The 109,952-nt window shown below is 41.9% G+C and overlaps 1 long non-coding RNA gene and 1 pseudogene across 2 annotated transcripts; both read right to left on the reverse strand.

Annotated features, from left to right (window-relative positions):
* Window positions 1–35,961: 35,961 nt before the first annotated feature.
* On the reverse strand, window positions 35,962–92,992 carry LOC144220670 (uncharacterized). Of its 2 annotated transcripts, none has more exons than XR_013331817.1 (4): window positions 92,811–92,992; window positions 89,040–89,144; window positions 36,254–36,337; window positions 35,962–36,029 (listed from the first exon to the last, which is right to left on the reverse strand). It is a non-coding gene; the product is annotated as an uncharacterized LOC144220670 (long non-coding RNA). The 2 variants fall into 2 exon arrangements; XR_013331816.1 differs by lacking the exon at window positions 92,811–92,992 and adding an exon at window positions 92,076–92,127.
* On the reverse strand, window positions 43,951–45,883 carry LOC144220681 (ubiquitin-conjugating enzyme E2 variant 2 pseudogene; annotated as a pseudogene).
* Window positions 92,993–109,952: the final 16,960 nt, after the last annotated feature.

Here is a 109,952-nt window from a genome sequence, read left to right on the forward strand (position 1 = left end):
GGTGGGGGGGGGGTTGGGGGGGGCAGGAAGTGCTTTCTCTGCAAGAGGGAATGCAAACTGGTGCAACCACTGTGGAAAAAGTATGGAGGTTCCTCAAAAAGTCAAAAATGAAATTACGCTAGGATCCAGCAATCACACTACTAGATATTTACCCAAAGAATACAAAAGACTAATTCAAAGGGATACATGCAACCCTATGTGTATAGCAGCATTATCTACAATAGCCAAATTATGGAAACAGTTCAAATGTCCATCAACTGATGGATGAATGGATAAAGATGTGGTTTATATATACAATGGAATATTACTCAGCCATAAAAGGAATGAAATTTTGCCATTTACAGCAACATTAATGGAGCTAGAGAGTATTAAGCTAAGTGAAATAAGTAGGAGAAAGACAAATGCCACATGATTTCACTTATATGTGAAATTTAAGACACAAAACAAATGAGGGGCACTTGGGTGGCTCAGTCAGTTAAGCATCTGACTCTTGATTAGATTCAGGTCATGATCTCACAGTTCATGAGATCAAGCCCTGTGTTGGGCTCCATGCTGACAGTTCAGAGCCTGCTTGGGATTCTCTTTCTCTCTCTGCCCCTCTCCTGCTCTCTCTCTGTCAAAATAAATAAACTTAAAAGAAAAAAAGAAACCCCAATATTCATAGCAGCACTCTCAACAATAGCCAAAACATGGAAAGAGCCTAAGTGTCCATCAACGGACGAATGGATCAAGAAGATGTGATTTATCTATACCATGGAATACTACATGGAATGAGAAAGAATGAAATCTGGCCATGTGTAGCAACATGGATGGAACTTGAGGGTGTTATGCTGAGCAAAATAAGTGAGGCAGAGAAGGACAGATACCGTATGTTTGCATATATAGGAGGATTAGGAGGAACTTAATGGAGGACCGTGGGGGAGAAGAAGAGGGAAAATACGGAGGGAGAGGGAGGGAGGCAAACCATGAGAGACTCTTGAATGTTGAGAACAAACTGAGGACTGATGATTATGGGGGAGAGGGGAAGGAGGGTGATGGGCGTGGAGGAGGGCACTTGTGGGGATGAGCACTGGGTGTTATATGGAAACCAACTTGACAATAAACTATTAAAAAAACAAATAAAAAAAGAAACTAAACAAATGTGCAAATAAAAGAGACAGAGGCAAGCCAAGAAACAGACTCTTAACTATAAAGAACAAGCTTATGGTTACCAGAAGGGTGGATGGGGGGTTAAATAGGTGATGGGGATTAAAGAGTGCATTTGTTGTGATAAGCACCAGGTACTGTATGGAACTGTTGAATTACTATATTGTACACCTAAAACTAATATTACACTATATGAAAACTAGAGTTTAAACAAAAATTTGAAAAATAAAAAAATACAAGGGCATACATTTCCCTTTTCTTCTTTTTACTTATGTTCCTTTATACAGAGAAACTAGGAATACCTGCTTCTACCTACTGCAAAGATTCATATGAAAGACCAGGAATATGCCAGATATTTGCACCTTTTTCTGAATAGATGCAGTGTGTTCAAAGCAAGGTGATTGCTATAAGAAGTCTCAGGCTCCTTCTTACTCCTCTAAAGGGACTACTTTGTGAGATCAGAGACCTGGGTAATCAAGCCTCATTAAGTCTATGAGAATTGACTGGGTGAGGGGAGAAAGGATTATCAGAGAGGAAATACATCAGAAAAACAGTCCCTGACTTATCAAGAGAATCAAGGGACAGCATCAAAAGTTTCAGAAACTGGAAATGGAGCTCAAATCAATAACCAAGGTCTTTTAATTTATTAAAATGTGCCCACTCTTAATTATGCAATGTGCTGGGCACATACCAAAATTCATCAGCTTCTGCCATTCTTTGACTTGTCTCATTTGGCAAAGAATCAGCTGCATCTAGAGTTGAGACATTCTTTTTTTTTTTTTTTTTTTTTTTTTTTTTNGAACCCATGAACCGCGAGATCATGACCTAAGCAAAAGTCGGACGCTTAACCGACTAAGCCACCCAGGCGCCCCGTAGAGTTGAGACATTCTTAAGCATCCTGCAATCCAAAAGGCTCAATGGCCACAGCGTATTTTTTTTTCTTAAAATAATGACAGCAATAACAATCCCATACATTAAAGCACAACATATCTTAACCAAAAAGCAAGAGCTTGGGTCAGGTGTATCTAAGGATTTACTAAGAGCATCTTCAATGGGAGGCAACACCAAAGCAAGAGACATCACAAGAACTCAACTAAATGACAAGAGTGAATGAGATTAGAAGCTCACCAATGGCTTCCTCCCCAGCCTTGCTGTTTCTCCTCCCAAATTTTATGCTTCCATTACCTTGTCCTAAGAAATTATAGGTAGTGCCTACTCACTCTCCCTACGTCTGGTATCCTTCCTTTCTGATCCATCCTGGACACAGCAGCAGATCCCTGTTCCTGAATCACCACTCTGATTTGTGATTTCATTCCTCGAGAGTTTTTCTTGGCACCCCATTAACTAATAAATAAAGTCCATATATACTCTGGATGTCATGCCCTTTAGGATTTGGCACCAACCAACCTTTTCAGCTTTGCCTCCAACATTCCTCATTATGAACCCTGACTTCAGCCCAGAGATTCCCCAATCCAGCTGTAGCAAGAGTCCCAAGAGCAGCCTTTTAAAGACATGGATACCATTTCCTCCCCAATGGAAGCTGGGTCTTCAAATCTGGTATAGGGTTTAGGAATCTCCCCTTTTAGAAGGACCCCACTGATACTGATGTACATTTAGTTTGGATGCTCCAGCCAAACTCAAACCTTTATTGTTCATTTGAAAAAAATCTTTCATGGATCCTTTGAGCTCACCTCCATCATGAATCTGCCTTTATCTGATTCCTCTTCCCCTTTATCCCACTATCCTTTCTTACCACCAACCACAAAGCTTCTCTCCTTCTTCTTCACTCTCAGTATGTTTCTATCTTCCATATGGTCCATCTCACTTTCTACCTTACATTTTAATTATTTTTACTTCCCTATTAGACTGGAAGCTTTTTGAAGACACATTCAGTGCCCAGAACCAATAAAATATCCTAACAAAAACTGACATACAGCAAGTATCTCTTGACTCAACAGGGGTTGCCAGTGATTTGGTAACCCTAAATCTCTTTGGAAGGAGAAAGGATGATAAAGATTTTTCATTACTATAAATATCAGAATCCTATTTTTACTCTAAGTGCAAGTGAAAAACAATATTTTTCCAAACGAAAAATGTCACGCCACAGGAGTGAGTCATGGAACTTCAGAATCTCTTTCACACCTTTTATAAGCTACACGAGCATGGCTTTGTCTTTCTGTTCTTCATTTGGAGAAAAGATATCTATTTTCCTTACAACAAAATTTTTGTTCTCATCAGATAAAAATAATTGGTATGATTTTGCAAGGTAGATTGCCATTCATCATGAGGACAGAGGGTAATAAATTAACAATCACACAGAATTAACATATTTAGGTAATCACTAAATCTTTGGGGGTTAATCTTCCATTTCTGAATTTCTAAGATTAACTGCTCCTTAGAGCGTAAGATCTATTTTAAGACAAAAACAGAGCTGACTGAAGAGAGACCTCTCAGAGAAAGAATCCTCAGATTTCTCGCACCTGTGGTTTTTCATTGCTCCTATGGAGAGCTTAGGTTGGTGGACACAGGGAGCTTGAAGTACTCCTTGGGGAGGTTTTGTTGGAACAGTAGAGTTATTAAATAGCTAAAATGTCATGGGCAATAGATCTAGGTTACAAAGACAATACAAAGAGAGGTTTCCAAAATAATGTCCCCACCTGTAACTGAATGCAGCAGTGATGAATATAATCCTAAACAGCAGGCAATATGAAAAAAAAGTTGCTGAGCTCTGGAATGTATTATAAGTAGTTTTTGAATTCATTCAGCCTTTTCAGAACTTTCTCTTCACTTATTCTGGTAATGAGTTGGTGTCTCATCCTCTACTTTGTTTTTTAATATTGAAGAAAAAAGAAAATTGTTTAAAATTCCAGAAAAGCTCTTAAGAGAATTTTGGATCACACAGAGTGCTGTACCTATTTACTGTCCATCATAATCTCATCTCTTTGCTCCTCATATACACACAAACACCATTCTTCTAAATTCCAAGATGGCAAATAGCTTCCCCTAAGGATCTTGAAATGTTTAAGGAATGAAATTTCCAAACAAATTATTGTAAGCTTAACTCTTTAAATATTTAATTAATGTGTATTCCAAAGTGTTGTGGTCTAAAACAACCATTCGTTATGTTCATGGATTCTGTGGGNATTCAGAACTTTCTCTTCATTTTATGAAATTCTGAAACTTATTCTGGTAATGAGTTGGTGTCTCATCCTCTACTTTGTTTTTTAATATTGAAGAAAAAAGAAAATTGTTTAAAATTCCAGAAAAGCTCTTAAGAGAATTTTGGATCACACAGAGTGCTGTACCTATTTACTGTCCATCATAATCTCATCTCTTTGCTCCTCATATACACACAAACACCATTCTTCTAAATTCCAAGATGGCAAATAGCTTCCCCTAAGGATCTTGAAATGTTTAAGGAATGAAATTTCCAAACAAATTATTGTAAGCTTAACTCTTTAAATATTTAATTAATGTGTATTCCAAAGTGTTGTGGTCTAAAACAACCATTCGTTATGTTCATGGATTCTGTGGGTCAGGAATTCGGACAAAGCAGAGCAAGGATGGTCTTTCTTCTTCACACTGTCAGAGACCTCAGGTAAGAGCTTCCAAGGATGGGGGCTGGAACCCATCACTCATGGGTCTTGTAGTTGAAACCAACTCTTGGCAGAGGGCTCAGTTCCTCTTCAGGGGGCCGCTCTGTGTGGGCTGGTTTGGGCTTTCTCATAGCTTGATGGCAAGGTTCTAAGGTCAAGAATCCGGAGAAACAAATGGTCAGGCATAAGCCTTTTCTGACCTCGCCTACAAAATCATGCAACACATTCCATTTATTGAGGTAGTCACAAAATCCCATCCAGTCTCAAGAGGAGGAGAAATACATACTGCCTCAATGGGGAGAAGCAAGGTGCTGGAACTGCACGCAGATGGGGAATCTTGTTGCATCCATTGTGAATGGGGTGTGTTGATGCTGAGCTCCCCTGCAGGGTGACCTGGTTGGCTGTTTGCAGAGAAGCCTTGGTTTTAGTCTTTCCTTTGGAGATAATAAGATTCCTTAATGTATATTCTTTGAATTTCCTACCTAGGGCATTTGTATCCTAGGAGACTTAACTGGGACTGGAGGGGAGAAGACTGGGGAACTCAGCATTTAGTATGTATAGAGCTTGGTTATCTCCTTGTTTTCAGCAGGATACTCCATCTTCAGTTACAACATCTATGCCAGCCAACCCCCAATTCAAAGTTCTTCTGTTTTACCCTATTCAGAGAATAAACATCTAGTCCTCTGTGAGTCTGGGGAGGCTCAGTTTGCCAATGGCACAGATTTTGGAAAAGCTAGAAATCTGACTGCTTTGTCAATGGTTTTTACCCAATTCTATTTTTGTTCCCACTACTGTGCCCTGTTACAAGGGTAACTGGAGCTGTCCATCCTGAGCATTCTGAGGAATCTGTGATAGGTAATCAATCACTCTGGGTTTGGATTCAGCTGTTTGCTAGCTCAGTTACTATTGTCTGTATGCTTTCCTGCTTCCAAATAGAATTGTTGTCTTCCCTCTTTATTTCCCAAGTCTTTGACTCTCCTCCCCACAGCTCTGGTGGGGCCTTGACAAGGAGGTGACTTTAGATATGCATATTTGAACTTCCATATTAGTCTAGGAGTCTCTTAAGCCTCTTTCAACCATTGTTCAGGTGATGATTAGCAAACACCTAAAGATCCTATTTGCTCTTCTTTCAACCTACTCCTCTTTTTTTTCAGCAACTGTCTTAAAGTGTATAATAGCACCACAAAAGGTGTGTTCTAACCAGTACAGATTATAATTGTTACCCCTTTTGTCGCAGACACTCAATTCTGCACTTTTCAAACTGTGTGAGAAAGTGCAGTAGTACCCCTCAAGTGATTAATAGATATGGTCAAAAAAAAGTTTGGAAAATACTATGTGCTCTCCTCTCAAACACTGGTAATACTATAAATTGAGAAAGAAATGTCCTTAATTTTTTGATATAGTGTTTCCAAAACATTCGACAGTGTATAATCCCTTTTATGGAGAATATCTTATCAAAGTGGGGTTCACTAATGTCCTGCATCAGGATCATTTGGGATTCTTTTATATACTTGGATGTAGATCTTGAATCAGGATCGGGCCTGTGTAATCTGTAATTTAAAACAAAGAGCCAATTCATACTCAACTTGACATTCCTGGAGACCCTATTCCCCACCATTTGAACTTCTGTATCAAGGAATTCTTCCCTTGGCCCCTTCCCCATGCCTTACTGCATCCTACTCTTTGGGAAGAAATGCCTTTTCTGAGTGGTGAACTTGGCTCATACCGTGTATGTCTCCCTTCTCTTTGGGATCTGCTTGCTGCTAGCAGTGTGTATTTCACTCCCTGGGGTGGGCTTTGCCCAGAGGGAGGAAACTTGTGATTATCCAACTGTTCCAGAGAGTTAAAAAGTGTATCTAATACAGGATTAAAACAAAAGAAAAGAATCTCCTCACTCAAAGTGTTCAAGGTGATACTTTATTCGAGGTTACATACATTCATCTCTCAGTTGGTTCTGAACTGAGGCATGTAATATATTGAAAGGAGTGTACTGAGATGCCTCAAATCCCAAATTTACATTTGAGGATAACTGACTTAGAGACATACTTCAAATAACTATGACTAATATAAGTTCATCATATAAGGCAGTAGAAAACAACATATGGCTATTTATCTTTTTTTTTTTTTTTTAATTTACAATCATGGGAAGAGCAGACAAGGTAAAGAGGCAGTAACTGAAATTCATTTATTTGGAAGTAATTCCTAAGGATTTGAAAATAGCCAGATCCATCCTTCATATTTCTTTTAAGATCCCTCTTAAGACAAGCAGAGAGATAGAAGATCAGCATGGGTAACATCTGGTTTCTTTAGGAATAGAAGGGATGTAGTAGAGGAGTTTTTGAAAGTATTCTTAAAAGATGTAGAAGGAGAACAGCTGGAAAAGCCCACTTTATTGAAGGAAGGCTGCAAGAACCCAGGCAGAGAAGGTCATGTCGAACAAATCGGGTGGAGTTTCCTTGAGATATCTCTGTCATGAAAGATGAAGGAGATTTAGTGGCTGTATAAAGAGTACTTTGATTTTAAATAAGATTTGACGAGATTCCACATCTGGGATTAATGGTCAAGGAGAAGAGTCACTGAAGGTGGGTAATGTAGGTTGCAAGATAAAAAAAAAAAATGGCTCAGGAAAGGGAGATGGATGAGGCAGGGAAGACCTTTGTGACTTGGAAAAGGATTACCTGCATGCAGGAGGGGACAGTAGTAACAGAAAATGGTCATCCAGGTTGGATTAGCTTTTATTTATAATATGCATTGAAAGGGAGCCAAACAATAGAATAAATGCACAAGGTCTTGAGATGATTCTGAAACTTGGACTCAGAAATCCTAGCAAATCATATTGAATAGGGGTAGAGGTCCTTGGCTATGACATGGTGCATTGGGCAGAGGGGAAGAAATCAGTGTTAAGATTAATAAGCCAAGGAAGGAACAGCTAGCCCAATGGTATTTCCTGAGGACTGAGCTATAGACGATTGTGAAGTTAGCCAACTTTGTCTTTGATGTTTCTAGCTTCTCTTTCTGAGTCATCTCCCTCAAATCCCCCATTCACCTGCACCAGAAACCACCCCCAATCTCAACCCCAACTTCCTGAGTTTCAGGCATTCCTGTGTTCTCACAGTCTCCTCTCTTCCTCCTATAAAAACCTAATGTCAGTAAAGTATCTAACTCCCCTCTAAGGGATAAATGCATAGAGAAAGTGTAAGGCATTACTCTTCCCCTGGGCATTTACATTTTAATGTGAGACAAAAACTCAAAGTCAAATATTATAGCTGTTGTGATAGAATTTCAGGGCAGGGCATGGGGAGGATGTGGCGTGGTTATGATGTATCCCTGAGGTCACTCATGGCTGTTGTCCCCTGCACCTGGTGGTAAAATCAATGTTGATCCTGCCAAACAGTATTCTGGTCTTCAGTGCTTCCGAAAATATAAAGTGAAAATAGAGCTTTAAAAAGTGCATGTGCAGAGGAAAAGCCAGTATTGGCAGCATCCCATGGTATAACATCATGGTTCAAGAATATGAGGGAGAAAAGAACAACAGAAAAGGGAGCTGAGTCGTGGAGACTTTCAGGCTCTAAGGGCTGCATGCCTTTTAACCTTCAACATCCTCTTCCTCATCCTGATGGAAATCCTGCCCTTTTCAACTGCCGCTTCTTTCATAAACAGGGGGACGGAAATGATTTTATTGTTCATCTTCTTGTTACCAACAGCACTAGAAGAAGCAGAAAGAAAAGATATTTTCTATAATGAATGTTCATATAAACTTAAGAAGAAGGAAGGAGGAGAACAAAGCGGACATTAAGCCCTGTGTTCACCCACCACACTCTTTCCTGCTTATTTGGAGTAACAGAAAGTTGCAGTTACTGTGACAACAGTTGTCCTTTAGGAACCTACTCGATTTCTCTCTATAGACACAAGAGTATGGGAGATATGACTGTAAAGGAAGGAGACTGTGCTCCTACAGCATCTTCGCTCTCACCCAGAAGTCAGACACTCAGCAGCCTTAACTAGCAAGGACACAGCTGACAAGTGACTATGAAAAAGGCACTAAGAGTTTGAGGGGCTCTCAGATACTCCATGCATTTTACCACGGAAGACTCTCTCACATTACCGTTGGGAGCTCAATTTGCTCTTCTGCCATAGGTTTTAGAAAGACTAATTACCTAGTTTCTCATTCCAAGATCAGAAGCAGGGCACTAAAAAAGACTGTGCATAAGCTAACACAACTTGATAGAAAAGGAAAGGAAAAAGAAAACTTTGTGAAGACGATACAGGAACATTAAAGCCTTCAGTCTGGGGCCACTGGGATCTGGGACGGAGTCCTGCTCCTCAGGGTGTCCTGGGGCCTCACGGTCTCAGAACAGATTTCCAACCTTGCTCTCCACTACTCTCCCTCCAGTTCATTCCACTCCAGCCACCCTGGCCTTGCTGTTCTGGGACCATACCAGTTCTCAGGTCAGAGCCTTGCATTGCTCTCGCCTCTGCCTGCATTGCTCCAAGACAGCTCATCACACGGCCAGCCCCTACTCTGTTCAAACCCCTTCACCATTCCTCGATTAGCCACCCTCAATCTGCAGCCCACTACCCTGTTTTATTTTCTTTATAAATGATAATTACCATTTGAGACTATATGATTTATATACTTTTCTACTTGTTTATTTTCCGTCTTCTCCCCTTTGAATGAAAGCTCCCTGTAAAAAAGAATCTTGCCTAGGCTGGTTACAGTCCAGTACTAGAAAGGCGGGGAGAAAGCACTCTATAAATACTTGTGAAGAACTAATAGACGGGTCCCCAGGGAAACCTCCTCTTCCCTAGGAGGTTATTACCGTCAGTTTCCCTGTGAAAGACAGAAGCATCTATGTACATATACCTTCCACCCACAAATGATTGTTTGTATTTGCTGGAAATTCTCAGTCATCTGGAAAAATCTGATATTGTGAAAGAGCCCTTCTGCAGTGAGAATACCAAGAAGACTATGAGGAGAGGTGGTTGCTTGTTTTCCCTCACGGGATGAAAGGAGTCCATGAGTCTTTGCAGTTCCACCCAAGAGCCAATAAAATAGAAACAAAACACACAATGTGCCAAGAGTTAAGGGACAAGGCGGAAGTGGCTTAGGTTTGTGGTCTGTTACCACATGACAACATTGAGTTGGAGCCAAGGTATTTTTTGTTCTCTCCAGTCTCTGGATGTTGGAAGGCTCTGCTTTGGAACAGAGGGGATCAGCATGTCAGAGAAGAGGAACTCGTGCCTGGCGCAGGGGTGTGAAAGCATCAGGGAAGATGTGTTTCAGCAAAGGGAAGAGTTAGGGAAGTTAAAGTTTCCCCTATGTAAGGGCAAGCAAATTATGGCCCAGGGCCAAATCCGGCCTGCCCTCTATTTTCTTCCTTTTTTTTTTTTTTTTTTTTTTTGGAAGGGATGGGGACATTGTTAGTTTATGTTTTCCCAAAGGGATTTTTTAATAAAAATTTAAAAAAACAACTTCTAGTATTTACTCAGAACCTTGCTAATTCCTAGGAAATAAAATTAGCATGGCATAGAGGAAAGGATAGGGAAGTCCTTTAGTCCTTAGTGTGGAAGTCAAGGGACCTGCATTACTTCCCTGACTCTTCCACTCACCAGTTATGTCTGCTGCCTGTTTTTGTGAATAAAGTTTTATTGGAACATAGCCACATTCATTTGATTACATATTATCTATGGATCTTTGCCTATTAAAATATCAGAGCTGAGTAGTTGTGAAGCAGACCACATAACCCACAGAACCTAAAACATTTAACCTATCTCAGCTTTTATAGAAAAAGTCTGCCAATCCTACCCCTATACCAGTAGTACGAAAAGAAATGTGTTGTTATTCCATATGATATTGCTGATATTTGACTGCTTTGATTTTTAAGACAGCCATTTCATGTAATTCAATTTAGTAGCTCATTCTTTAAAATCTGTTCTTTAATATCCCTCTCAAAACCATTTCATCCATGAAGGTTTCCCCAATTCTTCCAAACAGAAGAGAGCACTCTCTTCTCTCAATCTCCATAGAACTTTGTTCCTACATTTGGCTGATTTTGATTCTGTAATAATCATTCAGTATATAGTTTCTCATCTACCACTATAAAGTACTATTATAGGCTAAACTGTGTCCCCCCCAAAATTCAAGTTGAAGCCTAACCTCCAGTACCTCAAAGTGTAACTGTATTTAGAGATAGGGCCTTTAAAGAAGTAATTAAGTTAAAGTTTATAGGGTGGGCCCTAATCCAATATGACTGCTATCTTTATAAGAAAAGGAAGGGGGACACATAGAGAGACCCCAGAGATGGATGTGCACAGAGGAAAGATAATGTGAGGGCACAGTGAGAAGGTGGTGGTCTACAAGCCAAGGAGAGAGGGTTAGAAGAAACCAAATCTGCCAGCAGCTTTATCTTGGGTTTCTAGACTCCAGAACTGTGAGAAAATAAATTACTATTGTTTACTTATGTGGTATTTTATTTCTGGGTGTTTTGTTGTGGCAATCCTGGCAAACTAATACAAGTATTCAAGAGTAGACATTATTCCTTTTTTTCCTTTGCATTCCCAATAGCATCTGAGCCATATGTCTAGTATTTGCTGATTAAACCTCAGAGAATGGAGTGAAACAAGATGTATAACATGATGTGTCTGAGGTTTAGAATATTGATTTTCCAAAATTCCTAGGGTGTAAATAAGAATTTTCCACATGGAAATATTCTAGAAGCCTCTAGAATGGCTCATTCAACAAACATTTATGAAATGCTCAGCACAAACGTCAACTTACACAGCTCTGATGATTTACTGTTTTCAATGAAAACTGAAGAAGTGCACTATCCCTTTCTTGGTCTGCTCAGAAAGAGAGAAGAATAACCAGAATGCCGGAGAAGAACTCTGTCAATTAGAATAGCAGGCCCTTGGCAGCCAATTCTGAATAACAATCTTCAGGGGAGACCAATAATGAACATTAAACAGAAATGTTAAATGTGTAGTTCTAATTTACATTCCAGATGTCAGAATCTGCAAAAATGGGCAATGCAACAAAGATCAAACAATTTGAGGAGCCAAAGTCTTCCTGGTTTATCCACAATCTGTTGAGTAAGAAGGGAGAAGGGTGAGTGCTTCACATGGGACCAGAGCCAAACCCAACCTGAAAGAACTCGTTCTGCAAATATCTCCCAAATGCAGAAGCTTTCCTGGTTCGTTTCTAAATGAACAAATAAAAGGTTTCGGTATGAACAATGTCCAGATGCCCCAGAAGCCTGCTCTGTTTGCCAATTCCACTGACCAAACACACATTCTACTCTTTTTAGATTTCAGTGACAGCACATAATGAGAAGCATTGTTTTATCTGCTAAGGATTTTACCAACTTAAAGCCTGATGAGCAGATAGCCAAGGAGACACCACTGGGCACTCTGATGGATTGGGAAATCAGAAGTCATTGAGCATGGTCAGTTCTGATCTTTCCCAGACCCATACATTTCACTCAGGGAATTTCCATACAATTATGGGAAAACCTGAGCCACATTATCCCCAACCAAGTCCTAGTTTTTAGTGGCATAAGAAACCTTCTCCGTGAATATAGCGAAGGCTTATAAACACATGGCTGCTGTGGTCTAAATTCTCAATAGAAGGGTGATTAGCTTTTCAATGATAAGTTTCTTAAGTGTCTGTGGAAAATAATGCCTGGTCTCCAGTTTGCCCTTGGCCACTGGTTCAAGAAAAAGAAAAGTGTTCCCAAATTGATACCACAAGCCTTTTTACTTTGTGTGTGGTGGGATTTTTCCTAAGAAGCTGAAATTCGCATTGTTAGTCCCTGGTGTTCAATAGAAACATGACTTGGTAACTCCAAGTAAACAAATCATAAATCATTTCATTAAATCCACATATAAATGTCAAGAAGGTGGATGTACAGAGTTATATGTATCTGTATAAACTAGATGGGGCTAACAATAAGATGGTTTAATTAATTAAATAATCTGAACTTTAGGGATTTTTTTAATGCAGACTTATCACCATTATACAAATGAACAATTGTCCTGGTAATTTCCAATCTTTTTCACGGGATGTAGTAGATCTTTGGGAATGACAACACATGTGCAGTCCGGTGGCCTGACTCTTCAGTGCACTAGCAAATCTATATTTAAAAAATTTTTTTTAATGTTTTATTTATTTCTAGGTGAGAGAGAGAGACAGCGTGAGCAGGGAAGGGTCAGAGAGAGAGGGAGTCACAGACTGAAACAGGCTCCAGGACCTGAGCTGGCAGTCAGCACAGAGCCCGACGCGGGGCTCGAACCCACGAACCGCGAGATCATGACCTAAGCGAAAGTCGGACGCTTAACCGACTAAGCCTCCCAGGCGTCCCAAATCCATATTTTTAAAGACAACGTTCATCATATCACCCTTGTATCCCCAACACCCTACTGCCACCCCACCCAAAACTTTCCATGGTTCTTTATTCCCAGCCCCATTAAAACAAAACTTCTTCATCTTCCACATTGTTTCTTTAGTCAAATTCCCCAATCCTCTCTAAAATACATCTGCTGTTCACATCACGAAAGGCTCCTCCATGTCTCCAAAATAATCATGTTTACTCTTGAGTCTTTTCCTTTTGTTTCTTCCTACCTGTCATTTGGAGGACTTTTAAACTTCAAACTCCAGTTGAAAATGTAATTCCCAGAAGTCTGCCTTCTGTAAAAGATGCCTCACACTCATTCCTATAGCATTAATACTCTGTACCCCATGACTGAGCAATTAATTATATTTTGAAATACTCTTGTTTTATAAATTTTGGCCAAGTCTCACTAAAATGCAAATTTTGTTCACTGCTGTAATCTTAGCACCTAGCATAGTGCCTGGCACATGACAAGACTTGACAAACATTTGTTGAATGAATAAATGAGTAAACAATGTCTCCCTAGTAGAACCTGGAATCTGTCAAGGGCAAGGACTATATTATTACCCTTTTATTTTTACTCCCTATAATCCACTGTGGGGTACATCCTATTTACCAAGCGCTCATAATTTCTCTAATGCCCAGTAACTGAGAAGTCACCCAAAAGTCCAACCACAGACTGTAGTTCCATATGTCAGCTTTGAAGAAGAATACCATGAAATGACTATACTACAGTGAACACTGCCTAACTTCTTCCAGGGAAAAAAGAAAAGGAAGAAAACGAAAGAGAGAGAAAAAGGTCTATTAAGATCGGAAAGAAAATAACTATCCTTAAAACTAAAAATGAGATCACCCATCATTTATGGATCATGGTCTTCCTTAATCATCATGTTTCATGCAACTGTGGTTAGGTTGGTGAGGTCTAGCTACATCTGCTCTACACAGAACAAAGCTTATTAAAAATATCTCTTCAAGGGTACCTGGGTGGCTCAGTCGGTTAAACGTCCAACTTCAGCTCAAGTCATGATCTCATGGTTCATGAGTTCGAGCCCCATGTCGGGTTCTGTGCTGACAGCTCAGAGCCTGAAACCTGATTCAGATTCTGTGTCTCCCTCTCTCTCTGCCCCTCCCTCACTCGTGCTCTGTCTTTCTCTCTTTCCCTCAGAAATAAAGTAAACATTAAAAAAAATTAGTATCTCTTCAGATTCCTATGTGCACACATACCTCTGATGTAGATAAGGCAAGTATTATTATACCCATTTCATGGATGAGGAAAACAGTAAGTTTGTCCTGTTGATGTGATATGGATACTAAATGTTAGCTAGTTTGCTTCCATGTTTCTTCATGATGCTTTTTACAAAGATGCATAGTCATAAAGATAATTTCATTGTCTACTCACTTTCCATGTTTTGGAACCTTCTTATTTTTGCCTCTTTGGCACTCCCAGTGGTCTCTACCCTCCTTCCCCTAATTCTCATGAAAATCTTATCATTGCTAAAATGGGCAAAGCAAATTGTAGCAATTCTGAGTGTAGCAGGGTAACTCTGAAATAGCAATCGATGCATTATTGCAAACTTTGTTTCTTCATGGAATCATTACCTAAAAACCTAGATTTTTGTTTTTGAATTGACCTTGTTGCTTTAGGGAAGGACAAAACACAGAGAATAGAAGAACTGAGATTTGACTTTATAGTTCTAAAATATACTAAGGAAACACAGAGCATAACCTCGAGAGCCAAGGCTCTCCTTGTGAGAGCCAGGCTTTTATGTTAGAGAAAAGATTTTCTGAGTCTTCAACAACTTGGATGGAATCAGAATACAAATCTTATACTATAAATAGTAGTATAAGGAAGAAGGCATATTTCCTTCCAAAAATTATATAACTTTAATCTGCTGGAGGGACAAGAGAATTAAGACGGGAAAGAGGGCATGATTTAGTAGTTGTTGCACAGATCTCAAAGAAGGGATTTGTGCCTCTTTCTTCCCTTCATTAATGGCCAGGCCCAGCCCCAGAGGAAGATGAAAAACTGTAACTAGATATAAAATGTAACCAGAGAGGACTGGCATCTCACTCCCTGTCCAGCAGCTGGGTTGAGAGCCTCTCTAATATGACCTCTCCCATCTCAGTGTAATGAATTAAAAGAGAAAGTTGGGACCAGTCAGGAAAAAAGAGACTGAGACCGTCTTCTGAATGTCCACCAACCCTAGGGATGCAGGAGAGCATCCAAACATACCCTGTGTCATTGAGGGAGGATTTAGATTGGAAAAGGACTGACAAGGGGCGATCATCAGCAGTGACAGCATGGGTGGGACAAACCTGAGGCCATGGATAGACCCTGGACAGCAGTAGGAGAACACAGGTCAGTGTCATTGTGCATGAGGCAAATCTCATCAGGTGACCACAAAAGTCAAGGGCACTTATGCCAGCCCCCTGGCCTACTCAGCTCATGCCAAACCCTCCCAAAACATTTAGATGCCACTCTGGGCTGACAAAGGATGAAGGGGAGAACATTGAGTGACTAGGCTTCCATTTAAACCTGCCTAGAAGTGATGAAAGCCCCTGCTATCGGGCAGAAAGGGACTCAAGAGAGTAAGCGTTCAGTTCCAGAAACCGAGAAACGTCACAATTTGGCATACCTGCATTTCTAGCAGGGACACATGCAGAAGGTGATGGGCTGGGAAGCCTGCAGACTACTGTAGGACACGGAGCCAGCAAAGGAATGCCAGATCCATTTCAGAAGCTGGGTCTGTCTTCAAAGGGTTTTGACTTGCCGACCTCTGGCTGGCCTGCGCCTTCTCCTCAGACACACCAGACAGACGAGTAAACACAGATCACAAGTGGACCACATGTTCCTATTCTTCTTCCAAGTGTTCCATGCCTGTGGGCCTCCCCCACTCCAGACTTTTCATCTAGGTCCTCCTGACTGACGCTTGGGCCCCAGAGAAGCCCCCCTTCCCTTCCCTCAGCCAGACATTGGCTTAGAAGACAGTGATCCCACTTATGGGTCTTCTCTGTATTTGTGAAGGCCTTCACCTGCTGTTTCTCTTGCATTCATGGTCTACGGGGCCTGATACCCTGACTGTATTCATCGCTTTCAATAAATCATTTCCCTTGCTGGTTTATCCCTTTAAATGCTGATGCTCCCAGATGAAGGCCTTCACTATGAAGAGATTCTTACATTGCTTTCCCTCTATGACATGTGTGACCTTGAGAAGCAGAGAAAGAGTGAGGTAAGGAAGAAGGTGAGGACCCTTAAAACGGGGAAAGTGGGTCCAGAAGGGGGAGTTTGGAGGAGCCAGAGGGAACTTTGACCGTCATATTTCTTGAGGGTAAGCCCAAGTGTGCAGTGAGCTGCCTCTCTATGCAGCTAGAAGAAATGGAAGTCCATTTCAGAGACAGGGAGGGCTGACGTAAGATGGAGGAAAGGAATGTGGACACAAATGCTTTCTCATAGATTTCTATTCCATGGTTCCAAGTCAGCCAAACTGCTCAGCCACTGTTTTAGAATGATAGTGCTGAAATCTCCATCTTACGTTGATTTTCGGAGCATTCCACTCTTAGCTGAAGCTTAAACTCTTCTGCAAATAAGGACGTGACTCCTTACACCAGCATAGCACAGAAGCTCGTAGAGAACTTTTCTATCTTCTCTGGTCCCTTCTACGTCACAACACAATAAAGGTGGCAAGTGGCTCCAGTTTGGGCCTCCAGAAATTCACTTTTGATTTTTACTATGGTGGAGAAAGAGCAAGTGAGGAGAATGATGGGGATCTCTGAAAAGCCCCTAGGAGCAACAGCGGATGACTGGGGGAAGGGGCGGCCCGGGAGTAGCGGCTGGAGAGAGCCTAGCGGCCTTCAGGAGACCATCCTTGGAGACCATTTCAGTTCTCCTTTCACACCTGGCATGCATTTATATGGTACCAGAAAAGGGATTTTTGCTCTTAAATTATGCATGTGGATTTGCACCTTTATTCTATCAGAATCAAACTAAATGTTATTCCACAACACTCCATATAAACTTAATGATACAACGTGACTAGAGCTCTTTTCTGAAATATGACATTCTTCAGGGACCCTGAAAGTATTAAAGGGACTGGATGCCAGGGCCAAATCATACCCCTAGAGTCACATAGAAGTCCCACAAATACTTATATACCAGTGACATATGTATTCCTTGGTTTCTGTGAATTCGATCAGAAAGTTTATTTGCAAAACTCCTGAAAAACCAGAGGTATCATGGCCTGGGGTCTGGGAGCCACCCGGATCTGGGCAGAGCAGTCCAGAGCCACACTCAGCTACCTAGAATGGATGCTGGTCAAAGGGAGAGAAAACTTAAAAGATTTAAATTAAAAAGAAAGTTAAATTTCTACCACTGTGATTCCAAAATGTGGCAAAATTTATGAAATTAGAAAATCTATTTTGTATTGAAAGTGAATCTTAAAAAAATTTTTTTTAATGTTTATTTTTTGAGAGAGCATGAGCAAGGGAGGGGCAGAGAGAGGGAGACACAGAATATGAAGCAGGCTCCAGGCTCTGAGCTGTCAGCATGGAGCCCAACATGGGCTCAAACTCACAAACAGTGAGATCATGACCTGAGCCAAAGTCGGACACTCAACCGACTGAGCCACCCAGGCACCTTTCAATGAATCTTTTTAAATCACCACTGATCAATAATTATTTTTTAAAATAAATTCCATTTTGTTGACCCAGTATAAGAGATTTGGCAGAGTAACTTAATTCAGAATTTTTAAAATTATAAATATTTTCTCTTCATTTTCCAGATTTAATTTGTATTTGGTCTGCTCATGATCTGATTGAATTCATTTGAGGCATAATATTTTATATGAAAATATATACATTTATATTTATATATATAACATATATATGAAATATGTAAGTATATATATAAGGCAGGTATAATCTATAATACACTATATATATATATATGGTAAATACATGTATATGTGTGTGTATATATTTCCATATATGTATGTAGGATCTTCCGGAGGAGGCATTAAAATAGGATTCGTAAGGACTGACTGGCTCTATCACTTACTATGTCATGTTAGCTGCCACTGGTAGTCTGTGTGGACTTTGATAAATTATAACCTCTCTGGGCCTGTTTATTCACTTAGAAAATGGGTATTATCCATTCTCTCAGTGCTACTATGAGTAGTAAATGAGATAATAAATATGAGAGCGCTCACTCATTTTAAACACTCATTTATTTTATATATTGGTAACAAAGATATATATCCTGTTTGTCTTTTTTTTAAATCATTTTTTAAGAGTATGAACCCTACAGAGGTGGAATGGGTTATCTGTGACTCAGTTACTCAAATACTCAAAGCTTTCTGGGATTCTGATGGCAAATCAGCAATTAGCACCTAGCAGAGGTTCACCACACTCAATCCTTGCTTACTAAAAGTTTCTAATGGTCTATCAGTGCTCTCCATAGCACCTTCTGTGATGATGGAAATGTTTTATATTTTCACTGACCAAAACAGTAGTCAATAGATACAACTGGATACTAAGCTTTTAAGATGAGCGCAGGGGCACCTGGGTGGCTCAGTCGGTTAAGCATCCGGCTTCGGCTCAGGTCATGATCTCACAGTTCGTGGGTTGGAGCCCTGCACCGGGCTCTGTGCTGACAGCCAGCTCAGAGCCTAGAGCCTGATTCTGTATCTCCCTCTCTCTCTGACCCTCCCCTGCTCACGCTCTCTCTCTCTCTCTCTCTCTCTCTCTTTCAGAAATAAATAAAAAACATTTAAAAATTTTTTTTAAAAAAAGAAATGAGTGCAACTGTCAAAATCAACTTTTAGTTTTATTTAATTTTCATGAGTTTAACTACAAAGAGCCACATGTGGCTAGTAGCTACCACACTAGACAGTGTAGGCAGGCTAAAACCTTGAAATAGCTATATTTTAAGTACCAGTCCAGAGCCTATATTTCGTTAGTACCTTACACCACCAAGAACATGCAGTGTCTGTCTCCACAGTGCCTTGCAACCCTATAAAGTCAGGAAGCATGTCATGAATTAAAGCATACCAAGCATTATAAATACACAGTGCATACCCCTGCCCCATTCCCATGGCAGACGCTTGCTCCCAAAGTGGAGCCACCAGAAGGCAACACTTAATCAAAAGGAATGAAAGGCCAGTGGCAGGATTTCCAGACCCAAAGCAGGAACACGGTGTTAGGAAAAGAATCCTCCTCAAAGGATTTCCTATAGACCACCTCCCTCTCCACCTCCACCTATGGCTCTGTCACCTCTCCTGCCTTTTACCCTTCCCATTCACACTTACCTGATGACTCACCAACAGGGAAAAGGAGAGGCACCGTCATGGCTGAGATCAGGCCACTGTGAAGATGTGAACTTTTCTAAAGGAGCAGAGATTGCAGTAGCTGCAGAACATTCTGGATTGTGTGTTTCTGTGTGTGTGTGTGTGTGTGTGTGTATTTCTTCTGTGTGTGTGTGTGTGTGTGTGTGTGTGTGTGTGTATTTCTTCCCCCTTTACTTAACCAGCTTTAATTCCAGCATTGAACTTGAGACTGATCATTATTTCATCATCTCTCAATATATTCATACCAGCACAGACAAGACTCCCAGTGTCAACACTGTTTGCTTTCCTTTCAGAGCAAGACATATTCAGTCCTACACTATCACACATTTAGAGCAGATGTTCCTAAAAAGGATAAACCAGGTGCTTAACATATTTTATTCCAAGGGGTAATTTTAGAAATTATTGCAATCAATGACCTAATAATAACGGTGGTAATGATGAGGCCAAGTTATTATTACCTATTACCTTTAATCATCGACAGCAACTCAATTGGACGTAATTGGAGGCATCATCATAAATAACGTGGAGCAGATGGAAGATGCCGGGCTTTGCATTTCCAGGACTAAGTGGGAGGGTTAATGATGGAGCAATGGGCATAAAAAAATCGGGCCACTTATGTCCAAAATGCACCCTGCACTTAAATCTTTCCCGATACCCATAAAAACAGAGCTGAAACTGATAGAGATAGAAGCAGCCGGACCCATGCTAATTTCGGAACAGCCTTCTCCACATCACTCATTGCCACACCTCAGTTCTGCGCCTACTTCCATCCCTGTGGGGTAATGATGGCCTTGTTTGTTTGTTTGTTCCTTTCAACTTTATGGCACAAGAGAAATAGAATAATAGCCTGTCCTAACCTTTCCCTAACCTCCCTCACTCTAGAAAAGCATGCCTCTAGGGTGGTTTTACCTTTTGAAAACAGGCAAATGCTCTGGTGACTCGTTTAGCATTACTTTACTATTTGGCATGAAATAGAGTAAGAAACAACATCACGTCCTATTCAATGATTCCACAAAACAACCATTTCCTATGTACTCGTGACTGCTATATATGTGCAGAATGCACATGTTAAGACACCTTAACATGTCTTGTACAAAGGGGTAACTTGATACAGAGAGAAAAGCCTGGGGTCTGATGTTTTGCAATTGGGGTTCGATTCCTACAAGTGCAATTTACTAGGCCATTACACTGGACAAGTTACTTGCCCTCTGAGTCTCTGTTGCATCAACTGGAAATAGTTTGTGTGAGCAGGCTCCTATCTGAGAATCAATGACAACCCATGCTTTTCTCCATAAAAGCACTCTTACCTCCAGCTTACAGTTGTGAGTTTGCTTTTCCTGCCTACAGACTTTGAAAGGGAACTGTATTGGGTTATTCTATTCACTATTCCTGGTACCTGCCTCATGAACACTTCGTATATCTAAAGGAACTTGCAATCTAGGTGGGCAGACTAGACCAATGCCCATAAAACAGAAGAGAGACACAGAGCCAAAGATGCAATATAGAGTCAGGAGGATCACTGTGACTCAGAATGTCCAGGAAAACCAATTGGAAGTGGGATTGAATCACACTTTAAAGGCTATGCTAGAATCTTTACTGACAAAGATATTCCCCAAATTATCCTGCGTGCTCTCAAGCAATTAGTTTCACCTCTTCACCTTTTGGTTCCACATTAGTTAAATGGCAATAACACAGATCCTTAAAAACTATACAGAGATGAAATAAGTCTTTTCTATTTTTTAATAGATGTACTCATTAGAGCTCAAAGACAAATGCCATATAAATATCTATCATAATGGTAATCACATGAGGAACAGAATAGTAATAATGCAAACATTCATGTAATGTTTCATGTTTATGGTCTTTGAGGGAAGTTTTCATGCAAATATCTCTAGATGAATAAATACACATGGTCCATAAATATGTCCAAAAGCATGTTTCTCTGTTGGACCCACACATACTTCATCATAGAACTAAAAACAAACTCACTTAAAACTTTTATGGAGTTATAGTTTAAAAAAAAAGAAATCAGAATTCTCATTAAAACCAATAGGAATTTGGTATAAAAATTAATAGCAGGATACAAGCTTATAGAGACTTATCAATAATATCTTTACAATCCACTGGGCTCTTTGATATGTGCCAAACATAACCAAGATTTACTGATGGATATGATATTTGGGGGCATAAAACTTTATGTGTATTTTCCTTTGCTCAATTAGTAAATCTCCTCTAACTTAATGTTGTCATGATATTTTTCTTAGCAATGGCCAGATAGCACAGTCAAAGTAGATATTTTCATTTGGATGATCCACCAACATGCTCTAATTCTTTCCTTTATTTCATGTGATTAGGGAAATTCTGCTAAAGTAACAATCTCTAATTTGGAAAAAAAAAAAAACCCTCACTCTACAACTGTAATGTACAATGTACTGTGAGATGTATGAACAGGGATAAAAATATGAATAAGAGCATCTCGGTTCTCAATAAGATTACCTCTTAGTTGATAAAGGGACTGGAAGAGAGCAAAGACCAGCAAACAAATACAATATACCGTAGAAATAAGTGAAATGAGCGAAATAAACTCAGGGTCATATGAAATCTCGAAGAGCAAACAGAGTCTATTCAATTGGGGTGATGACCAAGGAGCATGGATTAGATTGGCCACAGGAGGCTGTGGACCAGAAGTATTAAGAGGCTTGTCAATGCAGAACAAAAGCTTGAGCAATGAGAGGGAATCAGGAAAAGGGAAAGCAATTCACATTTTTTGATGTGTTCTCCCAGCAAAGAAATGTTGGGAAATCAAGTCAGAAAAGCAGATTGGATCCAAATTCCTGAGGGTGCTGAATTATCAGGCTAAATACTTGCAATTTCATTTCATGTCATGAGAAACCACTGAAGGTTTTTTTTTTTTTTTAAATCAGGTAGTGGCCTACATTAATGCTTATCATTATTCAATCTCTCAGGTCTAATTGCTCCCCAAGCCGTACCAACACTACCTTGTGCTTTTTCTGTAGCACCTTCTTCCTAGTGACCCACGTAGTGCCTCCCCATTGCAGGGCGGCCCCCAGCAGGCTCCCCATCTCCTCCCCACCCATAAATCTTCAATCTTAAGTAGAAATATGATTACATCATCCCCCAGCTTAAAACCTATCAGTAGGCTTCTCTCTACTGTAGGATAATGTCTGAACCCTCAGCATGGTGTACAAAGCCCATCACTTTCTGAACTTTACTTGTAACCTCCTCACACACTTCCTCTGTGCCTCCTGCGCTTTGACCTGGAATTCATCACTGCTTCATTGAACATCATGGCTTCTCACATCTCCATGCCTCTGGGTGAGTAGCCCCCTTGTCTGGGAAATCACTACTGATTGTTGGAAATTCAGCTCAAGTCTCCTCCTCCATGAAGCCTTCCCTGATAAGCCCTAGGCTCACCCCTCCTACTGAATCATTACCTCGTCTGTTCTCCATGGTAGCATCACACAAGAGCTCTGTGACTACACCTCTCACATTTCTTGGTATTTGTTTGCATGACCGTTTTCCTGCTACACTGGGCACCACCATTTCTTACTGTTCTTTGATGTCCTAAAGCAGGCATTTGATACATAATGACTGGACAAACTAATTCATATATTTTTATCACACCAACTTCCTGAAAATATCCAAGGCAGTCAAGAGTAAAGAGCTTTAGAAAAATGAATATGACAGTGATATATTAGGTAAATTGGATGGGAGACTGCAGATTTGGAAGGAGGGGGTGAAATGATGGGTTCTGCTTTGAACATGGAAAATACACCTTTGGCGTCCGCTGCAATCAGGGCCTGCTTTCGAGGCTGTGAGTGGTTTGGATCAGACAGGAATGAAGAATTAACTCCCCCTTCTCACTTCCCAGCCCAACCTACCATCGCTTTTGATTACTTCCTCCAAGACGATTGGGAATTTCTTTAGTCCTGTCTCTCTTCTCCAAATATTTCCTTGAACAAGAAACGCACATGGGCGTGTTTTCAGATCCTGTGACTCTGAATGTGTGTGAGCTCAGGGAGAAGGAAACAGAAAGTGATTTGCAACCTGGTGCTGGAGGGAGAGCCACTGTCAAGGGGGCCGGGGATTGTTTTTGTTATTACTGCCTCGCTTTAAGCCCAGATCTGTTTATTGTTATTGTCTTGTCCATTCACTGATGCTCAGTTCATTTCCTCATCACAAGTGTGAAAGGAAATCTGGCAGAGTTACCAGAACGAGAGTTTCAAATCAGTAATGGATTCATCCTGAGATACAGCACAACATCTGTTAAATATTTGGAGATTCTGTCCATCCTGCCTTGAGGGGCACTTAGGCAGGCAGGCTCCTCTCTCCCTGGAAGGCTATAAAACACGGAGAGTTAAGAAGTGGCAGGAAAGTGCTAGTGATGCCTGCTAAAAAAGAGCAAGTGCTAGGACTTGTCGGTTGCATATGTTTGAAAAGGAAAGGCTGGCGTTTAAATTTAGCACGCGTCCTTGAACTCCTATGTACACAGAACTTGAATCAGGACAACAGAACCCATGCTCATCACATAAAGGGAAATGTGTATTTGCATAAGCAAGTTTTACATGCTTCTGTTATGAATTTCAGATTGTTCTCTTCTCTTGTAGAAGTTCTTCCTTCTCTTTCCTTCTTTTTTTTAAGTCACATTAAATGAATTTTCAAAGAACCTGCATGGAAACCCTTATAGCTTCTAGCCACAGCTGGTCTGGTAGGGGCTCCAATGAAATGTCAGAGCCTTTCTTCCTCCCATAGTATGAAAGCTTACCAATGAAAACATCAACACCAGAGAAAGAGGAGGTGAAGATGGAGAGAAACAGGAGAAAAGGGAGCAAGCAATAGGAGAGAAGCTTCAAGATAAATGGGAAAGGAAAAAAAAAGAAGTGGGGGAAAATGCTTAGGAGAGGAACAGAGGACAAAAAAGGAGTAAGCAATAAAAACTGAGCCTTAAAGAAAAACTTTACAGATTACAGAATCCCCTTTAATTTGTTGGTAAAAGAAATCCTGAAGTCAAGCCACAACAGTTGCAATAAAGACAGCTTCTTTAAAATCCCATTTGGAAATTCAAGAGGTCATCAAAGTCTCAATCAGCAAACTTATACTTTGAACATTTTAACAACCAAACTTATCACTATGAAGGGAGTCAGAAAAGATAGCTATACGAAGACGAGACCAGAAAAACTGGGAGATCAACAGAACAATAGAAGGGAAGAGAGCAAGAGAAAGCCAGGAACTAGACAAAAGTTGGAATATTTGTTTTATGAAGTATTAATAACTTGCGAAGGGCTATTTGTCATTGCCGAATTTAGAAATTTATTATCCTATATTAACCAGAGACCAAAATGTCTAGAGTCATTGCCTCAGAGTGTTTTTAAAATGCGCCTTCATCCAGAGGACAGTGACCCAAGTTAACAGGCAGCCTCACACTGCAAGGGGAGAGGAGAGGGCTCTAAATCTGCCAGTTCTTGTGCTCACTACCCTGAGAGTTCGTCTAGGGGCCCTGGGGAGGCTGTGAAGTTACAAAGACTTTGGGATGGGAAGGGAGTAGTGACTGTAGAAAGAGCATGAGAATTTATTACCAGTACCTTTGGGGGGTTTCATATAAAAGTCCCAAATTAATGTTTAATACTTGAAATTCTGTGCTGTCACCTGTGTTCTTAACTTGATCGCTTGGGTGTTTGCTGAGCCCTTTCCATATCATGAGGGACTAATCTATGATCTTTCAATTTCATTAACATAACAGTCAGAAAAAAACATGTGCTTTCAACTTCAGGATGAGTCCTAAGGAGGCAGGAAAGAGGGCACCATCACCCACTCTTAGACTCCATCTGTCCACGAGAATTAGACTATAGAAACATCTTGGAATTTTGTGAACCATCTGGAATGCCCTCCATTAAGGAGGCTTCCTGCCTCCAGATTTGCCCCCTTCCAAATGTCCCCTCCCTAGTCTTGGGACCATGGTGAGCTCCCTTGCCCTGCCCACTCTATGCCCCATCCTGCACCATCAGCCATGGCTCTGGATGCACCCAAGCCCCACTGAACTGCCCTTTAGATGACCTCCTCCACCAAGTGACCTCTTCCACCGGGTCTCAGTTCAGCCCTCACTTCCAGAGGAAGCCTTCCAGACCATCCAGATGATGCTATATATCCTTTTCCCATGGGTCCCCAGAGCACCCTTGCTAACTGCTTATAGCACCTGTCCAGTGCACCATACCTGTCACTTCCTCATCAGAACATGAAGCTCTTGAAGACAGGCACACATACTATTTGCTGCTGTCTCTTCACATCCAGTACCGGGTCCGGCACCCAAAATGCCTTTTGAATTAATGAGTAAATGGAATTTGAATTCAGGTCCTGACTCTAAAACGCTCATTCTTTCTATTTTATCATGGCGCTCAAGATAAGGGAGTACTGCGGAGAAGTTGCAAATTTCTACTCTGACATCCAGAGAGTGACTTTAATTCATGGCTCCACCACCTATGAGCTGCATGCCTGGGAGCAGCCTACAACAGAGATAAAAATATGACCTATCATGTACAGTTGTGAGGGTTGAACAATTCGATGCAGGTGAGTGTGTAGCACCTGCCTCGACGGTAAATGTCGGCCATTGCCCTTACCAAAGTGAGGAGAGAGCCAGTGTGCAGTCATAGCTTCCTATTTAATACTTCCTAGGTCCCCAACCCTGATCTCAGCACTTGGCCTGTGTCAACTTGTTTAACCTCACAACTCTATGAGGCAGGAATTATTACTGAATTTTTATAAAGAAAGAAACTGAGGCCAATGAGAGACTAAATCACTTGGAGCCCATATGTGGCAAAGCCAGAGCACGAACCCAGCAGTCTCCTCATGCCTGTGAGCCAGGAATATCCATGTGGCCAGAACCACAGAATGTTACAGCGGGGCAGGAATACAGAGATGGTCTGGTGAACTCCAATTTAGATGAGAATATTGAGGCCTGGAGAATTAAAACGTCTTGCCTCCAGATCACACATTTAATCTGAGAAAGTCCATGAGCATTAGGAATTTATACAGTGCTTGAACATTTTGGAGCTCTATCTTGCAAAGGAACTTTCCTTTGGAAGACCCAAGGCATGCTGGCTCTTGGGTATCAAGTAGCTCCTTTGCAATGCTGTTTTATGATTTAAATGTTGTTAATTCCAAAGCATATGGATTTGATTTTTCTTTAAATGTTCATAAGTTTAGAAATGAAGGGAAAAGAGAAGAGGCCTGCAGATGGAAGTTTGAGATTTTTGTTTTTCAAATTCAAGAGGATTTTTTTTTAAGTTTCAAATGCTAGGCAACAATTGGCAGGTTCTGCTCAGCTCTGCCCACCCACTCGGTTTGTGAATGCCACCGGGGACTGGACTCTTCTGCTTGGGACCCCACTGCATGCAGTGAATTCCTTTGTTTGTAAACACAGCACCAGCTATCAAATAAATTTCTCCACTCTAAACTCTGATAAACAGCTCCTGTTTCTGCTCAGTTTATAATGACTTCCGGAAATTCCTTCAGAAGCACCGTTAGATGCACTCAAAAAACAGCTTTGGATGCATAGGTGAAGCTTCTGCACTAGCACAGAAAGCTGTGCATTGGAGGGTGAACCACGAATAAATGAAAGTTTTAAAGAGTTCTAATTCTGGCTCTACCTCCAACCTGCTGTGTGACTTTAGTCAAGGCCTTAAATGCATCTGGGATTTGGTTTCCTGATCTATGAATGTGACCCTAAGGATGACCCCATTCACATCTTCATTTCTGTGAGAATTGAGACAATGGATGCGAAAGCTTCTTGAAATATTTAAACATCTCAGGCATGTAGCATTACACAACCTTCCAAACCATCACTCCTCTGCCCTTACCCTGATTTCAGCCTTCTTTTCATTCAAGATGCAATCTGAGCATTCAAGGAAGCCTTCTACAAAGCCTCTATCTTCACATGTAGCATATCACTCAGTAACTACCTGCTCCCACATCTGCCTCTCTGAGAGACCAGGAACCTACTCATAGCCTTTATTTTATACACTAAATAGTCACCAAAGGCTTTTTGAGCACATATCCAGTACTCATAGACGGCAAGAGCTAGAAATTAAAAGATGGCTAAAACTCACCCTCTGTCCCCAAGGAATTCACAGCCAACTGGAAGGAACATCACAACTAAGTATGGCAACTTCAGACCCATGCAGTGGCCCTTGAGAGTAGAAAGGACCTTTGCTACAGGCTGTGAGCCACTCTTTTCCCATGCCTGCTAAAGGTGTGTTTCTAAATTTCAGCAGGATCTCAGGCAGAAATCAGCATTAAACCTAGCTTCCCCATCCTTCAGAAGGAAGTTTACTATCACCACCCACCAAGCACTAGTGATGTGCTCCAGGCATTTCTCTCAAATTCCGGTGACCAAATAAGTTTGGCACCATTGACCACACACCCAGGTGGTACTACATATATAGTCCTCATAACAGCAACTAATGAATCATTCCCTGTGGCTACATAAAGAGCAAAGCCAAAGTTGCCTCTGGCACCCTCTGTGAGTTACAGGTCTGGCTCAGAGGAGCCACGCATTAAAGTCTTAGCTACTTCAGCCTATTTCTTTGCATAGTCACATCTAGAAATAAAAATCTCTTACACTCCCAGATACTTTACATTTTACAAAATACCTCCACACCCATCATCCTATTTGATCCTAACAATTACGTGCTGCAGTGAATAGGGAAGGGATTATTTCTCTTATTTTATAGATAAGAAACTGACACTGGGTGACTGAGAGTAAAACCCAAGTTCGTGGACTCATAATCCAGTGCTCTGGCAATTATAGCATACTGAAGGACGTTTGGATTTGCTTACATTGGGTTAACATGAAGGCACCGTGCTGGGTGCTGGAAGAGGGAAGAAGACCAAGACCACTCAATTTCTAGAAACACCTGTCTGGTAAGAGATGTGTATGACAGGCATACAATTAACTACATGGGCAAAATGAATCAGGTGCCAGAAAAATGCCTGAAGGTTTGTGTTTGTTTAAATGAAGCTGAGTATAAGCAAATGGACATAAGCCAAAGTACAAGTAGAAGTCAAGGACTTGGGGAGTCCAGAGCCATGGGAGACTTTGTCCCTCCAGCAGAGATGGAGAGGCTTTGGAAAGATAAGGACTCTAGAGCTGGCATGTTATTGCTGCCACTTGGTTTGCCTTCATGGCACCAGTCAAAGACTCAGTTCATGCACTCATGACACTCACGGGAAGCTGGGAGCAGTGATTACCAACACAAGACTCAAATTGCTGAGCCATCAGTGGAGGTCCTAGAAGTGTAGAGGAGTAGGAGCCTCATACTCTGGTTATCATTACAGATGATTTCAGCAAGGAGGAGGAATTACACAGGGCTTTAATGATGTGGCTGACTTCATTTGCCAAAGACGGTCAAGCTCAAGTTAAAGTGTGGTTATATAAGAATGTCTTAGTATCCATGAATTCTCTCTTATATCTATTTTATAGTCACTTATCCATTCACTCAGTTCACAAATATTTATTGATTACCCAGTGTATGTGGGTCATAGGGTTAAGTGCTGGGGGTCCAGTGATGAACAGAAAACGACAAGCTTAATGAAGTTTATAGTCAGGTGAAAGAGATCAGTGTGACCTAAATAACTTCTTCCAAATCAACATTAATCACAATTATAAAATCTATAAAGGAGGAATTATGATGCTAGAGTAAAGCAGCGGGTATTTGAACTAGTCATGAGTCCAGGAAGACATGAAGTTGTGATCTACATGCTGAGTTGGATTAAATTAAATTGAGATATGGGAGGGGAAGGATGTGGAAGACTTAGAGGTGGAGAACATAGCATGTGAAAAGGCCCTGTGGTCAACAAGGGTAGTAAGCATGGAAGGCGCTAAAAGGAAGACAAATGAGGGATCAGCAACAGCATGGTAGAGGAGGCTGCTGAACTCTGGGATGAGGTAGTCAGCATGAAGGGTTTCAAGAGGATGGACCGTGTGGTAACCTTAGACCTCATTTTGCCCCAAGATTAGACCCCACAGTGGTTAAAATCTCAAGAACAAATTAGAAAGAGGCAGGTATAGATGCAAGGAGTCCAGTTTGGGGCTTATTGCATAATCTGGTCAAGAGTTAATAGGACATCAGGGGTATCTGGGTGGCTCAGTCAGTTAAGTGTCTGACTCTTGGTTTCAGCTCAGGTCATAATCTCACGGTTTGTGAGTTCGAGCCCTGAGTTGAACTCTGTACTAGCAGCATGGGACCTGCTTTAGATTCTCTCTCTCTCTCTCTCTCTCTCTCTCTCTCTCTTTCTCTCCTTCTCTCTCTCTGTCTGTGCCTCCCTCCTTTCAAAACAAGTAAACATTAAAAGATTGCTATTAAAAACAGTTACTAGAACATTGGACTGGAGTGGTAGAGGGAAAGGAGAAAACAGGTGGATGAATTGGAGAGATCTTTAGGATGCACTGTGCCCACCAGAGCTTACTGGCACACTGTATCTGGGAGTGATGTGAGGGCGGCATCAGGATGATGTTTATTACACTCAATCATCCACTATACATACATACATAGTGAGCTTTGTCTTTGTTCCTACGTCTTTTCTCTGGTTCATTATAAGATTTTTCTCTTTATCATTGTTTTTGAAAATGCCATTACTATGTGCCTTACTGTAGTTTTCCTCATGTTTCTCATGCTTCAAGTTTATTCAATTTTACGTATGTCAAATTTCTGCTAAGTTCAGACACTTTATGAACTATTATGTCATTTTGATAAACGGACTACTTTATAATAATGTAACATCCCTTTGAAATCTCTTTTGTCTGATATTAATATAGCTACTCTAGCTTTCTTTTGGTTAGAGTTTGTGTGGTATATTATTTTCCATCTTTATACTCTTAGCTATGTCTCTATTTAAAGTGGCTTTCTTATAAAGAGTATATTGATTTATCTTGCCTTTTTTATCCAATCACTGGTAATCACTGCTTCACACCCCCTTCAGCTCTATTGAGACATAAAATGCATGTAACATTGTGTAAGTTTAAGGTATACAGTGAGGACTTGTTGTATGTATATACTGAATCACTGCTTTTCATCTGGAGTGTGTAGACCAGCTACATTTGATCTAATTATTGATGGTGGACAGAAATCATCTTGCTAGCTGTTTGCTAATTTGTCCCTTCTCTTCTTGATAGCCTTCTCCTCTCTTTTCATGCCATCTTTTTGATTATTTTTATGCTCATTTTATCTGTACTACTGACTCATTAGTTATACCTCTGCCTTAATGTTACTTTTTAGTGGTTGTTGTATGGTTTATGGTGTCTCTAGCTTGTAAATGTATGTTCTTTCTCTAATTGCCTTTGAAATATTGTCTTCGCCTTTGGGCTTCACGAATGTGAAGATGATGTGCCTAGGTGTACTGGCAAGGGTAATTAATCTGCTTAGGGATCTGCTGGGCTGTAGGGATCTTCAGTTTATTACAGTTCATTAATTTTGGAAAAGTCTTGGCCATGAAATTTTTGAATATTTCAACTGCTTTGTTCATTCCTTCTCCATCTGGGACTCCAACTTCACATCTGTCAGACTTCTGATGTTACCCCAAGACTCATGGCTGCTCTGTTCTCCTCCCTCGAGTGCCCCTATTCAGTTTTCCTCATTGTCTTTCAGTTTGGTTGATTTCTACCGTCTTAACTTTGAGTTCACTCATTTTTTTTTCTTCAGCTGTATCCAATCTGCTTATAAACTCTCGTTTTATATACAGTTCTCAGTACTTCACTCAAAGTCTCAATCTGCTTCCATGTTGTCTACATTCTCCAGTGGCTAATATAATTAATAAATATTAACCACAACTATTTCAAACTGCAAGTTTGATGGTTCCAACATCTGTATCATCTCTATTTTTTATCTCTTCATGGTGGTTTATTTCCCCTGATTTTTCATGTTTTCATAAGTTTTATTGTTTAGAAGAACAACATAGATGAAGTTCACAAGTCTATGCATGTGGGAATATGTATGCCTCTTCTGACAGGCCATTCGTGTGGGGAGTTGATTCAGTCAAATGGAGCTGGGTTTGGGTTTTTTAAGGCTATAGTTACCTTCAGGGCATCATGGATTCAAATCCATCCAGTAGTGGGCTGCTGCCACCTTGCCCTTTATGTGGGAATGGAGGGCTGAGCAGTTTTCCTCAGTGCCCTTGCTCTTGGCTTTCAACTGTCCCTGCAGCTCTGCATCACCAAGGCTCTGCCTCCACACTCCTGACCACCTCCAGCCAAAGACAGTGCATGCTACTTACGGTTGGATTCGTGGGGGGGGGGGGGTGGTTCTTGGTTCTCCTGACCCAGACTTAGTCTTAGGCAGGTCCAGTGCACCAGGGCCTTGGGGACTGAGCTTTATTTTTGGTGCTCCTGCCCTTTTCCCCCACCCCCATGCCATCCAGACTGCTTTGTGTCCCTGTGGTAGTGTGGAGAGGCAGGGTGTTGGTGGCAGAGAATTTCTCGTTGCCCTTCAGTGACAGAACACATCTGCTTTGTATCAGGGAAGAATCCTGGATCTGACTAGTTTTTAAGCCCTTTGCTCAGCATCCTAAGGCCTTTCCTTAGGTGTGAGGAAGTATCTCAGGAAGGTAGCAGTGCTTTATTCCGTGTACCAGCAGCAACTCATCACTACACATATGCATCATCCTCAGTCTCCTGCCCTGTCCCCAATTTTTCTTTTGAGGACTCACTGGAGACGAGCAGAAAAGAGCTTGTGACTGAGTGCACATTCTGTTGTGTCTGGGGTTCCCAGTTATTGTAAGCTGTCACATGCATCCACTCTCAGGCTGTAAGAACTCATTATAACACTGTCTTTCTCTTCTCCCCCTTTCACGGTCTCCTCTTCTTTATCTCACGTTCTGCCAAATGTGAAATTGTCATGTGTTTCATCTCTTCTTGGAGAAACCTGTCACTTCTGGAATTCAGCTTACCTGAATTGTTTTGTGACCTCAACTTTATTGTGAATTACGATAGTCTCTTTTCTCATTTATAGGGAAAGAGCAAAGTTATCTTGTGGTTTCCTGCATCCTAAGTAGACCCAAAATCCTACTCTATTCTATACTGTTTCATTCTCTTCTGTTTCAATGATGTTATAATTAGGCTGAAAAAAATATTACATCAAAAGTCTCTTCTACTTCAATCGTAGGTAGTGACCACCAAATTTAAAAATTTCACAACCCACAAATTAGTCCTGACCTGCTCATGGTCATAAAAAATGGATATAAAGGATTGTTAGAATCAAGAATTCAAAGTTTTCCTCAAGACCAAGGATTTATTTCAATAATGTTATCTGTGTATTATTCATCGCAATATAAGCAACTCTCCTGCAATTCTGAGAACAAAGGAGCCACTCAATTATACAAAGGAATAAAAATGCATAAGAAAATCAATTTTAGCTTTCTAGAAGTAAGAATTGTATAAGGGTTAGAGCTATCTACATTTTTAAGGCTCAATTTACCCCCAGATTTACTCGATCTAAACCAAATAACTTTAGCTCTTAAAAAAAATCATATTCCAATGTCAAAAGACAGATTTACCACCACTCATGGCTACACACACAAGTTCCAAATGTGTTTCATGAAATACATGCAATACATGAGTATTTCTCCAAAGTTTCTGTTTTGATTGGAATGACATTCAATGGATATTGTTTTATAAAACAACTGTCTCTGTATTTTGCAACCAAGTCTTACAACACAAGATTTTAAGCTAAAGACTAAACCTGTAAGGTAAGTATAACAATAAAGGAAAGCACCTGGACACAAGGCAACAAGGATAAGAGTTAGGGTAGGGCCTAGAGACCTAGAAATCACCTGAACACGTAGGTGGCTTGCACAGCCGAGCTCCCTTAGAAAATGGCTATGGAGATAGGCAAGCAGAGGATCCAGCGAAAACCTGAAGGGAAGTCCCACACTACTCTGTTTGGATACGGAATTAAAACCAACAAAGAAGCCAGAGGAAAATGGAAAGATAACAGAAAGACCAGAGAGACAAAGAGGAAAGGAAATACACGATATCTGAGGGAAAGGTCCAAATAAATGAGTGCAAGTTCTTGCAAAGTGCTCTGATAATTATATATTATCTGTGGCCTTATATTTTAAACATTTTCTGGCTCTACTAAAGTCACAGTCCACAGAGTAAGGCTGACAAATATACCAGGTATCAGGGGTTATGGAAACAATCTCTGGTGTGCTCTGTAGCCTAATTTACTGTCATAAACATTGTGGGAAGCAGAAATCTCTATGGCAGCTTGGTGTGGATATTCTCACTGTCAGCAGGGAAGATTCATTGCCTCCTCACAATACGGAGACCCTAACAGCATTTACCAAGACAGATGACTTGGTGACAGACACTTCAGGCTGAAAGTTAATAGTTAGCCCAGGAAGATGAAACATGAGAACATCAGAACTTTGCCCCTGGGCCAGCGCCTGGGTCCCTGCAGTCCAGGAGACTGTCTGAAATGAGGGCTCTGAGAGTGAGTGCTCCTGGGCAGGGATGTCACGCTGATACTGCCTCATAGGTCAGAGATGTACCCAATCACCCTGGCCACCCTGAAGAGTCTGTGCTATCCCTTCCATCCATGAATGAATTGAACCTCTGCAGTCCACTGATACTCTGGCCAGTACCATCTCTTCGGCTAATGGCTTCCAGAAGTTTATTTGCTTCCCTCTTTTGAAATTGTACCTCTCTTTTATTTATTCCAAGTTTACCGCTCTTAAACACCTAATATTTATGTTTGTTCAACAAGCCTCAGCTTATACTCTCCACCTCATCGTGATTTGATAAACTGATATTATCTGAATACAGCCTTATCTTTCCAATGAGACATCTTTTTGTCTGAGACTATATTCCTCCAGCTATCTCTTGTCCCACTACTTCCTCAATTTGGTAGGTTCTTGGTCCAGATTTAAAAACAAAAGGCAGACCTTAAAGATACAAACTAATATTCTCCTGTCAGCCACAGCTACCCTACCCTGCTGTATTTTTCTCCAAAGCTGAAGTTGCACAACATTTGAACAGAAGGTATCTGATAACAAGGATGATGTTTACTCCCCAAGAGGGAGTAAAACTGTTACTCCTTTGTCAAACTTCATTCTCCTTTAATCTTTAATAACATTTCAGATTAAACCAATGCCTTAGGTGTGACTTAGTGCTTTAAGAAGGTGGTACTACTTCAGGAAAATTAGGCAACAAAACCAGCAGAATAGTTCCTCTGAAGGAGGCTATATGAGAGGCCATGGACTTTGCCACAACACAGAACATGTCTGTACTCTGGAGATTTCTTTAGAACAATTGTATAAATTCAGCCAGCAAGAAATCTCATTGCTTTATCATCGTACTTCACTTCTGATCAAGACATAAAAAGCACTTAGATTTCAAAACTTACTTTTCAGGCTGATTTCAAAATGAATTGGCCATTAAAAAAAAAAACAAACCACTTTCCACATGGGTCACCATTAAGAACTAGTCCTTCTCAGCAATCTCACCACCATGTCTATCAGCGACCGCCCCTGAGTATCTTTAGTAAATAGACTCTGCTGCACGGGATGTAGTGACCCATAAGATATGGTCTCTTCCTTTAAAGAGCTTGTAGTCCAAGTGGAAGAAAATGCCAGTATAATATGAAAAGTGCTGGGTGAAGAATACAATATGTGAGAGTTGAGAAAAGTCTGGACTAAAGCAGTCTGAGAAGCCCCAAGAGGGGGTCAGGAACTTGTCCTCAGCCCACAGGGGCAGTTGAGCTAGAAGTGTGTACATTCACAGGCTGAGTGTTCACACCAACTGTAAAGACAAGTTTGGCTAAAAAAAAAAAAAGCAAAAAAAAAAGGAGTAGAACACAAGTTTCACTATGCCTTATGTTGCTTTCAAAAAGTCATTTATCCTCTTGAATTCTCCATTTTCTCATAGTATGCTCTGGTTCAGAACGGCAGCCTGAACACATGCAGGTACTTCCTTCTTCCCCCCAACTCACTGATATGTCATAAACTAGTGGCATACACTGTGCATTTGAAACCTGGGATGGACCAATTTTTAATACTGCCTTCTTCTTCAGGACAAAATTATGTTCAGTAGAAGTCATGATGTCCTTGGTTTGTTTCGTAATTACAATAAAAAATTAATTTATAAATAAGACATTTCCATGTAAAGATATTATTATGATTTAATATAAGATTTCATGCATGAGCTATAATTTATACTTACCATAAAAATATTACATCTCACACTTTGCCCTGTATATCTCGGTTTTAAATTTAAATACAAACAAAAACTCAGAATGATCACATATATAGAGATAGTTAAAGTAACTCAGGTCTGTTTATGTTTACAATACTGCACTGTCACTGCTTATTTCTTATCTACTGTTTAAATGCAGGAATATGTAGTACCACAGGGACTGGGAACAAAATGGCACCAAAAAGCAAGTCCAAATGATTCCAAAATTTTACAAACTTACTCTTGAAACACGCATGTATAGCCAAGTCCCTTTGTGTTGAGATCAGTGTATAAGTGGGAGGTTTCCAAATTAACTTCCCTGTAGAATCCAACATTTGTTAGAGAATAAGTAGTAAAAAAAATGTGCTTATTTGAAACATACATATACATTATTAAAATTCTACAGTAACCAAAGCATTGTTTAGAACTTCAATTTTTTTTTTTTTTGAAAATATACTTTTGGGGAGTAGGGAAAGCATTTTATCATTGACCTTGGTGATAATAAAAACCAGACTTCTTTCAGTTTGTTCTATTATTACTTACAAATTCCCTCCTGGAAATGGCCCTCCTGCTGCCTGTGTCCTGAACAGAGTTTCCGAAACTGCCCCATCTCTGGTATGCCACTGCCTTAAAATAAAAAAAGTTAAAAATTATAAAAAGCACTGAGAATGGGAGTATAGTCATTTAAACGAATCCCAGACAGTGGGCTCATCCGGCCCATGAAACCAGGCTGTAAGGGGCCACACCTCAGAGCATGTATGGGAGGTAGGCTGTCCCGGGAGGTATTAGAAGGAGCATGGATGGAGGGGATAGAAGGGGAAGCAGAAGTTGAGGTGCTGGATGAAGAGGTCCTTGCAGGATTCTGCTGGCTCAGCCTGATAGCACCTCCTCCCCAGTCACTCTGCCCCCTGAAGCAGCAATGCTAACCCCCATGAAGACCTGAGAAATACTCCTGAAGGCATTAAGTAGTCTGCTGGGAGGAGTCTGTCCCCCACCAGAGGAGTCAGCACCCCAAAGCTGACTCTCTTCCCTCAGGCCCGGCAGACGTGGATGCAGGAAGCCTGGCAGTCAACCCTCTGGGAATCTGAATCACCATCTCCTTTGGGAGGGGGGCCCTGAAGCAACAGAGGAAATTGCAGATCTGCTTTTATTAATCAGCCTAGCAATTTCTTCTTAAATACGAGTATCAGTCAAGGCTTCTGGGAAATGCACAGTGAACCAGCTGTTCAAAAGAAAGGACAGAATGGAAACAAAACCAGAAACAGAAGATAATCTAGAAGAGAGAAACAAACGTCAGAAGAATTCTAATTAATAGCCTCAGAGAGGTTTAACGGGAGTGGGCAGCCATAAAACGAGAACAGGTTACTATTTTAATGTAATCAAAGAACAAGAAAGAGCTCATGGAAATAGACATATTATTTAATCCAAGGGCTGAAAGAAGCAGCTCAGGAAAACTTTGAGAACATAAGTTTTAAATTTTATTTTAACATTTACTTTTGAGGGACAGTGAGACAGAGCAAGAGTGGGGGAGGGACAAAGAGAGATGGACACAGAATCCCATGCAGGCTCCAGGCTCCAAGCTGTCAGCACAAAGCCTGATGCTGGGCTCGCACCCATGGACCTTGAGATCATGACCTGAGCTGAAGTCAGATGCTTAACCACTGAGCCACCCAGGCTTCCCCAGAACCTAAGTTTTAAAAAAGACAAAGAAAAAAGTGAAATTGTACATTTAATGCACCAATGTTTCACTTTTCTCAAAATATCTGTTATTGAACCGGTTAATAATATTAATATTGATGAATAAATACATGAAAACTTAAGAAATAAAGCAGTACAATCTGATCCTCTAGATGTTTATACCTCATCACAGAGTCACAGAAGATTCATGCTAAAAAAAGAAAAAAAAGAAAGAAAGTAGAACTCATCTAGGTCAGTAGTTTTCAAACAGCATTCCATTGAGGACTAGGATTTGACAAAATTTTCTCAGTAGGTTTAAAGGGAAGTTAAGTGAACAAAGTCCCATGTTCTCACATCTAATTTAAACAGGGCTTTTTAAAAAATCTGATTTTTGCATGGGGGCTCTACATAAATTTCATTTGTAACTGAGTTATTTGCTATGGAACTAGGCAGAAGCATCCAGTGCTAATACTTATATGTCCTATTGAGACTATATTTTAAAAATATTTATTCATTTATGTAAAAATACTGAGCACTGCACGAAGGGGACAGAAAAACAGCACAGCTAGTGGTGAGGTTCAGCCTTTCTTGTTGGCCAAAGCATCTTGGAAGGGGCCCAAGCTTGCAGTTTAATGGAACAAAAGATCCATGGTAAACCAGATTTTCCTTCTTTAGAAGGGTTTATCCTCCATCTGTTGTTTCTTAAGCATGCTCCTTGGGAATCTCACCCAATATCCCAAATGGCTAACTCTAAGATCACATATGGTACTCTTCCCGAGAGGAGTTCTGATAAATTCAGTTTTCTCCATCTTACCCTATTTCCATGGCTGTTTTAGCACCTCGTATCAATGGATATATACTGGGCAGCCAATCAGCTGGCCAGACCCATTATCTGGCTTAGTGTTTTTCACATAAATGTTTGATAACCACAAACTGAAATCAAACCTCTCATTTGCAACTGAGGACATTGGGATCTAGAAGACAAAGTGACTTCACCATGGTCACACACTTCCCATTATGTTCGACAATGCTATCATGCTCTCCGATAGCTTCACTTGGGTATGTTTTTCTTCTCAAATGGGTGTCAGTGACCTTGGATAAGGATCATTGCTTAGATTCTTTTCCTGACTCCTTCGGCACAATGTTAAGATTAAAACAGGTGACCAATAAGTACCTGTTGGCCAATCTTTTTAAAATAGTTTTTAAGAAGAAAATCGACTTCCATTTTCAAGTTGTATGTAACAGGATTTAATAGGCCAACATTTCTGCTGCAACAATTAGGGGGGAAATAAGAAAATATTTTAAAATAATGGTTTTCTGAAGACATCAGATAGCTATAAAAGCAAAAATGGCTGAATCACCTAAATTTCTGGGGAAGAAAATGTTCTTTTTAGAGGTAGCTGACAAACCCTGGCTGCTTTCTGTGCTGGTGGCATTTGATAAATGTGGCTGCTGGATTGGGTAGAGGTAATTTATAAATGGGAAATACAAACCAGTAGTGTGATAGTCACACAGACTAAGCTGAAGGATTGAAATCTAGTCAAGCCCGAAATCTACCACGATTTTTTTCCAGTGGGGCATCTGATGGTCTGGGAAAGCACAGAAGGCTGGTAACAGAAATTAAAAAGCGTTGGCCTCTGCTGGCAGGTTGGGGACCTGTTGGGACCGGTTGGAAAGGGATACAAGGAACCTTTTCTTGAAGAAGAATATATTCTATAAGTTGTCTTGAGGAGTGTGTCTGGGTAGGTAAAACCTCCAATTCTCCCATACAGGGAAAAGCCCAGTTCTTTCCTCCTCCTGTGAGTCTTTGACCTCTGTGTCTCCTTCACTGCTCACATTGAACACTCTCACACAGACCACTTCACCTCTGACACTATAGAGCAACAGGGGACAGAGTGGCCAGGAGAGGTTACTCTGGGCACATGGTGTTTGAGTTGAGTTATGAAAGCTAAGAATGGACAATCACACTAACATTTGGTTGAAGAAAGGAGGAAGGAAAGAATTTGTTGAAGGATTTGTTGTTTCTTAGGAGCAAAACAGAAGCCACTGGAAGCCAAAGAAGGAAGTAGCATGAAGTGGTTTGGATACGGCAGCAGGTTTCTCTAGGCCATGATAAAGTGAGGATTTCTTTTCTATTTATAGGAGGAGGTGATGGAAAGTTCATAAGTAGAGAAGTGACATGAAATATATACATATTTTTTATTTTAGAGAGAAAAACAGCATGAGGTGGGAGAGAAGCAGGAGAGAGAGAGAGAGAGGGAGAGAGAGAATCTCAAGCAGGCTCCACACTCAGTGCAGAGCCCAACACAGGACTCAATCCCATGACCCTGGCATGGCGACCTGAGCCAAAATAAAGAGTTGGATGCTCAACCAGCTGAGCCAATGAGGCACCTTGAAATTAAATGTTTTAAATAAAGGACAATGGCTAAAATTTATGATTAGAATGGAGGGAAGAGAAGACTGAAGAGGCTATCACAGTAGAGCTGATGGCAGCGTGGGCCTGAGGGACAATGACAGCAGTGGAGAACAGTGGGGATCTGAACTCAGGGGTGTCATTAGCAGGGCTGGCTAATGGATACATGCACAGGATGGAAGGAAGCCCTTCATCCCCATTCATCAAGTGCTCAGGTCCTTAGGCTTCCAGTGCACCAGCTTCTCTTAGTTTCCTTCCATTTCTCAGATTTCTTTTTCTCTTGCTCTCATTCTTCTGTTATACCCTGAATACCTTCTTTTAGCCCTTCTTTCCTCTAGAATTCCTTTGTATTCTCCAGAGTGCTTGGTCCTTTTTTCTCTTTCTTATGCATATTCCCCCCAAGGACTTCTTCCTCTGCCACAATTCCCAGAGTTGTATTCCCAGCTCAGACCACTGTCCTGATAACAGATCTCACTACCTGTTAGAGATCACTGCTGGATTGGCTCCACAAAAGCTTCAAACTCAACATGTCTACTCCTCAACCTTCTCCTAAGTTTCCCTGATTGTTTAAAAACAAGACTTTTCACCCAATCATCCAAGCCAGAAGCCTGGGGTCCTAACTTCTTTTTTCTCCTCTCCTAATATCGAATCAGTCACAACATATTATCTATTTTATCCTCTAATACCTTCCAAATCGTTTCCAGCATCCATCCCCAGTGTTTCTTCCTTAATTCAGATGCTTGACTTCTCTTAAGTAGATTGTTTAAAATATCCCAAGATTTCCCTCTCTCAGTTCTCTTCAAATCCAGTCTATCCCCTGCCTGGGGAATAGTCCATATATTATACAATCCATTCTTGTGTTTCCTCTGCTTAAAAGTTCCATCAGCTCCATTGCCTCTGGGATAAAATACAAGTGACTTGCAAGGCATACTAGACCATCTGTACCCCACTTGTAGCACGCACCTCACCTCCTACTACTTCCCAATGCATGTTGTATGCTACAGTTATACTGAATTATTTACATTCTCCAAATTGTCCACATTGCTCTACACCTGAAGAGCAGGGATGAGTATTTCTTCATCTGGGAAGTCTTCTCCCATCCTCACAGATTCCATCAACTTCTTCCTCATTTCAAAATGTCTTTTGGACTTATCTCCTACATACCACTAGGTTTAGACTGTACAACCACAAATTGTTTGATTGTTGCCTTTATTCTCCTTTATTCCTCTTTATTCTTTTTATTTGTCTTTATACAGCTCCTTGGATTTCCCCCCATGGTCAACCAGGCAATAACTCCATGTCTTTACAATGCATCCATACTGCTATGTATAGCTAGTATGTTGCTTCTAACAGATTATTTATAATATTCCAAGGAGAACATACCCACTACGTTTTATCCATATATTCTACAACAAATGCATAATCAGAATGTTTTCAGCTTCTCACTACCATACTAAGGTGGCAATGAACTTATTCACTGACATTCTCTTTTTTGCAAGTTGACTGTTCTTTGGCTTTCTAAGAGTACATACACACTAGTAACTGGTCAAAAAATAAGTCTCATTTTTTCAAATCAGACATGCCAGTTTTCTCTTCATTCTCATTAGTAAATCATTAGTTGCTTGATACAGCTATCTTTTTTAGGTTAGATAGCTGGTTGAGTCTCCCAAACTGATTAATTGTCTAAACTCAGGTTTTTGCACCTGCAAAGCAATAATCCCTGCAAGATACCTGTTCTCTAACATCCCTTTAATTTTATTAGTGGCTCATGGACAAAATCACTTGACTGAAACTTTTTCAAGTTTTAGTTATTTGGATTCACAAGAGCATTTTTCTCCTGGTTGTAAATCAATGAACCCAGTCAAGATTAACTGCCTACACATGAGCTTCAAAAGATCCTCTATGGCCAGACAGAGTTGAAAGAAACACATAATTCCATAACACACTAAATACAAGCTGATCAAAGTTATTGGAGCCGGTTACCTAATACTGTACTTCCTCACTGTCATATAATCTGATTTCAAGTAGTTTGACTCCAAACACATACTGCCAGATCCAAAACCTCTTCCTTTGGAAACAAAATCATCATTTCTGTATCCTGACTGGTCAAAATGTGTATTTAGACAGGTCTAAACTAAACCCCAGGTTAAACATTTCTGAACTTAAATTTGTGAAATTCCATATGTTTTAGGAACTAAAGCAAAAAGAAAAGAAACATAGCTAATGAACCATTTCAAATAAGAACAGTTCCCATACAGAATCATCATGGAATCCTGGAAGCAAAAGGAATCGTAAATCCTTAGGTATTATGTAGCGAAGAGGGGGGTTGTTCGAGCCCTCAGAATTCTGAGGAGGTGCCAAGGGGCAGTCATATGAGAGTTGAGACCCACAGGGTGGGTCTCCCTAAAGCAGCCTTCTTTAATTTGTTATACATATTTTAAAATTTGGTGCTTTCATGTAAGAGATGAATTGGAAAAAAATTTCCATTCCTTAAAAATAAATTGAAAGTCACTGATCTAGCCCCATCTTTTACACAAATCAGTTCCTCCTATGACATCCCTGGTAGGCAGTAACCCAGTATCTTGTTTGAACACTGCTGTCATTGTGAGTTCATGATCTCGAAACAGCTCACTTCCATATTGGAAATCTGGAGTTCTCAGAAAGTTCCTCCCTTCTAGAGTGTCAAGTTTACCTTCCCATAAACTCTAAGCCCTCTATGTCCTCTGGAATAACACAGAATTTCTATCTGGGACCTTCCTCCTCCATGTCCCTTCAGAACTAGAAATATTCCACTTCTTTTCCACAAGACACATTTTATTCACGTTTAAGATTGACTTTAATCTCAAACTACGTATGCATGCATCTACATCCTTTTTGCTGATTTCACTTAAACTTGAGTGCCTGCTTTGTTAAATAAGACTGTAAACAAATATTTACATTTTTCTGCTACATGTAACACACAGGAACGACTTTTAACCAAATTCATCAATCCTTCCCCACCGGTGACATTTCTTTGTTATAAATGCAGGTATCAACCCTGAATATATTTTTGATACTATTAGTAGTCAGCATCCACACTGTTTCAATAATTAACACAATCTGTGACAACATAGATTGTACCTGCTACTTTGAACAATTTAAACTGTAGCTCTTCCACTAAACAAGATGGATAGGGCGTGTCATTTCTGCTTTTCCTTCTTGAGACTGTTACTTTTCAAAGACATGTGCCTCCACAGCTATCTATATTTCTTGCTGTGCTTTCATTATGTAAACCTGAATTCCATTTTAGGTACTCCAGGTATATGCTTAAATTACAGTACCTTAAGAAGAGGGAAAACATGGGGTGTCTGGGTGGCTTAGTCGGTTAAGTATCTGACTCTTGATTTCTGCTCAGATCATGATCTCATGGTCATGAGATCAAGCCCCACATGGGGCTGTGTGTTGGGTGTGGAGCTTGCTTAAGATTCTTTCCCTCTTGGGCACCAGGGTGGCTCAGCTGGTTAAACATCTGACATCAGCTCAAGTTACAATCTTGCAGTCTGTGAGTTCAAGCCCTGCATCGGGCTCTGTGCTGACAGCTCAGAGCCCGGAGCTTGCCTCTGATTCTGTGTCTCCCTTTCTCTATGCCCCTCCTCTGCGCATGCTCTGTCTCTCAAAAATAAATAAAAGTTAAAAAAAATTTAAAAGAAGAAGGAGGAAAAAGTTGCAGTGCATTTTCCTCCTGTTATGTGAAAACATAATGAGTGTGCATTATATATATATATATATATTCTTTTTTAAAGCTTATTTATTATTTAAGAGAGAGAGAGAGAGAGAGAGAGAGAGAGAGAGAGACCAAGCAGGGGAGAAGCAGAGACAAAAAGAGAGAGAGAATCCCAAGTAGGCTCTGCATTTCAGCACAGAGGCTGATGGAGGGCTCTAACTCATGAACTGTGAGATCATGACCTGAGCCGAAATCAAGAGTTGGGTGGTTGGTTAACCAACTGAGCCACCCAGGCACTTCTGAAACATATTCTTACATATATCCAGGTCATGTTCGGCAGCTAGAATTCTTTTACTTCATGCATGGGTATATTTCGTTGTGACATTTAAAAGACATTAACATCAATAGAAGGTTATTAATTTAAGACAAATTTGAGATCCACTAAAATTAACTGTTGTACATTTGTCCTTCTGGGGGCTATGGAGGCCTCATATTTTCTCTGGACATTGATCATTAGACATCTTAGCCCTTGAAATCTAATTTTAATGCTATACAAATGTTTCCATTTTGCTAACACTGTTATGTTCTGTGCATCTATTATTCCACTGGAATGACTTATCCCATTAATATTAATTTTTATTACAAATCTAACTAACAGGGGAGCCTCTGAGCATTTAGGTCCACATTCTACTTTCAGGCCCTATATTCTGTTTTCATAATTTGTCTGTGGAGACTTCCATCTTCTCCTGTGATGTGAAGTACTGATACATCTGTTTTGTGCAGGCTACTCAGGACTGGTTCCTTTAGACACATAGTTTTAAAAATCACCAGTGGAATATTCTCTTCATGTTAGCTGCTCCCTTACCCATGCCATCATGACAAATTAGAATTGATCATTCTCTCTCCATCTCCTCCAAATACACATCTCAAGAGCATGGATTGTCTTACTTATTTGGGTATGCCCAGAGCATGAGCCCAGCAAATTACAGTAGGTGCTCACCCTAGATTAGTTGGTAATTAAATTTGAAGTGAAATATATGTTTTTGTGCACTAAAATGAAAGAATTATAGGCAATAAAAATAGACCCTGAAGTCTTAGCCTTGGATAAGCCTATCAGCCACAAGCAGAAAACCTCACCTTTCCTAAACCCACATTCTGACCCCTTCAAAACTCTACCTTTTCCTTAAGAAAAGTCAGAAGAGCCACCTGAGGTTTTCAAGTGTGTTCCCCATCAATACAAACCAAACCAAGGAAGTAAAAGTCAATTAAGATCCAGCCATACAATTCCACTGGAAAGATCGAGGCTTCTGAGAGCACCCTCTCAAAGAAACAGAATGTTTGGGCACCTGTGGGGACACAGTGCCAGCACCACATAGTGCTGTAACCAGTAGACTCATTTTAGGAATCAGAATCATATGCCAAGGCAGGTGGGAAAATAAAGAGTAGGTGTTCGACTCCTAGTAAACCTTGCTGGAAGAAGAAAAAGTACAGCTATCCAGTTGACTGTGGGTGGTGAATTTATGAGAAAATTAGAAACAAAATCAGACTATTTAAAGTCTTAAGCAGTAGGGAACCTTGGAGAAAGAAGGTGTGAGGTTTGTAAAAAGCCAAGAGTAAAGGAAACAAGTTATGCCCCAGGAAAAATCACTCTATTCCCTCCATTTTGAAAACTTTGGCAGACTAGAACATTAGAAAATGAAATCCAAGGTCAGCCCATGGTAACTTTCCAACCCTGGATCTACAGAACAAACATATACACACCTACACCTACACACACACACACACACACGTGCATACACACATGCATGCACACACACAGACACACACACACACTCCTGTTTAATTAAAAAAGAAGGCTGCCAAGACTGAATGAAAAACATCCTCAATGGCCTGAGGAGGCAGCCCTCTATGTGACTAAGAACCGAGAGCTTGGTAGCAGAGGTCAAGCAAGACTATCAGCAGGAATATCTATCTCCCTTCACTCACTGAATTTCACTCATGTCCATGCCTTCAGTTACCACCTATGTGGTAGCAATGACTAGCAAGTTTTCGTGGTCAGCCATGAGCTTTAGTCTCGTGTACCCATATGCCTACTCCATGTCTACACAGAGATGGCACAAAGGCACCTCAATATCAACATGTGAAAAATCAGCCTGTGATCTTTCCTCATGCCTGGTGGAACCTCTTCCAGGGTTCCTTACGTCAGGAAATGGCACCCTCACCTATCCAGCTGTACCAGCCAAAATCCAGGAGTCACTGCTGTAGCCATCACATAGATGTCTAATCTAGTACCAAGTTGTGTCAGTCCTTACCAAGTTCTCCATTCTGCCCATTCATCTTTACTTTTTTCTATCACCACTAAGTTCTTCTTAGCTGCCATCTTGTTTCGTCTTGACTACTGTTCTAGCCTCTTAACAGATATCTGACATTCACTTACTTCTTCCGACTAGTCCTTACACCAAGCTTTTCTAATCCTTTCATGGTTTTCCATTTTTCTTAGGCTACAGATCAGATTCTTATCCTGGACACAAAGCCTCTAATGGCTGGTCTCTGCCTACCTTCCCAACATCAACATCAGCAGGTATCACTACTTCTTATTCTAACGTCACACCACACAACTTCTTTCAACTCTCCAGAATACCTTGCTTCCTCCTTTAACAGTCTTTGCTGGAGCATCTGTTTCTTCTTGGGTCTCTTCTGAGCTGATCCATCGTCATTCTTCTGATCTCACCTGAAATGTCATTTCCTTAGGGAAGATTTTCTGACACCCAGACTGGCACATTCTTATGCCATTATATCTCTTGTTACCTTTCCTTCCTAGCCCTTATCACAGTAGTGCTTTTATATTTGAATATGTGTCCTTTTGAGTCAAGTCTTTCTCCCCTTATAGACTATAAGTGCAGGAACCATGGCTGGTCTTGTCACCACTGTGTGCCCAAGACCCTGCCACTGTCTGAGCCACAGACATTCAACCAAAATTTTCTACTGTGTTAATGAATGAATGAGAACTGACACTCAAAGTCTCAGTGTAATAACCCACCTTTCTTCTTAAAAGTCCAGTTGAGTCCAATGTGGTAAAGCCCAGATTAAGAGCCCTAGCTGATGTGGCTGTTCATGCCTAAACTTGGGGAGAACTTGACCTGGAGGGAAAAAAGGGGAACCTGGGAACAGTTCCTCTTAGCTCCAGCTTCACACCTGCCTTGACAGCCAGAATGATCACACTTGGGTCTGGGAGTGTCCAAGCTTGCAAAAAAAAAAAAAAAGTGAGGTAGAGGTCTGGTCATGTGGTTCAGATATGAGCCATGAGAGGGCACAAGCTCTCTTTGCACTCACTGGGCAGCACACATGAGAAGCCATCCATCTCCTAAGTGGGCTCTCCCTGCTACACCATGATAGGAAATTACCTGAACAACTTTGGCCACCATTTTTCTACTATAAAGGAGCTTGGGCTGGTACAGTCTGAACAAATTTCTTCATTAAATGGAATATAAAATATTCACCTGATAACTACATCATCTTGTACATGAGGAATATTTAAAGACTCGAGCGCCTTGGCTGGGCTGAGATAAGAACCCATAAAATACATAAAAAGATCCAAATGACTAGTGTCTGCAAATATATCCCAAAAATATTTTTTACACTCTTTTGGTATGTCTAGTTCTGATCACATCAGGAAAACCAGATGTTAAGAGAAAGAAAGAACGAAAAAGAAAAAAAAAGAACACCACAAAACAATTTGCCTGACGATTTTACAAAAACAAAAATGAAATTAGATCATTCATTTCTCAAAATTCTGGAGTTCCAACTCTGATCTAAGTGGGTCTGCTTATCTGAAATTATACAATGATAATGGTTAATGCCAAATCCCTGTTCCACAGACGACATGGAGAGCTTTGCTCCATCTTTGTAATACTATTAGCTACAATGGGGAAGCACTTTAGAATTTATAAATCATGGTTATATGCATTGTATCACTGGAGTCTGTCAAAACCTTGGGAGGTTATGTGGGTAAATTTTATTACCATATTGATACTGTAATTGAGGAAACTGAGGCTCAGAGGCCATCACTGGGGATTGTGTATTATTTTCATATCTGAGACTTAAAAGCCAAAACCACACCACTGTTTTCTTTCCTCTTTTTTTCCCCATTGCACCATTTAAAAATAGCAATTTATTGAGATAGAAGATCTGTCACATAGGTACATTTGTGTTGGGAAGCTCAACAGAGGTTATCAGTTTTTGGCTTTTTTTTTTTTTTTTTTTACAGTTCTATAGTTTAGTGTTGATTTGGCCTATCCAGAGCTCATAGTAAAAATGATACTCCTGGTGTGCCTGGGTGGCTCAGTCGGTTGAGTGTCCGACTTTGGCTCAGGTCATGATCTCATGGTTCGTGGGTTCGAGACCCGCATCGGGCTCTGTACTAACAGCTAGCTCAGAGCCTGCAGCCTGTTTCAGATTCTATGTCTCCCTCTCTCTCTGACCCTCCCCTGCTCATGTTGTCTCTCTCTCTCCCAGAAATAAATAAAACATTAAAGAAATGACCATCCTGCCAGAGAAAGGTAAACTGTGACACCGAAACCTTGCTGTGTGTTTTACTTCTGTGTGTTTGGGAGACAGCTTAATAGTTCCTGGCCAGTAAGGTTCCATTTTGGTATACTCAAAATGGTTATGCTGTTTTCTTTTTGAGATGAATTTTCTAAACTTATTTTCATTTTCAAAAGTATTTTTACTTATCAAACAATTGATCAAAAAATATTTGCTCTTGGCCTTATGCCAGAAGCTGAGGCTAACCAGGGTGGATAAGATGCAGTACACTCACCAGATGTTGAGAATTGCTGGGGGAGGGGGAGGCTGGGTACACAAGAAGCCAGCAGCAGGCAGCAAGACCCAGGTGGCAACATTCAAGCATCAGTGCTGAGTGCAGGGAAGGGAGAGGCAGAAGGGACCCAGACAATCAGCAAGAGCTATGTAAGAGGAGAAGGTGAACCAACACTATTTGTGAAAGCTAGAATCTTAGCAACTTGCTGACAGACAGCAGAATTGCACAGAACAGCAGAGCATGAACTTGACATTGTGACTTGGGCCATTAGATCCGTTTTATTATTGTTACTGCTACTGCTCTTATTATCCTTTCCTGCCTGGAGGACAACTTAAGACCTACAGAAAATGCCCTTGGACATGATTCTCTTCACATGGCTGATTATCAAACATCTTATTTTACAACACCTCTATTTCCAAAAGAGATATCATTATTCTCATTCATTCTTCCCCTCATGCCTGAAAAGTGGGGGAAAGCAGGTCAGTGCTCCCTCTCTTCAGATGGGGAAGCTGACCCCCTGGGGATATGCACCGGCATGCTGCCCACTGAGGGAACATGCACGCTTCTTACTTGCTCTCTACTCTGGGCTTCTGCTTCACTGACCAGTGGGTTAGGTATGGGTATGAGTACGCACGTACACAAGCTTTGTTTTGGCTTATTTCACCGTAATAGTCTCACTCTTCTTATATGCACTTTTAAGTGGTGGAAATAAAAGACAGAGACTTGGACAAACCTCATAGAAAATTTACCTTAGAAACTTGAGATTCAGTACAAAAGTCTAGTAGTTTCTCCCAAGTTCACATGCAAAATTGACAATCTTTGTTCTCAGCCACATGACCACCTTATCAAGAATCTTAATTCCAGAGCAATTCCAACACAGCTGGGCTCTTTCAAGGCTGTAAGGAATTCCTAGTAGTGTCTGTCACTGCTGGATTTGAGTCATCTCTTTGGGGGAAGGTGAGTGCAAGCTGATATTCAAAGCAGAGAGCTTCCCTCAGGGTCACCCTGTTTCACAGGTGTTTAGATCCCAATTTAGCTCAAGCCTAAATCCCTGTGATATCTTTTGTTCTTTTCTCTAGCAAACACCTTCCTGGGTCCTGCCCTCAGGAAGAAAAGTGTGAACAGCATTTCCCACTTGGCTCTTTAGAGATTTCATCCCAAGAAAAAACCCCTGTGAATTCCTAAAGAACCCACAAAGTAGGGAGAGAAAGCCCTTCTATTAGAGCTAATAAACAAGTTTAGCAAAGTCAAAGAGTACAAGGTCAACATATAAATACCAGTTCTATTTCTATATACCAGCCACAAACAATCCAAAACAGAAATTTTAAATTTCCATTTATAATAGTATCCAAAAGAATAAAGTGCTTAAAAATAAATTTAACTGAAGAGGTGCAAGACATTTGCACTGAAAAGAAAAAACCAAACACTGTTGAAAGAAACTTTAATGGGCATGGAGGAGGACACTTGTGGGGATGAGCACTGAGTGTTATGTGGAAACTAATTTGACAATAAACTATTTGTAAAAAAAAAAAAAAAAGAAAGAAAGAAAGAAACTTTAAAATACCTAAATAAATGGAAAGACATCTTATGTTCGTGGATTAAAAGTTTTGATACTGTTCAGATGGCAATATTCCCCAAGCCTATCTGAAAATTCAATGCAATCTCCATCAAAATTCCAATGGCCTTGGGGCTCCTGGGTGGCTCAATCAGTTAAGCAACTGACTTCAGCTTAGGTCATGATCTGATGGCTTGTGGGTTCACAAGCTTGCACCGGGCTCTGTGCTGACAATTCAGAGCCCGGAGCCTGCTTTGGATTCTGTGTGTCCCTCTCTCTCTCTGCCCTTTATCTGCTCACGCTCTGTCTTTCTCTCTCCAAAATAAATAAACATTAAAACATTTAAAAAGAAATTCCAATGGCCTTTTATGAAGAAATGAACAAGCTGATCCCAAAATTCATCTGAAATTGCAAGAGGCCCTGATTAGCCAAAATGATCTAGAAAAAGAAGAACAAAATTGGAGGACTCATATTTTCTAATTTCAAAACTACTGTCAAGCTATAGTAATTAAATGATATGCTATCGGTATAAAGGTAGACACACAGATCAATAGAATAAAATTGAAAGTCTGGCACTAAACTCATACATGTATGGTTAACTGATTTTTGACAAGGGTAAAAAAAACATATAGTGGGGAAAGTGTAATCTTTTTAATGAATGCTGCTAGGACACTTGAATGTACACATGAAAAAGAATAAATTTGGACCACTATCCCGCACCATAGATAAAAATTTACTCAGAGTGGATGGAAGGCCTCAATGTAAGAGCTAAAGCTATTAACCCCTTAGAAGAAAATATAGGGATAAATCTTCATGACCTTGGATTACACTATAGTTTCTTAAATATGACATCAAAATCATAAGGAGCAGAAGAAAAAAATAAATTGAACATCAAAAATTCAAAAATTCAAGTTTTTCATACCAAAAACACCATCAGGAGAGTAAAAAGATATCCCACAGAACAGGAGAAAATATTTGCAAATCTTGTATCTCAATAGGGTCTAGTATCCAGAATACATAAAAATTCTTACAACTAAACAACAAAAAGACCAACAACCCAATTTAAAAATGGTCAAATGGTTTGGATAGACCTTTCTCTAAAGAAGAGATAAAAATGGCCAATGAGCACAGGGAAAGATGTTCAGTGTCATTAGTCAATAGGGAAATGTGAATCAAAGCCACAATGAGATACCACTTTATGCCCACTAAAGTGGCTCTAATAGGAAAAAAAAAAAAAGAAAAAAGCAAAAACCAGAAAGTAGCAACTGTTGGTGAGTAGGTAGAGAAATCGGAAAAATTGGAACCTTCATACATTGCTAGAGAGAATATAAAATGCTGCAGCCCTGTGGAAAACAGTTTGGTGGTCCCTTAAAAAGTTAAAAATAAAATTATCATATGACTTAGAAATTCTACTCCCAGATAAACCTAAGAGAATTGAAAACACAAATTCAAACCAAAACTTGCATATGAGTACTCACAGAAGTATCATTCATTAATGGCTGAAAATTGGAAACAACCCACATGTCTATCAACTGATGAATGGATACATACAATGTAGCATATCCATACAATGGGATACTATTTAGCCATAAAAACGACGTAATGTACATGCTACTACACGGATGACCCTTGAAAACATAATGCTAAGTGAAAGTAGCCAGTTACAAAAAAGACCACATAGCGTATGATTTGTTCATGTGAAATGTCTAGAACACCCAAGTCCATAGGGGGTCAAAGGCAGACCAGTGGTTGTCAGGGGCTCAGAGAAGAGGAGAATGAGGAGTGAGTGCTTCACAGGTACAAGGTTTCTTTTCAGGGCGACGCAAACAATAGGGAATTAGGGAGTGGTGATAGTTCCCAACATCATGAATGTACTAAAAGGCACTCACTTGTTAAACTAGCAAATTTTATCAAACCTAAGGATTTAAAGTACTTTTTGACTCATTTTCTCATTTGTTTTCATAGAAATCACCCATTGTAAGGAAAACAATGCTCTGATGGTATAGTCAGGCTATATGATGAACTGGCGGGGGGGAAAAAAAGTCCAGAGATTTCAGAGAGTTCAAAGATTGAAGTCCCTTCAATTCTCTGGGCTCCAGTTACCTCAGATGACATCCCTGTGTCCACCTGCCCGATGTACGGGCGAGGTCTGGTCTGGATCCAAAGACTACATAGAAAGGCCATGACTCAGTTCTGAGCCTGACTCATCGTGAGATGGGTTAATGGTAAAGTGGGAGGGGAGGGGAAACAATCCACAGTTTTTCCTAAGATTTCCTCTGAATTATCCTCATTTGTGGGCAAAATGCTCAAGAATGCTATTTTTAAGGAGTGACGATATTTGGGGAAAATGTCCTCGGAGGAAGGGGAGGTAAGGACTGGGAGAAGTTTGCCCAAACCACAGGGCCTCTGAGCTGCAGTCCACATCACCAGCAACAGCCCTAATGAGCTCTGTGTTGGACTCTCCAAATTGAATTACATAATACATTTCCGTTTCATTTCATGAATCACAAGTTGGGATACAATGTTCCTGGGTTGCAGTTGATATATTTCAGAGATTACCAAAGATTTCAAAAAGAAAAATCTATTTTATTAAATTCATATGTAAAATGTCTGCATGTCAGCCAACTTATTTATTTTCAAATTTGGGATTTTCTTAAATGCCCTAGTTAGAGCTCAGTGTCAGGAGAGTTCCCGATAAACCCATTAATGAATGGTAAGACTGCAGTTGCCCCTGGATTTTTCATTTCTTTTGACAGCTCAGTTCCTGGTTGATGATGGTGGGTTTTATTCCCGCTGCCCCTGTTAGAGTCCCTTTGCGCGTGAGAGTGAGAAAGAGCCGTAAAGCTCAGAACACGGCTGAGGGAAAGCCAAACTGGTATGCACAGAACTATGACTCTGAGCCCCGTATTCAAACAGTAACTCCTCTGTGGATGGCAGTGTCCTCGGCATCTGTCATTGCTCACCTCCCTTTGTTCAGTACAACTGAGCAGTTAGAGCATAGCTTCGAGAATCCAAAAGACACAAGTCCACATCCTAGCTCGGCCACTGTCAGCTATGTAGCCTCGGGAAAGTTATTTAATCTTTCTAAGGTTAGGGCGCTCAGCGGTAACGTGGGACTAATAATAGCACATATGTCACAGAGCTGTTCCAAGGACTAACAGCAGGGGGTATGCAGAGTGATTAGCGCAGTGCCTCGCACCTAGTAAGCAGTCAGTAAATATTAGCCATGTGTTATTGTGATTCCATTTCTGAAGCAGCAACTTGGAGTGGGAAATTCAGTGTGGGCCCTTCCAGCACCTCTGGAGTCATCGCTCATTTTCAACTTCTGATCAAGTTCAGTTTTGTGAAATAACATACTCCTTGCGATGTGACCTGGCTGTGCATCATTAATTCGTGTATTCATTCATACCTTCCGTGTCCCAGGCAGAGAGCTGAACACGGGGAACAAAGTTGAGAACAAAACACAGTGTCTTTCCTCCAGGTTCTGACTGGAGGGACAGGCAGGGATTGAGATGGGGACAAGCTGGTCCGGTGAGTGCCAATGTGATTTAGGTCCCCTGGGAGAGAACGGGGGCACGTGACCCAGAGCAGGGAGCTGAGAGAACAGTGCCCTCCCCGCCAGGCTGGGGTGAAACAGAGCTGAGGGAAATGGGAAAGGATAAAGTGTGGAAGATACAGTCCAGCTGGGGAGATACAGTCCAGGTGCAGAGAACAGTAGTTTCCAATGTCTGTAAGTCCAGGCACTTTACATCTGTCACTCCAGCAAATATAACCCCCCATTTTACAGATGAGGAAATGGAGGCCCAGAGAGATTTTACACCTGGCTCAAGATCCTACAGCCAGTAATTAATGGTAGAGGCAAGACTCAAGTCCAAAGCCGACTGACTCTTCCCATAGGACCATATCATCCCCCTTACTCTATCACAGATTCTATAATGAAGATGTAAGGGACTGGCATTGACTAGAAGTCCAAAGAGGCTTCTTCTCCTTCTAGACTAGCACATGTTTCATCTATTGGCATTAATAGCCTATGAACTGTCTGATCACCATTTCTTCCAGAGTAGTAATGAGCAGGTGATAGGTCACTTAAATAGTACCTGCAACTCCCTTTGGCCTGCATTCTCACAACCCCAACACAACACAGGTGTGCTGGGGTGTTTTCCACTCTTCCTAGGGAAAACAAAAATAATAATGCTCTTTTAGAATGATTGGATATCTCTCTTTTTTTAACCCCTAAAAACGTATCAATGGAGCAAGATCTCTTAGTTATCCAAACTCATTGTTATTAACAATCCTGATGATCCACTTGCTAAAGACAGCTCACAGTGCTAAGGGGCTGGCGTGTGTGCCTCACAGGCTCCGCCCCTCAGTATGACATCCCTCACCTTACCCTGCATTGCATTTGTAGTTTGTAATGCACTGTGCTTCCTCTTTCTTTTCTTTTTTTTTTTTAATGTTTTATTTATTTCTAGGAGAGAGAGAGAGAGAGACAGCGTGAGCAGGGGAGGGTCAGAGAGAGAGGGAGTCACAGACTCTGAAACAGGCTCCAGGCTCTGAGCTGGCAGTCAGCACAGAGCCCGACGCGGGGCTCGAACCCACGAACCGCGAGATCATGACCTAAGCGAAAGTCGGACGCTTAACCGACTAAGCCACCCAAGCGCCCCTTCCTCTTTCTTTTCTGATACCCATAGCAACTCTGGAAGGGAAGTAAGACAAGTACTTTCACCTCTGCTGTACAGTGTGCTTAGGGGACACTCGTAGTGTCGCAAGGGCCAGTGTTGGTCCCCATTGCTTGCATCCCAACCCAGTTCTGTTCCCTACACCATTCTCTCTCCTAATTGCTCTGTTCATTTTGTACCTGTGAGGGTTAACTGGGAACACAGGAGTTCTGTTAAATATCACAGTAGTTAGTACATTTTAATCCTGACCCCCTAGCCTACTGTAGCTGCTGTAAAATATATGGCAATAATTTCCTGAGGCACGGTAATGTATAAGGAATGTCAGGCCAGCCTCTGGGCATATTTGCCTTAGCTCAGTTTTATTAAAGTGAAACTTTTATTAAGGCATGTGGTGAATTGAGCAATCGGCATGATTCATGCTGTTATAAACCCATTGCTACACTCACAATAAATCAATGAGCCATTGTCGTACATTTGCTGTGGAGTTGGGAGAAACAAGGAAAAAATCAATATGGGGATATTATTCAGACCATATGAAAGTATTAAAGTGTATTCTGTGAGTATTAAACCTGGCCAAACTATATTTCATGTGCACTTTTTGTTTTCCTATAAAAATCTCCGCTAGTATCCTCTACCCTATATTATTTGCTAATCTATATCCTATTGTGAAATAATTATAGGAAATGTTTCAAATGCCACATAGGCCTTCATTATTTTAAAAATGCACTTCATAATGATAAATTTGCATAATAAAATTGTCCTGAGGTAAATGCACTGACAATATTAACAATGAACCTCTTCCTTTACAAACACACTATAGCTGTAACTCTCTATAATTAAAAAAAAAAATCAACCAACAGGAATAAGTGATTTGAGCCAGAGAAAGAGCACTTCCCATTATTCCTCACCTTGATGGGGACAATCATTGAGCCAATAGCAATCTCTACATAGCTCGAAATGATTACTGTATCTCTGTTTACCTGGAACCTCCCCAGAATGTCGAAATACGTATTGGTAAGACACATCTCCCTACAGCTACTGTACATGATCACCTGTGTTTCTGCATTAGGAAGCTTCAGGTTCCTCTGCAGACTGATGTGAGTTGGTCACACACAAAAAGCCACATCTGGCTTCAAAGTCAAGCTGCAGTACCTCTGAGATCATTCTCTGTTTTAGGAGGTAGGGAGCTGGGCCATTCATTGCCACCTTAATGAGGTAAAGGGGTTTCTGAGGGTCTCTAGTGCTCTCTGAAACAAAGGCTGCTGTTCACAAGACACCTATGTGATGCCCGTGGGGTCTGAGGCCCTCTTCGAGGCCCAAAGGCAAAGGCATCACGTTTAGTCTTTGACAAGTGCCCTAAGCAGAGAAGACTATGGTCAGTGAGGGGAGGCAGAGACAATCCCAACTGGAGATCCCAGATTTCTGGAGGAGGTTTTGAAGGATGACTTTAACTTCAGCAGCCTTAACACATGAACCAAAAATATTTTCCCTGTCCTGGATTCGTTGGCTGTCTGTAGCTTGTCACCCAAGGGCTATCAGCTGGAGAAGAGAATCCATAACTCCACATAGTTGGAAGTCAATTGGGAATCTCCTTATGTGACATAATTTTACATTTTCCAATAAAAAGAAGAGATCCAAAGGATGTTCCTGGCACCAGGAACCTCAAGGGGATATTGTGATGACTGCAGTAAGGTCTGAAGCTTGTTGTAATCAAACGGATTACCATCATCCCCACATGGAAACCTTTCTGTACCCCTTTGTTTTGTGTCTCTCACGTATGACAGGTTTAAAAATGCATATTCCTTGTTTAACTACTCACTCAAGCTGGTTAAGATTAAGAAATGTTATTTTGCTTGATTTCAAAAGAAATAGGAGGTGGAGAGCACAAAATGAGGGGAGATGCTGAATAAGAGAGCTGACCAGGCAAGAAGCGCAGGGTCAAGGAGGCGGAAAGTAGTATCCCCTTTGTCAGCTCACTCCCACCCCTGCCTGCTCCCAGGATACAGGACAGATGTCCTGGTTTTCTGCTGCCTCCCATGCTTGCATTTGGAGCCCAACTTACTGACGACAGGAGCTTTAGTGGAGAGACGAGAGTGCATGTGACATAATCTTTGGCTTTAGTGTGGTATGTGTGTCTTTCAGGGCATATGGTCCGAGATGATCCATCATGGCCTATGATGTCAGATTATCCACTGAGACTGAGGTCTCTCTGCAGAAATGCAATTATATTCAGATAATGGCATTTCCAGTTGTTTCGATAGACAAGACTGATGCTGGGAAGGAGTGACTGGTGGAATACTGAATGATATACGCACAGGGCAGGCGCAAGAATGAGGCATCGGGACCCGAGTGTCGGTGAGTTTAGCAGCTCTTTCCTTCCCTGAACATTTCTCAGCAGTCAGCACTGGTTGCCATCCAGAACCCCATGGTCAACCATTCCACAGGCTCAGGCCAACAGCCCAGTGAGTCCCAGGCCACGCAGTGGCTCCCAGAACTCCATTTGTCCCTCCAGCTTCACACTGCCTTGCTTCTTCATGAACCATGAGGACCACCTGGAGGGCTGGCTGCCATCAGTGCTTTCCTCTGCCTGTGTAATTACCCCAATCATTTCCCTCTTCCTCTCAATCTTTGCTTCACTTTTCTACCTTTCAGTCATTCTCTTTGTTTTTAAGGTTTGTTTGCTTGCTTGCTTGCTTGCTTGCTTGTTTTATAGACTTTCCCTCTAAATCTAGATCCTGCTGTAAGTCTTCTGGCCCCCAGCACAGGGTTGAGGACAAACAGGAATCAAACACAGGCTCATCTGCTCAGTCATATGCCCAGTATTGACTGAGAATCCACACATCCCTGGATCTGGGTACTGGTTGTCTACAGAAGTAGCATGGTGTGATAGGAAGGTGGCCTTTGAAACCAAACTGATTCAGATCCAAATAGCTGTTTTTCTACTTACTAAGCCATGTGGCCTTAGTTTCTCCCTCTTGGCATAGTGCCTGACACAGAGGAGCCCACTGCATGGGACCCATTATATCTATTATCATTTCTAAGCTGTAATCAGGACCCTTACAGAGTACATGTTTCTTAGACTCATCATCTTTTTGTGGATTCTTGTTCCAGATTGGTGAATTAGCTTGACATTTGTTTAAATAATTGAAAGGAGATTTCTGAAGGAATTTTCAAAGCCCAAAGGCATGGATACAACACATAGATTCAGTGTTGATTAAAAAAATCAGTGAAGTTTTCTTTTTTGCTCTTGGACCTTCTCCTTCAGAGACCACCCCACCTGGACCTTATTCCCGGCCCCACCCCATTCCTTCTCTCTGCCTTGGGCCAGCAATGATCAGCAAGTCTCTGTAAGTGTCTGAATTCACTTTCTCTTCCCAATCGCATGCATATTTTAATAGGGAGCATTATAAGATCGAACTGCCCTTCAGATACAAAGGAAGGTTTCTTGGCAGATCTAGGCTGTGTCCTGTCCTAAGCCAAGCCATTCAGAATCTCCAGGGAGAGGCACAGGGATCAAGCAATTTAGATAACCTGATCTATATCATTCACAAATCAAGGACTGGGCATCCCCATGTCTTGAAAAAGTGCAGTACGAAGCAAGAAAAATGTAAAACAGGATATCTGCCCTCAGGGAGTTCATACTTTACTTGGAGACTGTATACACGTGTATACATATGTATGTATATGTGTGTCTATAATGCACGTGAATGTGTACACACACATACACATATATAAAAAGACAAGTAATTATGCAAAGGTGTCATTACAAGTGAGGTCAGTGGGAATAAAATGCACAGGAACAGTACATCCAAGAACATGGTACTAATGAGGCATCTCCGATGACTTTTCTATAGGAATTTTCTTTTTTAAAAAATATTTTTATTTATTTTTGAGAGAGAGAAAGAGACAGCATGAGCAGGGGAAGGTCAGAAAGAGAGAGAGACACAGAATCCGAAGACAGGCTCCAGGCTCTGAGCTGTCAGCACAGAGCCCGACACAGGGCTTGAACCTATAAACCAAGAGATCATGACCTGAGCCGAACTCAGACGCTCAACTGACTGAGCCACCCAGGTGCTCCCTCTATAAGAATTTTCAACTCTTGTGGCACCTGGGTGGCTTAGTCGGTTAAGCGTCCAACTTTCGCTTAGGTCATGATCTCGCGGTTCGTGGGTTCGAGCCCCGCGTCGGGCTTTGTGCTGACTGCCAGCTCAGAGCTTGGAGCCTGATTCAGTCTGTGACAGTCTGTGACTCTCTCTGACCCTCCCCTGCTCACGTTGTCTCTCTCTCTCTCTCTCCTAGAAATAAATAAAACATTAAAAAAAAAAAAGAATTTTCAACTCTTGTTATTATGGAAGTATTCAAATATCCACACAAGCTAAATAAATAGTGCAGTGAACCCCCATGGACTTGTCACCGATTTTCAGTGACTTTGTCTAACTTTTCACCTGTCCTCCCCACATTTCTCCACACTCCCCATGTCCCCCTGCATTTTTAGGCAGACCACTCAAGCCCCATCCTGGGCCTGAACTGTTGGCTCCCCATCTGTGGCAAGACCACACTGATGTCCACTCTTCTTCCACACCCATCTTGTTGAGGACAGGTCTACAGACTACATTTGAGGAACACTGCTTAAAAGCACATGCCAGACATCCGGGTATCTGGGTGGCTCTGTCAGGTAAACATCTGACTCTTGATTTCTGCTCAGGTTGTGATTCAGGGTCGTGAGATCAAGTCCCGCATCAGGCTCTGAGCCGGGCATGAAGCCTGCTTAAGATTTTGTCACTCTTTCCCTCTACCCCGCCCCTCCCCTTCTCCCTCTCTCTCAAAAAACAAAACAAAACAAAAAATAAACACCCTTTATTAACTCATGCCAGACCTCAAGGCGTGAATTAACAAAGAGAAGAGTCAGAGGATCCCAGACAAGGGAAAAGTTGAAGATGGTATGAGCCATGGCAGGAAACAAATCTTATTAAAGGTACCCATACTGTGCCAGGGACTTGCATATGTGTCTCACTTAATCCCTGTGGCATCCCAAGAGATAAGTATTATCATTTCTGACTTTACAGATGAGGAAAAAGAGGTTTTAAGGGATCAGGTAGTGTGCCCAGTCACCCAGCAATAAATGGGCAAAGGTGGGTCCCTAAGTTCTGTCCACCTCCAAGGTCATCATTTTCTTCTCTGACCCCAAAGCCTCCTTCTCACCTAGGATACAGCCAAGGGCTGGCCTGATGAGAACACAGGAAGCACAAAAACCCAATGTTCTGGAAGACAGGGATGGAAAGCAAGAACCAGGCAGCATGGCGGGGACCCATAGGTGCTGAGAGCAGGTGTTTTCCTTTATACTACAGTGGGCAATGAGGAACCTTTAAAAGTTTTATAGTGACAGCATTTATCATGGTGAAAATTAAAAAATTTAGTATTATGAAAATAATGTAAGGCAGTTGCATACATTTTGGATAATAGGGAAAAACCCTGTACAACGGTTTAAACTTCTTTAGTGCCTTTTTCCCCTTACTTTTTTCACATCACGTAATCATATTCCGCATATATATATATGTATATATATATATATAGTTTTTTTGAGAGCATGCACCTGAGCAGGGGAAGGGCAGAGGGAGAGAGGGAGAGAATCTTAAGCAAGCTCCACACCCAGCACAGAGCCCCATGCATGGCTTGATCTCATGATCATGAGATTGTGACCTGAGTAGAAATCGAGTCAGATGATTAACCAAGTGAGCCGCCCAGGTGCCCCTCTGCATATATTTTATATATTGCTTTTTTATTTAACATTATATCTTAGCATGTTATTTAGCATGTTATTTCATCGTTGGTATCTCCATCATTTATCAGGATCTCACAAGTTCATCTAGCAAATATATCATAATTAATCAAAAATCTCTTCAATAGGAAATACTTGGTTCTCTAGAGTTTTGTGTTATATAAATAATGCTATGATGAACATCTTTATGCATACAGATTTTTCTGTACTGAGGAACATTTCTTTAGGAAGGGGTCAAGAAGTAGGATTACTGGGCTATATGAGCATGTTTTTCGTTCTTTTTTTTAATTTTATTTCTAGGATAGAGAGAGACAGCGTAAACAGGGGAGGGTCAGAGAGAGAGGGAGACACAGACTCTGAAACAGGCTCCAGGCTCTGAGCTGGCAGTCAGCACAGAGCCCGACGTGGGGCTCGAACCCACAAACCGCGAGATCATGACCTAAGCGAAAGTCGGACGCTTAACCGACTAAGCCACCCAGGCGCCCCTGTTTTTCGTTCTTGATGTGTGTTGCCAACTGCTTTCCAAAAGGATTATGCCAATTTATAGGATCACCAACAACATAGGAGAATGCCAGCCACTATTTGATTCTGAGTGGGAAGAGAAGATCAGACTGTGAATGATTTCAACACATAAGAGACTTAACGCTGAGAGGAGCCTGAGTGGCTCAGTTGGTTAAGTGTCTGACTCTTGATTTTGGCTCAGGTCGTAATCTCACTGGTTCGTCGGATTCAGCCCCATTTGGGACTCTATGCTGACAGTGTGGACCTGGTTTGGAATACTATCTCTCCCTCTTTCTCTGCTCTACCTTACTCACATGTGCACTCAGGTGCACTCTCTCTCTCTCAAAATAAATAAACATTTAAAAAAGGATTTAACCTTGATCTTTGATCACTGGGTTTCTGTATGTAAGTATTGAATCACTAAACTGTACACCTGAAACTAACACTACACTGTATGTTATCTAACTGGAATTTAAATGAAAACTTTTAAAAAATAAAATTAAAATATTAAAAACTTATTTTAAAGAGACTTAACCTTGATCTTTAAGGTAGTAGGAAGCTATTGAAGGTTCTTGGGTAGAAGAATGAGGTATGAAAAGCTTTGTAAGATTCACCTGAGATTAGCACTTATGAGACCCAAGGATACACAAGACTCATAGGTGCCTGGTTCTTGACTTTGTTCTGTTGAAACCAACTGTATCACCTTGGGTAAGTCACTTGTCTTGGCATTGGTTTTTTGATAAGTTAAATGAGAGTACGTAGGGGTGTCTGAGTGTCTCAGTCGGTTGAGCATCCAACTTCGGCTCAGGTCATGATCTCATGGTTCATGGGTTCGAGACCCATGTCGGACTCTGTGCTGACAGCCAGCTCAGAGCCTGGAGACTGTTTCAGATTCTGTGTCTCCTTCTCTCTCTGACCCTCCCCTTCTCTCTCTCTCTCTCTCTCTCAGGAATAAATTTTAAAAAATTTTAAAAAGAGTATGTAGTAAATGATTTTCTGTGGTTTTATAGCACTAAGATCTTATGAGTCATTTGAATTAATCTACATTAACTTATAGATAATTGAAATTCCACAATTAATTGTTCATTCCTCTAAGTTAACTTCTAGTAAAATCCCACTTCTTTGGGGTATGGATACTACCTGGCACATACGTCACTATTTCCTCTCCTGAATTAACGGCACATAGAGCCCATTGATCATAGATCTCTTTCTGGCTCAGAGTCACTGTCTGCAAAGCGTTTGGTCAGTCCCTTGCTAGCGACTGGTGGTAACACACAAGAGAAGCCCCATCAGCAATCCAGGGCCTGAACTAATGTCAGCCCTGACTCCACAGTGTCTAGAAAAGCAGGGCAACCGATGTAGGCAAAGAAAAATGAGAAGGCACGACGCACCATGAGATGTGAATCCTCAGGCTGCACTCACTATGGCCCGTTATGTTCTAAGAACTTTACAGAGACTACCTAGTCTCGTCAACTCTGATGAGTCTGATGAGTTATTATGAGCTATTTCACAATAAGGAAATTGAAGCATGGAGGCTATGGGGCATGCTCACAGTCAGGTGAGAAATGGCAAAGTCCAGGTTGTGACCTTGGCAGTCTGGCTTTGAAGACTATGGACTCTGTCCTCCACTGTGACATTCATGAAGGGAGGGAGGAGACTGTGGGGACAGCAGGCGAGGGTGGTATGGGAACAGAAAGGGGAGGCAGGGCACAGAAAGACAAACTGCTGATTCTGTCATTTCACCACAAGAGGGCCCTGCACTTACAATTCATTTATTCTCTCAATCATTAATTCCAGGTGACTTTAAACACAGGGAGTTGGGTGGAGGGGGGCACTCGGTGCTCTGCTATGGGGATAACAAGAGTAAATGAGCATGAGCTCCCCAACTTCCCAAGTATTTACAAGTAGGCAGGGAATTAAGATAAAACGCCAGCTGAACCACACAGTGGGATGAGAGGAGCAGATATGGCGATCTGAGGCCCAGCCGCAGTGGCTGAGGGAAGCTGAGTACAGCAGGGCCCTTTCCGTGCATCTTGAGTCATGGGCAGGATGTGGATTCATACAGGTAAGGATCAAGGCACAAAGCAGGGAAGGCAAGGTGTGCACAGGCAGGCAAGAAGTGTGTACAAGGAACAGAAGATTTGGCCTAAAGATGGGGGTATAAATGACAGTGATAGAAAATAAAGTTAAGGCAACATGAGGCAAAACCAAAATAAATCCCAAATTCCCAATGGCTGAAGACAATACACAGCTATCTCTATGTCACAAACCAGACCAACAAAGTTTCCCTTGTCAGCAAAATGCTTTACTCCAAGTGGTGTTTCTGAGACCCATGCTCCTCCCATCTTGTGGTTCCTTGGTTGCCACAGGTACAGAATCCTGTTTCCAGCTGACAGAACCAGAAAAAAAGGGGATAGGCAGGCTGCACCCTCTTCCTCACTACCTTAGCCCTGAAGTGACACATATCATTTTGCTTACATTTCATTTGCAAAATTAAATGGGTAGGAAATGTAGCCTGAGTCTGGGCAGCTGCTTCCAACAAACATCTGTACCTGTGGATGAGGAAGACTGGCTCAAACCACGGCACCTTGACCACAGAAGGTTTTAATGCCAGGCTAACAAGATAGGGCATCATGGCCCAAGCAAGCTGGCCTTGGAAGGGTTTTGAATCATGTCAGCAAAGGTTCACACTCTGAAAAGATGAATCTGGCAGAAGCATGTCTCCAAAGGATGGTAACAATGTAAGAAGGGAGAACGGTAGGTGAAGGAGTGAGGGGGCGGGGCACTCCTACCGCGAGGTTCCCATACAGGAAGCAGCAGAGATTATTCAGAGCTCCCACAAGGCCCAGTAGTGAGGAGGAGAGCCTCTTTCTTCCTGCACCATTACAGAGGTATGAGCCTGTGCCTGCACTAAAGGGACGGGCCACGGCGCAGATATTCAGCCCCATTAGGTTTGGATGGAGCCAAAAGAAAAACATCGAACCCACGAGTTCCTGGGCAGATCTTTCCTGGATTTGTCTCAAAGACAGTGTCCATCCAGGCTTCATCTGCATCTGGAGTGGAGAGCGTCTGGGACTCAGGAGCCTACTGGTGGACCATGGACATGGGCAGTTGCCAAATGTGGCCGAAGCTGCCACCAGAGATCTGTTTTCACAGGTTTTGTTTGGAAACTCAGTGTGGGGTTTGGGAGCAGCTGGGAGATTCTGAGTAATTGCATACCCTGGGGGTGGAGGGAGGCCAAGTACAACAGCCTTTCTCAGAGACCCAAGTGAGGGCAGGCAGGAAGTCAGGTGAGGCCACCAGAGGCCCAAGGCCAGAGGTCAGCTTCAGTGCCCTCAGGACGAAGCTCCACCCAGACACAGACACACACAGTAGTTCGATGCCCACATGCTGGGCACCCTAAGACCTGCTCTCAGACCCAGGAGTCACTTTCCATATCAGGGAATTTGGGGTGCTTTATGTTCTACAAGGGGCCCTCCTTAAAAGTATCAGAACTGGATACCCTGAAACTTAAATAGACCAGCAGATGATCTTTTGTTCTGCAATGTGTTTCCCTTTAGGCTCAGATCGAGCATCAGCTTTGAAGTTTTCCTTGACCTTGTTCTTTTCCACACCCCAGGAAGATTGATCATCCCCTCTTCACCACACTGGAGGCAGTTCTACCACCAACTTAACTTGTAACCATCCATATTCAATCACCAAATGTTGCTTAAATACTTGATGGGAGTTAAGGGCTGTGGATAGAAGGATGAAGAAGCTTCAGTCTCTGCTCTCCTCTTTGGACCCTGAGCTCCCTCTAGGCTGGGATGGGCTTCCTTACTTCTGAACATCCACCTGGCTCAAGAGTGCTTGTAAAGGTTGATGGAACTGAGCTGGAGTCACCAAAGTATTCTGCTCTCTCCTGTGGAAATCACCAAGAAATTCCTCAAACTGCAAGCTCTATGAATATATTTGAAATCAACGATTTCATTCTCCTGCCCTTAACTCCAGTCAGCTGCCACTGGAAGGAGGCTCTGCCTGCTTCATTGTATGCAGTGGGATGTTGCTGCATATCATTTCATTACTCACAGTCATTATTGCCAGGCAGTGTAAGAACAGTGCATTTCAGGGTGGCCTTAGGAATATGTGTTCGTTAATCAGGAATGATTTCATCTCAAACAAGATAATAAGAGTCCTGGTGCTAAAAAGCTCTGTGTTCTAGTCTAGCCCTGATGACAGAAGCCTTGTGATCTGAGGCAAGTTACACAACTCTCCCAGATCTTAATTTTGACACTTCCTCTGTAGTAAAATGAACATTTGACTTTCAGGTCCAAAACGTTCTTATTCCTCAATACTAAGATCTTGTCCCTCCATCTGAGTTTTGGAGTTTAACTCAACATTAAACTCTCTGTGCTTCTCTTTCATTCCCACTTCTTAATTGAAGAATAAAAAGACAGCCTTTTTGACCAGACAGCCAAGATTCCCAGGTGGACCCCTCTCTGAGAGAAGCACATATGTCTGTCAAGATTCTGAAAAATGTATCTTCTTCAATTCCTGTGTTTTTCTTTAAAAGAAAATATATAGAAACCACAAACATATTTGTATCATTCCCATATGATGCCTTCATTCTTGAAGGAAGTGTTGGATTTTCTTGTTCTTTGGCTCGAAAAGCGATGGGTGACATCAGTGAGCTAAAACTGCAAGTTCTACTGCCCTTTCCCTATTAAACTTGAATGTTTACTTTCAGAGGATTGGCCAAGAAAAGTCCATTTGGGCTGGAACGCAGCATATTTAGTCTCAGAATTAAGGTAATTTCTTTGGAAGAGTTTCAACCAAATCAATTTATTTCAGAGATGTTGGTGTTGGGTCCCTTTTAAAAATTCCAAAGCCCCAGGCTTTTTAACTGTACCTGCTCTGCTAACACAGTCCCAAGCTGGCTCTCACTCTGAAAGCCATATACTCTAGGTGTATGTGATTCTGTGATGCGTGCCTTGGGTGTGCTAGAAAAAGGTTGCCGTTTTATAGGCTGAGTGTACATTCATAGCTCTGCATGGGCTCCCTGGAGACTGAAGACCCAAAGGCTTGGGGAGATCCACCCCTCATATTTATAAATTCCCTTCAATAATAATATACATTCATATACGTTATTTTCCGCTTAATTCTTATAACAACTTTCTGAAGCAAACAGATTGGTATCATTACATCTATTTTCATCAAAACCTACAGGGGTTTGGTGATATAAACTGCCTTGGCCAAGGCCTCCTTCCTGGTGAATGGCAAACCTGGAAGTGGTCTTCTTGTGAATAGCACTCCTTCTACAAGCCTGTCCTGTCTATGAAACTAGGAAGAATTGAGAGTGAAGAGCTGTTACAAACTGCTTACCATTGAAGATGCTCCTTTGGGAAAATAGAAATGTCTAAGTATGGTTTGAAGACCATCTAGAAATCTCCTCCCTAAAAGTATTTCCTCTATTTTATTACTTGTCAACAACACCAAAATTTTACCATTAGAGAGTCACTTCTTTTAGTAAAGGACTAGGATTCTTGTAATTCTCTGAGTTTAAAAGGGGCCTATCGAAGAGCTAGAGCTTTGTCTACTACTTCTAGGACAGCATTTAATTATGGTAAAATGAGTGAACATTCTTTCTTTGTTCTGGATAGGTATGTTTTATCACATTAAGAGACTAAATGTTATCTGTATTTTACTAAAAGTTGCCAATGCAAATCATTCCTCTTAGCCAAAGTGGCCTCTTTCCTGTCCCCGAAACAGCGAATAACCATCACGCCCTTGCTCCATCCACTACTCCCTCATCAGATCCATTGTTAGGATCTTGGTGTCCCCAGCTCTAGGGATGGAAAGTCTACAGATTTGCTTAGAGATGACCTATTCTTGTTCCTTGTTCAGTAAATGAATGAGGAGGCTACGTGAGTTGCCAAGCCCACATAATGGACTTCTGCCGAAATGCTGGAACCTAAGACAAATGCCATTTTTTCTGATCCTACTTCCATATACCATTTTGAAGCAGTCGTAACAGCAACTCAGAAGCTAGTCCACAGATAGCCTCCTCTCTATTCCTTATTCCTTTTTTTTGTATCAAAAACCCTACCACCCTTCCCTGCCATGTCGAAGATCTATGAGGATTTATGCAACTGAAAACTGTCCAGTTCTGTGCAGGGAGAGAAAATAATATCAGGTCCAAATTTTGCTCATTGATGATCTAATGATCACAGTTTGAGTCCCAACTATGCCACTAACTTGTTGAGTAACATGGCAAGCTGCCACTCCTTTCTGGGTCTCAGTTTCTTCACCAACAAAGTAAGGAGTATCAGTGCCATTTCTGTTGACCATTTTGTTTCTAAAATACCAGTACTCAAAAATCTTCAACTCTAATTGGGTACTAAGAACAGCAAGTAGCAGGCATGATCTCAGGGGCCTCAGGAATGTTCTTACAAGCTACTTGCTGATGACCAGTGTCCCTTTCCCTGTGAACAGAGCTTTACTTTTCCTAGTAAAAGATCAGACTTCCCCACAAACTGACATTCACAGTGAAGTGTAAATAACTGGGTGCTGATTCTTTCTTGAGAGTCAGGTATGAACCAGAGCAGCTGCTGACAAGTGGCCATCAGGTGACTGAAAGGGAGGAGTGGAATGAAAGTCCAAGGACAGGAAGAGTGGAGAACTCTAAAGGTGGTCTTTGCTGTGGGGTGGCCTTGGCAGGTTAGAGGGCAAAGGCAAGCCTAAGTTTAACCTTTCAAAGTTTCAAATGAAACACCAGGGCATCTGGCCTGCCTCCTTTTGCCAAAACAACCTCCCCTCTGGAGTGCAGAGCTGCTTGAGATCCGCCAGTCTCCGAGGTCAGAAGGTTAATGTCCCACCCTGACTCAGGTCACCTCTCTATGCCCCCTCTGAAACTTCAGCTCTACGTTTTTAAGACTCATATAATAAAATGTGACCCTGAGGTCTACCCCATTAAAGGATAAAACGGTAATCCAGATACATACAACATTTCAGATACACGGAAGCTCCATTCGCCTCTGTTCGGAAATGGAATGCCGACAGATTTATGATAATTTGGATATTGTCTTTCTTCGTGTATTAAACGTACTGTGGAGGAGACTGTGGAAAGTGGAAAAGAACTTCAACTGTCCTGGTAATAATATATGGAAATGCCCAGGGAACTTAAGATAAGAAGAGGCTTTTATTTTTACCTATGACACACATTCTTAGAGAGACCAAGAAACAGGTCACAGCCTATTTAAAATGTGGTCATTTAACCTGTTTTGAATGTCATGCTAGGCATAGGTTATAGATTACTTGAAAGAAAAGGCATGCTTTGTTATTCATCTGTGAATCCACCAAAGTGCCCAGCACAGCTCCTGGCATGTAGGACATGCCCAGTAATATTTACTGTGGTTGATGAATGAACTTCACAATAGCCATTGGGGAGCAGTGTGAACACAGCACTAGATTAGGGGAGTTAGCACACCTGCATTTTCATCACAATTAGTGAATTGAAGGCAACCTTGTGTGACTTCTGAGATGGGTTTTTGAGAGGCCTTGCAGCCTTCTCCCTCTTAGAACTGCCCTGACATTGCCCTGTGAGGAAGACAATCTAATCTACTAGAGGGTGTGAGGTCACATGGAGAACAAGGACCCCTTTCGATCAACATCCGGTACCAACTTTCAAATGCGTGAATGAAATCATCTTGGACCTTCTGGCCCAGCTGACCCTCCAGCTAAAAATCCATCATGAATGAGCCCAGAAAAGGCGGAAGAGAGACTGCTTGGCCATACAGAATCATGAGAAATAACACTTCCGTTTGTTTGTTTTAACCCACTAAGTTTTTGCATGGTTTAGCACATAGCAAGGGCTGACTGAGCCAGGAAGTTAGACCAGGTGGCTTCTAAGGTGCTGTCAGCTTTATGATTCTAAAACCTTAGTACAGAACTAATAGTGAGAATAGAATAGTATTTCTGGAAGCATCTCTATTCTGCACCATTGATTTTGCAGAGGAGGAAACAGACACAGAGAGGAGAGGCCATTTTCCCAAGTTTGCCTCATATAATGCTTGATTGTGTCTTATAGGTTCTAACAACAAGGAAAGCAAAGGCTGACCCATTGTCCATACCTTCTGAAGTTTCCCTCCACACACCTGAGAAGATGGTGCTTCTGCTCTGTTTGACAGGACCAAGGAGAATTCCTTTCTGAAGAGCAGCCAGTCTACTAATGGACAAAACCCCAAGAAACAGTCTACCCCAGGACACCATCCTTCCCTTTAAAAGACCCTGAATCTTTATATGTTCATCTTAGGACCAAATCCAAATGTAATTAAAGAGTTCAGCTTAAATCTGAAGAGGCTCTGGCTTTCCAGCACGTACTTCCAATGTACATTTTGTGTCCTAATAACGACTCTCTCTTCTAGCCACTGTACCATTTCTACCTGCCTTAAGTAGTGATGGCTGCAGCCTAAATGTGTGCTGTCTGCTGCGTTTATGTGCATCTCTGAAACTACTCATGAAAATTCTTCTCCCTGAAGTGTGAGCCATTACTAACATACCATACAGTCTGGCATTGATTTAGGGCCAACCTGGGAATTTCAGGGTTGGGCTTAGATTTATCTGAGAGGAGTTAAATGTTTGGGGCAGGGGTGTAGCGCTATTTCAACAAAATGGCAAAAGTAAACTTCAAGATGAGTGTCAGTAGAGAGAATTAGAAGAGACAATTAAATAAATACCTGGATGGAAATTCTGGGTCTGGTGCCATCAGCAGAGCACACAACATCCATTTTAGACACATTCTAAAGACAATTTCAATAAGTCATCTGAGAAGATGAATCAAATAAATCCCCAATCTTAAGAACAGATTGGTTGCTATGTGGCTTCTTGCAAGTGGACCATTAAATCAACTTTTTTAAAACTAACAGTTTCTCCTGTCATCACCAAGTGAAGAAGTGGAGGGGGAAAAAATCGGTTAGCCAAAGGAATGACATTCAGATGTTGAAAGGCTGAAACCTGAGGAACACTACCAAACTGTTGCTAAAAAACAACAAGGAGCTGGTGTTGAAAATGAAGACACAAAGGAGCGTGCTCTCTAAGGCTTAGCACGTGGTCTGTGCCCACACGTGCTGACTGGCATCAGTGATCTGCCTAAGAAAACACAGTAGCTGTTTTCCTTCCAGAACCTTCTCACCTATGGTTCTAACTCCATGTGACTATTGGTGAATCTGGAAGGCGGATGGCCACCTGCACCTTCTCACGTGGTGCTGCCTTGCATTTCTGCAACCAGCAGTTATCTGAACCTCTGTTTTTTTCTGACCCTTTGATCACTTACCACCTGATAGTGTGGGCTTTCAGCATATCACAGACAGATTCACTGGTCCAGGAGCTCCAGCACTTACTAAAGGTGGCGCAACTGAGGAGAGAAAATTCCAGCATCCCCAATGGGTCCAAAGACATAGACTTGGCAGCCAGGGGTGTTTAGTCCCAGGCTAACTAATGTGACTGAAACCAAAGTCAGAATTCTTGAGAGAGCACTGGAATAAGAACACGACGTGGAGATTAGCCCAGCTGTGCTAATAACTGCCTGAGAAACTATCACTCAACCGCTCTGGCCTCACTTTCCTGAGCCAGAAGCAAAATGGCTCAAGTAGATGATCTCTCTAAAGGTGGAACAGAGAAGCCTTCTCTCCCTCAAAAACCACTCTGCCATGTTAGCTGTGCGATCTTAGCCAAACTGACTTCAGCTCCTTCATTCCTCATCTGCAAAGTACTAGAGTTGTAAGGATAAAATAAGCTATAATGTGCTATGAGTTTAGGACACTTTCTGGCATGTAGAGATTGAGTATTTAATATATGCTAGCATAAATAAATATGTTATAACTCAGTTGTTCAAATAACTTGGAAGCAAGGAGAAAACAAAGGATGGTGGCTCTCTGATGGCATGAATGCTTTTGATATTATAACAGAGACAGGCCACACTTCCCCGTTGTCCCCATAATGTGACTGTTCATCTTCTTCAAGTGCTTTGTCACTTTTATGGAATATTTTTATTACAGATTAGCTTTTCTCTATTTATTGAAGAATAATCATAAAAAACAGCATAAATACTTTCATTTACTTCAGTAAAGAAAAACTGTCTTGCTTGCTTGTTTGTTTAGACTTTGATGTGTCTTCTAACCTTTGACTAAGTTTTACTAACCAGGTTACTAACCAGGCACTTAAATACATGCCCATCAAAGATGTATTAAAACACATGAACAACTTCTTCATGTTTATATATTTAGAAAAAGAGAAAATGAAAGCAAGAAGAGATTTAGGAGTTTCTCTTACACTGAAGAAATATCCGTAAGGAACTGAGTCGTTTCTTCTATTTATTTTTATCCTGCTAAACACAAATATAATGGAAATTCTCTCTCATGGAAAATCTCAAATAGCCAATCTTTGGGTGGGAGGGTTAGAGTAGGGTATTTTTAAATATCCTTCATTATAATATTTTTAATTTCCAAATCTTCTAACATGACTTGTGTTTTATAATAAGAAAAAATAATGTTATTTTTAAAAGTATTCATTGGTCCCGCAATCAGCCAGGCTTGTACTAACTGCTCCATCCACCAGGTGGAAGGCATCTCTCTTTGGGGGCCAGGACAACTGCCGAGAGAGAAAGTAGTGTCTCTTCTCTTGGAATTGTATAGTTTACGGAAGAGACGAGACACACAGATAAAGTGAACTGAAATACATTTAACACTATGGGGATGTTCAGAGTAAATAAACCTAGCAAGAGAAGGAGTTGGAGCTTTGGGGCTTCTCTGGAATAGGATCATCTCTATCCCAACATTCACTAATTTCACAACCATGAGCTGAGAGCCTTCTGCTCACCAGGCCCTCCTGTAGCGGTACAATGCTGAATACGATGCCCTCCCTGCCCATATCAAGCCATGGGATAACAGGAGATACAGAGATTTAAAAGGATCATTTAAAATGGGTTATTGAGGGTGTGTAGTGCTCTTTCATACACCTATTCATTCATTCCACAAAAATACACTAAACAGTGTCCAACACAAAGAGAGAGGCATGAATAAGAATTGAACTGTGCTCTCAGTGAGGCTTCCATGTGAATGGTCAAGGATACACTACAGCCTCCAGTGAGAATGCAGAGGCAATACTGTTACCTGCCTTCCACAAAAAACTGAAGCTTGAGCTAATGTGCCCAAAGCTACACAGCGACTGGGGTAAATCAGGGCTGGAACCCAGAACCTCTGGGGCCCAGGGGTTATGGAGCCTTCACTTCCGTTGCTGGCTTCCACGGAGGCAGAAGGCTTTCTGAACTACTCTCATCATGACAGCAGCTGTGAGATGTCCCTTATACCTGAGTGGGAGTAAAAACCACGCATGTTAAGCAAAGCAGGAAAACTTTGGGAGGAGCCATCTGTCCACCCAGATATTCACCTGACAGATATTTCCTGACACCACCTGGCCACCATGGCCTTCCATAGGCCAGGCCATTCAGAGCTGTTCACATTTCCGGGGGCACCTGGGTGGTTTAACTGGTTAAGCATCTGACTTTGGCTCTGGTCATGATCTCATGGTCCATGAGTTCAAGCCCTGTGTCAGGCTCTGTGCTGGCAGCTTAGAGTCTGCAGCCTGCTTCGGATTCTGTGTGCGTCTCTCTTCCCCTCTCCCACTTGCGCTCTCTCTCTCTCTCTTTCTCAAAAATAAATAAACATTTTTTTAAAAAATCAGAGATGTTCACATTTCCATATCAGTGCATTTCCAGCCTCCCTGGGGAAGACTGTCAGCTACCAAATGGAAAAGGAATGTGATTCTGTTACATGAAGGAAGGGTGCTCAAAGCTCTGAGCTGAGACCCACAGAATTAATTCCACTACATTCTCCAAGCCTGAACTGTGGTTTTGGTGACGAAAGGTTCAAACCATCACTGCTAGAGAACAAACCTACATCGCCATCCACCTCACAAAGGGCCACCACATAGAGGTGGCTTTGTATTCCATGTCTAGACCCACTGTTTCCTTCTAAAGGTTAGTTGTGAGCAGAGAAGGCCAGGATTGGGGGAGGGAGTCTGTGGGGCATGCTCTCCCATCTGTTCTGAAGCTGCCCTTACTGAGGTGGAAGGTGCTAGAAGATTCTTCCCCAAGTCACTGTGAGAGTCAGAGCTGTGGTCAGGAAGCATATGTGCTCACCTTCTGGCGGGGTGGGCAGTTCAGCCGACACTGGACATCAAGCCTGTTTCTGTTGTTTGCTTCTTTCTCATTTTTGGCTCTTCTGAGCCCAGGTTTAAGTGGCAGGTGGGGCAGTGCTAACTGCACTGGGCTGGCTCCCAAAGCCAGAGTTCCCGCGCACTGACTCAGGGGCCTGGGTCAAGTCCACACTCTCTCTGAGAAAATTCCTCATCTGCACATGACTGAGCATTTTCAGAAGCTGACTTTGGCAAGTGCTGACTAGTGGGCCACGCTCTCTGCCCAGCACGTGGTAGGCATCACCTCACTTAATCCTCGCATCCTGTGAGGGTGCTGTCATTATCCCTGTGATAGAGGTGAGAGAACTGAGGTGCAGAACAGTAATGTGCCAATGATGAAGGCACCGGTGAGAGGAGGGTCGAGGTCCCTGCCCCAGGCCTCTGCACTCCAGAACCTGAGCTTGCGGCTCGTTGGTCAGACTTGCACCGTGCAGGCCACTTCTCATTACAGTTGTTTGGCTTATGAGTTTTTGACTAAACAAACGTGCCAAAGTGGTATGCATTCAGTAGGAATTGTACTTTGGATTTGGAATTTGGATCTTTTCCTAGGCTGGTGAGATGTCCAATCCCTTCATGATGCTGGGCAGTGGGAATGCTCCCCGTCAGCCACGTGACCATGAGGGTGAACAATGGATATGCTGACACCTCTTCTGCACCCATTATGACCATTCTGTTTCTCACATTTTGTACCAGTATTCAATAAATTACATGAAATATCCAATACCTTATTATCAAATAGGCTTTATGTTAGATGATTTTGCCCAACCATAGGCTTCATGCAAGTGTTCTGAGCACGTGAGATAGGTGAGGCTAAGCTATGATGTTTGGTATGATCGAGACATAGCCTCATTATAAGTTGAGGGAGATCTGTGATAACTTTGTCTTATTTCTGATTTTACTAGTAATGATTTTTCTGTTTCTCTGTAAGAAGACTATTAGACCTTGGTGATATATGAATCCTTTAAAGCATTTTTTAAAGGATGCTTCTAATTAATTTTAATGTCCTGTTTGCTTTGACTTGGGATGAGCCTACGATTCCATGTTCTCAATGTTTTAACAAACACATCAGATAAAATAAAACACATCGGATAAAACAAAGCCAAAATAATAAGGTCTCAACATCCCAGTGCTAGATATGTAGTGTTTCTCAATTTTCCTTAATAATAACACCACCTTGGATGTTTGTTTTCAAAAAAAATCACCAGACTTTTCTCCTGGAAACTCTGGCTGAGTAGTATGGAGTGAGGCCCAGGAATCTGGAATTTTAATATGGTTGCTAGGTGTTTCTAAGGAGGAAGATGTGCACAAGTTACCATAAGGCAAACTATGTGTTATGGTGGTTTCATAAAACAAACGCTGAAGGATATTTGAAAAATTTAATAAATGAAATAGACTAAATAATACACGGGCCACCTGCATAGTTTAACTCTGACAATCTAGCTAGGAGCCCAGGTCCTGGAGTCCAGAGGCCCTGAGCAGTGACCCCAGTTTTTGCATTAACTAGCTTTTTAAATTAAATAGACATGTATCTTTCTTGTCCTAAGTTTTAAAAGAGCTTTATCAGGAATGAGTGCTTAGTAGATATTTTTTTGAGCCTCTATTGGTATGGTAGGTAAAAATAAAAGTCCTGAATATGTGCCAGATACTGTGTTAAGAACATTATAGTTATTATCTTACTTAATCCTCATAAAACCTCTGAGAGAAAGCACAACAGATTAATGGAAGAAGATCATGTTATATCAGTAAACATAAGCAGGATACACTCTCTTAATAAAAAGCAGAAGACCTTCTCAGGTCAAGTTAGAAAACATAACAATGATATATCCCCTACAAGTGCAACAAAGTAAATGACACAGAAAAGTTAAAGGCAAAAGAATTTACCTAGATGTATCAGGCAAATGCAAACAAAATTAGAGCAGGATTAGAAATAACATTTAAAAGGGGCAAAAAATATTAAATGAGTAAAGCAATACTTTTCATACTGAAAATTAATAACAATCATGAAAGTCATAAATATTTATGTGTTGATTAATTTAATATTTAGGTAATAGTTTTTAAAAACTATTTTAATCACACAACAAAACGCCAGCAATGAAATTCACCAATTCAAATTTGGGGGAATCAATCCTACATTTTCACAGAAGAACAATTCGAATAATGTGCACTGAAAGCCCTTGCAGCCTGATTTCACCAGCAGCTTCCTCTTTCCAGGTCAGGTTTATCACTGAGTTCCTACCTGCGTCACCACAACATGATTCCCTAGACTCTGCTCTGACACAGGATTCTCCACGTAGCCTTCTTTTCAGTCCAAACCCTATAATCTCTATTTCCCAAATTCTTCAGTGTTACAGCATGAATCCCCGGTTTCTAGTGTGTGTGTATACAGGTATTTTTTTTAATGTGTGTATTTCATTCATCAGTTCAGTGGAAAATGGGGACCCAAACACCCTAACCTCTTGTCCAGAAGATTCTGCTTGAAGTACTCTATAAATGTCTTGAGAAAAATATTTTAAAATAAAATAAAAACAAAACAGCTTCTTTAGTGCCTGCTTGCTGCAGACTGAGGAAAAACTCAAGGCTGACCTTAGGATAGTCCCCAGGAAGGCAGGTACCTCTCAGCAATGCACTTACCCTAACCCAGGAGGGGCCACAGGAAATTTCAAGGAATGGCAAGCTCCCTGATGTCTCCTAGGCCTCAGTTCTGCATCCCAGATGATAGTGGAGAAGACGGTTGAAGGAGGTGTTACAAAGCGGTAATCGAGAACACACAAATATTATATATTTGGAAGTTGCTAAGAGAGTAGATCTTAAAAACTCTCACAAGAAAAAAATATTTTTGTAACTATGTGTGATGATGGATGTTAACTAAACATGCTGTGGTGGTCACTTCACAATATACACAAATAATAAATTGTTGTACACCTGAAAGTAATATAATGTTACATGTCAATTGTATAACAATAAAAAAGTTAGAAAAAAAAAGAATACACACTCTCAAATCAGGCAGGTCTTGGGCAAATTATTTTGAACCTTAACATCCTTACATGTGAATTAGGGAAAACATCTCACAGGGTCTGTTGCAAAGTAAAACAGAAGAATATAAACAAAGCACCGAGCAGGGGAGTGCAGTTGATTTTCAATAAATGTTATTACTAACATTATTATTGTGGTGTTATTAACTGAAACTAAGGCTTACATGAAAAAAGCTGCTTCCAGTTATTGGAAGTACTCCGAATGTGAGTATTATTCCATGTCAAAACATGGTTAATTCAGATGGCTGTGTGTGAGAAAATTCAGAAGAGCGCTCAGCAGTTTTACATTGTTGCAGTTTATGTTTATGTTGCAGCTCCACCAATGTAAAAATGAGCTGGTGACATGGCCCCCTCGGTCAGTCGCACACTGGCAGAGCGGCCCCCTTCACACAGCCCTTGCTCACTTGGAACTCGGAGGAGTCAGTCCTGTCCTCTCGTGTATTCCACGAGAATTGGGGTCCTAGCACCAGCTCAGCACCTCTCTTGTTGACCCTGTGAGAGCATCTTCTCTTCCAAGGTCAAGTTCAGGAGGCCGGCTTTGATGATCTCCAACACTAACCCCCTGTTACCATTTTTTCTGATTGTGACAGTCACTAGACTGTGAAACTTAATTCCCCCAAGCAGGGGAAGAACCACCTCAGTAAGGAGCCACCTCTCTGGGGCTCACTGGGCCTCTAGCCCAAGTCCTGTGCTTTTCTGTTTCCTTCTACGAGAGTATCACCTTTTTCCTGTCCACCTCCAATGTGTCCCCAATTGTTGTTTGATACCACGAATTACAAAGAAGTGCACTTGGACACACTCAAAACAACCCCTTGGGAATATGAAAACACACTGGGACATTTAGATGCAAGGGGGTGATCTACGGCCCAAAACTCATGACAAAAGCATTACAATACAAAGATGCCCAAGGGTATGAGAACTACTGAGGCTGGAGAAGCAGGCTCTGAGGGCTGGGCTGGCCAGGGGCCAGGTAGCACACCCCTTGTGCAGGTAAGACATAATAAGATGTTCTCCAATTAGGAGAGGTAAATTTGGAACAGCAGCCAACAACTACTGAGCTCTCCAAAACAAACTAGCTCAATTCAATTCTCTTTAATCAGAAGTTGGTTAGCTAGATAGAGTTAATATTGTCCCTCTCCCTTATCATGTCTCCCTCACCGGGAGAGCTGCAAGAACCCGAGGAAAACATCCTGGTCCAGCGACTGTGCGAGAAATTAATTTTGTAGACTGAAAGGCTGCCATGACTGCTGTGGGGACGCTAATCTAAAATGCTGGGGATAAGAGGGTGGATAAGAAACATGGGCTATCCTCCAGGTCACACGTTCATTCGCTCATTCATCTATTCCATCCGGTAACATTTGCAGATGGCAGGCACATGGAGGGGTGGAGGGCAGCATGAGGGAGGAGGCAAATATGGCCTGTAGGGGCACCGGGAGAAAAACCACAGGGCACGAAGCACAGTGCCAGGAAAGCAGCAGCAAGCGGCAGAGCAGCTCTGGCTCGTGGCATCCCAGGAACTGAGCTTGGAAAAATGAACAAGGCTTTGATGAGCAGAGAGGAGGAAAGGCCAGTCCTGGAGAACCCAGGCTGAGGAGGCCCAGGGCGTGGGAAACCCCGCCGTGCACTGGCTCCTTCCTGGCTCTGCTGGGGCCAGCACCAGGGGTTTCCTACAGCTTCACATCACCACGCCAGGGGCTGCCAGGTAAGAGCTGTCAACCTTGACTGCACCCTGGAATCAGTCAACCCTCCTCTGTAGAGTAAACACTACTGTGCTGAGTCCTACCTCCAGGTCCAATTAAAGCACTGAACTGGGGGTGTGGCCAGGGCATCAGGGCATGCCACAAGCTGCCCAGGAGCTTCTTCTTCATTTTTTTTTTAATGTTTTTTTAATTTATTTTTGAGAGCCAGAGAGAGAGAGCGCGCAAGCAGGGGAGGGTCAGAGAGAGAGATACAGAATCTGAAACAGCCTCCAGGCTCTGAACTAGCTGTCAGCACACAGCCTGGCGCGGGGCTCAAACCCACAAACTGTGAGATAATGACCTGAGCCGCAGTCGGATGCTTAACCGACGGAGCCACCCAGGTTCCCCCGTCCAGGAGCTTCTTATTTCTACCAGGTATGAGGAAACCTGCTCTAGGCGACCCTCACTGCTCTAGGCCCTGACCGAAGCCACGTGGCCTTCACCCGGCCTCCTCTGCACCCCAGAGCAGTCTAAGAGACAAGGGGCTCTAGGAAGTGTAAGACCCACCTCCACACTGGGGGGGTGGGGCGGCATGGTGGTTCCCAGCCAGCGTTCAGACTGCCTTGGTGTGCCTCCTGCGCACACTACTTAGTGATTCTGGCAACTACTGACCTCTCTAAAGCTCTGGTTCCATCCTAGTAACAACAGGATTGCTACAGACGACCACACAGAAAGAGCTGTGATGGTAGAACACTGAGGTCCCGGGTCTGTTTGAGAATCTCTTAAAGGCTTCAGATTCTGTTCTCAAAAGAATGGACCTGCCCATACCCAAATTTGAATCCCTTTTCAGAAGTCAGCAGACTCCACGAAGATCATCCACAGACCGAGGTTAGGCCCGACTCCTGCAAAGGGCTTGAGGCTTGCCTCTCAATGGCTCCAGGCATGGTTTAATTCATACTCAGGTTCTTCTGAACCTGTTCAGCTCTCTTCAGATCACGCGGGGCAAGACCGGTTAGGAGCGCTGAGTTTCAACCAGGCTGTGCAACAAATACGTAAACAGAGCAAGGTGAACGTGCAGGCCGCTGCATGGAGAAGAGAATGAGAACCAGATGCCCCAGCTCAGGGAAGAGTGGAAGGAAAGACAGCGGCCCGAGGGGGCTGCTCTGTGGCTTACCCCTAATCAAAGCTCACAAGGAACAAAACCAGAGGAAGACAAGACGGGAAATCACTGCCTCCGAAGGACTGGGAGCCGGGAAGGTGGAGGTGAGGGAGCACTGAGGTCAGAAAGAGAAGAAAGGCGGTCTTTTCAGAAGCCTTTAAAGAAGACCTGGGGGAACCGGACAAAACATGTCAGTCAATAGGTATTACTGATTTCCTAGCAGAACAGCAGGCGCTGTGGATCAACTAAGCAGGAAAGCACCCTCCCTGAGGAGTCATTATGTACATTCCTATTGTGTCCATAGATGCGGGAGGCACTCATTCAAAAAGAAAATATGTTTTATGAATTTACCAGTGATGATGTTTCCCCTCCAAGCTCTGCTGATAGCCTGGTACCCAGAGCTCTCCTCTCCGGCTGGGCTCGTGTCCTCTGGGCCCTCAACCACATCCTATTCTTGCTGCCCCTGTGTGCCCCTCCCGAGCTCTTGCTCATACTGTGCACCCTAGAGCTGCCCAGACCTTTCCCCTCCTTCTAGATGGATTCTGTGTGTTCCTCAGAGTTCGGTTTCACCACCTCTCAGGAAGCTGTCGCAGATTCTTTTCATGTGCTCTGGGAACATACAGTTTCTCCATCCTCTGAACTCCTATGATGATGACTTGCCTGTTAAAACTCCTTTGGGGGCGCCTGGGTGGCTTAGTCGGTTAAGCGTCCGACTTTCGCTTAGGTCGTGATCTCGCGGTTCGTGGGTTCGAGCCCCGCGTCGGGCTCTGTGCTGATGGCCAGCTCAGAGCCTGGAGCCTATTTCAGAGTCTGTATCTCCCTCTCTCTCTGACCCTCCCCTGCTCATGCTGTCTCTCTCTCTCTCCTAGAAAAAAAAACAACAACAAAAAAACTTCTTTGGTATTATTTACACACTCCTTTGTCTCATAAATATAACAAAATGCGAGGGAGAGAGGAGGTCACTAATGACAGCTGAGGTTGATAGAAGGAAAGTTGTATTTAACAGTGATCTCTTCAGCTCCACTGAACATCTCTGGATATGCACATTTGGGAGCAAGACACAAGGCAAATTCCATCACCTTATGTCAGTGTTTGCAAAGGTATGGTCCACAGACACCAGTATATGAATCACTTTAATGGCTTATCAAAAAATGTAGGACAAAGTTTTCATACAAGGAAGCAGATTTCTAGAAGGAGAAAAAACTATGAGTTAAAACAACAACAACAACAACAACAACAAGGCCCTAAGACTTGACAGAAAAGTTGGAGAGGTATTTGTACTTTCATAAGCTAGAATTCCCAAAATGGGAGTCAGGAGGTATGTCAAGCCTAGATCTCAAAGAGCACAAACATTCCAGCTGAGCCAGAGGTGTGCCTTGCATTTCCTGTACTGAAGGTAAGCCTGTAGGGGTTACCACTTTCATAGTACACCCCTAGCTCCATGCCCTACACTTAGAAGGTGTTGGGGTTTGTGTGTATTATATATGTGTGTGTGTGTATGTGTGTGCGTGCGTATACATGAGCTATGAGAATGGACAAACAATTTGAGAAGACTGTAAAATAATAGAGAATTGGTCCAAATACAAGCCACACAAAACACCAACATCTTGAAAAAGAAAAAAAGAAGAAAATATTCTAAGGTGACCCAACTGACCCAATTTGGNCTTTTATATCTTGATCTATATATGTATCTATGTTTATATATCTATTCCCAGAGAATAGAATAAATTAAAGTGGTCTACCAAAGTATCTCAAAGCTGTTTCCCATCAATTTATAGGTTCCGTCTTTGATGACTGTGACCTATTTTTTCTGCAAGCAGTATAATTTGGAAATGCATGCTCATCCTTAAATTTAGAAGTCGATAATTTACTATTGGATACATTGATTTTATCAAGTGTCTCAAACTGCCATCAATATATAGATAAGGTCTTAGAGTGAACTACAGTCTGATATTGTAAGGTCTGGGCTACATTCCAGACGTGGCAGAATATCACCCCCAGTCAATTTCAGCATTTACATTTTGGTCAAGTGCCCTTGGGTGTTGACACATTGGAGGAGTTGAGCTTTACATTGGTCGCCGGTCGGTAGTGGTGTCACTGAACTCCACGTAAACGCTCCAGCTGTTCAGTACACAGTGCGGGGTTCCTGGAATGACCAGATGAACCAGAGTCAAAGTAAAGAGCCCCACTGAAGTTCGTCATACCCTCATCCCCATCACCTATCACCTAAAGGGATAATGTCAATCTACTGGTTTGGCCTCTGACACTGTTTGTGTATTAGCCCTACCTTCATCTCTACATCACAGATTTGTCTGTCTGTCACATTAGCACTCCAAATCTATTAATTCAGGACAGAAAGTATAGGAATAGAATTGGATTTTGTCATTAAAATTCTTAAAACTGCCAAGATAGATGCAAAAGACCTGTAGTCACAATTTCCTAAACCTTGCTTCAAGGTCATATCAATATCAATATCAAGGTGACATCAACATGTTTATACACAATTCAACTTTCCCAGTTCATTATTTACTGCCTACTAACCACCTATAATGAAAAGAGTTTCTGAGTTATCAAGAAGGCAGGATTCTGTACACAGAAAGTTCACTATAGAGCTCATTCAAGAGGGTAGGGAGAAGTTATGATCCTCCAGAACTTCTTTACAGGCAGCACCTGAGTCTGACCCCAAGCTCTTCACTGAAGAGTTGAGTTTCCACTCCAGTTTTCCTGTGATCAGTTCCTGAAATCCCTTAGAATGACACAGTTCATGGCACTTGGTCTTTGTGACCATAGTGTCCATGACAGTTCAGCCATCTATCACTGGGGTGCTGTTCATTTGTTCAACTGGCTATCCCTTGCTCTAAGACAGTCCAAACAAGGCAGTGAATACTGGAGTGACAGATGAGAACCACCATCACAGGGTGTCATGTGCTACAACACACAAAAGCACACAATGCCATAGCTTTCATTTTGTCTAAGCAAAGGAGGTAAAGTCAAGCTGGGTGTTAGAGGACAGGTGACAGAGAGTCAGTGAAAGCTGGAGGCACAACATATGCAAAGTACCAGAGGCACACAATGTCTCTATAAAGCACCAAAAGAGGAAAAGGAGACAGAAGTAGAATGAGGGACATGATGTTGGAGAGATTATGACCCAAATGCTAAGGATCTTAAGTGCTAGGCTAAGCAATTTTGGCTTCACTTGAAAGCGATGGGGGTATACTGAAGGCTTTTAAGTTATGGAGTATCACAGCACAACGTGAGTTTTAAAAAGATACTACTGATCTCACTGAGGGGTATGGGTAAATTGGAGAGGTGCGGAATTAGAGGTAAGAAAAATCTGTTACAGGATTTTACTTAAACAGATCAGGAGAGAGGCTGTGAGAATGGATTTGGTTTTGAAAAATATATACAAAGTAATTTCAGTTGACTATTGATTAATTGAAGTTTGGTGTGTGTGTATGTGTGTGTGTGTGAGAGAGAGAGAGACAGACAGACAGGGACAGAGACAGAGAAAGACAGAGACACAGAAAAGACAAAGATTCTAAAGATTAAATATTTTTTATATTATTTTTTAATATAAAAATATGTGGTGCAGGCAGCAATGATGAGTAGAAATGGAGTGAGACACTGGGTGTGGAGCCTTGGTAGCCCTGTTGATGCCACCAGAGAGGAGATTGACTCTGGAAATGGAGTTTAGAATCATGGACAGCATAACTCTTGATTTCAGCTCATGTCATGATTTCATGATTTGTGAGTTCAAGCCCCACATCAGGCTCCATGGTGGCGATGTGGAGCCTGCTTGGGATTCTGTATCTCCCTCTCTCTCACTGCCCCTCCCCCCTTGCTTGTGCTCTCTCTCTGTCTCTATGAAATAAATTAAAACTTTAAAAAAATACAAGTTTAAAAAGAGGGCTATAAGGGACACAGCCCTGGGAGGAGACTGGTGAGTCAGAAAAGTAGAAAGTGACCCAGGAGAGCAGAGGGGCAGAGACCCAGGGAAAATAAAGGAACAACAATGGGAAATGCTTCAAGGGTCACCATCATAGACCACTTCTTCCATTATAGTGACAATGACATTTATTTCACTTTGGATGATCACTCTGAATGTCCCTGAGGCAGAGAAGAAACAAAAAAAGTTTTTTAACAATATATGTCAAATACAGCACTAAGCTTTTATAAAAATAACTCTAAGAGGCAAGAATTACTATCGCTATTTTACAGATGAAGAAATGGAGACATTAAATACCTCCCACAGGTGAAAGGGCTCCAGAGCGAGACTCCATCTCAGCCTTGGTGCTGTGTTTCCCCCATTGTGTCACAGCACCCTCTTGGCTTCTTCCTAAGGCAGGTCTCTACCTGGGCACCCCCTGGGCAGAGGCAGGCAGAGAGGCTACGGAGGCAGACGGAAGGATTGGGCTTTCAGGTTAAGATGTCCATGCTTCCTGGGGACCCTCAGGAGGAGCACACACCCACCCCCCTCAAAAGTAAGACTCAAAGTCTGATCTGACTGCAGTGTGGCAAGTCTTCCAGATGCCACCCAGAAGCCAGCTCTAAACAGGCTCTCCAGCTGCAGTAGCCNACCACCTTTCCAATGTACATGGACATAAAGTCAGGGACATGCTTCAACTAGGATAACCAACTGTTCTGGTCTGCCCAGGACACAGCAACCAGGACAGTACAGGAGGATCAGCATCTTTCTGAGCCAATGGTAACTATGGAAACCAGAGTCCAAGGGGTGATGGGAGGTCAGGTCCCACACATCATCTGGACTCCACGCAGGGGGAGCCCAGATCCTTCTGGAGCAATAGGTCCTCTTCATTTGAAGGTGTCTTGATTCTGGACTTTGCCAAGGCTAAGCAGGAATCCCTGAGGAATTTCCTGGGGCAAATACCTAGAGCTAACACCCTTCCCAGCAGTGAAGACAGGGGAACAAGATGGCCTTTGCCATTTTCATACCAGCCTCCTGATGACTCCCTGCCATATGTATGTCACCACAGGCTTGGGGTGGCAGGGACATTTCCGCTGTATGTCCCTCATACATGTCTTATGTACCCTACCTCCCACTGGTCCCCACCTCTCTGTGGCTTCAGCCAGTATAGACCCAACCTTAATCACACTCACGCCATTGTCCCCACTACCCATCCTTGGCTTCGCCTTTTTCTTGCCAGTATGCTCTCTCTTTACTCTCCCAAGGAACTCATAATATGAAACAAGATTGGCTCAGTGTAATGTGTGACAAAAATTTTAGTTCAGAGGAGGTTCTCATCATGTCTGGTTGGTTTGTTAAGGAGGTGGATCCCTGTTCATCTGTCTCCCCGCGTATTCAAAGTAACTCACAGACGTAAAACACGATGGCTGCCTGAATCATGGCTTACTTCTATTCTGGCCCATGACCGAATCTTTCCTTCTCCCCCTCTTCCCTGTTGTCATCTTTACCCTGGTCTTGAGAAGGAGACCTTCCGTCAGCCAGGACTCACAAGAAGCTGGTTCTAAGAACAGGCCAGTCTCTTGGCTGAATTTCTGTGGGCCATTAATTTCCCTGGGGCTGACTGCTACAGAAAGGGCCCATATCTAGAAGGCAGGCGGGAAGGAGAACAGAGAGAAGAGAAAGGACAAGAGCAGTACATGGATCTCATGCTTGCCTACAGCTCCCCCCAGCTGAGCAGCATTTAGCAGTTTGAAAGGAGAGCATCCTGTGTCCTGGACACTCACTTCTGCCCCTCACTCTCCACCCAGCACCCTGCAGCTGGGGAGGGCGGGAAACAGGGGCATTCTCCTCTGTGCACAGTATAAGCTGGGAAAGGGATGGAGGGCAGCTCTCTCCCGGCATGGGAGACTCATCAAGACCTTACTCCCCCAAGTGTTTATTCTTCTTTCTGACCCCACAGAGAAAAAAAAAAATCAATTTTAAAATACCAATTAAAAATCCCTTCTCCCAGTGCATATTTGGTTACAGTAGTCTACATCAGGCTCCCCTCCTTACAGATGTGTAATTGCCCTGAAAGCAGAGTTGTCCAGAAGTGAAATATTAAATAATTCAAACCTAAAATGTTCCAGAGGTAGAGCAAAGAGGCCCGGGTAAGTGTAAGTAACATAGGATGTAGAACCAGGAAAAACACACACACGCACACACAGCATGTGCAGTGCACTTTTGTGACTGCTAAAACTATAACATCTGGAATGCCATTCTGGAAACCTTCCAGATGTTTTCCATGAGGAACACTTTGTAAAAATTGTTAGCCTTCTAGGCATTTGTGAATTCTGTAAGGAGAGTACACTCCCAGGCCCACATAGGAGCAAATATGGGATTATAAAGTGCTAAATGCTTTTCACAACTGTATAAGCAATAATGCGCTTTGGGTAAATATTCAGGGAAAATTATTTTTACAGACTAAGTGAATGGATATGTTCCAATCTGCAATTAGATTTGTATTTCAGAGAAATCAAGGAATGCAGGACAGCTCATCTTAAGGCAGGCTGCCTGGGGGCCAAAGCTCCTAACCTGGGCAACATCACACATCCTGGTCATTAATTTCCTCGTTTGTAGTCATTCCAACACTGGAAGAGGCTAACGCAGTTTCATAGCTTGTTATATTTATCTTCCTTCCCAAGGATTTTTATATTGCATTTTATAAATCCGGCTTCAATTTATGTGTAAGCCCCATAATCATTAGCTTAATGTTGAAAGAAAGAAAGAGAAAGAACGAAAGAAAGAGTAAGTGAGCTTGGGAAGAAAAAAACCCACCACTCCAGCAACAATGCTTGGGAAGCCCTTGGAAGAATTGTTAGTTTTTAAAATGCATAATATATAAACATCTTAAAGGAATACCCAGCATCTCTTTTGAAATGAGAAATTATGTGAAGCAAGGAAAGAATCATAAAAGCTTATTGATTTCCTGAACCCACTGAGTAAAAGTATTTTTAAACCATGATTCACATAAGGGATACATTTGACACATCAAGAGAAACTGGAAACCAGGCTCCATGCAGCCACATCAGATACTGCTCTGAGCCGAGTTTGTTTACCATTACAAAGTGAAAAGAAATTTGCTTTTCCTCCCCTGCTCCCTTTCCCTTGAGGATGGCGATTTTTATTGATTTTGTCCTTCTTTATAAAAAAGCCGAAGTTAAATGTCCATGATAAACTAATCAGAAGCCCTGACATTTCTGCACATTGCTGCTGTCCTTACTATGTGGGGCTTGGCCCCAAACCCAGAGACAGAGTTCCTGAGGCCTTTTTGTCTTGAGATTCTAAGGCTTTCCACTTCTTCAAAAAAAAAAAAAATTCATCAACTGGGACTTGCAAGATACTCCCAGGAAAGATCTGGAAAGGCAGAGCCTTCTCAGTAAATAGGTGAGATGTCCAACCTGGAGGCCACGCTGGCCCCAGCGAAGACAGGCCCAGCAGGCATCCAGAGGGCCGTGGGAACCGTAGTACAGGACGGCAGTCTTCCTCTGCTTGTTACTTGTCTCCTCATTTGAACTCCTCCTCATCACCTTCATGGCATCTCCACCAGGAAGGCTTTTTTGGGGTGATAGTAAGCCAATAGTAAAATGGAAGTACAGCCCAACAAGGCAGAAGAAGGTATGAGCATCTTCCATTTCTTTCCTGGTGAGCCAGCACTGGGGACTCAGTGCCTCACTGGGACTCCCTCATTTCTGTGGCTGTCGGAACTCAAAGGAGAAAGAGACATGCTGCCACATGTTACTGTGGCACTCCCAGCAATACAGACATTGTTGGCTGTGGTTGGCTTCGAAACACCACGCTGAGCACGGGTTATCCTTAGCTCCCAGTCGCTGGTACGTGAAAAGAACAGAAAACTAAGAATATCCCAACTCTACTCCGGGGCTGCTTCAAAGACAAAGGAAAAGAAATGAGAAATGGGAAAATGCCCAACGAATCAGAAAATATCGCAAGGTCAACCCACCTGGTATAAATCAGTGTGCACGGTTCCAGAGGGTCGCATAGAAACCTCACGCTCAGGTGTAATTTGCCCATCCCGAAGTATTTTTCCTAGTAGTGCCAAATGCCATAATGCTCTCTGTCAGTGATTTGAAATTATTCTATAAGCTACATATCGGGTACACTATTGTTAATGAAATGCACACAAGATGATGAACAACTTCCTTTTCCTGCCGGAGCCCCAGCTGCAAGCAGTGCCTGGATCCTTCGTGCTGTAAATCAGCCCTTTGTACTCCAGGAGGATTCAATGAGCTGCAGGTGTGGGCTTGTGGAAGGCCGCCTGGGATTAGGTAGCAGCATTTGATATGAGATCCCAAACAGCACTGGCAATCTACACGCCACATGCGGCCACAGGCTTTGGAGAAAGCAAAGGGAAAACGCTGATGAAATGTGGCACGGGACCATGGAATGCAATGTCAAACTTTCACATCTGCAGGACAAGAAAGAGAGTTCCTAATTTTACAGTGATGATGTCATTGAGAATTCATGACAGTGGAAATGATGGGCCAAGGTTTGCAAACTTAACCACTTAGGAGGTTGCTAACCGAAGGTTGAGCTTTTCAAGGGACAGTGCAGGTTTAAAAGTGATGCTGATTTGCCTTCCTGGCCTGAGGCATCACTGATGTGTGTGTGTGTGTGTGTGTGTGTGTACACATGTGTGTGCGTGCATGTGTGCACACATCTGCACACAGGCACTGGAGAGAGATGGGACAGGAAAAGAAGTTTTATTTGAGAGGTTATGCTTTGCACAGGCATATAAAGCGAATGCTTTGCATGCCAAATGTGTCCTTAAAAATATACTGTCTCTGTGTAATTCAGCATAAAACATTGCTAGCTCTCCTTAACAACAATATATTTTTTAAAGATTGATTTCAGACACTCTAAAAAGTCACCAGCCAAGAAAAACCATCATAATTGCTCACTTTCTCCTCAACGTTAACTACCAAGAAGCTCTTCTTTTTAAATATTTTCTTTTTACATGGGGCTGAAGACACATGCAAACAAATCTGGTTTTGTTATTAGCATGCTGATAAAATATATATTGAAGAAAACATATCTTTAATTTTTTAAGAGTCTGTTTTTCATTAGCTTATCTTGATAGTTTAAGTTAATCATTATTTTCAACCATATATGATTTAGATATTATGTCATTAATTCATGTATAGTCCATCTGAGTAATGATTGTGGTTTTCTACTTTACAAATTCATCTACTTCACCAAGAAACCAAGAGAGTCAAATTCCATGCAACATCTGGTTTCCATTGAATGTAATTGCCATTTGCAGAGTTATAATCATGTGTTATTGTAAGGACCACGGTGTCAATCACTTCCCTAATGGGGAAAATTCAATGCCTAAATACCTGGGAGAACAAGAAGCTGACTTAAACAGGTGCATTCAGACACTGGGTTTTAAGTAGAATTCTAGCCTACCCATTTAAATAAATCATTTTAAGGAGAAACAATATTCTTTCCATCCCCTGTAGCAAGGGAAAGCGTAATACCTAGGGCCTCAATCTCCCATGCTCAGTTCCAGTACTATATCACATTTAATCTTTTTTAAAATGTACAAATATGTCCATATCATACTGACTCCTCATGTTGCGTGCACTGGTGGGAATCTCTCAAGGCCAGGCAGGCATTTTGAAGACTTTCAGGGGAAGAGGACATCTTCTGTTCTTCCTGCCTTACATGAACTCAGTCAATTCTTTTATAATGAAAACAGGCTAAGCTTGATGTAAAGAAAATATTAAGCTGCTCAAACTACCAAGGCCATTATAGTCCTTTCTAGCCCAAGGGGTTTTTGCCGGGATAATCACATAAGAGGTTAAAAAATCATGAGGCACCGTGTTCTCGTGTGCAATATGTAAGCCCTTTATGGCAAAAAGTGAAGCACATCTCCCTGACCTCAATCCCATTGTATTTACAAGCCAAGCCTTGTTTGAACTGGTAAATGTTTGGTCATTCATTCAGAGAACATTTCCGAAGGCAAAAATAACATGCCAGGAATTGCACTGGACAGTCAGCATGCAAAGATGAAAGACAGAATCTAGAGGGTGAGAGCACAGGTAATCACAACACGGTAACGTGCAGTAGAAACGGGCCCCTGTATCATAGCAGCGGAGCAGGGTCATTTTATCCCACCTGATTGAGGATGATCAGTGAGTCCAAGAAGACATCCTGGAGGAGGTAACCCACTGAGCCAGGTCTTAAAAGATAAACAGGAGTAGAAGGCTTTCTGTATGTTAGCTGTAATAAAGACATGTGATTTTAGTCGTTGCTAATGAAATGTTTATGGGAATAAACTTCATGATTCAATACAAACACTGTATAAATGTAATTTACAACCCCTTTCAGTTCATTCATTCACATACTTCTACGTAGGCTGGTTACTAATCTACTGACTGAACTCGCTCTTCTCATGCATGAGGATTTAGGACACATAACAGAAGCAGCTTTTATCTTTGGAATTATCATAATCATAAAACCATCTTAGGTTCAAGAAACATTGTGCAATCCACAAAAGGCTTTTGAATACATTTTATTTTCTTATTGTAATACAGTAGGAAGTGCAAACAACAGATGAGCCCTACTGCAATTCACAGATCTTAAAAGGTCATGGTGAAGAAAGGCCTAGAACCTGGGTCTTTAACTTCCATCCTAAGACTGATTAGCTTAAAATGTGCAGCCTCACCTTGATGAAGAGGTAGGAAGGGAAACCTTAGCACCTGGGCCATTATTGATGCTCACTGTAACTGAACGGATGAACACATTCCCAGCTCTTAATTAGATACGCATATGGAGAAGACTCATATACAGAAACTCCAAACCACAGCTGACATTCTGCACTACTTCTACTAGGCTCTATAATGAGTTTCAGGACCATATGGACTGCACGGTTACTCTCACGCTTTCTCTTCTTTTCAAGCAACTAGTCAAAGGGTTCCGCATCCCCTGAGGTACCTCTAGACTCAGCTGGTGAGATAACCCAGAAATGCTTGCAAGGATGGCCAGATGAGGCAGGCTGCAATGAATGAGTGGTGGTAAATAAACATGAAGATAATTAATAAGTGGCAATGTCAATAAAATAAAATAACTTCCAAAACAGGAAGGTAAGGATGAGAGAGCCAGTGTAAGTGAGCGATCCTGGATCAAGACCAGGGATCCTGGCCCGTGGGTTGTTTGTTTAGCCCCTGTGAGCCCCTGGTGTTACATCTGCTCAGGGGGAAGTGCAGCCCCTCCTCCTACACCCCAAATGTTTGTTGTAAGAATCGACAGAAAGATCTAATATAAAGCTGTGCAAATTATAGATAGTGAGCAAACGCAGGGAAGTTATCATTACCCCTGACAAATTGAGAGGCGCTTCCCTTTCCACCCGAGGCTGCCAGAGATTGGTTTATAGTAATAACATCTGTCTGGCTGAGGCCCCACTGAAGATCATAAGACCCATGGAGGCAGGAATCCGGTTTCTAGGTTCTCTGAAATGCAGATGAGGGCTGTTCCTCAGAAAACTGTTGATTTTTTGGTTTTAGTTTTTCGTTTAGTTTTAGTTTTTGGCTTGTTTCTTTCTTTGTTTAGAAGAGAGATAATGACTGAATTCGAAGGGACTTTAAGGCTCCTTGAGTCTACAGGCTCCAGAATACCCAGGTGAGGGCTATAACTCCCAGTCACATCCTGCGACATGGCAGAGCACATGACATTCAGAAGATTCCCCTGATGCTGCAGCCCAAGGCTTCTCAGAAGGCAGCCAGTGGGAGGCTTTTCAGCCTCAGGATTAACGACTGGCCACCTCTTTTTTGGAATCAGTCAGCAATTGCTGAGAGAATCCATGCTCACACATGAGCGTGCACATGACAGCAGTTGACAACAGGTAATGACATGGATAACAAAAGGGCCCTTGAAGGCACTCTGTCCCCAGAAATGCCTCAGCATACAAAAGAAGGCAAAGTGACAAAGAGTGATATCAGTGTCACCTGCAAAAAAGAATCTCCTCCAGGATTAGTTGTCAGGACAGTAGAGGCACAGCTCCCAGTCATGCCAGTTATCAGTTGCAGGGGACTTAGGTTAAGTCTCTGGCCTTTTCCTGGCCTCCATTTGCAGATCAATACAATGGGGCAATTTTTCTTGTTATTATGCTTTATGGGATAATTATAATAATTAAATATGAAAACCATTCGTAAACTCCAAAATGTCATGTTCCTTATAGTCAGTAGATCAACAAATGTGTATATACAACATGCCCTGTCGCCAAATGATCATTAGTGATTGTAGATGGCTCTACGTTGTACAAGAACTGGTGTGCACTGCACACTTGCCGTGTGCTTGCACTGTTCTCGGTTTGTCACAGGTTCTCGCCCATCGAATTTTCACAAACACCAATGTGGGCACCACTACTGTCTCGTACTATTCAGGCCCAGGTTGCTTACGTGAAAAGTATCACAGCTCACGAACAGTATAGCCAGGTTTGGACCCAGGAAATGGGCTCCGGTGCCTGTGTCCTTAATCACTATGCTTTATGGCTTCTCCTACATACAGGACTAGACACACAACCACATGCGTTTTTAAACTGTCTTGAAACAACTTCAGACTTATGGAAAAGTTGCAAGACAGTACAAAAATTTTCCTAAATATTTTCACCTAGATTCCCCAAATGTTAACACTTCAGCATATTTGCTTTATCATTCTCCTCCCCCAATACATTCTCATATTTACATTTTTCTAAACCCTTTGAGAATTAAGTTGCAGACATGAGGCCTCTTTATGTCTAAATACCTCTGTACATTTCCTATAAACAAGGACATTCCCTTATACAACCGCAATATAATAATTACAATCAGAAATTAACATCGGTAGCATATAACATCTCCACCACAGATCAGATTCACATTTGGCTAATTATCTCAGTAGTATCCTTTATAACAACAGTTTTGTGGGTGTTTCTTTTTTAATTTTTTTTTGCCCCAAGTCCCATTGAGGATCACATGTTGCCTGACCTTAACATTTTTTAAGGCAACTGAATTCGGGCTTTTCTTGTGTTTTCCCCTGATTAGATTCAGGTTATGCATTTTGGGCCAGCATACCATAGAAGTGATGATGTGTCCTTCTCTGTGCATCATATCAGGAAGCATATGATATCTATTTGTCCCATTATTGATGATATTTTTAAACCATAGCCCTTACCATGTAACACATCTCCCCAGCTGCCCAGGAAGCTCCCTAAGGGTGAGGCAGGGCCTGATTTCGTGTGTACATCCTTCCTCCACCACACCCTGCATTGGCTATGTACTCAGTCTGTGCTGTTTTCCCCTTTCTGACTCAGTCTCTCCTGGTGATGCCTTCCCATGGTCTCTCCCTATGATGACATGGTCAAGGACCAGCCAACCTGTTTCCTCCTTCATTCATCCTACAGCGGAGAACTCAATTTAGGGAGCACCTTTTCCATGTCAGGCCCTGGTCCAGATGCTGGGGAATACGGGGATAAACAAAACAGAGGCCTGTGGTCCTCGGGAGATGGCACTGCCCAGAAACCACACAGCAGGCAGACAATGACACGTTCATCCCTGCTCTACCGGCAAGCCTTCTTCCTCTACTTGTCCTCCGCCTCCACACTCACACCTTCTTTCCCCAAAATCAGGGGCCTGCTATTGTGTCATGAACCACCCAGTGTCAAGTGTCAGAAGCTTCTAGTAAGTTAATGTGTTTCCTTCCTGATTGCATGTTTGGTTGTTATCAGCAGTTTCTCAGAAACAAGATCTTAACCGAAGAAGAGATTCTGGTGCTGAGAAGACCAGGAGGGAGGAAGGTTTCTGGTCAGCAGTGCCACTCAGGAGACCCCAGGCCTCAGACCACAGTGGGTGTCCCCTGCCCTATTGTTCTGTGAGCGTGACCCCTATAAAGGACTCAGCCCCCACTCACCCCATGGGATGGAGAGGTCCCGACAGAGACATCATCCCTGTGGCGTCCAAGGAACAGTTGAATAAGGCAGAAAAGCTAGAAGTGGGACTGACACCATCTTTATGCCACCAAAAATGTCTTTGGTTTGTCCTTTGAACTTAATTAGAAAATGCAGAATCAAATCACCTACTCATTTATTAAAAGCTGGCCCTGTGAGGTGCCACGCTCAAAGTGATCCAGGGAGAACACAAGAAAAACATGCCCCCACCCTCTTGGAGTTAGCCAGCACATGCAGCGGGCATCCAGCAAACCTGTCAACATGTCACCGCCCGCTGATATGTCATAATAGCCTTTGACAAGTGCACGTGTTACCCTCCACTCAAGAGCGGGTGATTAAAGAGAAAAAGCAATACAAAGTGCTGCTTTCAAAGAAAGTGGTCTTACTCTCTGGGGGCGGGGCACATGCTGAGCCCCCGGCAGCCCTGCAGACAGACTGGAGGCCAGGCCAAGCAGGGTTAAGAGCATGGGCTCTGAAGTTCAAGGGCCTTGACTGCAGAGCCAGCTCTAACACTTGCAAGCTGGGGGACCGTAGATTAATTATTTAGCTGAGCTAGCTAAATCGCCTTTCCTGTAAAACTCCAATCTTAACACAACCTTTCTTCTAATGTTCCTAGGACTAAACTAGATAATTCTCTAAGTTGTCCAGCTGTGCTACTGGACAGATAATAAATCCTCAGGAACTGAAAACGTTACTGGGATGCCTTAGGCTTTCTGAACTGGGGGCCTCAGTACAATGTTGGCTCTACCCCCACCTCTACGTGGGCCCCGAGTTTCTATACAACAGGGCAGCAAAGGGCAATCTTCTTTAAAACTCTACTGATATGTTTTTACACAAGCCTATGAAAATCTATATAAATTCTGTATATCTATAGAATATTCTAGATATCTATAGACATTTGAAATTTCTATATCAAAGATGGGGGAGGAGGCAATGCTTCCTGATGTCAAAGGTCCTAAAGGAATCCTCCTGAAGAGCTCCCTTTACAAGGTGCAACAAATGTCCAGAAGGTGGACTCTGCTGGCATCTCTGGGCCCTTCACTGCTGAAAAGGAATCTCTGTGATTGCCTCTGCCTTCGAACTTGAGAAATGGAGGCAAGTGGGCATGGGGGAGGGCACTTGTTGGGATGAGCACTGGGTGTTATATGGACACCAACTTGACAATAAACTATTAAAAAAATAAAAATTAAAAATTAAAATTAAAAATAGAAGTACCATACAAATCAGTAATTTCACTACTAGGTATTTACCAAAAATAAATAAATAAATAAATAAAAACACTAATTCGAAAAGAAAAAAAATTTTTTAACATTTTTTTTTTTTTGAGAGAGAGACAGAGAGCAAGCAGGGGAGGGGCAGAGAGAGGGGGAGACAAAGTCGGAAGCAGGCTCTAGGCTCTGAGCTGTTAGCACTGAGCCCGATGCAGGGCTTGAACCCAAGAAATGTGACCTGAGCCGAAGCTGGACGCTTAACCAGCTGAGCCACCCAGGCTCCCCATAGGTAGCTTTATTTTCAATCGTCAGTGTATCTTGTTGCTTCTGAGGTTTCTTCACATTTTAACTTGGATGTACTGAGGTCACTTTTACTTTTAGTCTCTCAGCTTTTCAAGTTTATTTTTTAAACTGTTGTTTCTCAAAATCTCTTCATATTTGTTTACTTCTCTTTTTGTTTTGCCAAAATTTCTTAACTTTCATTAACTTCAACAATTTAAATCATGTTTGTCTCTTCTCTTTTTATAATAATGCTATTTTTAAGTATTCCAACATTATGCTTCTTATCATTCTAAATGTAAAGTCTGTCTTCTCCCTCTTACTCTATTCCTTAAGCCTTTAGTTTCTAAAATTTCTGGATTTTATCATTTGTCGTCTGGTTTTATCTCCTTTAAACAGCTTAATGTTCGCATTGGCTGAGAACATCAGGCAGAAATCTTCACCTTGTCGGAGGGGTCACAGTCATATTCCAGAGTGATTCAATATCTTTGCCCCATCTGCCCCTCCACAGCTGTCCCTCTGGAGCCCCTTAATTGGATTTCTGGCAATTTTTAAGTTAGTAATAAAAATTTTAAGTCATAACCTAAATAATGTGCGAAACCCTCAAGTTTAAATCCCTTCCTCAGAACAACAGTGAATCTACTCTTGCGTTCCTCACGCACAGCTCACTCCTCCCACGTTAGAGGAGGTCACAGCCTAGCCTGGAATCATCCCTAGCCAACTCTGGGAAGTCCAGCCAGCCAGGTGAGCCATGAGCTACCTGTCAGGTAGGGGCGGTGACAGAAGAGTGGGTTCCCGAATCTCCCTTGTCCTTGTCGCCAGACCAAGCGCCACAGTCAGGGGGCTCTGGCTGCTCTGGAAAGTTGTGGCACATCCTGAAACCCCAGAGGAGAATACACTCGCCTGGAGGAAGGCCATTCTGGCTCAGGGACTACAGTTTATAACTTTGTATCCATCTTAAAACAGAAAAACCAATTCCAGTATGGACTTAAACTGGGCAGGACAGGACATGCCTTGTCTAAGTCACCACTTGCTGCGTGCAAATGAATGATTGGAGTAGCTGATGCAACTGAAAGAATTATCTTTAAAAAATCATTTTAAAGAAAGAAAGATTTTAAAAAATAAGGCTTTCCCAAAACATGGAAAGAGCCTAAGTGTCCATCAACAGACAAATAGATCAAGAAGATGTGGTTTATCTATACAATGGANTAAGGCTTTCAATACCCTTTCACATTCTCTATTTCATATTATCCTCATAGGGGAAGAGTGAACTCAAACAAACAAGTAATAGACGCAAGGACATATACGTGGATTAGGAGGAACTTAACGGAGGATCATGGGGGAGAAGGGGAAAAAATAGTTGGGGAGAGGGAGGGAGGCAAACCATGAGAGACTCTTGAATGCTGAGAACAAACTGTGGGCTGATGGGGGTGGGGGAGGGCACTTGCTGGGATGAGCACTGGGTGTTATATGGAAACCAACTTGACAATAAACTATTTAAGAAAAAAAAAATAGACCCAAGGACTCAAGGTAAGTGGCAGGTTTGGAACTGGAAACCAGGTGTCCTGTCCCGTTCCCGGGCTTCTTCCCCCATGTCAGAATACTTCTTACCGCTAGTCAGCAAGAACCTCCACCCCAACAGAGGAATGTGTCTGGCTGCACAGCATTATCTCAGCAGCCAGAGCCCACCTGGTGACTGGGTCCTGAAATCCTTTTTCTCCTTAAGGAGAGATCAGGGGGCACAGTGACTTTGCGTTCTCAAGGGCAATTGACTAACAGTAGATTCCTCCTGGAGAGTAGAGCTGAAAAGGGCAAGGACAAGGGAGAATATGGGGACTGAACCCCAGTGTGATATAAAGCTATCAAGCAAGCCTTGGAACATGGAGCCCAAACAGAGCCCCTCCACCCACCGGAAGTCTCCTCACCAAACTCTTCTGCCCATCAGAACTTGACTCCAGTTGCTCATAACGCTCCATGATGAGCCACAGCTTTCATATTTTAGTGGCTTTAATTTTCCAAACTTGGACTTTAAACAATATATCTGTGTCCTGTATCAGGGGCAAAACTTTGCCTCAGGGCTCCAGGTCACTGAACATGTATAACGTTGATTGAAACATTTTGTGGAACAAACAAATTAACTTCCTGAATGAAAAATACAACCTTGCTTATTACCAAAGAGTAAATCCCAAATGTAAGATTTGTCTCTAATAGTCTATCAGGAAAAAATCTGAACTCAATACCCCTTTGCCTATTGAATATCACTAATCCTGTGCAATCCCTCTTCGGTAACCCCACTTGTCTGCAGGCTGACTCAAGCTTGTTAAAACTAACCCATTTTTCTTCCATGAAAGATGTAATCAGTAGTAAGGAAACTAGAACTTCGAGGATCCTGCTAATCAATCTACGTTCCACAAATGAAAACACTCCCCAACTGGTAATTAGTTTTCAATGATGAAGTAATTAAATATTTCACTCCAAATTCCCTCTGCTCCACATCTGGGGCTTTGTGAATGTTGCATTTTCCAAACCCCTGTGTGCAATCTTGTTTTATTTATGGCGGGCCCTTTATAAGCTTTCTGAAATTCTACCGAAACCACACAAAGGAATGGGGAGACCTGACATGTAAGTGTTGAACTTGATTATACAGTTAGTCAGGCCAGGTAAAGCAGAGACACTTGATCCGCACTTGGCCCAGCGTTATCAAGAAAACGTGATTACATAGTTCAGGATAGTTTTAAGAGTTCAAGACAGAAAAGTGGAAGCCAACTATTCTCTTGTTTAACCCTGATGAGGAGCTTTGGGGAATGAGAGATGAGCCCAAGTTTTCCAAACATATGTCTGTCTCCGTTTGATCCCACCCTACTGGCTCTTCTACTAAGGAGATGCAGCATTCAGATCTAATGTAGGAGTGAAAAATTCCAATGCCATATCAATTCAAAAATGCACTTTTAGTTACCTGACCAAGGTGGAGTAAGACATGTCACTAAAGTCCATTTTTTTAACTTAACATTTCACCAAATAATTGGCTATTGTAAATATGCATGTCAGAAGTTGAAACCAAAGTTTTTGTGAGGAAATGTTTAATCTTTCTCTTCATATGCTTGGTCAGCTGTCAACTGGTTATTAGAAGGAGGCATGAGAAGATCTGGAGTGAGGAGTGCTCCCCGGTAGTGCTCCCTCTCCATCCTTAAGCCTCGAGGGCCAGAGGCACTGGCTGAATGAAATTCCTGGTACTGTCTCTCAAATTCACACTCCACCCACTTACCTCTGGAAAATTGCCATTAGCAACAGGTAATGTGCATTTTCAAGGTTCCCACCATGATTTAAACATGATTCAAGTTTTATCATTTTGAACAGCAGCCATAATTTCCTGTCCCTAAGGAATTCTCAGCCCAGCACGTTTGGGGGAAGGAAGAACAGTCTCAAATGAAGACATGTTCTTTCAGAAAGTCAGGGAGAATCTAAGTAATGTGCTTTGTCCCAGGGGAAATTCTAACTAACCCGGTAGAGAACAAATGTGAATGGGTGAAATAAGCAGCTCATCTCCATAAAGAGAAAAACAGAGTTTAAAGCCAGTAGCAGAGAGTTAGTGGAAAGAATCCTAGACTAGGTATCAGAAAGCCTGGATTTTTAATCCTGGATCTAGCACTCAACAGCCATATAACCTGATAGCAAAAAGGGGACTGGTTTTATGTTTTTCCAGGCCCTTCTTACACTGGCATGCTGCATTTTCAGGCAAGTTCAGCTCTTCCTGATCATTGGCAAGGAATCGCTGGTAGCATTCTCGCCTAAGCCCCATGGCAGCCTATTTTAAGGTACAGTATAAAGAGTCTAGAGCCTTGGGTGGCTCAGTTGGTTAAGCGTCCAACTCTTGGTTTCAGCTCAGGTCATGATCTCATGGTTTGTGAGTGCAAGCCTTCGGGCTCTGTGCTGACAGTGCAGAGACTGCTTGGGATTGTCTCTCTTTCTCTCTCTCTCTCTCTTTCTCTCTCTCTACCTGTCCCCTGCTTGTGCTCTCTGTCTCTCTCTCAAAATAAATAAATAAGTAATAATAAAATAAGTGAATGTAAAGAGTTAGCACTAAAGCTCTTCTCCTTAACAGAAGGGTGACCTAATGTGGGTCCCTTGACCCAGCACACTTGGTTTCTTCATCTGCAAGTAAGACACGAAAGCTTTATGAGATGTCCTTAGGATCAATGAGATAAAGTATGTGCAGGCACTTTATAAACAGTAAAGATCAACACAAATACTTGTCTTTTTCTTCTGTCTTATCAAATGTAAATGTCATAAAATCCATTGTCCACTAGGCTACCTGTCTCTCCAGCCAGCATGCCTGGTGTTAATGGTAGGAGACAAGGTAAACCCGAAGTCTTGATTTGGGATGATCTTGTATGCCACTTGACATATGACTTCTCAATGAGGTGAGAAAACAAGCTTGGACACAGGTCATGTCTTTCATTTATAGGAGTATGCATTTAACTTCTGAGAAATGAGTCCAGCACCTCTCAAATCAAAAAAGAAAAAAAAAACCCACATTCTATGAATCTATTGGATGGGGAAGTTCATAAAATGGAATTTAACATATGCTTCTATCTGCAAAGGGAAGTGGAGATTTGCAGGAAGGACTTAAAAATGTTTTGGGGGCGCCTGGGTGGCTCAGTTGGTTGAGTATCCAACTTCAGCTCAGGTCATGATCGCACGGCTCATGAGTTCAAGCCCCACGTCAGGTTCTGTGCTGACAGCTCAGAGCCTGGAGCTTGTTTCAGATTCTGTGTCTCCTTATCTCTTTGCCCCGCTCCCACTTACTCTCTCTCTCTCAAAAAATAAATAAAAACATTAAAAAAATTTTTTAATAAAAAAGTTTTGAACAATTCAGGATAAAATTTTATTACATAATTTTTTTTCCTTAAATAGTTCATTGTCAAATTGGTTTACATATAACACCCAGTGCTCATCCCAACAGGTGCCNCAAGTTCCATCCATAGCAGCACTCTCAACAATAGTGAAAACATGGAAAGAACCTAAATGTCCATCAACTGATGAATGGATCAAGAAGATGTGGTATATTTATACAATGGAATACTACATGGCAATGAGAAAGAATGAAATCTGGCCATTTGTAGCAATATTACATAATTTTCTAATTCTCTGAGGGGCACCTGGGTGGCTCAGTCAGTTAAACAGCTGACTCTTGATTTCAGCTCAGGTCTTGGACTCAAGGTTTGTGAAACTGAGCCCCAAGTTGGCTCTGGGCTGATAGCATGGGGCCTGCTTGAGATTCTCTCACTCCCTCTCTCTTTGCCCCCCTCCTGCTTATGCGCATGCTTGCTCTCTTTCTCCCTCAAAAATAAAGTTAAAAAAAAAAATCAAAATTCTTTCATGAGTGTGGTCATGTAGCAGCATCAGCTCAGCTTAAGAATTTAGTTATGTTCAGTTAGTAGGTGCAGGGACATCATTTTCTGCCTCAAAAAATTGCAGAATTGGCCATCTTACTAGTCTGAAAGATTATCAGGAGTCTGGGGCAAAAAGGGCAAAGGAATAGGAAAGTTTCTGTTTTTGAACAGCACTATTAAAGTAGATGGTCAACAACATGTCAAGTGACACAGATACTAATCTAAGAGATCATTAAATTTTAAAATGTTTTCACTCTAGCTTCATGAATCTATAAATATTAGTAACTATGCTCAATTAATAACAGTTGTTAGTATCGCTGAGAAAGAAATTGTTGGAAAAACACCATTTGTTCTGCGAAAGAAAAAGTACCAAAATAAACTATCAGGGGCACAGTAAATATTTATAAAGCGATAAAAACCAACATGTGGTAAATTTGGAACAGGTATGATATTAAAGGAACACAGTGTTGGCTTGTGACCTGAGGGGTTTTGCTGCAATGAGAGAAAACGAGAACAAGACCTCTGTCTTCCTCATCATCATGGTTCTCACACAGAATTCTCTCATGTAAAAATGGGAGTTTCACGTTAAACCATGCTATCAGATGGCAATCTTCATTAAACCCATCCACCACAGTTATTATGAAGAAACTAAATCAGAACACAACTCTGTGTTGTTTTACAAAAACTTATTATAGATACCTATAGGAAGAATTTTAAAAAGGTCATGAGCTAATTAAGGAAGACCTGAAAAACTTTGCAGGATGGGGTAGTGAAAGAGAGGAGTAAGTTCCAATTTGCAGATTTTCATAAGGGTAACTATTAACTTCAGGAAATTGCTTAATTAACTGACACTTAAATACGCTTAATCTAAAATTGCAAAGTCCCAACAAAAATTCACTTAAGTCCACTTATAAGGTTTATTGATTCAAAGCAAAAAATTCAACTTTGGAAAAGCAAAGTTAAAAATGGTTTACTGACAATGTATAACTAATATTTCAGTTTGAGTACAAAAGACTAAGGACCATGAAGGCTAGTAGAGCAACATTTGTAAAAATCATCATTTGATTTTGAAATAATCTTATATTGAAGATATAACTTATATGAATTCATAACATATGAAAAATTCATAGGGATTTAAAATCCAATTGTATTATCATAATTTCAACATTGCATCTACCACTGAAAAAAAGGAAAGAGAAAACAGGTTAGATGGAAAGAATGGATCATCCCCTTGATGTGTTAATTTCATCTTTAAAGAGGCTGAATCATGTATACTTCATTTGAAGGAAAGAAACTGTTTATATCCACTGGAGGACAATAAACCAACATGAAAGCTCTTCTTCCATTTGCTAAAACACTGAGCAAGCATTATTTCTTTGAGAATTTGTGTGAACATCATTTCCCTTAAATGGTGAATATCAAGATTTTCAAGAGATCATTAAAAAGTAGTGATGAGGGTTTGTGTGTCACCATTTCAAGCATGAAAAATATTTTTAAAAAGTTATTTTCAGAGGAGGCAAGATGGCGGAGAAGTAGGGAGCTCCCTACATTTCACTCGCCCCCATTTCTCAAACAGAGAAGGCCTGAAGCCACAGGAACCCTTACAGAATCCAGGAGTTTGGGAGGAAAAGGAGACAGAGTCTGCTGAGAAAACCTTACAGTGTGAGTGCGAACTGGGAAAGATGAAAATGGGCCGGGACTGGAGACTCACGGAGGGAGGGGAGAGGGCTCCCTTTGCGGGGAGCCATGGTAAGTTGAGGGAAAAAGAAAGAGCGGCTAAAACTGCTCAAGAACCTGTCCCTGTCCCTGGAGAAGAGAAAAACCTCAGCTCGGGACACAGAGGGATCCGAGTTCCAGCTGTCCAGGAGACCTTGAGTGGGACACACTGGTCCCAGGCGACACCAGGAGAAACCGCTCCTCTGCTCGACAGCTTGACCTGGAGGGGAAGCGGCGCTCCTGAAGCCGCTCAGCCGTGCTTCTGGCTTGGCTGGATCTCCAGTGGGGAGGCGGTCAGCTTGAAACTGCTCGGAGGGACTGGGCGTGCGGGATAATACTTCAGGTGGTAAACATGGGGCACGCGGACTAAGATCTGGAAATGAGGCCTGGCTTGGGATACAGAGCACAGCCCACCTCAGCTACGCCCACGGCACAGGGAGATTGGACCCAAAAAAGTGAGTTGCAATGCTGGGTTCCAAGGGGACTGGGGTGCCACATTTTTCTCCCCACAACGACCAAAGCGGGACCTCAGAGAGTGGCCGGTGAGGCAGTGGAGGCTAAGACCCGCCCACAGCAAACCACGCCCATCCCCGACAGACAGCTGCTTTTTTTTTTTTTTTTTTTTTGCATGCGGCTATTCAGTTGTCTCAGTATTATTTGTTGAAAAGACTATTCTTTCCCCCATGAATCATCTTAGTTTCCTTGCTAAAAATCAATTGGCCNGCCTGGTCATTTCTCTTTCAATTTCACTTCCTCCCCGCCCTGTCATTTCTCTCTTTGTATATGCTTTTCCATCAGCACTGCATACACCCGACTCTTTATTTGTAGCTGGGAATTACAGCTACAAGTTTTATGCTTTTAGATTGTTCTTTGTCTTTTGGGTTTTTTTCTTTTCTCTTTTTCTTCTTTTTTCTTTTTTAATTTTAATTTGTATTGTTTTTCCTCCTTCCTCTTTTTTCCCTTCTTCTTTTTTCTTTCTTTCACTTTTTCCATTTCAGTTTGTGTGTTTGTTGGGTTTGTCGGTGTATTTGTATGCCTTTGTTCCCTGTGTGTTTGTCTTCTGTTTTCTTTCCCAGGGCTATCCCAAGAAACAAGCCAAAGTACAAATGGTGGAGAGTCACACATACCATACAAGTAAGGAAATAAAATACCCAAAGTCTCAACAAGAGAGACCAAGAGACACAATTCAAAGAACACTTCCTGAATGGACAGGCCCTGGACAGTCAAAGAGCCTTCTTTAATACATAAGTACTCCCAAGTGCAGAGTGAATAACAAGTTTTTAAAACTAACAAGAAGACAGAAAGCTAACCAAAATGATGAAACAGAAGAAGTCTCTTCTAAAGAAATTCCAGGAAGAAATGACAGCTAAAGAACTGCTCAATACAGATATAATCAACATACCTGAACAAGAATTTAGATCAATAGTCATAAAATTAATCGCTGGGCTTGAAAAAGGCATGGAAGACATCAGAGAAACTATTGCTACAGAGACTATGGCGCTTAAAAATAGTTGTGATGAGATAAAAAATGCTATAAATGAGATGCATAATAAAATGGAGGCATCCAATGCACGGACTAAAGAGGCAGAAAGGAGAATAGGTGGATTAGAAGACACAAATAAAGAAAAAGAGGAAGCCAAGAAAAAGAAAGATAAACTGATTCAGGAACACAAAAGGAGAATTCCAGAGCTGAGTGATACAATCAACCAGAACAACATCTGTATCACAGGAATTTCAGAAGAGAAAGAGAAAGGGAAAGGCGCTGAAGGAGACCTTGAACAAATGATAGCAGAGAACTTCCCCAATCTGGGGAAGCAAACAGACACTGAAATCCAAGAGGCACAGAGAACTCCCCTCATACGTAACTTGAATCGATCTTCTGCACGACATATCATAGTGAAACTGGCAAAATATAAGGACAAAGAGAGAAATCTGAAAGCAGCTAGGGATAAAAAGGCCCTAACATACAAAGGGAAACCTATCAGAGTGGTGACAGACCTATCTACTGAAACTTGGCAGGTCAGAAAGGAATGGCAAGAAATCTTCAATGTGATGAACAGAAAAAACATGCAGCCAAGAATCTTCTATCCAGCAAGCCTGTCATTCAGAATAGAAGGAGAGATAAAAGCCTTCCCAAATAAACAAAAATTGAAAGAATCTGTCACCACGAAACCAGCCCTGCAAGAAATCCTGAGGGGGACTCTATGAGGGAAATGTTGCAAGGAACGCAAGGTACCAGAGACACCACCACAAGCATGAATCCTACAAAGAACACAATGACTCTAAACCCATATTTTTTCAACAATAACACATGGACTGAAAGGTCCAATCAAAAGACATTGGGTAGCAGAATGCATTAAACAAAAATCCATCTATTTGCTGTCTATAAGAAACTCATTTTAGACCTGAGGACACCTTCAAATTGAAAGTAAGGGGATGGAGAAATATATACCATGCTACTGGAAGTCAAAAGAAAGCTGGAGTAGCTATACTTATATCAGACAAACTGGAGTTTAAAGTAAAGACAGTAACAAGGGATGAAGAAGGGCATTATATAATAATTACAGGTTCTATGCATCAGGAAGAGCTAACAATTATAAATATCTACAAACCGAATATGGAAGCACCTAAATACCTAAAACAATTAATCACAAACAGAAACAATCTTATGGATAAGAATGTGCTAATAGCAGGGGACTAAAGTCTCTTACTCCACTTACAGCAATGGATAGATCAACCAGAGAGAAAATCACTAAAGAAAGAATGGGTTTGAATAACACAGTGGACCAGATGGATTTGACAGATATATTTAGAACTCTATATCCTGAGGCCATGGAATTCACTTTCTTCTAAAGTATGCATGGCACATTCTCCAAGACAGATCACATACTGAGACATAAAGCAGCCCCCAATCCATGTAAAAGAACTGAGATCATACCATGCACACATTCAGATCACAATGCTATGAAACTTGAAATCAATCACAGGAAGAAGTCTGGAAAACCTCCAAAAACATGAAGGTTAAAGAACACCCTACAAAAAACAAATGAGCCAGCCAGGCAATTAGAGAAGAAATTTTAAAATACATGGAAACAAAGGAAAATGATAATACAACAATCCAAACTCTATGGGATGCAGCAAAGGCAGTCCTAAGAGTAAAGTACATTGCACTACAGGCCTATTTCAAGAAATTAGAAAAAGCACAAGTACAACAGTGCACCTAAAGAAACTAGAAGGAGAACAAGAGCACCCTAAACCCAGTAGGAGAAGAGAAATAATAAAATCATGGCAGAAATAAACTATATAGAATCCAAAAAACAGTTGAACAGATCAATGGAACCAAGAGTTGGTTTTTTGAAAAAATAAACAAAATTGACAAACTCCTAGCCAGGCTTCTCAAAAAGAAAAGAGAGAGCACCCAAATAGACAAAATCATGAATGAAAATGGACTTATTACAACCAATCCCTCAGAAATACAAGCAATTATCAGGGAATACTCTGAAAAATCATATGCCAACAAACCGGACAACTTAGAAGAAATGGACAAATTCCTAAACACACACTCACGACCAAAATTCACACAGGAAGAGATAGAAAATCTGAACAGACACATCAAAAATCTCCCAACAAATAAGACCCCTGGGCTAGATGGCTTCCCTGGGGAATTCTACCAGACTTTTAAAACAGAGTTAAAACCCATTCTTCTCTAGCTATTCCAAAAAATAGAAATCGAAGGAAAACTTCCAGATTCATTCTATGAAGCCAGCTTCACTTTGATTCCCAAGCCAGACAGAGATCCAGCAAAAAAGGAGAACTACAGGCCAATATCCCTGATGAATACGGATGCAAAAATCCTCAACAAGATACTTGTAAATCGAATCCAACAGCACATAAAAAGAATTATCCACCATGATCAAGTGGGATTCATTCCTGGGTTACAGGGCTGGTTCAATATTCACAAATCAATCAATGTGATACATCACATTAACAAAAGAAAAGATAAAAACCATATGATCCTGTCGATAGATGCAGAAAAAGCATTTGACAATATACAGCATCCCTTCTTAATAAAGACCCTCGAGAGAGTCGGAATAGAAGGAACTTACTTAAACATCATAAAAGCCATCTATGAGAAGCCCTCAGCTAACATCATCCTCAGTGTGGAAAAATTGAGAGTTTTCCCCCTTGAGATCAGGAACACGACAGGGATGTCCACTCTCACCACTGTTGTTTAACATAGTGCTGGAAGTCCTAGCATCAGCCATCAGACAACAAAAGGAAATCAAAGGCATCAGAATTGGCAAAGAAAAAGTCAAACTTTCACTTTTCGCAGAAGACATGATACTCTACGTAAAAAACCCGACAGACTCCACCAGAAGCCTACTAGAACTGATCCATGAATTCAGCAAAGTTGCAGGGTACAGAATCAACATACAGAAATTGTTTGCATTTTTATACATCAACAATGAAGCAACAGAAAGAGAGAGCAAGAAACTGATCCCATTCACAATTGCATATAAAACCATAAAATACCTAGGAATAAACCTACCCAAAGATAGAGGAGATCTGTATGATGAAAACTATAGAACACTTATGAAGAAAGTTAAAGAAGATACAAAGAAGTGGGAAAACATTCCATGCTCATGTATCGGAAGAATAAATATTGTTAAAATGTCANGGCTCAGAGTGGCTAAAATCAACAAATCATGAGATTACAGATGCGGTGAGGATGTGGAGAAACGGGCACCATCCTTCACTATTGGTGGGAATGTAAACTGGAGCAGCCCCTCTGGAAAACAATGTGGAGGTTCCTCAAAAAATTAACAATAGAACTCCCCTGTGACCCAGCAATAGCACTGCTTGGAATTTACCCAAGGGATACAGGAGTGCTGNGCTTGACAATAAAGTATTTAAGAAAAAATAGTTATGTTCAAAGAAGTTAAAAATAATAAAATGTAGGTTACATTTTCCCTAACAATTCATATGCTAATATTCTTACCATATTTACATAATATAAAGATAATACAGTAAATGTTTTCTCCAGACTCCACTAGATGCCTCCAATACCTGTCTCAGTTATTCCGTACACATATTTTCATTTCCTGAGTGTTCCATATGATATGGTCAATTTTACATGTCAATTTGTGCCAAGGCATATTCAGATTTAAACAGTATTCCTGAGTGTGTCTGTGGCAGTGTTTCTGGATGAGATTAGCATTGGAATCAGTGTAGTAAGGTAGGTTGGCTTTTCCACTGTGGGTGGGTCCTCTCCAATCCCTCGAGCACCTGGGCAGAGCAAAGACAGGACAGCTGCTATGTGTGTTAAACTCTAATAAAGCCCAAACATGAAGGAACACCTGAATGCTCACTATAGTTAGAAAAGATGGAAGGTGTGGGTTCAAATCTCGGCTTCACCATACATTAGCTATGTGATCTTGAACAAGTTACCTTGCCTGTCTGTGGCTCAGTTTCCTGTTTGTAAAACATGGATAAAAATTATCCCTACTTTGTATGGTTGTTAGGAGAGTTAAATAATGCTCGTTATACACAAGTACTTGGTAATGCTTTAAAAACATAGTTCTTCCCTCTTTCTCCTGGGCCAATAAGTTTAACTTTCAGTTATTGGGTCATGAATTAACAAAAAGCAAAGGTCCCAACCACCTATTGCAGCAGCTGGTCTCCTAAAAACCATCCCCCGAGCCCACAGAGCTTGTCTTCCACAAAGCACACAACCCCGGAAGGACTTACAACTCAAGCCAGAAATGCTGTAAGGCTAGAGGCACTGAGGAACACGACAGTCACATGGCTGTTTATGACTGCATGTCACCCTAGGACTTGAAATCCTAGGAAAAGGGCGATCTGGGATTCAGCGGTGCATCCCAAAGTGCCCTCACAAGATTGACACAGTGGAGAAGAAAGCAGTGTCACACAGGATCAGGCCTGGAGAGAATAACTTCCTATATTCTCCAACACAATGAATTTCTAATATGATGGACAGATTAATATTATTAACTTTGGCAAATCCACAGCCCACCAACCCCTTGAGGGTAGAGAATGGGACTTGTTGATTTGGATAGTCTCCAAAAATAATTTCACGTGAGAAATCTCTCTCTTGGAAGGTCCCTCCAGAGGATGCATGCTAAATTAGAAACTGTAACCTGAAGGGATCACGTAACGGCACTGATGCTCTCGTTGGCTGAAAGGTCAGATGCCACGTCTGAAATGTGGACTCGTTTGGGGATTAGAGTTTGGGTAATGAAATGTTGTCATGGAGAGGCCATGTCTTGAGTAGGAAGATCGAAAGGCAGCTATAGACCACACCAACCTGGATGAGAAGCTGGGCTTCAGCTGCAGAGAAGTTCACCCACACGACCTGTGAGGAGGGGTGTGTCTGAAGACCTTCTGCAGATCTTAAAAAGGAGAAGCTTCCAGGGAAACAAGCAGATGTTGTGAGTTCTGTGGATAAGATTTCAGAGTTTCTTCTAAACCACACATGGAGACCAGAGGACAGAACTTCGCCTGCTCCCTGAGAAAATGCAGGCCTTCAGCACAGCCGACCAAGGCTGGAATGAGCTGTCTGTCTTACATGGAAGCAGCTGCTCATCCTTAACAAACTCCAAAGGGCCAGAGAGGTCAGGAAATCTTAGAAGTAAGAGATGGAAAGCATCCAAGAGATCACCTTATTTATCCTCCTGACAGTTGGAGTGTTCTGTCCAATGCTCCTTGCCGCGTTTGATCTATCTCTCGGTTGAGAGTCCCCCTCAAGAGCCACATTCCCTCTGGAGACTCCTGCTGTCAGGAAGCATTTCATGATTTCTGGCCTATTTTCTTCTCCTCTGACTTTCAACACTACAGGTCTAGTCTGGTGAGACCAGATGTTTGGTCGGAGGTTTGGGACTGAACCAAGGAAAAGAAGGTTGGGACCAGCCACAGGGCTCTGCACATTTCAGCGGCTCCCAACAATGGTGCGTGCTCAGAGAGAGGCAGACTCTCTGGCAGGGAGGATCGCTGGGAAGCCTCCGAGGGGCAGGGCTTGTGTTACCTGGCGGAGGAGGTGGCTGCCAGGAGCTCAGGGAAATTTTACAGGTCTCTGGAAGACCCCCCTGCCTGTCACCAACCCCATCCTTTCTTAATCCCTCTCTTCCTGCTGTAATCCTACCTCCAAGAGTTCATGTCCTTTATCTCACAGTGAAAGCTAAAGCTTAAAAAAGGAGACACGGGGGCTGATATTGGCACCCAAGAAAAAACAGGCAATATCAGCTCCCTTCCAAAGCCAGGTCTTGCTAGAAATGCATGCTGTAAACTCTGGGATGAAGAGATTATGTATCTCTTGTTTATCAAGATATAGCACACAGCAAAGCACCAAGAACAAGGTAGGTCTTCAATAAACATGTGTCCAGCTGAATGGAAGCGAAGCAGGAGCCATCATACACATATGGGAGAAAGAGGCACTTCACAAATCAATCTGTAGGAAGCAAATAAGCAAAATGTGTAGCTAAGATCTTTGAAGAAATCTTTTATCAGCTTCATATTTTAATGATCCCAAGTGGCCCAGTAGAAAAGTGCCTTTGTTTATCATTTTGAGAAAGTAACCAACATGCAACTGTCTACTGGGTGCTTGATTGTTGCATAGACCAAAATAAACCCATCATCTCTAACGTAGGACAGTGTCAGCCCCGGAAACAAACTATCTGCCACTTACTAACTATATAACCTTGGGAAAGTTACTTAACTTCTCTGTGCCCTGGTTTCTTCATCTGTAAAATGGCATCACTGTATTTATCTTATGGAGTCATTATGAGATTAAGTGCTTAGGCCCATGTTTATGCTAAACAAATGTTAGCTCTGTTATTTCCCCCCTTTCTTCTCTTCTCCACATCTGTATCTCTTCTTGTGTTCTCTATTCTGGGAAATAGTGTCACCATCCACCTAGGCACCAAGCCAGAAAACCCAGTGTCATCCTGTCCCCCTCCTTCTCATTGTCTAATACCCACTCCCAACCTCCAGTCGGTCTCCAAACTTCTAAAGTCTACCCTATTCATATCTCTTGCCATCTTTCATCACTGGCTCTTAGTTCAGACCTGAAACTCTTCCAGGTTTGGGCATAGCCCTCTCCAATCAATCTATCTTAGCCAGTAGTTTCCAGTCACCAAAACTCCTGCTTGCCCTTTAAAACTCCGTTAATTTCTTCTCACTGCCCTCAGGCTGACTTATACACTTCTCCCCTTGCTAACACTCAGCACACAGATGGCTTCTAGTGCTCAGGACATTACTCTCTGCTCACCCCACTAGGCTATGAGCTAGCAGCACCACATCTTTCACTTTGATTCTCTAAAACTGAGAACAGGACCTGGCACATCACAGGCTCACACCGATGTTTGTTAGCTAGACGGAAGGATGGATGGATGGGAAAGCAGAAGCAGATTCCTCTCACCCTCTCCTCAGACAAAGAGAGAGAGAGTCAAAGCCAAGATTTCTAAGCTACCAGTGGAAGTAAGAGCCCACG

This window comes from Crocuta crocuta, unplaced genomic scaffold (assembly GCF_008692635.1).
Source record: "Crocuta crocuta isolate KB4526 unplaced genomic scaffold, BGI_CrCroc_1.0 scaffold129, whole genome shotgun sequence".
Lineage (NCBI taxonomy): Eukaryota > Metazoa > Chordata > Mammalia > Carnivora > Hyaenidae > Crocuta > Crocuta crocuta.